This window comes from Symphalangus syndactylus, chromosome 23, assembly GCF_028878055.3.
Source record: "Symphalangus syndactylus isolate Jambi chromosome 23, NHGRI_mSymSyn1-v2.1_pri, whole genome shotgun sequence".
Taxonomy (NCBI): domain Eukaryota; kingdom Metazoa; phylum Chordata; class Mammalia; order Primates; family Hylobatidae; genus Symphalangus; species Symphalangus syndactylus.
Genome location: NC_072445.2, coordinates 14968660 through 15108000, shown reverse-complemented (window position 1 = coordinate 15108000; position 139341 = coordinate 14968660). Strand labels below are relative to the sequence as shown.

The 139341-nt window shown below is 44.6% G+C and overlaps 8 protein-coding genes and 2 long non-coding RNA genes across 41 annotated transcripts; 5 read left to right on the top strand and 5 right to left on the bottom strand.

Moving 5' to 3' along the window:
• Positions 1-18418: 18418 nt before the first annotated feature.
• Positions 18419-23091, top strand: TREM2 (triggering receptor expressed on myeloid cells 2). Of its 2 annotated transcripts, XM_055263455.2 has the most exons (5): positions 18419-18555; positions 19981-20331; positions 21715-21805; positions 22533-22726; positions 22819-23091. In XM_055263455.2, the coding sequence occupies exons 1-5, from the start codon at positions 18426-18428 to the stop codon at positions 22833-22835; spliced, it is 783 nt and encodes a 260-aa protein (XP_055119430.1). In that variant the 5' UTR covers positions 18419-18425; the 3' UTR covers positions 22836-23091. The 2 variants fall into 2 exon arrangements, with proteins under 2 accessions (XP_055119430.1, XP_055119431.1); XM_055263456.2 differs by lacking the exon at positions 22533-22726.
• Positions 23092-27245: 4154 nt separating this feature from the next.
• TREML1 (triggering receptor expressed on myeloid cells like 1) lies at positions 27246-32350 on the top strand. Of its 3 annotated transcripts, XM_055262978.1 has the most exons (6): positions 27248-27349; positions 27504-27836; positions 30226-30328; positions 30703-30791; positions 31297-31349; positions 31692-32350. In XM_055262978.1, exons 1-6 carry the CDS (start codon positions 27307-27309, stop codon positions 32004-32006), a joined length of 936 nt encoding a protein of 311 aa, XP_055118953.1. In that variant the 5' UTR covers positions 27248-27306; the 3' UTR covers positions 32007-32350. The 3 variants fall into 3 exon arrangements, with proteins under 3 accessions (XP_055118954.1, XP_055118955.1, XP_055118953.1); XM_055262979.1 differs by lacking the exon at positions 27504-27836 and having other exon boundaries at positions 27246-27349; XM_055262980.1 differs by lacking the exon at positions 31297-31349 and having other exon boundaries at positions 27246-27349.
• Positions 27614-42364, bottom strand: LOC129472952 (uncharacterized). The gene is made up of 5 exons (XR_008654152.2): positions 42242-42364; positions 41510-41723; positions 40927-40982; positions 39466-39552; positions 27614-27739 (listed from the first exon to the last, which is right to left on the bottom strand). It is a non-coding gene; the product is annotated as an uncharacterized lncRNA (long non-coding RNA).
• A 10-nt stretch (positions 42365-42374) lies between these two features.
• On the bottom strand, positions 42375-57602 carry LOC129472949 (adenylate cyclase type 10-like). Of its 6 annotated transcripts, none has more exons than XR_010119306.1 (9): positions 57446-57602; positions 56516-56620; positions 53541-53839; positions 50723-50786; positions 48231-48358; positions 47265-47437; positions 46255-46411; positions 44026-44230; positions 42375-42440 (listed from the first exon to the last, which is right to left on the bottom strand). XR_010119306.1 is itself a non-coding variant. In XM_063633290.1 (7 exons), exons 1-7 carry the CDS (start codon positions 57600-57602, stop codon positions 46384-46386), a joined length of 954 nt encoding a protein of 317 aa, XP_063489360.1. In that variant the 3' UTR covers positions 45782-46383. The 6 variants fall into 6 exon arrangements, 1 of the variants encoding a protein (XP_063489360.1); XR_010119304.1 differs by lacking the exon at positions 42375-42440 and adding an exon at positions 42740-42971; XR_010119305.1 differs by lacking the exon at positions 42375-42440 and adding an exon at positions 42740-42971 and having other exon boundaries at positions 44161-44230.
• Positions 57603-57855: 253 nt separating this feature from the next.
• LOC129472954 (uncharacterized) lies at positions 57856-83504 on the top strand. Of its 2 annotated transcripts, XR_010119309.1 has the most exons (4): positions 57856-57961; positions 70594-70687; positions 83024-83245; positions 83373-83504. It is a non-coding gene; the product is annotated as an uncharacterized lncRNA (long non-coding RNA). The 2 variants fall into 2 exon arrangements; XR_010119310.1 differs by lacking the exons at positions 83024-83245; positions 83373-83504 and adding an exon at positions 77751-77996.
• NFYA (nuclear transcription factor Y subunit alpha) lies at positions 58647-86045 on the bottom strand. 14 transcript variants are annotated; one of them, XM_063633286.1, is made up of 10 exons: positions 85637-85765; positions 83336-83510; positions 79724-79859; positions 74696-74842; positions 69131-69262; positions 68547-68652; positions 67172-67338; positions 65754-65927; positions 64345-64446; positions 58647-61265 (listed from the first exon to the last, which is right to left on the bottom strand). In XM_063633286.1, exons 3-10 carry the CDS (start codon positions 79796-79798, stop codon positions 61212-61214), a joined length of 957 nt encoding a protein of 318 aa, XP_063489356.1. In that variant the 5' UTR covers positions 79799-79859; positions 83336-83510; positions 85637-85765; the 3' UTR covers positions 58647-61211. The 14 variants fall into 14 exon arrangements, with proteins under 14 accessions (XP_063489356.1, XP_055118949.1, XP_055118945.1 ...); XM_055262974.2 differs by lacking the exon at positions 83336-83510 and adding an exon at positions 77992-78075; XM_055262970.2 differs by lacking the exon at positions 83336-83510 and adding an exon at positions 77992-78078 and having other exon boundaries at positions 85637-85760.
• On the top strand, positions 84704-93947 carry OARD1 (O-acyl-ADP-ribose deacylase 1). 9 transcript variants are annotated; one of them, XM_055262990.2, is made up of 6 exons: positions 84704-84828; positions 87046-87125; positions 87440-87584; positions 88584-88642; positions 89759-89871; positions 91277-93947. In XM_055262990.2, the coding sequence occupies exons 2-6, from the start codon at positions 87087-87089 to the stop codon at positions 91377-91379; spliced, it is 459 nt and encodes a 152-aa protein (XP_055118965.1). In that variant the 5' UTR covers positions 84704-84828; positions 87046-87086; the 3' UTR covers positions 91380-93947. The 9 variants fall into 9 exon arrangements, with proteins under 9 accessions (XP_055118965.1, XP_055118970.1, XP_055118969.1 ...); XM_055262988.2 differs by lacking the exon at positions 84704-84828 and adding an exon at positions 86088-86402; XM_055262989.2 differs by lacking the exon at positions 84704-84828 and adding an exon at positions 86106-86386.
• Positions 93522-105273, bottom strand: APOBEC2 (apolipoprotein B mRNA editing enzyme catalytic subunit 2). Its single transcript, XM_055262984.2, has 3 exons — positions 104985-105273; positions 96829-97393; positions 93522-94605 (listed from the first exon to the last, which is right to left on the bottom strand). The coding sequence occupies exons 1-2, from the start codon at positions 105131-105133 to the stop codon at positions 96850-96852; spliced, it is 693 nt and encodes a 230-aa protein (XP_055118959.1). The 5' UTR covers positions 105134-105273; the 3' UTR covers positions 93522-94605; positions 96829-96849.
• An 8864-nt stretch (positions 105274-114137) lies between these two features.
• Positions 114138-124208, bottom strand: TSPO2 (translocator protein 2). 2 transcript variants are annotated; one of them, XM_063632416.1, is made up of 4 exons: positions 124130-124208; positions 115417-115609; positions 114759-114900; positions 114138-114536 (listed from the first exon to the last, which is right to left on the bottom strand). In XM_063632416.1, the coding sequence occupies exons 2-4, from the start codon at positions 115587-115589 to the stop codon at positions 114339-114341; spliced, it is 513 nt and encodes a 170-aa protein (XP_063488486.1). In that variant the 5' UTR covers positions 115590-115609; positions 124130-124208; the 3' UTR covers positions 114138-114338. The 2 variants fall into 2 exon arrangements, with proteins under 2 accessions (XP_063488486.1, XP_055119837.1); XM_055263862.2 differs by lacking the exon at positions 124130-124208 and having other exon boundaries at positions 115417-116006.
• Positions 119106-132136, top strand: UNC5CL (unc-5 family C-terminal like). The gene is made up of 9 exons (XM_063632415.1): positions 119106-119411; positions 123813-124258; positions 124772-125072; positions 125804-126066; positions 126814-126915; positions 127202-127269; positions 128200-128300; positions 128454-128567; positions 130365-132136. The coding sequence occupies exons 2-9, from the start codon at positions 123874-123876 to the stop codon at positions 130585-130587; spliced, it is 1557 nt and encodes a 518-aa protein (XP_063488485.1). The 5' UTR covers positions 119106-119411; positions 123813-123873; the 3' UTR covers positions 130588-132136.
• Positions 132137-139341: the final 7205 nt, after the last annotated feature.

Sequence of the window (139341 nt, the reverse complement as noted above, 5' to 3'; positions counted from 1 at the left end):
CAGCTCAGCATTAATGAGGTGGGGCACACCAGAAAAGAACAAGAACCAGCCCTGGCCTCAGTCTGCTCACAGCCTCTGAGGGAAGGGAGACATGGCACTGCTGGGTACACCCCAGACCTTAGCACAGGGTCAGACACCACAGTGCAAGAGATAGGAGGTCCTCAAGTCCTTCCAAGATGGGGGAACTGGGAATCCTGCAGGCTCTGGCCAGCTGGGCAGGCTTCAGGGAGGAGATGGGGCTCTATCTGAGCCCCAAACCACAGGGTGGAGTCAGGAGGTGAGATCTAGGTGTGGAGACTGCACAGGCCATGGCAGCAGGGAGCCATGGGGAGGCTTGATGAGAAGGGCTGTGGAGGGTGGAAGGGAACATGGCCACTCACCAAGTGGTTGCTGGACCCAAGCAGAGGCCTTTAGCTGCGTCCTGAAGTAGGGCACGGTAGCTGTGAGGGTGACCAACTGTCCCTGTATGCCCCTGAGGGGTTTCTGGAACCAAGTGAACCAGCACAATTTGCTCACCCTAGGAGCCTGCTCCCATATGAACTCCCATGGTAAGGACACAAGGGGCTGAGGAGCTATAGAACAAGCCCCATATCCCCAGCGCCAACTGGACACTTTTCTAAACACACAAGCCTTTCACTTCCTCCCTCCTCTCTCAACCTTCTTCTCGAAGCTCCGGGGACCCAGATCCACAGCAGATCCACGGCAGGAAGGTGCAGGGCAGGTGGGGCATCGGACAGGCTGCTCACTTTAGCAGGTGAGACAATAAAGCTTCCTGAGCAACAGGCTGTGGGCATAGAACACACACCTGGGAAGGGCTGGCCATTATGGCCAATGGAAGAACAAATAAAGTAAATCCAGCACCTCCTGGGTATACACTCGCCTGCATGGAGCCCAGCAAGCAGGCATTAGGTTTACAGTTCTCTTCAATGGCTGCAACATACTTTCACTCTGGATCAAATTGAGAGAGTGGATGCCATGCTGCCAGCTCCTCATGCGGGACTGATGGACATCAGGAGTGGTGAGGGCAGGTCTCCTCTGCCAGCTTCTTTGGGGTCTTCCTCAGCTGCAGAGAGCTGCCTTGCCAAGGCCAGACTCCCCTCCCAGGACACCCCACCTCTCCTGACTGACAAGTCCTGAAGGGCCATCCTGTCTTAGGAACTCCTCCCAGGACAGCCTGAGTCTCCTTATGGCCTCTATTGCAGCCTGACTTCTTATGCCTGTGAAAGGAAAATAAATCTCAGAACCCCAAAATCACTAAGCCAGGGGAAAAATCAAGCTGGGAACTATGGCGGGCAAACTGGCCTCCCATTTTATTCCTAAATAAGATAGCTACAAAGATTAAAAAACTATGTACCTCCCTCACAATTTGCCCACAAGACAATTCTTTGTGGGCCTCAAGATCTTTACCCTAGAACAGTTCTGTTGATTTTTCACCCTGACAATGTAAACTGTTAGCTGATCTTCACAGGTGCAGGAAAGAAAGTCATCCCTCTGCTGGCATGGGACAAATGCGTATCTGATTGCTTCTCTGCCCTATTGTTTATGTAAAAATGCAGATTTACTGAGCCAGACTAAATTCTGTGTTCAGTGAAAGACTGATAGAGGACTTAAAAGAATGCAACCTTTTGTCTCTTATCTATCTACGACTTGGAAGCCGCCTTTCCCACTGCCCCGTCCACACACACCCTGGACCAAATGCACATTGGTCCAGACTGAGTCAATGTACATCTTACATATATTTATTGATGCCTCATGTCTCCCTAACATGTATAAAAACAAACTATGTTCCAACCACCTTGGGCACATGTCGTCAGGGCTCCTGAGACTACTATAGGCATGTCCTTAACCTTGGCAAAGTAGACTTTCTGAATTGATTGAGGCCTCTCTCTGATATTTTGGATTCACATGCCCCATCCTGCTTCCTGCTCTTCTCTTCCCCAGATGTTGGTCCCAGAGCGCTTTATAAACCTCCAGTGCTAATCTGCACCTGACTCTGTGCCCAGGAACCCAAACTGCAGCACCATGGTTTACAGTTTTTCTTTTCTTTGTTGTTTGTTAACTGTCAATCGCCTGTGACAATTGATTTTCTATAGTTCATCTAAGGACAATTATTTTTTTAAATGTGTTTGATTAGTGTCATCTTTCATCAAAGGTTCTGGAGTGATTGTGGCAGCTCAGAGCTGGGGAAGGAGATGATCTGGGGGCTGAGATACCGCTTCCCCTCCTCCTCCCCTCCCTATCTTCCCCTCCCCGGGCTTTACTCTCTCCCACCTTTGCCATAGACACCCCCTGCACCTCCATTCCTGGAATGAATCTCCATCTCTTTTCTCCTCTTCCCCTACTGTCGCCATGGAACTCCCCAGTTCCCAGGCAGGCCTGGGCATGAAGTCTCAGATCCCCGGGAGCCAGTGGGTCTTCAGGTTCTGGTCAGACCTCCAAAAGGTCCCATAACGCTGTCACTCATCTTCAGCCTGTGCGTTAGCTGGGTGAGGAAGAGAAACTTCAGGCTGGGGAGGAAGTGGTAGAATAGAGGGGAGAGAGGAGAAAGAGGTTTTTATTTCACCATAGTTTCCTCCTGGACTTTCTCAGCTTTTCCCACCCCCAGCGCCAGTGGGAGAGAGGTGGCCTGACAAGTGGGAAGAGGCTGGGGCCAGAGGAACCCAGCAGGAGCTACAGAGTACAGGCTGAGGCCTTTCCAGGCCCGGACGTGGAGCCTGCAGCTGGAGGGGCTCATGTAGGCCAAGGTGTCCCCCTTCCTTCCAGGCCTCCTGCTTCCTCAAGGGAGGCTTTGCCTTCCTCAGCAATTCATCCCCAGGGCCGGATCCTCCAGCGCTGGTTCCCGCTCCCCAGGGCTTCCCTGCTCCCTCACTTTCCTCCCACCATCCCGGCTCAAGAAAAGGACCCATGACCTTGGAGGCCACACACCTGCTGTTGAGAGTCCTGCTGGTGCTCCTGGCCTCAGGTGAGGGGAAGGGGAGCAGGGCCAAGGGAGGGGGACAGGAACCTTTGTCTTACAGGGTTGTTGTGAAGATTCAAGGAGAATACGGCCTTGAAGGGCCCAGTTCAGTTCATAGCACATGACCAGGGCTGTTTCTTTCACCTCTCTCCCCTTTCCAGCCCTTGTCCTGTAGGGGCAGGAGAGCTATCCCAGAGTACTCTGGGTCTAGGGAAAGGGCACCCTGTGTAGTTACCACAACCCATGGCCTGCTTTGTTTTCTACCTCTGCCTGATGGTTTCCAGGCCCCAGCCATGGGCACTGACAGCATCTTCCTGCCTCTGTCCTCCCCTCCCTTCTCTCCATCCACCATCACTGCAGATGATGAACCCTGGGCTCTTGCAAACCATACTTTCTTGCATCAGGAGATTAAACCAGAAACCAAGGAGTGCTGATCACCTGAGCTGAGAGATGTTCCTGAACTGCTTGTCCTCCTCCTTTGACATTTGACACCCCAGACACCTTCCCTAAAAGCCTGCTATGGTATAAAACAGTCTACCTTTGTGTTCTTCCTTTGACTTAAAATGGGACCTATTAAAATGTATTTTTTATCTGGGAGAGCTATTTTTCAATGACATCAGTATACTCTGAGAGCTCACTGCATTTCCTAGAGAAGGGTTGAGTTTAAGGACCTGAGACAGAACTGTTAAGGGAAGGGTGCCAGGAGAGTTGGGTGGAGACCCTGCAATAGGGGCCCAGATAGAAAGCCAAGGGATAACAATTGCAAAAGGGAAAGAGCAAGGACTTGAGATAGCACCAACATTCCAGTTTTACAGAGAAAGAAACCGACCCTGAGGGGGAATGGCTTGCCCTAGACAACATGACTTGTGGGGAACAGCCCCTGATCACATGGCTGCCTACTGGTCAGCTGAGCCGAAGGGGACCTCAGAGGACAGGCTGGAAGCTGGGGAGGGCCTGTGGTGACAACCGGCATGGCAGGAGGGATGATTTTCAGGGCAGGAGGTTGTTCTGGGCTCTGACTTTCCTCATCAGGCCGGTCCTTATTCCAAAGTCCCCCAGTCAAGTCCATCATCCTGGGTGTGGCAGTGACCACTGTGCTGCTGCTGCTGCTGCTGCTGCTTGCCCTCCTCATCAACTGGTACCTCCAGAAAGCCTGAGGAGGAGCTAGGAAAGTGAGTCCTGGTCACTGGCTCTGAGCAGACAGCCAAGTGCTTAGCCATTTCTAGGGCAGCTTGAGAGCCGTGAGGACAAGGATTCTTTTTTTTATTTTTATTTTTTATTATTATACTTTTAAGTTCTAGGGTACATGTGCACAATGTGCAGGTTTGTTACATATGTATCCATGTGCCATGTTGATGTGCTGCACCCATTAACTGGTCATTTACATTAGGTATATCTCCTAACGCTGTCCCTCTCCTTTCTCCCTACCCCCTGATAGGCCCCAGTGTGTGATGTTCCCCACCCTGTGTCCATGTGTTCTCATTGTTCAATTCCCACCTATGAGTGAGAACATGCGGTGTTTGGTTTTCTGTCCTTGTGATAGTTTGCTCAGAATGATGATTTCCAGCTTCATTCATGTCCCTACAAAGGACATGAACTCACCAAGGACAAGGATTCTTATGCTCATTTTACTGACCAGGAAAATGAAGCCTGAGGAGTAAAGTGGCCAAGATCCCCTGGGAGCTCCAAATGGCTTCCCTCCCTTCTGCCAGAGCAACAGCCTGGGCAGCCCTGAGGGTGGTGGACTCGCCATCTTCTAAGGCCCCAGGTCAGCTCACCCAAAGCCAAGTCAACTCAGTGCCAATTTGTCTACGACTAGGTGTGCTAGTATCCATTTTGGATCATGTATTTTTGCCATCTTTTAGGTGAAGACTTTTAAAACAAATCTATGTAAAGATGTTTCTGGGCCGGGCGCGGTGGCTCACGCTTGTAATCCCAGCACTTTGGGAGGCCGAGGCGGGCGGATCACGAGGTCAGGAGATCGAGACGACGGTGAAACCCCGTCTCTACTAAAAAATACAAAAAAAGTTAGCCGGGCGTGGTGGCGGGCGCCTGTAGTCCCAGCTACTCGGAGAGGCTGAGGCAGGAGAATGGCATGAACCCGGGAGGCGGAGCTTGCAGTGAGCCGAGATTGCGCCACTGCACTCCAGCCTAGGCGACAGAGCGAGACTCCGTCTCAAAAAAAAAAAAAAAAAAAAAAAAAAAGATGTTTCTGGTTCATGGTATTGTTTTGTAATTGTTTTTATCATTTAAAAATGTTGTCTTCCTAAAAGCACTTCAGGGACATTTTAATCTTCAAAGTTTTAAGTTTTTAGCATTAATCACATATGAAATCTGTAGCATCTTGTGTAAGATTTATCAGATTAGTCCCCTTTAATGAATGTTACCTCCTTTCTTGTTGTCTTATGTTGGTTGGTTTGTTTGACACATAGGGACTGTGTGCTCAATAACCCTGTACACTGAAGATGTTTCAGTTGACAAGAAGATTGAAACATGGGAGTGGGCCAGAGGTATATTGGACTTCATTGGTTTTAATTATTCAAGCTATGAAAATCCAAAGAAAGCAGTGGGTTGTAAAATTTTATATACATATTTTTAATCAGTGTAAAATCAATTTCATAGGTCACAATAGGATTTTTATAAAAACCTAATAGAAGAGCATAATGTCATAATGCTTTACCCTTTTTTTGTTAAACTTTTATTTTAGGAGTGTGTGTGAATATGTGTCTGGGTGTGAGAGTGTATGAGTGTGTTTATGTAAGTGGTAGTAGGTAAATTGTGAATCACACCGGAGTTCCTAGTTCAAAAAATTGGAAAGACAGTACTACATATAAATTCATCAGAAAATAGATTACACTTAGGTCTAATTTTAAATTTGGAATTTTCAGCGACCTGGAATTGATCATTAAGATTATGGGTTTTTATGCTTATTAATCATAGACAGCCAGTTTGTTTTGCTCCTTCGTATCCCTGGACACCACTCTTGCTGGGCACTGGGGACCTCCCCAGGCAGAACGTGGCCACTGATCCAGCCCTGGCCTCTTTCCCATTAGTGTCCCTTCTGCTCAGCCAGGACCTCAATATCTCCCTCATGTTTCCATGGGAGTTGGGTTGGGAGAGATTCCTTGCTTAACCTTGACTGTCTTCTTTGCAGGTGAGGGTGAATCCTACCATGTTTATGATGACGTCCAAAAGGAGAAGACCACTGTGAGTAAGAATGACCCTTCCCTGGGACAGCAGTACCACAGCTTTCCTGTGCAACTTTATTCTTGTCTTTTTTAATTTCTTGGTTTATACTTACTTTTAGTTCCTATTTACTCTAAACCTTGACTCGCACTGGTGACTATTCATTCCCCTGCTGCCTCATGCATGGCTTAGCTACGTGTTTCCTTTCTCTCTGTTTCCCAGTTCAAATCTCCTAGAGAAAAAGAGAAGCTGGCTAACCCAGCTTTGCCCTTCAACCCTGTGGGAGGCAGCTCTTCATGTCTCATAGGTCATGAACCAGCTTGTGGATTGGCTGTCATTGGGCCAGTCAGCTGTAGGGAAGGGTGTCACATGGCAGACAACATGACTCCCCTAGGATGCTCTCCTAGCAGGTGCGAGAGACTGGGCCGTTTCCCATGGGTAAGTCTGTCTTGTCTAAAGATCTGAGACTCTTGGAATCACAGAATTGCAGAATTCAAACGATCTAAAGTCATCTTGGGCCGGGCACGGTGGCTCATGCCTGTAATCCCAGCACTTTGGGAGGCCGAGGTGGGCGGATCACGAGGTCAGGAGATCGAGACCACGGTGAAACCCCATCTCTACTAAAAATACGAAAAATTAGCCGGGCGAGGTGGCAGGCGCCTGTAGTCCCAGCTACGCGGGAGGCTGAGGCAGGAGAATGGCGTGAACCCCGGGGTGGGGAGCCTGCAGTGAGCCGAGATCGCGCCACTGCACTCCAGCCTGGGTGAAAGAGCGAGACTCCGTCTCAAAAATAAATAAATAAATAAATAAAGTCATCTTGATCAACCCTCTGTGTAACATTGGAATCAACTCTACAAATAATATCCCTACCAAGTGCTCTTTTAGCTCGGTGCTACTCAGACTCGAGTGTGTATAAAACCACTTGAAGAGCTTGTTAAAACAGTTTCCTGGGCCTCACCTAAGACACTTTGCCTTAATACATCTGGCATGGAGCCTGATGATGCATTTTTAACAAGCTCTGAGGTGATCTGGTGCTACTGGCCTGGGAACTGAAGGCAGAATTCACTGGACAGTGAGCACTTATCAAGTACTCACACGATATAGAGCTGCTTTACCAGTGATGGATGACCTCCATGTGGCAAAGACAGCTACCAACCAGCAGGGGCCACCTCCTCCTTAAAGGGATGTGAGGAAGGAGGAGCAAAGAAAAGTCAAGTACTTATCAACTAGAGGGCAGAAGGTTTGAGTCTGAGGGCTGTGATAAGATCATGGAGGAGATTTCTGGACACTCGCCCCCCTGTTCCCCAGGGTCTACTAGGACAGAGTCCAGGTAGATAGGGTCTGGGGCCCAGTGCCTCTGAGTAACCCAATCCTCGCCTCCCTCCTTTCTGACCAACGGCTATGAAATCCTGACAGATTGTGCAAGTATTTTATTGGTGCTTATGTCCTTGAGAGACCCCTCCCTTAACTGTCCTCTCAGGACCTCTAAGCCAGGCTGAGGAGTTCTGCCCTCCCCCTAACCCCCAAGCCAGATTCCTCTTCTCTTCCCTGTCCTCCTGATTCAAAATTCCTTCCCACTCATGAGATTCTTATGACCCCGCCAGAAGGAATGCCAGGATGTGGGTAGTGCCTACTGCTCAGGAGTCTCCCTGGCCCTAGCCCTTGCCCTGTCTTTGCCAGGCAGTGTGTGGTGAGGGACCTTCCTTTCCTATGGCCATCCACACAGCTCCATCAAAACTGCTTTGGGCACCCCTGCCTTGCACAGAATCATTATCCAGTCTGCTAGCTGCATCTCAGTCAAACAGAGTGGGCTGGGGGCTGCCTCCTGCTTGGCCCACATATTTTCCAAAGGGTCCTTCTGGAGACAGACGTCTCTTTTTTATTGTGTGTCCCCAAGAAGTGACTTTGAACTCTGCGAACTTCAGGCCAAGTGACCAGAAGTGGTATCCTGCTACATCATGGGGAAGATTGCTTGGAGTTGCAGATTCATGACTTCCCAATGATGACCGTAAAGGTCCCTGATTCTAGCTTCCAATGGGATGCCAAAACCCTCTCTACAAACTTCAGTAAGGAGTCATGAAGTCTCTGCCTCCATCTGTCAAAGGGCAGGAAGCTCACCGTCTCCTCCTTAGGCAGCTGGCTTGTGAATGCTTTTGTCAAATAGGACTTGGCTTGTCCAGCCTGGGTGAAAAAGCACAAACCATAAAGGGTAAAATAATATGACATATTTGGCTATATTAAAATTGAAAACTTTGGTCCAAAGAAGATGCTAGAAACAAAGGGAATGGATGGGCCACCGACAGGGAGAGGCATTTGCAGTGAATGCATAGAACTGATTGAAGATTAGTGGTCAAAATCTATGAAGAACTCATTCAAGTCAATAAAAAGGACAAACCACTTTCAATTGACCTATAGGGAGAAACAAAACACAGAAAATTTAAAAACCAAAGGCACATAGATAATGTTTAACTTCACTAGTAATCAGAAGAATTCAAATCTCAGCTAGATGCAATTATATACGGATTGGTAGGGGGCTTCAAATATGCCTGTAATTATTTATTTAATATATATAATATATATTTATACATACACACATATAGTTAGAGAGAGAGATGACCTCACATTTTCTAATTCTAAGGAGTCTATGATAATAATCATAGAAAAAACATATATAGTTCCATGGAGGCATTTAGGTAGCCCAATGGCATTTGTTCTGTAAAATGCATATAAAATCACTTGGGGTATGTGTTGGTTGATATCAGGTTTCTATTACATCAGTGGTTGATGCAACATGGAGGCAATAACACATGGGAACAGGGAAAAATTTAAACACGGCACAATATACAAGTTTTAGTGTTAAGTAAGTTTACTATAAAATTCCACATAATACAATGAAAGAGATAACATAAGCTTCTCATCTCCTAGATTTGAACCAATTTTGTTTTTTTCCCTTCATTTTCAAATACAGCAAAATATTAAGGATTGACAAAACTGAATGATAGGTACAAGTGTTAGTTATATTATTCTCTATACTTTCCCGTGTGCTTAAAATATTTCTTAATTAAAAAAAAAAAACAGCTATTGCAGAAGTCCACACAAAAGCCATAGCCCAGGGTGCTGTAACTTGAGGAAGAGAGAGTGTCATTGAAGAGAGGACTTAAGGTGCCACCACCTGGCTTAAGAAGAGAGACAGCCATGAGGATAGCAGAAGCGTGGGGATGGATGTGGGGGAAAGAGGAGTGATGGTCTTCTGTCTGGTGTAGCTGGTGAGAAAGAGGGAAGAATTGAAAACATACAGGGATGTACTGCAAGTTTGACTAGGAGAAGGGTGGTGATGAGTGAGAGGCAGTGAAAGATAGGTTAGGAGAATCAGTTTGGGGAGGAAGAAAATGAATTTAGGTTTGCATCTGCATGCAACTGCAAGACAGCTAACCTTAAGAAGCTGCCGATGAGCGTCTGGAGCTCAAAAGAGAGATCAGGACTAGGTCACTTGCTGACCCAGAGAAAAGTGGCCAGAAGAGCTCTGATTTTGGGGGATACTTTTGTTCAGGTGATGAGAGAAAGAAGAGGATTCCAGAAAGGAGTCCGAGAAACTACCAGAGAGGCAAAGGACATACCAGTATTCTACAATGTACTAGTCAGGGTTAGCTAGCTGCTGTAATAAAAAATGCTAACAAGTTCATTTCTCACTCCCATCACAAGGAGGTTGGTGAGAAAGCTCTGTTCTGCTCCACACATCACTCAGGAACCCAAGTTTCTTCCAGCTAGTGGCTTTCTTGTCCTCTAGAATCTCAGAGCTCTCCACTGCATCCTCTATATCTGGGCAGCAAATGAGAGAAGACAGAGAGAACATTCAAGATTGCACAGGAGGCCTTATGGGACAGCCCTGGAAGTAGCAAACTCGAAATTTCATTTCTTTCAGAACCCCGTCATGTAGCCACTTCTAACTGCAAGAGAGGTTGGAAGACAGTCTAGCTGTGTTCTCAGGAGGAAATAGTTGGGTGAACAACTACTTGGTCTCTTCCAATTGTCAAAATGTTGTGAAATGAAAGTTCTAAATCCTTTGGGAAGCTTCCCTATGGTACAGAAATTTGACCTGTCTTCTCTTTCCTAACTGCTACTACTTCTTCTCCTGCCTGAGCTTCTTTCCTCTGAGAATCCTTGCTGGATTTCTCAAAATAAGCCCTGTTTCTCTCCTCTTGCCACTATCATATGTGTAACTTATTTACAAGCTGGACTTTGTAGTGGTCTTGTCTTTCATGGAGTTTCATTCTAGGAAACTCAGTACACACACACACACAAACACACACACACGCGCGCGCCCGCGTGTCATCAGAGTAATCTACAACTTTATTCTGTCCTCCAAGGAAACACATGAGTTTGTATTCTCAAAGCCCATATTTATCTTGCTGTCAATATCTTTCAGCTACCTTCTCACTCACATCTCCCAACAAAATCTCTCCTAGAGCCAGTTTTTCCTGGCTCTTTAATCCTTTGCCCGCCCACTGATAGGTCATTAGTGTCTCCACTGAAGAAGACGTGTTTCCTCAGCCAGAACCAGAATTCGATAAGTTGAGGCTGAGTTAGATGAAAGAGTGGATCCTCCATGTCTCTTTCATCCCTGATATTTTAGGTCTTGTGTTTTAGGAGTTGTGATATTTGAGGCTGCGGTGATGGTTTGAAGATCCAAGGCATGAGATTGACTAAAGGTAGGTTTGTTACACAACAGTAGCCTTGTAACACAAAAGCAGCAAATCAAGAGCTAAGGCAAGTATGCTCACTGTATCTGTTGAAGGATTGAGACTCACTTCTCAGTGTTTCACAAAACATTAATTTTCCAAGAGATATTAATAAGTGTTATGTGAACTTACTAGGACCATGCTACTAATATATTTTCTCCAAATATTTTTAATGTAAGGAAAAATAAGCCATGTTTATTACAATTTGCAAGAGCCAACTTTTAGAAATATCTATAAAGAGGATAATTAAATAAATTGTTATATCCACACCAAGGAATCCTACGTAGACATTTAAAGAATGAAGTAAGCCTATATTTGTTGATATGGAAAGATGTCCCTGATATATTAAATGGGAAAAATGAAAGCCCTAAAATGAGCTTGTGTGTGTGTGAGTGTGCGTGCACGCACATGTATGTACAAACACAGAAAAAGTCTAGATGAACAAGCACCAAAATATTAGTAGTAGTGATTCTCTCTGGGGAATGGGATTAGAAGAGTGGAAGAAAATTCCACTCTCAATAAAACTGTTACCAAGTCTGGCTCTGGAGCCGGACTACCTAGGTTTAAACCTAAGTTCCACCTTTTACTAGTTGGGTGATCCTAGACAAGTTATTTAACATCTCTGAGTTTCAGCTACCTGGAAAAATAATATTACCTGCCTTACAGGTAATGATATAATATATGACTCATTAATGTGTTAATACAATATTCATTACAATATTGATTAACACATACTATATTAATATATTAACATCAATATAATACATTGTTTATAATGATGCTGTACATACTTTCTGTAAAATGTTTAGAACAATGCCTAGCACATGGTAAGCACTCAATAAATGTTAGTGTTTTCAGTGGGGAAGTTATGGACAATTTTTACCTTTTCAGAGTGAATTTTTATGTATTTTTCACAGAAAAAGTCATTAAATATGGTTTTTAAAAGATTTTGAAAATGCTTAAAACATTTTATATAGTTAATAGTGTTAAATTAAGTTTAGCCTAAAGCTGCCTCCTTGCATATTTCAAGTCTGGCCTAAAAGTTTCAGTACATAGTGGACTGTAACGTAACTGGATGTGTAAACAGGTTGTAACCTGTTCTTGTGCCAATCACCAAGTTTCCTTCAAACAAAGGTGGCCAATTATGTTCAAATAAAGCAAATGCCAAGCTGTAAGAAACCCAGATGCTTCTGTATTTCACTTCTGTTTTCCATATGTCATTTTCATTTTTCTACCCATAAATCTTCTTCAGCCATGTGATAGGATTGGAGCCTCTCTGACCTATTCTGATTTTGGGGGATACCTGATTCGTGAGTCATGTTTTTGCTCAATAAAACTCTGTTAAATTTAATTTGTCTAAGATTTTTCTTTTAACAATAGATATAATCTCCCTTTAAAGCTGTGTCCCTCCTAAGTATGGCAGGTAACCCTAGGAGAAATTGCCTGTTACTAGAAGGTTTGGGAGGCTGAGGCAGGTGGATTTCCTGAGCTCAGAAGTTCGAGACCAGCCTGGGCAACATGGTGAAACCCTGTCTTCTACTAAAATACAAAAAATTAGCAGGACACAGTGGCGCACACCTGTAATCCCAGCTACTCGGGAGGCTGAGGCAGGAGAATTGCTTGAACCCAGGAGGCGGAGGGTGCAGTGAGCCGAGATCGCACCACTGCACTCCAGCCTGGGCGACAGAGCAAGACTCTGTCTAAAAAAGAAAAAACAAAAAACAAAAAACAAAAAACAAATAAAATAAAACTGACCTAAAAGACATATTGACCAACTGCAATGTGCAGACTTGTTTAGATCTAATTTTTTTTAAGCCTGGAAAATATATATGACATTACTAAAACAATTGGAAATTCCTTAGATTTTATTTTCAGTTTTAAAAAAGAGTCTCTTAGCTGAAATCATTACAGATGAAATAATATAATGTATGAGATTTGCTTCAAAATTATACGTGAGACAGGGGAGTGGACCAAGCAAAATTGGCCACGAGTTGATAACTGGTTGAGGATGGCTTATTGGTAGATGGAGTTTATTATACTTCTATTTTTGTGTATATTTTAAATTCTCCACAGTGAAAAGGTTGAAACGTTTTCTTTTTTTTTTTTTTAAAGAAGAAATGTGTGGACAGGAGGGAATGGAGAAATCAAAGACCCTGCAAGAGAGGATTAGGAGAGAAAGCAAGTTGCCAGGGACCATCCAGGGTAGAGAGAACAGTCACCCGGGAAGAGGAAATGGACATCTGGGATGGAGGGAGGCAGGAGGATGGAAAGAAGATTTCAGGGAGAAATAGACTGAGCAGGAAGGAAAATAATACCGGCTACCTTTTTTTAAAATTTTTTTTTTTTTTTTTCTGCAGTTAACAATATGCCATAGCTTTACATACCGAGATAGCGAAGCTAGGCTGAGAGTTAAGAAACTTGCCCAAAGCCACATAACTAGTAAATAACAGAGCTGGGTTTAAGCAGAGATTTCTAAGAAGCCTAAGTCTGTGTATTTAACCCCTACTCTGTATTTTTAGTTTCTTTCCCACCCAGGCTTCAGTGCCTACACTTTTCCCTCATGTGCAGGCTGGATATCCTTCCTGACCCCAGTCAGAATCTGGAGCAGTTCTGATTGATTCAAGAAGCAGGAGAGGTTCCCTATGCTTCCATCTCAGCCCTATGATGCCTGCGATGTCTGCACCAGGCTTAGCACCTGGGTTCATCTCATCTCCTGAGTTCTCATCCAGCCCTTCCCTTGGTCTAACATCCTGCATCACTTCAGTTGGGCCCATTGGCTACTGCTAGACTGGCCTGCTGCCTGCCTGAGACATAGTCCAGTGCCATCACACACTCACATGTACACACACACTCCCCAGGAGATGTCCTGGCTTGGAGAGGGGAGTCATTGGCCCTGAATAGGAACCAAGATCTTCAACTTGGAAAATATGAAGTGTTAAAATGGAAGAGCTGCCTGAGCTGAAAGTGTCAGAGGATGATGGAACAAATACAAAGAGAGAGATGGGAAGAAGGGTCAAGTCTGAACCAGATCAGAGGTGGGATAAAGATTGGGACTTGAAGGCAGGGGTTTGGATGTAGGACGGTAGGATAAAGTAAAAGCAGAACAGAATCAAAGAAGGAACTGGGAAAGAGAAGTCTTAAGTGGCTGCTTATTAGTGAATGGCGTTTGTGGGATCTTATGTTTGCAGTTTGGTGGCCCCAGCCAAGGGTGGAATGGACACCACCAATCACCCCCTTAAGCCCAGTTCTCAGGCAAGGCTTTGCAGGGGCTGTCCCAGGTTGGGCTGACGATAAGCCTAATCAAATTGGAGTTATTCCAGCTTTGAGAGGCCTGTTCCTATGTCGGCTGTTCCAGTCACATGCTTCCCCAGCCTAGCACAGGGGCTGGCACTGGCCATGGTCCTGACCAACACCTAGTGCTTTCCTGGCTGCTCAAGCTGGCTGGGTGCAGATGGGAAGATAATGGAGGATCTGATCTGAAAGAGGGTGAGGATGCTCATACTTGACCGTCTTGATTTACTCCTAGGGAGAAAGGAGAAGAGAGTGAAAGTGTGTGTTTGAGGAGAGTGGTGATTTGGAACAGCTACTCTAGCCTCCAGGAGTTCTGAAGAGGATGACCAGGCAGCTGTGAGGTCTCAGTTAAAGTCAGACATCAGGAGCATGTCATGTGTCCAGTCATGCTTCTGGTTCTGAGGCTTTCCCTAGCAATGGTCACCATCATATCTAGGAACACAAAGGCTCCATGGTTCTGTAACACCATGCCTGGCACATGAATGAATGCACACATTGGTGAGTGATGAAGTTTAGATGTAATGACAGAAGGACATAAACTCTGTGCCCAGATGTGAGGTGAAAGGTATCTCTGAACTCAAATTTAGCAAAGGGAAAAGAAGAATCCTGTGCTTGGGAGTGGGGGTGGTGCAGAACTGTTCCTGTGCTCAAATATGAGGATCGAGGGAACAGGAAAATTAACACAAGCTTAAAGAAGAGCCTTTGATGTGCATGTGCTGTGAGTATTTGGTAAGGATTTCTTGGTGCCTTCGCTTTTCCATGAGGTTTAAAGACCTCTTCCTCACGTGGGAAGGAGTGGGGACAAGGGGTCAATATGCAGCTTAAATGGACCAGAAAGTAAGATAAAAACTTATGGAGCTTATGAGTTATGCTTCTGCCTAGGAAACAGAAAGCTAGAATCACGTAAAATAGCACCCCAAATCATAAAATATTTAGGTAGAAATTTAACAATATATGTGCACGATTTGTATGCTGGAAACTGAAAACACTGATGAGAGAAATCATAGAAGAAAAAAATAAATGGACAGCTGAACTGTGTCCATGGCTTGGAACACTCAACAGTGTTGTCTATTTCCCTCCAAAACTAAACCATAGAGTCAATGCAATCTCAACTGAAAGCCCAACAGATTTTTGGGGGTAAGAAGAAGAGGATTAGAAATCCACAAGCTGATTTTAAATTTTACATGGCAAAGCAAAGTAACTAGAAGAGTCAAAACCATTTTGAAGAACCACTGTTTGATTTTAAGACTTACTGTAAAGCTACAATAAGTTATCAAGACAGTGTGATATTGGAGAAAGAACAGACATATAGATCAATGGAAAAGAACAGTCAGAACTAGACCTACATGTCAATTGATTTTCAACAAATATACTAAGGTAATTCAATGAAGAAAAGAAAGTCTTCTCAACAAATTATGCTAGTACAATTGGACATCCATATGTTGAAAAAATTGCAAAGTGCATCTTATACCACATGCAAAAATTAATGAAAAATGAATCATAGACCACAATTTAAACCTGAAACTATAAAACTTCCAATGGAAAACATAGGAGAAAATATTTGTGACTCTGAGGTAGGCAAACTTTTTAACAGAGCACAGAAAAGCACAAATTGTAAAAAGAAAAATCAAGGCATTGGACTTCATCAGCAATAATATCTATCCATTTAGGCTGGGTGCAGTGGCTCATGCCTGTAATCCCAGCACTTTGGGAGACCGAGCCAGGCAGATCACCTGAGGTCAGGAGTTTGAGACCAGCCTGGCCAACGTGGTGAAACCCTGTCTCTACTAAAAATACAAAAACATTAGCCAGGCATGGTGGCAGGTGCCTGTAATCCCAGCTACTCGGGAGGCTAAGGCAGGAGAATCGCTTGAACCTGGGAGGCAGAGGTTGCAGTGAGCTGAGATCTCGTCATTGCACTCCAGCCTGCGTGACAAGAGCAAAACTCTGTCTCAAAAAAAAAAAAAAAAAAAAAAGATGCTGCTAATGCTGCTAAGGAAATGAGGAAAAAAGTTACAAACTAGAAGAAAATATTTGCAAATCACATATCTGATAAAGGACTGCTATCCAGAATATAAAGAATTTTCACAGCTCAATAATAATGATAATAATAAACAATTAAAAATGGACAAAAGTTTTGAACTAATACTTTGCTGAAGAAGGTACAGATGGCAATAAACAATAAAAAGATGTCCAATATTGTTACTCACTAGAAAAATACAAGTTAAAATTGAATGAGACATCACCTTAGACCTATTAGAAAGGCTTTTTAAAACCTGACAATATTAACTATTGACAAGGATGTAAAAATGGTACTGCTTCTTTGGAAAAGACTTTGGCAGCTTTTATAGACTTAAACATACACTTACATGTGACCCAGCAGTCCCATTCTTAGGATTTTATACAAGGGTAATAGAAACATATGTTCACACAAAATATATGTACATGAATGTTTATAGTGGCTTTATTTACAATTGTCCCAAGCTGGAAACAACCCAAATGTCCATCAGCAGGTGAATGAATACGCTACTTGTGGTTCAACCATAGAATGAAAGATGGTTTAGCAATAAGAAGGAATACATTCTTGAGAAGTGCAACTTCATGCATGCTGAATTTATTCTGATGAGTGAATGAAGACTGACCCAAGAGGGTACATATTGTATAATTCCATGTCTATGACATTTTAGGAAAGGCAGGAAGCTACAGAAACAGATGTCAGCTCAGCAGTTGCCAGGCCCTGGATTGGAGAGAGAGACTGGCTAAAATGGGCACAAGGGCTCTCGCTTGAGCTAAATGAAACTTTCTATATTACAGTATTGTGTTACGTAGACATGGTGATAGTGGTGGTTGTTACAGAGTTGCATGAGTTTGTTAACATTTATACAACTAGACATTTGAAAGGGGTAAATTTTTGTATATGTAAATTATGGGCCAATAAACCTGACTTTTAGAAAAAGACCCTAGAAGAGTACCTACAGAGTGATCTTCAGGCAGCCTCAGACTTCAGCCCCCAGGCCCTTGGGGCAAGGCTGGGCAGTTGGCCCTTTGAGTGGAGGCCTGTCTTCTCCTCACTATGAACTCCCCATCTCCAAGCACATTCCCTGTCCATAAGTTAGATGCACAGTAAATATGAGTAAATAAACGAATAAAAGAACAAATAAGTGAGTGTTTGCAGGAAACTAAAGTAGACCCTGATAATCTACAGGCTCCTGTAGGCTTCTCCAGCCTCCTCTGCCACTCCCAGCACAACTCCATTTCCCACTCCTAGAATTGCCTCAAGCCTCCCCCATCCAATCCCCGACTCACTGGGCCATTTCACACCTTTGTGCCTTTACACATGTGGGTCCCTGTGCTTGGATCACCCTTCATGGGAACCTGTACGTGTAGAAAACACACCCCTAACCCCAGAACTCTGGGAAATATCCTGTCCTGTCCTGTAGGATAGGATGATCAGGAGTTCAAGCACGTGTGTGCACAAAATAAACACCAGTGTGAGCATGTGTGCACAGGAGACACCCAACAGTTCCAAGAAGGCTAAACTTGGACAGAAAATTCCAGGTGGGAGACAAAATTCTCTGTCTTATGGACAGCCCATTTCCCTTTTCCCTTCTAACTAGGATAATGGTAATAGTTAATATTTGTTGAATACTGTGTGTCAGGCCCTACTGGAAAGCACTTTACCTGTAGGAACCATATGGTGCTCCTGATAACTCTTTGCGCTATCATTATTCCCACTGTATAGATCAGGGTACCGACACAGGTAGGTTTTGGATGTGTGGTTATACACCCAGAAAGTCAGGAAGTCTGGCTCCAGAGCTGTGTACTTAACTGCTGCCACACTACAGGAATGATGCCCTGGGGGGAAGAACTAAGAGGGGCTGGGTGAGGGTCCTGGCTTCTAAGGGCACAGCTGTTCTCCAACTCTTGCAAGGCTGAAACCAGAAGACGGCGGGCATTGCAGCTGGTGGAGGGTCTGAATACAGCTGTGAGGATAGTGATCCCTGGGCTAGGCTCTGCAAGAAAACTGAGCAGTGCAGGGCCTTACCAGCCCCAGCCATCTGGGGGCCATCCTGGCTGGCACCAGCAGGAGGGTGGGCTGGCTTCTCAGAGGTCAGAGAGACTCAGCCTCCTTCTGCCAGGGCTGCAGTGGCCGATTCCTCCTCCCCTCTGCCCCCACCCTGCACCGCCTCCAGACCCCAGTCCTGACTATTGCTTAATCCCCAGGAGCCCAGTTCCTGTGGGCAGCGCCTGACATGCCTGATCCTCTCTTTTCTGCAGTTCAAGGGAAAGATGAGATCTTGCACAAGGCACTCTGCATCTGCCCTTGGCTGGGGAAGGGTGGCATGGAGCCTCTGCGGCTGCTCATCTTACTCTTTGTCACAGGTAGGATCCCCTCCGTGCCCTGCGATGCCTTCTTTCCCTCACTTTGAGCATGTGGTTGGGGAGCGGGTGGTGGGCCCTGGGGTGAATTATGAAGGCGGTGGCAGTCCTCAGCATGCCTGAGTGCCCTGTTCTGCACTCCTCTCCTCCCCACCCTGTCCATATTCTTCACACCCTCCTTCCCTCCCCAGTATCAAAACCCACCCTCAGACTCTTCCTGCATGTGGACATGTAAGGGGCTGGTGGACTCTGGTTGCATTGGAAGGGAAGGAGTGCTAACAGTGGCATCCCAGGCACTAGCTGGCAGTTGGGGGAAGCTTTGGGGGGCACTGGGACTGGTAATAGCCTCTGAAATTATAAGCCACTAGTTATGAGCCCTTACAGTTATAAAGGAGGAAAGAACCTGAGGATGTTCATCTGCATCTTTGGGGCACTCTCTTCCCTGCTCTGGAGGTCCCCTTGTCCTCAGCTCTTGATGGGAGGTGAGGAGCCTAGAGATTTCTGTCACTGAGTTGGAGGGAATTGACACACCAAATTTTTGTACACAATTGCTTCTTCCCACTGAGGGAAGTGCACCTTTTGCTCCCCCAGAGCATTGGACAAACCTGGGCAAGAGGAGAGATGGTGCCAAATGGAGTCTTGTTCCTGCAGCTTCTTGGATGGTGGTCGGGGGGAAGGTGGGGTTCTGAGGCATGGATGGGAGGTGGTAAGATGGGAGAGGGCCACTGCCCATCTGGTCTCTCTAGTTCCAAAAGGCAGGCCACCAGCTTCCCAATCCTATCTTTCAAGCCTCTTTCACAGTAATGGTTAAAGATGGCAGGCAACGGAGGACCAAGAGAGGAGAAGTCAAAGCAGGGGGCTCTGGGGGCTGCCCCAGCAACAGGCTGGTGCTCTAAGCCCATCTCCCCCGCCCTAAGGAGGGTTCCCAAAATAGCAGCCTCATGTCTCCCCCAAAATATCTCTGAGACGGGTCCTTCCTGAAAGAGGAACAAAGCCGCAGAAATAGGGAAGCTGGAAGCTAAAGGTCAGGAAAGTCGGTACCAATGTGGGCGGCTGCAGAGCAAGCAAGAGTGGCAGGGCGGGGAGAGCCTGCTCCAGGCCAAGAAGAGAGGTCCTAGTCCCAAATGATGGCAAAGAGATGTGCAGAACAGAACCGGAGGGGGTTTTAAGACCAAGTGTCTCCAGAATAGACCCAGAGAAGGTCAGTTACTTCTCCAAGGAGGCCCAGCAAGAGCAACAGTGAGAAAACCAAACCCAGGTCCCAGGTTTCCTGGTTCCCAATTTCCCACAAGCACATGCTGTGCCACCTGCTCCCAACTTGTATAAGAACCTTCAGGGCAGGATTTTTGTCTGTTTAGGTCACTGCACAGAGCAAGTGTTCAATGCATATTTGGTAAATGAAGGAGTGAATGAATGTCTCCTCCCCAGAGCTGTCCGGAGCCCACAACACCACAGTGTTCCAGGGCGTGGCGGGCCAGTCCCTGCAGGTGTCCTGCCCCTATGACTCCATGAAGCACTGGGGGAGGCGCAAGGCCTGGTGCCGCCAGCTGGGCGAGAAGGGCCCATGCCAGCGTGTGGTCAGCACGCACAACTTGTGGCTGCTGTCCTTCCTGAGGAGGCGGAATGGGAGCACAGCCATCACAGACGATACCCTGGGTGGCACTGTCACCATTACGCTGCGGAATCTACAACCCCACGATGCGGGCCTCTACCAGTGCCAGAGCCTCCATGGCAGTGAGGCTGACACCCTCAAGAAGGTCCTGGTGGAGGTGCTGGCAGGTGAGTGGGCAGTGGCTGCCTCTCTGGCCTGCCCCTGTTCCAGGCCTCATGTTTTGGGTGTCTGTGTGCAGAACCACCCGCTGGGCTCTCAGGGATCCTGGGAAAACCCATCGTATGGGTCTCATCTCCCTACTCAGGGCTACCAAGGATAGTTGTGCAGGTTGCTCACTGCACAAGGGGGCCAAAATCCAGCCTGGATTCCTTTTGCCAGACTGTGTTCCCTGGTGCAGAGCTGCATCACCTGCAAGAAGGGCACCTTTCTCTGCTTTGCATTAAGGCACTCTGTGAACTAGCCTGGCCTTGGCCCTGCTTGCCCAAACAGCTTTATCCATTTCCATCCAGTTAGCATGTGAACATGATAGGAGGTCCTTAAAGAGGAGGAGAAGATTAATTTATTCCCTCACCAACCAACCAATGGCCCTATCAACGTAAGTGAAGCACCAACCTGGTGCAGAAAATCACCCCTAGAAAGGAACACTGCTTGTGCTGGGCAATGTGCTTCACTTCTCTGGGCCTCCATTCTCTCATCTGTAAATGGAGAGGGTGGTGTCTGTCCTGCTGACCCCACAGGGTTCCCATTAGTTTTTTTTTGGGGGGGGGTGTTGGGGGCAGGGTGTGACATGTGCTCCAAGCCTCCTGCTACTGAACTGTCTTGGGATTGTCATTCCAGGTGTGAATAGGTGGGCCAAGGTGTTTCCTTTCCACCCCCGAGCTTTGCGCAGGGACCACCCTCCAGGAAGGCCTTCTGCTTGAGTCTCCAGAACACGACTGTGTCCCCAAAGGAGAACAAATCTGGGGCTACAGAGGCCTCTTCTGACTCTCCTCTTTTCCAACCCCTTCTCCCAGTATGGCTCTTTACCATGGAAATGAGGTCAGGAGTAGTATTTGCCTGACGTGGGGAGGCCAGGAGAGACTGCCAGTCATAGACACAAACCCCACCTCCACCACTTTTCTAAGGATGGCAGGTGGCAGTGAACTCCCTTAGCCAACTCCCAAGAGGGAGACAGAAAAATAAAAGTAACCCATAGCTTGTGTAGACAGCTTGACAGTTTAGATAGGATTTTCAAGTACATCCACGATTGTATTTGCTCTTCTTAGCCCCTGTGCAGAAGGAGGGGGGCATTGCAGTTACTGAGCTCCGATGAGGTGCTGGATACTGCACAGTGGTGCCCTCACAGAATCCTGGCAACCCTGCTATAAGGAAGTGTTCCTAACTGCCCACTTTATAAGTGGGGAAATTGAGGCTTATGGAGTGTAATGACTTGATCCACATAGGACCAGTGCCCAGGGGACCTCACCCCACCCATAAAGGTTCTCCTGCCAAGGTTCTCCCCCTGCCTCGAGGAGGAAGGGGCTGGAGGCTCATGGCTCTGCCTCCCATAGACCCCCTGGATCACCGGGATGCTGGAGATCTCTGGGTCCCCGGGGAGTCTGAGAGCTTCGAGGATGTCCATGTGGAGCACAGCATCTCCAGGTACAGCGATGGGTCTTTCCTAAAACCCGTGGGCAGACTTCCACCCTGCAGAGCCCCACAGGGGGTGGGGGCTGGGCATCCTGAACTACAAATTGCAAGGCAACTAGAGCCTGAAGGGCCCTGAACGTGTCTTATCTAAACACCCCTCCACCAGCTGCTACATGTTAAGTTAGTTAGTGTGACTGTGTCAGTTGTTCATTTATTGGAAGACTTCTATAATGCTTTGTAAAGAGCAGCTGCTCTACGACTCCTGAATATCAGCTCCCGCCCCTCCCCTGGCAGCCCCCAGACATCCTCATAATTCAGAGACAATGAACATTTTAGTACTTTAGTACAAAGCTAAGACCCCCAGATCTCTGCTTCATTGGTAGGACCAGAATCAGTTCTGACTGGTCCATGCCTGTGTACTGGTGTTTAAACATTGCTCATATAACCACATGTGTGTACACACAAACACCCACGGCATAGCACTGTATACAGAAGAAAACTGCTCAGTGAGGGAAGGTGGTGTGTTTAAGTGCACTCAGCAGGTTAGTGGCAGAGCATGCCTAGAACTCATGTCTCTTGACTATGGGCTCTCAAAGCTCCAAAAAGGCCCATCCCAGGGATGGTGCTGGGTGGGGTGTGCTGAGGTCCTAGAAGCTCCTTGTTTCTCCCCATTCCCTGAGAGAAGATTCTAATCTGTAGGCCACCTCAAGGCTCCCATCTGCCCTCTTGTCTCTCCAAGGAGCCTCGTGGAAGGAGAAATCCCCTTCCCACCCACTTCCATCCTTCTCCTCCTGGCCTGCATCTTTCTCATCAAGATTCTAGCAGCCAGCGCCCTCTGGGCTGCAGCCTGGCATGGACAGAAGCCAGGGACACATCCACCCAGTGAACCGGACTGTGGCCATGACCCAGGGTATCAGCTCCAAACTCTGCCAGGTGGGCTTGGAGAGCACAGCCATCAAGGGTGGACTGGGCAGGGATGGGAGGCGGTGCTGAGAGGGGCCACATGAGTCCTTGGACTATTGCAGGGCTGAGAGACACGTGAAGGAAGATGATGGGAGGAAAAGCCCAGGAGAAGTCCCATCAGGGACCAGCCCAGCCTGCATACTTGCCACTTGGCCACCAGGACTCCTTGTTCTGCTCTGGCAAGAGACTACTCTGCCTGAACACTGCTTCTCCTGGACCCTGGAAGCAGGGACTGGTTGAGGGAGTGGGGAGGTAGTAAGAATACCTGACAACTTCTGAATATTGGACATTTTAAACACTCACAAATAAATCCAAGACTGTCATATTTAGCTGGATAGTTTTGGTGTCATGAAAGTCTCATTTTCTTCCACAGGGGTAAGAAAATGAATTTGGATGAGAAAAAGATAAGAGATCTTGCTCCTTGAGGCCCAGGACCATAGGATACCACATCCCTCCATTCTCACAGGCTCCAATCAGCCAGTCAGTCTTTTTCTTCTCTCTCTTCCCTTTCCTAGATCTGATTGGCAAGTTCTGCCTTCTCCTCTGGGGTTTCTCTAGCATCCAGTCTTCCTCTCCTCTCCTCCCCAGCATTCACCCTCTCCATCAGCTTCCCCTGGATTATGGGACCTCCCTGCCCCAAGGCCCCCTCCAGCTGACTCAGTTCCTCCCCACCAAGGTCAACTCCTGGCAGACTCATCCATTCATCTCCTTAGAACTCTGTTTTCATCATATCACTTCCCCTTCGGAGAAATGACAAGGGCTTGATAATGTACAGCATATCAAACTGGGAACTGATGGTTCAAGCCCCTCATCATATAGAAGGGAAACTGAGGCTCAACAAGGGAAAGGAACTTACCCAAAATCCCCACCCAAAATCCCCAGTAGAGGCTGGAAATCCAAATTTCACTTGGCATTCAAGGTGCTCTTTCCTCTGACTCACTCCTGCTTATTTATTCAACAAGTATTAGTTTGAGCAACCAGTCTGTGGCGAGTACTATTCTGAACACTGGAATACAACAGTGGACAAAAGAGGCAAGAGTTGTGACCACACAGAGCTCACTTTAGTGGAAGGAGAGGAGACAGACAATGCACACAGTAAATAAGTCAATCTGATCACCTGTTAGAGGCAAAATGTGCTGAGGAAAAAATTAAAGTCAAGCAGGGTTAGGAGTATGGGTGTGCAGGAGGGACAGGGGATGATACCATCTTAAATGCAGAAGCCAGAAGGTGCCATTTGAGGAACACTGGAAGGAGGCCAGGAAGTGAGCCATGAGGACATCACAGCAAGTATTCAGGGCTGAGCGAACAGCCAGGGCAGCTCATGCAACCCCATCTCTCTCTTCAACACACATGCCACCCTGGCCAAGACTCATGTGGAAACCGGGAGGAGACTCCCCTGAGGGTGAGCTGCAGGGGAAAGAAGAAGTGAGTCGGCCATATGCTTGGGCTTTCTGGACTGGGCCCCAGAGAAGTGGATGCCCAGAATCCCCTGTGGCCATAGCTCACATGGCTGCCTTGCCACCTAACCTGTGCTTGGGCACCTAAGGTTTAAAGCACTAGGATGGAGCCCCTGGCATGGCCCTCATGTTCCAGCCTCACTTCAACATGTCACTCCCCTGGTCCCAGCTGTGCCCCAACCCTGCCTTGTCCACTCCCAGTGTAAGCTGCTCCACTGGCTCCCTGCCCTGGAGCCTTGGGATTCTGTCCAGCCTGTGTTCCCATGGCCTCCCTGGCTCAGGGGCACATTAAACTTCCTCATTGTGTCCTGGGGCAGCACCCCCTTCCTATAGATCTGGGGCACAGGTAGCACAAAGTATGAGCCGAGCCCAAACTGCGCCTTCTCCACCTACCTCCTGCCCCAGTTGTGGGCACCAGTGCCGATGAAATGGCCTGGGAGGCTCCCCGCAGCCTGCCTCGTGCTCCAGGATAGTGGCTGCCATCAGCCCCAGCCCAGAATCAGGCTTTCCTCCTCATGGGAGCTTGGCCTTTTCTCTTTCCTTCTCTGCCATGTCAGAGACATTCCCCTCTGGATTGGAATCACCACAGGCTCCCCTGCCTCACACTCTCTGGGAGCACTCTGGACTGAAAGGAAGTGAGGCCATTTGGCCTCAAATTTCAACTCTGCCTTATTAAGACACCTTAGGCAAGCTCCTCAATCCCTCTAAACTCCAGTGCCCTCGCTTGTAGAAATAAATAAACAAAACAACCACTTCCCCTACTTTGCAAGGTTTTTGTGAGGTTGAAAGAAATAACATTTGTGGCTGGACGTGGTGGCTCACGCCTGTAATCCAGCACCTTGGGAGGCTGAGGGGGGTGGATTACTTGAGGCCAGGAATTCAAGATCAGCCTGGCCAACATGGCAAAACCCTGTCTCTACAAAAAAAAAAAAAAGAAAGACAAAAATTATTCAGGCATGTGGTGCATGCCTCTAGTCCCGGCTACTTGGGAGGCGGAGGCAGAGAATTGCTTGAATCCAGGAGGCCAAGGTTGCAGTGAGCCAAGATTGCGCCACTGCACTCCAGCCTGCGTGACAGAGTGAGACTGTCTCAAAAGAAAAAAAAAAAAAGGAAAGAAATAACATTGTGAAGGTCCTTGGCCAGGCGACTGGCACATAGTAGGTCCTCAATAAACACTGGTTTCCTCCATCTAATGCCCAGCAACATGATGCCTCCATGAAGGCCAGGATCTTGCCTGGTCACCTCTGTCCCAGCACCCAGCAGTGGACCATATGCAACACTTAGTCCAGTGTTGAATACAGTTCACCTCTTCACACAACACGCCCGGGTGGCTTGTTAGTATGAACATAACTTTCTTATAAGGAAATCAAAGAAAGCCTGATATGCACTGGCAAGACAGACGTAAGCACATCACCAACTAGGGTGACCCGTCCTGGTTTGTTCAGGGCTTTTTCAGTTTTTGCACAGAGAGTCCCAAGAAACCACTCAGTCCCAAGCAAAAAGGGGAAGTTGGTCACCCAATCTCCCACTTCCACAAGGCCCAGCTTAACACATTAACTGGTTTTCTCAAGCTTCTGCTCCCAGTTTCCCATTCCTCACTCCCTTGTTCCCAAAGGAAGGAAAAAGAGGAAAAAAGGAGGTGAGACGGGAGGAGACGGGAGTGAGGGAGAATGGCCTTTCCAGGCCCTTTTCTAGGTTTTACCCTCCAGATTAGGGCAGTACACCCTTCCCACCCATCCCCAGCTGCTGTAGTCTCTCTGACCACTGGTGCTTCCCCTGTGTCTGAGGTCAGATAGTTTATTAGGTTTATTACTCATACTTTGTCCCAGTTCCCCGAGCCCAATTCCACAAGGCAACATGAATGAGAGCCAGGTACCTCCTGTACAGGCAACGAGTTTGGATCACAGGAGAGAAACCCCCAAATTATGAGACTTGGAGTTTATATAGAGAATCTGGTATATCTTCCTCTCTGGAAGAGAGAGAGAGAGAGAGAGAGAGAGAGAGAGAGAAACCTTTACTCTGGAATGTAAACAAATCTCCGGTGAAGAAGAGGAAGAATGCGAGCAAATCTCTGGACGTTGCACTCAAGGTATGTTTGCTATTCAATCACCCTTCAACAAAACTTGGCCAATACCCTTTGCACAGAAGGAACATGCAGCAATGTGAAAATATTCGTGAAGAATTGTCTTCCAACAGAGAAGATAGAGCATTCATGAAATAAAAACAGTATGCCAGAATTTAAAAATGCTCAAAGAATAAGGAATATCTTGTCTTGTAAATTAAAAATATTAAAAAATAACATTTTAAAAGACAAAAATAGAAGGATGGAAGAAAATGAGGAAATCTCCTTGAAGGCAGAACAAAGGAGACAAAAAGATGGAAAATGAGAGAGAAAAGATATAAAAATGAGATGAACACACGACATTCAATAACCAACTAGTTAAGGAGTTGCAGCAAAATGGAAGGGGAGAAGAAAATGGACACGTAATTATCAAAGAAAGAATTTGTTTTCCAGAACTGAAGAATGTGGATCCAGATGGAAGGGTTCTAGAGTGTCCAGGACAATAAATGAAGAAAGACCCAGTCCAGGGCACAGGATCAAGGTGAAACTTCCTGTTTGAGGTTGTACTGCATACAACCTCCTAAAAGCTTGGATGGTGGTGGGGCATTCCCAAAGAATTGAGAGTGAGAATGGCATTGGGTGAGGTGCAGGGCACTCTACCTTCCTCCTTCACAGCTGTGCACCCTCAGATTCTGTATTAGGAAGATCCTGAAGATCATCTTTCCTCTTTCTCTCTTGTCCTCCAATTGTCACAATCCTCCCGTCTCACCCTAGCTGGGCCCCAGCCCCTGCAGGCTTCTAGCTTTCTTTGGGTCTTCTCATCCTGTCTTGCCCACCCTTACCCTCAGGGCAGTTCCTGAGCACTGAGCCAACCAGGGCTTGGAAGAACTCCCTTTCCCCACCCCTGGATGTGCCCATCATTTCCTTTCTCCCACCCCACGTGACTGTCTGAGGCAGATGTTTCCTGCCCTCAGGAGAATGCTGCATCAGTGCCCAGGCAAGCCCAGGAGTTGACATTTCTCTGCCCAACCATGGGCCCCAACCTGCTCTTGCTGCTGCTCCTGGGACTAGAAGGTAAGGTTCAGGAGGAGCTGCAGCTCCGGGCCCCATATACTCAGCCCATGCCCAGGAGTAACGTGTTATTGTGAATGCCACACCCATACCAGCAGCTGGGCTGGGAGGTGCTCCCAGCTCCTGCCCCAAATTCTCACCTCCTTTCCTTCCCTAGGTCAGGGCATAGTTGGCAGCCTCCCCGAGGTGCTGCAGGCACCCGTGGGAAGCTCCATTCTGGTGCAGTGCCACTACAGGCTCCAGGATGTCAAGGCTCAGAAGGTGTGGTGCCGGTTCTTGCCAGAAGGGTGCCAGCCCCTGGTGTCCTCAGCTGTGGATCGCAGAGCTCCAGCGGGCAGGCGTACGTTTCTCACAGACCTGGGTGGGGGCCTGCTGCAGGTGGAAATGGTTACCCTGCAGGAAGAGGATGCTGGCGAGTATGGCTGCATGGTGGATGGGGCTAGGGGGCCCCAGATTTTGCACAGAGTCTCTCTGAACATACTGCCCCCAGGTGAGTTATCCTAGGCCAGCTACCACCCCTTGGACCTACCCTCCCCACCCCCACCTATTGCCAGGGCTCTTGGGTTCTTGAGAAGTGGGGGCCCCTTGGGAGGAGGCATTCCGAGGAGATATCCTCTTGACAGCTCTGCAGGGAGCGGAAACCAAACTGGGTGGGAAGTCTGAGATAAATCAGCTGAAAACCATCCCTTTCCCCCTTCTACACTACTGCGCTTCCCCACAGGAAGGCATGTTCTTCGCACCCCAGGGACTTGGCCTCTTCTTCCAGCATTTTTCAACACACTTGATGCTAACTTATTTTTTTAATTAGAAATATTTTAAGCAATGTTGAATCTGAGTGTATAAAACCAGAATTAATTTTTGTAGCTTCCAGTGTTTTATTCCTGTAATAGTGGGCTTGACGGCTTAAGAATTATGGAATTCATACCTTAATTAATTTTATAAGTCTTCACAGGGCATCTAGTATGTCTCACCTACAAGTAGGTACATTCAGTTCCTGAACAACTTCAACTCCTTTCGTTTTAAAAATGCAAAAATGTGATTAATATTTTAAGCCAATATTCTTGACCCTATTTTCAGTATTAAAGACACCGTTTTTGCAGGTTTCATTCCCACAGCCCATAACTTTTCTAGTATATAAGCATTTGTTAAAATAAAATTTTTAAATATTAAAAATGGGTTTTTTTTTTTTAAGAAAGATAGGATGTTCTAAAACTAAAAAATGGTCAGCTACCTGAAGCACAGACAGCCACTCCTTTTCTTTTATGGATACTGGCCATTTTTTCACCTTTAGGTCTTCCTTTTCTCAAGTATTTTATGCCCAATCCCCAAATAATAAAATTAAGTAGAGCATTTTCCCTTCCCTTGTTTTTTATCTTGTTTCATTTTGTTTTGTTTGAGACAGGGTCTCACTCTGTTGCCCAAACTAGAGTGCAGTGGCACTATTGGCTCACTGCAACCTTGGCCTCTCGGGTTCAAGTGATTCTTGAGTCTCAGCCTCCTGAGTAGCTGGGACTACAGGTGCCCACCACCATGCCCAGCTAATTTTTGTATTTTTAGTAGAGACGGGGTTTTATCAGGTTGGCCAGGCTGGTCTTGAACTCCTGACTTCAAGTGATCCGCCCGCCTTGGCCTCCCAAAGTGCTGGGATTACAGGCATGAGCCACCACCCCTGGCCCCTTCCCTTGTTTTTTTTCCGTCTAAATAAGAGGGTAGACTATGTTGTCATTAGAATCCTTCTCATCTCAAGCCTGTGGTTATTGTTTTATATTATAAATATATTGTTAATCCTTGTAATCCTTTGCCCTCCTCATTCCTTGACACTCCGAGTTACTAAATTCAGGTTTTAACTCCCTAAAAGGCAAATTGTGACAAGATGAGACTCCCTGGGAGGAGGGTCAGGGAGGCAGGGACCTGGGTCCCGACCTGCTGTCATGGGGCAGATGCTGTGGAGGATGATGTTCAGGCAGGCAGGTGGTGCATAGCATCCAGAGATGATGTGGCTTGCAGCTCAGGCAAGCATTTAGCTTCAGAGAAGGTGGTCAAGGCAGCCTAATGGGCACCAGGAGGGCAGGACATGTGCCACAGCAACCCCAGTTCCTGGTGTGGCATAGGATGGGGAGTAGGAATGGTGAATCTCTCAAGAACAAGGCAAGGCCCCATTCCAGTCGGTCTGAAAGGACTGGCCAGGTTCCTAAGACAAGTCTCCAGGCCCAGAGAAACCAACCCCAAGTCCTGCAGCCAGAAGTCAAACATATCATATGGGTGACAGAAGCCTTGTCCTCAAACTGAGTCTCAGAATCCCAGCAAGCCTCTCAGCAAGGGTCAGTTGGTTAGTGTTGCATCATATGAGGGCCCAGCCAGATTTCCTTCAGTCCTGAGGGCAGAGCTTGGACTGGGGTTGCAGGGTTGCAGGTATGTGAGGAGGCCCCATTTAAGACCCATGAGATCCAGGAGCTATGTCACCATTGAGGATGAGAACTGGAGAAACCTATTCGGGTGGGAAGGAGAGGTGGGTACAGATCATCCAGTAGGTGTTTTTACACAGACTGAACAGCTTGATAAGGCCAGGGGGGTGAGGGGTAGAGCAGGTAAAAGGGAAGAAATGCAGTGGGAAGATGGGGGGAGCTGCTGGTAGAGGGAAAAGTGGGTGTAGTCACAACCAGGTAAAGACATAAAGAGCCAGTGTCATTTCCTGATCTGTGGAGTGACAGGCCCCTAAAGAACATCCCAGCCTCCCCTTTCTGTGTTTCTTCCTGGGGTCCTCTCCTTCCTTGGCTCCACTCCTCCAGTCCCTCAGACCTCAACAGGATATTGAAGCCTGCCCATACGGGCATGCACTCAGTAAATGTTTCCTTCTGACTCCGTTCCTGGCCTGACAGAGGAAGAAGAAGAGAACTATAAGATTGGCAGTCTGGCTGAGAACGCACTCTCAGACCCTGCAGGCAGTTCCAACCCTTTGGAACCCAGCCAGGATGAGAAGAGGTACTGATAAGATTGGATTTGGGAGGCCAGGAGAAGGGTGGTGGTGGAGACAATGACTTGTTTAGACCTCCAAACTAAATCGAAGGGGAAAACCTATGATTCTTCCCACCTCTGGTGAACTTCGGGACAGACAGACAGACAGATACATACTTCTCTGTCCTGGGTCAGCAATGGTCCCTTCAAGCTGGTGATTCTTTAGCCAGGATACCTTAATGAGTCCCTCTTCTGCCCTACCTCAGTCAGCTCCCCTCATTCTATTTCATCTCCCTCTCCCAACCAAGAATGTAACCCTTCTGTCACTGCTCCAGGGCTCCTGGCCAGCAGCTCCCCACAGGCTTCAGGTCTAAGCCTGTCTATCCCTTTCTGTTCCTCAGCATCCCCTTGATCTGGGGTGCTGTGCTCCTGGTAGGTCTGCTGGTGGCAGCGGTGGTGCTGTTTGCTGTGATGGCCAAGAGGAAACAAGGTAGGTGGCTATCTTCCTATCTCAGCCTGGCCCTACCATTCCAGTATCCACCAGTTGTGCAGATGAGGCCAGGAGTCTAGGTCCAATCCCCCTACAAATGGATTTGCCTGGGCTTAAGTCTCAAGGCCCCCATATCCTAGAATTCCCAGGGCTGAGGGATGGAGGGGAGGGAAGGAGATTCAATGGGAGCAGTCTTCGGAAAGACAGGAATTAGAAAGGGTAGGGCAATGCAATGGGAGGAAAGGCATTGGAGAAGGTGGGGAAAGGGTCTCAGGAGGTAGGCTGAGTGCTGAGATGGGTTGAAGGGAGCTCTGGAAGCAGTAAGTAGGTGGGGAGATTTATGGAAGGCTGGGGAGATGGAAGGGGTAAAGGTTTGGTGGTGGGAGTGGGGAAGGTGAGTCTGCAGTAGTGAAGAGGTTTCAGAGGCTTCTGAAGGAAGGGAGTGAGGGAAGGGCTCTGAGCCAGCCCCGAAAGCAGACTATGCTGCTGTTGTCTGTCCTGCCAGGGAACAGGCTTGCTGTCTGTGGCCGATTCCTGAGCAGCAGAGTTTCAGGCATGGTAAGAGGCCTCTGCAGGCCCGCAGCCAAACTCCCCAGACTTTCCATTCATCTCACTCACTGAGAGGTCCTAGGATGATGGGTTGGAGAAAGGACTGGGACCTAGTTGGGGTCCAAACCCTTTTCCTAAATGCTGTAAACTTGACACTAATGGTCTCCCTTGGCATCCCACCCTCCCAGATTTGGGGAGAAACTTGGGGCTTGAAAATCTTCACAATGAAGCCCTCTTGCCCACTGACATACTCAGGATTCAAGAGATAGATCTACTGTGGTCCTGGGCTTCCCACCAAAGGGAGTTCTGGGGCAGAGGGAGGCATTCCTGATTTGCCTGCTTTTGTTACAGAATCCCTCCTCAGTGGTCCACCACATCAGTGACTCTGGACTGGCTGGTGCATTGCCTTTGGATGTACCACACATTAGGCTCGACTCACCACCTTCATTTGACAATACCACCTACACCAGCCTACCTCTTGATTCCCCATCAGGAAAACCTTCACTCCCAGCTCCATCCTCATTGCCCCCTCTACCTCCTAAGGTCCTGGTCTGCTCCAAGCCTGTGACATATGCCACAGTAATCTTCCCGGGAGGGAACAAGGGTGGAGGGGCCTCGTGTGGGCCAGCCCAGAATCCACCTAACAATCAAACTCCATCCAGCTAAGCTGCTCATCACACTTTAAACTCATGAGGACCATCCCTAGGGGTTCTGTGCATCCATCCAGCCAGCTCATGCCCTAGGATCCTTAGGATATCTGAGCAACCAGGGACTTTAAGATCTAATCCAATGTCCTAACTTTACTGGAGAAAGTGATGCTCAGACATGACTGAGATGTCTTGGGGAAGACCTCCCTGCACCCCACTCCCCCACTGGTTCTTCTGCCATTACACACTGGCCTAAATAAACCCTAATAATGATGTGCAAACTCTTAATGGCTGAATGGGAAAGGAAACTGCCCAAGTTTGACTAATTGCTTGGCCTGTGAACGGAAAAGACTCTGGTCTAAATTTTGTGCTGTATGATCTCCTGTCTCTCGTCAGTGGGGAAATGGTTTCCTTCCCCGGTCAAAACACTACAATGCAGTTTGATTCAAGGGACGCTGAAAAGTCTTCTTCAAAAGTATTTTTTGCTTATCTCATGATGTCTCCAAGTATAGATTCATTTGCTTGAGTCAAGGAAGCTCTTCTCCTTTCTGCTCTGCATCTTGTGAATATGTGACATGATGTGAAAGCATATGATAGGGTGGGGGTGGTGTTAGGTTAATGATAAGTTAAAAGAGACCCAGGACAAATGGTGTGTGAGAAATGGGACTGGAAAGAAATAGGAATAAGGACAGAAATGGAAATAGACACCAAGTCTGTTCCCTGGCAGGACAAAGGATTTTCAAGCATCAGAAGACCTTTACAGACATCAGTCTTACCAGAGCTGGCTGTCTGTTAACTAGGTAGTCATTTGGTAGCACTGTTTCCTTTGGTCTAAACTCTGGAGCCCGGGAAGGGCCCCATGGAGAAATGAACTGAGGGGAGAGAAAAGGGAATGGTAAGGGAATGGCCATGGTCAAGTATAAATGAAAGCTAGTCCAGGCTAGGGGGTGAAAGAGACTTTAAGGACTTGCCAGAATTTCTTCTGAAACTGTTCAATTTGAAAATATAGTCATTCCTCCATACCCATGGGTTCTGTATCCATAGATTTAAGCAAGCGTGGATCAAAAATATTAGAAAAAAAGAAATATTAGATATTTCTTTAAATATTGGAAAAAATGGTTATGTCTGTACTTAACATGTACAGACTTTTTCCTTGTCATTATTCCCTATACAATACAGTATAACAACTATTTATATAACATTTATATTGCATTAGGTATTTGAAGTAATCTAGAGATGATTTAAAGTGTATGAGGAGAAGTGTGGTTATATGCAAATACTACACCATTTTATAAAAGCGACTTGAGCGTCCATGGATTTTGGTATCTACAGGGGGTTCTAGAACTAATCCCCTACAGATACTGAGGGATGTATGCATTTGCCCATATTGAGATGAAATGCTTAGTAACCCAGTCTTGTTACAATCGCAAATAGCTAGGCATAAAGAGGTTTTCACCATCTGGAGGGGCCCTAAGCTTAGCTTAAGCACCTCAGGAAGAAGGACAAGCGGTGTGCCCTGGGCTCCAATTTGCCCACCAATCAACTAATGACTAGGGACTGCCTGCTGGGGAGTGGAGAGGTGGCAGAAAAAAGGGCAGAATAAAGACTAAAAAGAACCCTCTGGAAAAACTCGCCATGGTCTAAATATATTTAGAGCTTTTTAGAACATGACAGAAGTAAAAAGTGTATTTTTACTTTTGAGTACAAAGGAAAATACTAAGAAAGATAACAATCAATTGAGAGGTGAGGAAAAGGAAATATAAAAATTCCATCATTGATCATGATAGGAAGTCTATAAATACCAACCAAAGTCATAGTTGTAAAAGTAACTTCTAGGATGAAAATACTGCCATTCAAAATTTTAGAGTAAGAAACACATGCAATATAAAGCAAAGCAAATGCAGGCAACATGGTGAGATGACCTCCTTATATCAGAACCTTTGGAATTCAGTTAAAGAAGTGCTTAGAGGAAAATTCACACTCTTAACAATTAAGCATCTTACTCAAACAGTTAATTTTAAAAGAGAAAAACAATATAACTAATACATAAAATAACAGATTCTTTGAAATAAAATGAAATTAAAGAGACACTGTTAGGCAACTTAAGAAGAGTGAAATAAAAAATGACAAAGGAGAAATAACACAAAGACAATGAAAAAAATAATGAGAGTATTTTGTGCCAAAGCTGGGCGTATTGATGGAATGGGAATGATGACAAACGGACCTGAAATAACTCTTTTGGTTGAAATGTTCTGTATCATGATTGTGCTAGTGATTACATAGGTATATATATTTGTCAAAAACCTATCACTAAAATGGGTGCATTTCCCTGTATGTAAATACTATTTTGATAAAGTCAGCCTAAAAAATAGTTGAAAGACTGTTAAGGAATAGTTAAAATAATTTTAGAGAGAAAAGAGCCCTTTAAAGAATGAACCAAACTCAGAAGCCATAAAAGAACTCATACATTAAAACTGATACATGGCAGAGTAAGAACCTTTGAAAATTCTCTCCTCCAAAAAGCAACAAGAAGGCCGGGCATGGTGGCTCACACCTGTAATCCCAGCACTTTGGGAGGCTGGGGCAGGTGGATCACCTGAGGTCAGGAGCTTGAGACCAGCCTGGCCAATATGGTGAAACCCCATCTCTACTAAAAATACAAAAATGAGCCGGGTGTGGTGGTATATGCCTGTAATCCCAGCTATTCAGGAGGCTGAGGCAGGAGAATTGCTTGAACCCAGGTGGTGGAGGTTGCAGTGAGCCGAGATTGTGCCACTGCACTCCAGCCTGGGTGACAGAGCAAGACTCTCTCTCTCAAGAAAAAAAAAAAGCAACAAGAAACAAGAAAACTGGCAAATATATTCAGAATCAACTTTTTCAGAACTCTGGAAATTAACCAAAGACTTGCATCAATAGAGGGAATGTTTACTTAAGAAAAATGTCTTTCTCCCTATCTATCTGATTTAAAAGAGAACTTCATAGAGTAACAATTATAAATCTAAAGTTAAAATTATCTGTTTAACAAAACAGAAGGCAGTTGATGAAGAGAGGAAAAAAGACATAAGACAAATAGAAAACAAATAAAATGTCAGGCATACATCTAACTTTATAGTAATTACATGAAATGTAAATGGATGAAACATTCAAATTAAAAGGCAGAAATTGGCAGAATGGATTAAAAACACATGATCCAACTACATGCTGCCTATAGGAGAAAAACTTTAGATTAAAAAACACAAGTTGGTTGAAAGTGAAAGAGTGTAAAAACATATACCATGAAAAGTAGCTAAAGAGAGCTGGGATGACTATACGAATATCAGGCAAAATAGAGTTAAGACTAAAATTGTTACTAGAGACAAAAAGGACATCTTATAATGATAAGAAGGTCAATCCATCAAGAAGATACTACAATTATAAATATATATGCACCTAACTATAGGGTTTCAAAAAATGTGAGGCAAAAACTGACAGAATTAAATGAAGAAATAGAAAATTCAACAGTAATAGTTGGAGACTTCAATATCTCACTTTCAAAAGTGGATAGAACAAGTAGACAGAAAATTAGCAAGGAAACAGTAGACATAAACAACTCTATAAATCAACTAGACCTAACAGACATTTATAAAACACTCCACCCAACAGCAGTAGAATACATATTCCTCTCATGTGTACATGCAGCATTCTCTAGGATACACTATATATTAGACCATAAACAAGTATCCATAAATTTAAAAGGATTGAAATTAGACAAAAATATGTTCTCTTACCATAATGGAATAAAATTAGAAATTAGTAACAGAGGTAAATTTTAGAAATGCATAAATATGTAGAAATTAAACAACATACTTCTAAATGACAGCTGTGTTAAAGAAGAAATTACAAGGGAAATTAGAAATACTTTGAGATAAATAAAAATATAAACACAATATACCAAAATTTATGGGATGCAGCAAAATCAGCGCTTAGAATGAAACTTACAGCTTTAATCACCTACATTAAAGAAGAAGATCTCAAAACAGCAACCTAATCTTTTACCTGAAGCAACTAGACAGAAGAGCAAGCTAAAATCAAAGCAAGCAGAAGGAAGAAAGTAATAAAAATTAGAACAGAAATGAATGAAATGGAGAACAGAAAAATAATAGAGAAAAATCAACAACACCAAGAGTTGGTTCTTTGAAAAGATCAACAAAATTGATAAACTTTTTTAGCTAGACTAGCCAAGAAAAAAAAAAAGACTCAAATCAGTAAAATAAAGAATGAAATTGGAGGGAGAACTACTGGCATTAAGAAATGAAAAAGGATTATAAAGGAATACTATGAGCAACTGTATATCAACAAATTAAGATAACCTAGGTGAAATGAACAAATTCCTAGAAAGACACAAATTACTGAAACTGACTCAAGGAGAAATAAAAAATTGATCTATAGCAAGTGAAGAGGTTAAATTAGTAATTAAAAAAACTCACAACGAGAAGCCCAGGCCCAGATGGCTTCACTGGTGAATGCTACCAAATATTGAAAGAATTTTAAAACCTACCCTTTACAAATTCTTCTAAAAAATAAATGAGAAGGGAATTCTTCCTAACTCATTCTATGAGGCTAGTATTACCGTAATCCAAAAAACAGACAAAGAAATCACAAGAAAACAAAAACAAAAACAAAAACACTATAGACTAACATCCTTTATCAATGGAGATGTAAAAATCTTCAACAAAATACTAGCAAATATAATATAGTAACAAATAAAAAGTATTATACACCATGACAAAGTGGGATTTATCCCGGGAATGCAAAGTTGATTTCACATACAAAAATCAGTCAATGTGATATTATACCATATTAATAGAACAAAGGACAAAAACCACATGGTCACTTCAACAGATGCCAAAAAAGCATTTGACAAAATCTGACACCATATCATGTCAAAAATACTCAACAAACTAGGAATAGAAGGGAATTTCCTCAAGATGATAAAGGCCATCTATCAAAAGCATATAGCACACTTAAAGGTGAAAGACTGAAATCTTTCCCCCCAAGATTGGGAACAAGACAGGAATATTCACTCTTCACCACGTTTATTCAACATTGTACTAAAGGTTCTAAGAAAGAGAAATTAGGGAGGAAAAAGAAATAAAAGGATTCCAGATTAGAAAGAAAGAAAACCATCTATTTTTAGATGACATGATCTTGTATATATAAAATCCTAAGGAATCTAAAAAAAAACTTAGATCTAGTAAGTTCAGCAAAGTTTCAGGATGCAAAATCAATACACATTCTCTAACTTGTCTGGGAAAAAAAGAAAAATATATATATATGCAAAAATCAGTTGTATTTCTATATACACTTGCAATGAATAATTCAAAAATGAAATTTAGAAAATAATTCCACTTATAATAGTACCAAGAAGAATATGATATTTAGGCATAAATATAACAAAAGAAGACTAATATTTATACATTAAAATGATAAAACATTATTGAAAGAAATTAAAGAAGACCTAAATATATGGAAAAATATCCCAGTTTCATGGATCAGAGGACTTAGTATTGTTAAGGTGGCAATCCTTCCCAAATTATTCTATAGATTTGATACAATCCCTATCAAAATTACAGTTGTCCTTTTGGCAGAAATTGATGAGCCAATCCTAAAATTCATATGTAAATGCAAGGTACCCAGAATAGCCAAAATAATATTGCAGAAGAAAAGTAAAGTTGAAGGATTCACACTTCCTGATTGTAAAACTTACTATAAAGCTATAATAATCAAGACCGTATGGTACTGGCATAAGGATAGACATATAGACCAATAGAATAAATGGAGAGGCCAGAAATAAACCCATTCATTTAAGATCAACTGATTTTCAACAAGGGTGTCAAGACAATTAAATGAGTGAAAGAATATTTTTTTAAAAAACAAATGGTGCTAGGACAACTGGATAGCCACATCCAAAAGCATGATTTTGTAACATGACCTCACATGATATACAAAAATTATCTCAAAATAAATCAAAGACCTACATATCAAAGCTAAAACAAAAAAGTCAAAGAAGAAAACATGAGTAAATCTTTGTGACCTCAGATAGTTGATAGTTTCTTAGATACGACACTTAAAGCACAAGGATCCAAACTAAAAAATAGATACACTGACTTCATCAAAACTAAAAGCTTTTGTTTTGCAAAATGATTCTGTCATGAAAGTGGAAAGACAACTCACAGAATTGGAGAAAATATTTGCAAATCAAATCCAATAAGGGTCTAGTATGCAGAATATATTTTTAAAACTCGTAAAACGCAGCAATAAAAGGCAAAAACTCCAATTAAAAAATGGGCATATAATTTGAATAGACATTCTCCAAGAAGATATACTAGTGTCCAGTAAGCTCACGAAAAGATGCTCAACATCATTGGTTACTAAGGAAATATAAATAAAAATCATAAGATACTACTTCATACCCACTAGGATAGCTATAATAAAAAAGACAAACAAAAACAAGTGTTGGCTAAGCTGTGGAAAACTGGAAGCCTTAATCATTGCTGGTGAAAACGTAAAATGGTACAGAGGCTTTGGAGAACAGTTTGACAGTTCCTCAAAAAGTTAAACACGGACTTTCTGTATGACCTGACAATTCCTGGAAACGCCAAGATAGGTATATACGCAAGAGAATTGAAAGCCTATGTTCACACGAAAACTTGTACATGAATGTTTACCATAGCATTATTTATAACAATAGTTAAAAACTGGAAACAACCTAAATGTCCACCAGCTGATGAAAAGATAAACAAAATGTGGCATCATGTGTCACAATGTGGTACAATGGAATGTTACCTGGCCATAAAAAGTAACCCTACACCATAAATGAACCTTGAAAACATTATGCTAACTGAAAGAAAAGGCCATGTATAATAATTCCATTTATATGAAATGTCCAGAATAGGCCAATCTTTAAAGACAGAAAATATATTAGTGGTTGACAAAGATTAGGGGAAGGGGAAATGTGGAGTGACTGCTAATGGGACCGGAGTTCCTTTTTGGGGTGATAAAAATGTTCTGGAATTAGACAAAGGTGATGATTGTACAATCTTACAAATATACTATAAAGCACCGAATTGTATACCTTAAAAGGGTGAATTTTATCTTAATAAAAAAAGTGCCAAAAGGGAATGCTAAAAAAAAAAAAAAAAGGATGAAGTAGTGCAGGGTGTTATTACCTATCACCACCATTTGTGGGAAAGAAGGATGCAGTAACTATATACTATTGCTTACATGTGCATAGTATAATTTTGCTAGGGTACACAAGGAAGTGGTAACACTGATTATCTCTGGGGAGGGCAACTGGTGTCTGGAAGACAGAGATGGGAAAGAGTTTTTCACTGTTACACACTTGTTTCTCTTGAATTTTGTATCACATAAATGTAACATCTACTTTTAAATATAAAAGCTGAACCAATAATAATAGCTACCAGTCACTGAGTACTTACTATATGCCCGGTGCTTTATAGTCATTTAATCTTCACATTGACAGTCTTTTGTCCTATTTTTAGGACAAGAGGATATTTTAACTCCATCTAGAAAGGAAAAGGAAAACTTTTCTTTCAGAAAAGGAAACTGAGCCATATAGAAGATAAATTATATGCCCAAATGGATGCAGCTAATAAGCAGCAGAGTTAGAATTTCAACCCAGCCTATCTGGTTCCAAAGTCCTTGTCTGGACTGCTACTATATATTACCTCCCAGAAATTTAAAGGAATGAGGAAGGAGGACAGAAAGTAGGTGAGAAGAAGAAAGAAAGGAAGGGGTAAGATGGGAGGAATGCAAGGGGGAAGATGAAGGGAATAGAGGGACAGGAAAAAGAAAGGTAGCCAGAGGGAGAAAAGTGGAAGGAGGAAATGTATAGATTGCATGATTTAAAGGGTAAGTACAGGCCTCCCTTTCATAAACTTCTCCCTTCCTGTCCTTAAAGTTCTGATCTTGGCCATTTGAAGAGAATAGTGAGGACTGGGTACAGGAAAGCCTAGTTCCCATGAAAGCCTGCATAGCCTAACATAATCTCTGGAATCAAATCTGACTTAGAAGCTCAGCTCTACTATTTTGTGGCTGTGTTTGTTGGGGTAAACTCTTTCTAGGCTTCCATTTCTTCATCTGTAATATGGGATAATAATAGTACCTGCCTCACAGAGTTGATAGAGGATTTAAACAATGTATTTCAAGCACAAGTAAGTAAATAACAAATTGCAGCTATCATAACATTAGCAAATTCACTCTATGGACACTAGATGATTGAGTTATAAAGTGTAAGAAATCAATGGGAAGATCATACTCAGCAGAAGAAACACCATCAAACAGATAAAGGCCAAAGATGGCAACTCCAAAGAGAAGAAAAAGGAAGAAAGCTAAAGTTATACATACTCTGGCAACCTCACAATTTTACCTGGGAATGCCCAAATCACATAGCACAATGGAGAAATGGATTCCCACAGTCCTTTGTACCTCTCAAAAGACTCCTTGACTTCTTAGGAGCCCATTACCCTATCTGTGCCAAAAGAGGGCAACACCAAGGCACTTGCACTACCAGCCTTCCTTAAGTAATGGCAATTTCTTTATTAGGGTCATAGTTTTTCATCTGCTAATGGATCTCACCTTATAAAAGATGGAATCAGTTCATCTTAAAGCCTTCCAGGCCTCCGTCTACTCCTGGTTTTAACTTCTGGTAGAGTTGTGCTAATGACTTTTAAAAGTTAAAAAAAATCTAAGTGGCATGTTTTAGAAAAAAAATAGTCTTTTATTTTGATAAACATATAGATAGCAGTAACTATAAAGGCTAGTATACTTAATATGTACACTATATCTTTAAAAGGAGAAACTGGGGCATTTCCTTGTGTTATATACAATAACAGAATCATGGTCCCTTCAGGTTATTGTTCTTTTGTTTTAATACATACATCTTGAGTTTCTTCTGCATCCTTGTTCTCCTTGACATCAGCCACTCTGTCAAATCCTGAAAGAAGGAACACAAAGAATGCACAAATACAAAGAATGTCCTCAGCAATTACAAAGTTAAATAGCAGCCCTGGGAAAGAAGATTTGCAGGCCTCTGAGGAAAGGAACTATATTCTTTCCTCTCCTTTTCTTGCCTAATCTTATCATTCACCTTCATAGACATTACATTGTGACTTCTAAGACCTTTTTCTCTCCTTAGTGACCATCCAGTTACTCCAAGGAAACAACCCAACTGCTTTGGCTAAAAGCAAGGAAGAATTTTCTATGCCTAAGGGTTACCAATACTGAAACAAAGAGCTGAGAGAAGCTGAAGAAATTGCTGTTTAACAATAGAAGAGATTCCTATCTGTCCAGGCAGGGCCTAGCACTAGGAAGAGGATTATACTTACCTCTGGAGCAAGGACTAACTCCTTACATCTGTGTGTCCCTTTTTATTTTAGAGGTGCAGCCTTTGACTGCTTGTGAGTAAGAATCTGAGACTGTCTTTATGTCTCTCACATAAGGGTTCCAGGAAGAAATGCTTACTCTGAATTCCTAAGTTTCTTTTCCAAGAGTTATTTTCCTGCAGAAATTCTCCTTTTATCCAAATCCTGGTCAAGCAGGTGTCAAAAGGTCTGATGCTGTTAGTTAGGGACATGAATTCTCTCTTTTCACATCTCATTACAGAGGCCTTAAGCTCAGATACCCACTGGTGATAGACAGGGCAGGTCACACATCAAGAGAAGAACTCCTTAAAGTACTGAAAGATAAGGAAGGTCCATTAGCTCTGGGATTAGTGCTTCATTCTCCTAACATGCCACTTCATCAGAACTTACAAAGGTCCTCATTCAGCATATTCACTCATGGCTGGGGGAACAGGGAGGAGTTACTGATGGCAAAATAGGCCTGGAAAACAGAGGAATTGGAATGTGTTTTAGACTCAGAAGGGCTGTAGGGAGATGTGTCAAATTATAGACTGAACCATAGAGTACAGGTCCACTGAGCAAGGCTAAATGTTAATATTTTAATGATACTGGGTAGCAGCTGGCAAAGGTGGAAAGTTAAGAAACCCAGTCCAGAACTAGATGCAATAATATCGGGAAGGACACATAAAGTAGGTAGAAACTTTCTAGGTGGAGAAACAAAGGATTCAAAGAGTAAAGGGAGACAGAGCCAGTAAAAGGGAAAATAAGGAAGAGATGCAGGTGGTAGAAAGAGCACCATAGGGTAGAACTAAGTGAATCAGGTGTTAGTTGAAGGACAGCTGAGAAACAGTACCTCCAGGGTTTGGCTGCGAAGCTCTAGAGGAATATGCATGAAGATACCCTCTGGCATTTTCTGTAACATTAGCACATGGCATTCTAGGAATTGGACGAAGCCATGTGCACTAAATAGGGAGGCATTGGTTCTTTTCACCAACCGGCAAGCCTTGGAGAAATAGTGCTCAAACAGGTCCCACTGTGATTCCTGGGCAAACCTGGAGGAAAAGAGTAACAGCTCTTAGCAATATCTGCTGCTTACCAACCACGACTTTTGCTTAAAATCATCACTTCTTTAAGGCTCTAAGACCTCCTGGACAATCACAATTGTGATGCTAGAAAGTGACCAAGGCTACTAACTCACATACAAGGAAACTTAAAAGGAGACTAATTATATTCAGCCTTGCTATGGGTTACTCTAGCAGTTAAATGTAACCCTAAATGTAACCCTTGACCTATAGGCCAAAACCTGTTAAAGGACAAGAGCCCTTCTAATAAGATGGGAGGGTATGGGAGGTGAATGGTCTTTAGAAGTTGGTTAGAGACGTTCAACAGTCCTGTCTGGTGGGGAGAGACAGCTTAAATGACTTAAATGTCTATCCTTTTCCACAGCCCTTGAGTAAGACATTACCACATGGCCAGGGAGGAGTGGACCCCCAGCATGACATTGCTCTGAGAGGTTAGAACACAGCTGTTCTCGTAGATTTGAACGAAACGCAGACACTCACTAAAGGGCCGACACAGCAATCCTGTGGACAGAGAAGGTAACCATGCTAGTATATGGTATCAGTGTAGGAACCAGGGTATAGAAGGTATGTGATACAGGGAAGGAAACAAGACCCCAAAGGCAGACACCCCTGAATCACAACATGGTTCCCAGACTTTAAGGAGCCAGAGGTCGGGGCAGAGGTCATGCCTGAGTGACAGGTTCATGACTGCCTGTATTCCAAACCTAGAGCCCCATCTGAGGTCTGAATCCCTCAGGAGTACAGCAGAGACCTGTGCAAGATTTACTTTTTCCATAGAGCAGCAGATCTAAGCAAGCAGAGTAAAAGCAGGCCAGGCCAAGGACATCATAACTCTGAGAAATGAGCGCCCACTGACTCTCCAGTACATGGACACACAGACCAAATCTGCCAAGAGAGAGCCACTGGGACCAGCTAGGGAGTGAGGAGGATGGGTAGGAAAGGAAGGGGTCTTACACCTTCACAGCAGCCTAACATCCTTTAGATCTCCTCTTCATAGCTCTATTTATATAGAGAATATCTAAGCCTGGGATCAGACCCATCTCTAGGCAAAGGAGGTGGGAGATTGCCTCTGAGGCAGTTTCCAGAGTCTTCAGCTGCTGCAATTCTCTATCTGCCTGCAGATTTTTTTTTTTTTGAAGAAAGTTTGTCCATGAGACCCAAGTACTGAGGAATATATAATAGCTCTGACTCTGCATTTCCACTCCTGACTCTTCCACACTTAAGATAATGTGTCTGGAGTGGCCAAGGGAAGGATATCCCAGGGTGTGGAAATGGAACAGCATCTCCCTCTCCACTCTAAACTTCTCTGGGAAAACATACACACCCCTCTTAGGAAACAAATACAAATGACAGAAAATGATCTTAATACTTCTTCTTCAGAAATGCAGATCTGAAGAGAACTGAGAGAACCAGATTCTCCAGAGCTGGTTTCTTGAGGTGTCTGCATATCTCACGAGCTTGAAAACCTGAGGAGGTTCAAGAGCACCATGTGAGGTCTAGCTGTGAACATGTACTCTCTAAAAGCCCTAGACCCATTAGCCCTAGGTCCCATTACCCAGCCTGATGGAGAAGTCAAGATGGCCAAGGCAGAGCTTGGTGTAGGCCAGGGCCTGCATGAGCTGAGCTGTGGCCAACAACCCCTCCCTGGAGAACCAACATAAACTGCCTTTCTGAATGGCCATCTGCTCACAGTGCAGCCACTTGTCCTTGATACCCGTGCTCTGGGAGAACTGAGAGAGCTCCACATAGGTAGAGACAACCTGCAGGGAAACAAACACAGGGTAAAATATTCCCATTGTACATTCACGTGACATTTCCATTTTGTTCCTTTCCTATGTAAGAGCCTATTATGGTGCCTTGCTGCTCACCCAGTCTAAACTCCTGGTATCCCACCACTTGCCTCCAACCCAGCTAGAAAAACATGCTCCTTCTCACCCCTACACATCTAATTGGATCATTCTCACTGCCTGTTCTTTAAACAAACCACTTTCTCTACATGCTCCTGCTTTTCCTCTCCAATCCATGACTTTCCCTTTCAAAACACTGATTAAACTCCCTCTTCTTTGTTTTCTAATTTAAGACCTCTGATATTTGCTCCATAGAACTCTTCAGGGCTGCTGCCTAGATCTCTATATAACTATGCACACATTTGAAATAGTTAGTGCTCTATATAACTATGTGCACACTTGAAATAGTGCTCTCTTCTTGGAACACTGTCTTCCCTAGCTTTCCAGGATGCCATGCTCTCTTGGTTTTCCTCCTATCTCTCTGGCAACTTATTCTCAGTTTCTTTTGCTGGTTTCTCCTTACCACTCTGACCTTTTAACACTGGAGCTGTTAACAAAGTCCCTGGACCTTTTCTCCTTTCTATACTCATTCACTTGGTGTTCCCACCCAGTCCTGTGGCTTTAAACAGTATTTGCACACTGATGGTTCCCATATGTCTATTTCCAGCTCAGACCTCTCCCATGAACCCCAGACTTGAGTATTCACCTGGATTCATATTCACCAGACTTATCTCCACCTCGATGTCTAATGCGCATCTCAAATAAAACATGTCTAAAGCCTAGCTCCCAAATCTTCCCCCAAATCTGCTCCTCCTGCAGACTTCCCTATCCCAATTAAGAGCATCTCTGTCCCTCTAGAAGTTCGGGTCACAACTTTTCAGATTATCCTTGACTTTTTTCTTTCCCTCACATCCCAGAACTGATCCATGAGTGAATCCTGTTGGCTCTATTTTGACAAAAGACCACCCCCAACTTTTTTTTTCCCTACCACGATAATCCAAGCCATCACCATCTCTTGCTTAGATTACTGCATTAGCCTCCTAACTGGTCTCCCTGCTTCCTCCCTTGTCCCCTTCAGGTTACTTTCAACACAGTAGACAGAATGATCTTATTAAAATATAAGTAGATACTGTCACCCCTCTTCTCAGAACCCATTAATGGCTTCCCATCTCTTTCAGAATAAAAGCCAAAACTCCTACAGTGGCCTATCTAAGGTCTGCACCATTTGCCATCCCACCCCTTCCTGGTCCTTCTGACCTCATCTCTTGGTTCACTCTCCTCCTCTTCCTCCCCTCCAGTCACACTGTCCTTCAAACACAGAGTGTATGCCTTGGGCATTCACTGTGCCCTCTGCCTGGATACTCTACTCCCAGACAGCCTGGCTTTCTCGCCTCTTTCAGATATTTACTCCAATGTCACCTGCTCAGCAAAGCTTTCTCTGACCACCTTGTTCAAAACTATACCCCACCCCTCACCTCACAGAACCCCATATCCCCTTGCCTCCACTTTATTTTTCTCCACTGCATTGATTATCACCTAACATACTGTATATTTTACTTATTATATTTCCCTGGAGTCAAGATCAGTGCCTGGCATATAATAGGTGTTCACCAAATAGTTAGTTGTTATGTGGATAAGACAGAGAGAAAGATAAGACACTAAAATGAGGAAGACACACTTTCTTTTGTTTTTTCCTAGGTCAGCAGTTTTAAATCTTTTTTAGATCACAGGCTTCTTTGAGAATCTGATGAAAGCTATGACCCCTTTTCTTCCTCCTGCCAACCCCCAAGGGTTCTTTTGAATATACACATAAAATTCTGCATTCAGTTCAGGGAGTTCACAGATAATCTCATAGCTGGAAACCCATCTATAAACTGCAAATTGAGAAACCTCGCTTGAACACATGATCAGTGTTGTCTGGGTTACTGGAGAACCATGCTAAAACCAGGAACTTGGTTTCTGAGTGAGGTCCAAAGGTAAAGCAAGGACTTGCTTACCTGGGCTTCATTTGCAAACTCATCGGCTGAATTCTTCTGCTTAAGAGTAGCCAGGCAGGCAAACCTGTAGCTACTGGCTGTGGCCTCCAGGTTATAGAGCTGCCAGAGTAGGGAGAGGCAATGTACCTGCTACTGCAGGACTGCCAAATTCTTCTTACTGTTGTGAGGCACAGGGTGGTTAGCACACCATTATTCTTTTTTTTCATTTTTTATTTTATTTCATTATTATTATACTTTAAGTTTTAGGGTACATGTGCACAATGTGCAGGTTTGTTACATATGTATCCATGTGCCATGTTGGTGTGCTGTACCCATTAACTCGTCATTTAGCATTAGGTATATCTCCTAATGCTATCCCTCCCCCCTCCCCCCACCCCACAACAGTCCCTGGAGTGTGATGTTCCCCTTCCTGTGTCCATGTGTTCTCATTGTTCAATTCCCACCTATGAGTGAGAACATGCGGTGTTTGGTTTTTTGTGCTTGTGATAGTTTACTGAGAATGATGATTTCCAGTTTCATCCATGTCCCTACAAAGGACATGAACTCATCACTTTTTATGGCTGCATAGTATTCCATGGGCACACCCTTATTCTTTACTAATGCCCAACGTTCCCTCCCTACAAGAGCTCCAAGTCTACTCATCATGGGGCCATCTACAGATGTTCAAATTCAGAAATAGTCCTTGGATCCCACTACTCCTAATCTCATATGCCATTTTAATTAATCCCTCTTGATCAGGAAAAGTTCAGAGAGAGGTTTCAAAAAAAGATTCATTCTTTGAATCCCTATTTGCTACACGTAATTGGCTGGGGGAGTAAGGTGGAAGAGTAAGAACTGTATGTTATACACTTATCTGTTACATGCATATATATAGGTATGCTGACTGTTACATGTCTTGTTATCTGCTTGTCTGTTAGATGCTTGAAGATTACTTGATAGAAAAAAAGTAGTTTTAGGTCAAAAAGGCAAAGCTCAGGGTAGTTAACTACAGTTTTAGGAAGGCTTCTCACTTCTCACTAGGGTCGTTTGGAGGTTGGCTCAGGGTACAGGAATGCCAACACTTTTCCAGGAATGTCTGGAAAAGGACACCAAACCAGGTCCATCGGAAATTCCTTTTCAGCAGTCGAAGGGCTTTCCTAGCCAATTTTTTGGCTAAAGTGATATGTCCCATGTTGACACAGACCTGGAGATGGGAAAACAAGAAGAATTAATGTAAATAAATCAATAAACTTAGAAGAATGATGTATCTTATTAAGAGAAACATATTAAAACAGTATAACTTTGTCTAGGAATTAGCAAGGTTAGAAAAGACTGGTAGTATCTGATGTTAGTAAGGATATGAGGAAATGGAAAAAACTTGAATTGATATAATATTTTTGGCTGGCAATTTGGTAGTGTATTTGTGAATTTTAAAATTGTGTCTTAGCATTGCCACCTTTGGAAATTTCTCAGAAACACTCTCACAAGGGGAGAAAGAAATACTTAAGAAGAATACTCACTGTAGCAATGTTTATAATAATTCCCAAATTAGAGATAACCTAAATGCACCTGAAGAAGGGAAGAGCTAAGCTATGATCTAGCCAATGGAGTACTTGGCAGTTGTAACTATGTGGTGGATCAGTATGCATACCAATATGTAAATATGTTCCATCTGTACTATTAAGAATAAAAGCAAGCTGCAGGAGCAAGAAAATGTAGAATATGAGCCTATAAAAAAATGGAAAACGATGATATGGCTGTTTGTGTACAGTTGGTGGAATATGCATACAATTATTAATTATGGTGGGGGGTGTAGGATTAGTGGGAGCTCTTTCACTTTCTACCTATATTTCTATATTTTACATGTATATAAACCCTTTATCACATTATCACATTTATAATCATACACAAAAAACAATGAAAAGATTTCAAAAGAAATAATAGGGTAACCCTCAAGGAGAAATAGCTGGCACTTCAAGGTCACCCCCTGCCCTCACCTCTGACAGAAGATGGCAGAAAGTGGCCTCCTCAAACTGACAGATCTTCACCTTCTGTTTTTTCAAAAATGAAAATGCTGAGGGTTGGCCCGGAAGACTGCTTGCCTTCCTCAAATAAAAGAAGGCCTCTAAACAGGGCAAGGGATAAATAAGCCAGATTAGGATTAGGATGATGCTGGGGTGAGATTAGGGCAAAGGCTAGAGTAAAGTTATGATGAGGGTCAAGATCAGAATTTGAAACAGATTTGGATTTCAAGCTAGAAATGGGAGCTGGACTGCTTGTGCAAGAGTCAGGGGCAGTGCTGGCACGGGTTGGTGCTATTCCACTACCACATTCCCACTGCATGTTTTTTCCTAAATCCTTTCTAGCTCTTCTCTCTCTCCTACTTTCTTCCACTTTTCACTATGGTTATGATCGTAAGAGATCTCAATCAAATTCTCAAAGTAAAAGGCTCAGCTGAAGGGCAGATTGCAGAGCCTGCTCACCATATAATTATCTGACAGGTCCAAGGAGGCAGCCGCAGCCTCCAGCAGATAATAAAATGCACAGGTGGTTTCTCCAATGACCAAGCAATGCTGGGTGAGGGGTGAGAGCACTAACTTCAGGATATCCTTACAGTGACAAGGCTTTGTGGTCAACAGGTCTTTCTCAGGGCTGGTCTGAGCCAGCTTCCTCTTCACTTGATCTAGGAACTCTTCCTCTGTTCTTTGTGGAAAGAAAATGAAAAACTGAGAGTGGCCACCTTTATTGGGGCATTACCGGGTCTCAAAGTCACTTTTTCCAGGAAGCCTTCCTGTATCATTCATTAATTATTTACCTATCCTTCTCCTCCATTACTCCATAAAATTTTAAAGTCAGGGACTACAGCTGTGACTGCAAACTCTATTAGGAATTTTTAAAAGCCAAAAGCCAATCTAAATACCTCAATCTAAATGGGGAAATACCACACTTGAATAGTTAAATAACAACTAAATATTAAATAAAACATAAAAATGATACAAAGCAATAATAATACATTTTTTCTGTTAGCATTTTTGAATTTTCTAATACCACATTTTAATATTATTTTATATATCATCATCTAATCCTACAACAACCCTGTCATTCAGGCAGGCAAAAATTACCTCTTTTAGGTCATTGAGGCTCAGAGAGATTACATATAGCTTCGTAGCTACTGAGAAGTCGAACCAAAACTAGAGCTTACCACTCTGACTATTGATCTAGGGTACTTTTCACGGGCATGCTGAGCTCAAAAGTCAGATCTCTCTGAGTTATAATGACCTAAAAAAGTGGAGACTGAGGAGGGCCTTGAAGGATGGTCAACATATCGAGAGGTAGAGAGATGTGGAGGTCACTCAGCATTTAACAAGGGAGAATTGTGTGAGCAAAGACACACAGGTTAGTGTGGGAGTGGTTCATGTGGAATAGATTTTTGTTTGAAAACAGTAAGAAATCAAGTTAGATAAGTGGGATGGAAAACTGTATATAGAGTGGCTGGTGAACTCCAGGTAGGGACACTGAACACTGATAAGCATTAGAGACCCAGGAGGTACATGGTTAGGAAATGTATGTTCATTTTAATATCATCTGGGCTAAAATAATTAAGAAGACAAATTTGTAGCTGGAAATAAATATGCTACATATAAAATGCACTTAAAAGCTATTAAAATGCTGGGTGTGATGGCTCATGCCTATAATCCCAGCACTTTGGGAGGCTGAAGCTGGCGGATCACCTGAGGTCAGGAGTTTGAGATCAGCCTGGCTAACACAGTGAAACCCCGTGTCTACTAAAAATACAAAAATTAGCCAGGCGTGGTGGCATATGCCTGTAATTCTAGCTACTTGGGAGGCTGAGGCAGGAGAATCGCTTGAACCTGGGAGGCGGAGGTTGTAGTGAGCCGAGATGGTGCCATTGCACTCCAGCCCGGGTGACAGAGCGAGACTCCATCTCAAAAAAAAGGTATTTAAAAAAAGGTTTTCTCAACCATTAAGAAATAATTTCCCGCTGGGCATGGTGGCTCACACCTGTAATCCCAGCACTTTGGGAGGCTAAGGCAGGCCAATCATGAGGTAAGGAGATCGAGACCATCCTGGCTAACACGGCGAAACCCCATCTCTACCAAAAATACAAAAATTAGCAAGGCGTGGTGGCACGTGCCTGTAATCCCAGCTACTTGGGAGGCTGAGGCAGGGGAATCACTTGAACCCGGGAGGCGGAGGTTGCAGTGAGCCAAGATCACGCCATTGGACTCCAGCCTGGGCAACAGAGAGAGACTCCATCTCAAAAAAAAAGAAGAAAGAAAATAAAAGAAATAATTTCCCTATAGAGAATCAAAAATTGCCTTTCCAAATCTTCTCTGTTAACCTTAATACTGGGCTAAGTACAAGAGTCACCACTCCTCATCTACAAGTGACGTAAGTGGCTCAGTTTAATGGTCATCTTTCTGTCACTTTTGGGCCCTCCATGTTCACCCTCAGCATCTCTGTCTACCTGCAGCATTCACTTGAGAAGGCCTCCTGAGTTCTGGATGGTTTTGTCTGGAACTGAAAACTATCTGTAGGGAGAAAAAAATGTGATTAATTCTCCATGTGTGGATGAACTGAGGACATTTTAAATTCCTGACTACCTTTCTTCTGCAGTTTACAACGCAAAATTAGGATGGTAGTTTGTAAATTCCTTCACAACTACTTATGATTCAAATAGTAACTCTCTTCATTCCCAAACCTTCAAACTAGTTCTGATTTTGATGGAGGCGCTCAGTAGTTTCAAAATGAAGGAAAAATAAAGAATGTGTCTATCCTGGTTTGCTGGCTATTACTAATAGTGGAAATCCTTGAATACATATGGATCAAGTTCATGACCAGATCAGAGTGAAGTGTAAAGGCTAAAACCAAGTGAAGAAAATTGTGACAGTATAAGATACCACAGTTCCCTAGTCAGTGACCAAGAGAGCTTTCCAGCTTTACCTAGCAGGCTTTTAAATAGCCTTTATCCTACAGATTTGACTCTTCTTCTGAAGCTGCCTTCTAATAGATCACAACAGCAAATATTAGGAATGATGTTGAGATGTTACCCATTGGAACTCATAGCATGGATGGTGGGATTGATAAGGAGTCTAAGAGGGCTGTTTTAGGGAGTTTTTGGGTTAAGTAAAAGGACTGGCTTGCTGATGATAATAATGTTAAATCACAGCTAAGATAACTGAGGATATTGGCAGCTCTACTGCAGTACATAACTCCAAGAGGCACCATCATATCATAGCCTCTGTAATAGTACCCTCTGGAGTCAGGCAGTGCCTGGTCTGCAATGGCAATGCACAAAGGCCTCGGGTCTGGGAAGCCTCCTTAGGGTTCTGCTGGGCTGAGAAGGTCTTGAGCCTTTTTCCTATAGATGGACCAGGCTGTCTAATCCAAAGCAAAAAAAAAAAAAAAAAAACTGACCTCTTTTTATTTTATTTTATTTTTAATGTTTTTGAGATAGAGTCTTGCTCTGTTGCCCAGGCTGGAGTGCAGTGGCACGATCTTGGCTTACTGTAAACTCTGCCTCCTGGGTTCACACCATTCTCCTGCCTCAGCCTCCCAAGTAGCTGGGACTACAGGTGCCCGCCACCACGCTCGGCTAATTTTTTGTATTTTTAGTAGTGACGGGGTTTCACTGTGTTAGCCAGGATTGTCTCGATTTCCTGATCTCGTTATCTGCCCGCCTTGGCCTCCCAAAGTGCTGGGATTACAGGCATGAGCCACTGTGCTCGGCCAAAACTGACCTCTTAAAAGCAAAAAAGTCACACAGGAAATATGAACAATAGCACAATTTCTTCACAATACCAGACTTTGGAAAGCACAACAGGTGCAAATGCACAGAGCTCATCAACCAATGACTAATTGCTCCAAGTCATTGGTCCACCTTCACAGTCATGATGTTATAGCTAGAAGAGGAATTGTATCATACACCAAATCCCTCATTTTAGCCTTTTGCCAACAACTATCTTCCATTTTCCACATACCATTACCCCACCCCCAATACCAAACCAACTCCTCTTTTATCAAAGTAGGGAAAGAGCATTTGGTTGGGTCTTGATAGCTATCTTCAAGTATGGAAGAGAATATAAGCATGAAAAATGGGTGAAACTACAAGGAGGCAGCTTACATCCTGATGAAAGAAGAAACTTTCTGACAGCTGGAGACAAAGAGTTGTTATGTAAGGTAAGGTAACTGAAAAGGCTAAACAAAGATGAATGAACTCATCTGGGATGCAGTTTAACAGGCTATGGTGAATATCTATTAACTAATAAAACCTTCTTCAGGTAGCTAACTCCTGCTTATCCCTCAAGATGCAATTCTGACATGATCTACTTCAAAGGAGAATCTTCACTGACATATTTCTCTGGCTGAGTTAATGGCCCCTTCTCATTTTCATTGCTTTTACCGTGCCATACTAGAATTCTCTATCTATATGTCTGTAGTAACCCCCAAAACAGATAGCTTCAGGAGTGCAAAGACCAAGGCTTATTCACACCATATTCCTTAGTATAGAATCTGATACACGTAAGGACTCAATATGTGTGTACTGAGCTGAAAAAAATAGTAATAATCAAAACAATAGCTAAAGGGTATTGAGCAATCACCATATGTCTGGCACTGTTCAGAGCACACTACATATTTTAACTAATCTAATCCCCACAATGACCCAGTAAAGTTGATATTATTATTAATTAATTAATTCATTTATTTATTTTGAGACAGAGTCTCACTCTGTCGCCTAGGCTAGAGTGCAGTGGTGCAGTCTCCGCTCACTGCAACCTCCGGCTCCCAGGCTCAAGCGATTCTCCTGCCTCAGACCCCCAAGTATCTGGGATTACAGGCGCCTGCCACCATGCCCGGCTAATTTTTGTATTTGTGGTAGAGAGGGGGTTTCACCATGTTGGCCAGGCTGGTCTTGATCTCCTGACCTCAAGTGATCCACCCGCCTCAGCCTCTCAAAATTACTGGGATTACAGGTGTAAGCCACTGCACCCAGCCCATGAAGTTGGTATTATTACGTCCCCAATTGATTGAGGTTAAGTAACTTGCCCAAGATTGCCAATCAAAACACATATGATGTCTAAGGTAGTTTTTAACTCTGAGATACATTTTTTTTTAATCTCTAGTACTTCAGGAATAAATAAGTGGTTCTTTCTACCTACTTTTCTCCTTTAATCTGATTTCAACTTTTTGATGAAGAACTCTAACTACATGAATACCCATATATCCTCTTTCTGCCTCCTAGGTTTACCTTGGGGAGAAGGCAGCTGCAATTTTTCTGTGATCACCTGTGTTAGCACTGAGCCAGTATCTCTGTAAGTACAGAATCGAGAGGTTCCCTTGGAATTCTTAGTAGAACAAACTGCAAAACGATGAACGGGGACAAAGTCTCCTCCATGGCAGCTCCCACAGCGGCAGGCCAAAACTTGGAGAAAGCAGGCACATTCAAGGTGCAGAGTTATCTGTTGTTCCTTGGGCCAGAGCTCCCAAGCAGCTGCCCGTAGCAGAGGCACTCCAAATTCCAACACCTCAGTTTGTGGTAGGGATAATTCTTCTTGTAGCCTGAGAAGAGAGGCTGACCCACCATCTGAAATTTAGGAAAATCTAAGTGAGATTTTCCCTTATAATGCTTTGTGCTTCAATATGGCAAACTCCCAAGCACATGGCTGCTAGTGTGTAAGAAAATTCTATTTACAACTCTAGGCTAATATTACTGCCCCCTTTGTATAAAAAATTTTGCACCATTCTAAAACTGGAAGCATTCCCTTTGAAAACTGGCACAAGACAGGGATGCCCTCTCTCACCACTCCTATTCAACATACTGCTGGAAGTTCTGGCCAGGGCAATCAGGCAGGAGAAGGAAATAAAGGGTATTCAATTAGGAAAAGAGGAAGTCAAATTGTCCCTGTTTGCAGATGACATGATTGTATATCTAGAAAACCCCATCGTCTCAGCCCAAAATCTCCTTAAGCTGATTAGCAACTTCAGCAAAGTCTCAGGATACAAAATCAATGTACAAAAATCACAAACATTCTTGTACACCAATCACAGACAAACAGAGAGCCAAATCATGAGTGAACTCCCATTCACAATTGCTTCAAAGAGAATAAAATACCTAGGAATCCAACTTACAAAGGATGTGAAGGACTTCTTCAAGGAGAACTACAAACCACTGCTCAATGAAATAAAAGAGGATACAAACAAATGGAAGAACATTCCATGCTCATGGGTTGGAAGAATCAATATCGTGAAAATGGCCATACTGCCCAAGGTAATTTATAGATTCAATGCCATCCCCATCAAGCTACCAATGACTTTCTTCACAGAATTGGAAAAAACTACTTTAAAGTTCATATGGAACCAAGAAAGAGCCCACATCGCCAAGTCAATCCTAAGCCAAAAGAACAAAGCTGGAGGCATCACGCTACCTGACTTCAAACTATACTATAAGGCTACAGTAACCAAAACAGCATGGTACTGGTACCACAACAGAGACATAGATCAATGGAACAGAACAGAGCCCTCAGAAATAATGCCGCATATCTACAACTATCTGATCTTTGACAAACATGACAAAAACAAGAAATGGGGAAAGGATTCCCTATTTAATAAATCGTGCTGGGAAAACTGGCTAGCCATATGTAGAAAGCTGAAACTGGATCCCTTCCTTACACCGTATACAAAAATTAATTCAAGATGGATGAAAGACTTACATGTTAGACCTAAAACCATTCAAATCCTGCAAGAAAACCTAGGCAATACCATTCAGGACATAGGCGTGGGCAAGGACTTCATGTCTAAAACACCAAAAGCAATGGCAACAAAAGCCAAAATTGACAAATGGGATCTAATTAAACTAAAGAGCTTCTGCACAGCAAAACAAACTACCATCAGAGTGAACAGGCAACCTACAGAATGGGAGAAAATTTTTGCAACCTACTCATCTGACAAAGGGCTAATATCCAGAATCTACAATGAACTCAAACAAATTTACAAGAAGAAAACAAACAACCCCATCAAAAAGTGGGCAAAGGACATGAACAGACACTTCTCAAAAGAAGACATTTATGCAGCCAAAAAACACATGAAGAAATGCTCATCATCACTGGCCATCAGAGAAATGCAAATCAAAATTACAGTGAGATACTATCTCACACCAGTTAGAATGGCCATCATTAAAAAATCAGGAAACAACAGGTGCTGGAGAGGATGTGGAGAAATAGGAACACTTTTACACTGTTGGTGGGACTGTAAACTAGTTCAACCATTGTGGAAGTCAGTGTGGCGATTCCTCAGGGATCTAGAACTAGAAATATCATTTGACCCAGCCATCCCATTACTGGGTATATACCCAAAGGACTATAAATCATGCTGCTATAAAGACACATGCACACATATGTTTATTGCGGCACTATTCACAATAGCAAAGAGTTGGAACCAACCCGAATGTCCAACAACGATAGACTGGATTAAGAAAATGTGGCACATATACACCATGGAATACTATGCAGCCATAAAAAATGATGAGTTCATATCCTTTGTAGGGACATGGATGAAACTGGAAAACATCATTCTCAGTAAACTATCACAAGGACAAAAAACCAAACACCGCATGTTCTCACTCATAGGTGGGAATTGAACAATGAGAACTCATGGACACAGGAAGGGGAACATCACACTCCGGGGACTGTTGTGGGGTTGGGGGAGAGGGGAGGGACAGCATTAGGAGATGTACCTAATGCTAAATGACGAGTTAATGGGTGCAGGAAATCAACGTGGCACATGGATACATATGTAACAAACCTGCACATTGTGCACATGTACCCTAAAACCTAAAGTATATAAAAAAAAAAAGATATACCTAAATTTATCTTAAAAAAAAAACAAAAAACACCTATTCCTTCCTCACAGGATCAAAATATAATAATAAAAAGATGTTTTATAAATTTTGTCTAAATACACACTTGAGATACGTTATTGTTAGAAGAGAATACTTTATTTTCAAATAAAATACAAATGTGCAAAGTAAATTAGCTCCTCCTGCCCCGCCTTTGAACAATGAGTCAATAGAATGTGAGACTGGGTAGAATGGCAGATAATAGGCAAAGGTCTAGCTTTTCAGTGGCAACTTGAAGAAACCAAAGATGAATGATGCTAAAGGAATGACCCTTTGGTACCTGTTTTAAAGTACTTCTGGCCACCTTCTTTTATAAACCCCCAGGAGCCCAGCACCACACCTTGTTACCCTACAATGATCACTCACGCTCCACGATGTCACTAATGTAATAACTGAAGATGTGGGCCAGTTTGTCCATGTCACGTTCCGACTTGCAGGTCAGGCTGAACCTGTCCATTAATGCTGTAAACCCTGACCAACAAAGCAGAAATTACGATGTTAACTCCAAATTCTAAACTTTTTGGCCCCTTTCTCCCCACACATCAGGCTAGTGTAAAGTAAACAGATCCCTTCAAGCTGAGTAATTCCTTTATCCATTAACATGGTGTAACTTAGAAACTACTAAGGGCCAGGTTGGTTGCCGCTGTCACTGGGAATCCAGAGGACCATCCTCTCTGCTTTCAAGAGCTGGAGATGGTGCCCTTTTCATCTGGAGCCAGCTCTTTCCCCTACTCTCTTAGGCTGCCTGGCTATGGGAAACAATAGGATCCCTCCTCATGTCTGGCTAGAGAACCACTCACACAGTAAGGACAGGCACCTGGTATTACCCATCTTCATATCCCTGACACAGAATAAGTATTTGTTAAATGAACGACTTGCGGAGTGGCTGCTAGATAGCTACGGCCAGAACAACGGCGGGCATATACTTACGACGCCAAGAATGAATTAACTGAACGAATAAAATAACTGAAACAGAACGCTTAATAGAAAATGCTCGAGGTTGGGAAAAACGGGTTCAAAGCCCGCCGCGTGGTCCTGTAAAAATCCTTTCCTCTGAGTTTCGATTTCATCATCTTTGAGGTGAGCTCAAGGTCTGAGCCGGTTCATCCCAAAAGATGTCCTCCCAAGCTAAAACGAAGACACTCAAAGTTTCCTGCGGAAGCCGCGGCACGAAGTTAAACTGTGCCTTAGCTCGCGGAAGGCTAGGCCTGTAACCGTCGACGCCTCCACGGGCTTGGACCCAAAGGCCGCCTCTCCCGCAGGCCAGGAGACTGAAGTGCCGGCCGTCGCCCTCACCCGTCACATGGACGCCTAGGAGGACGCCCTGGGCCGTGGCGAGCTCGGGTTCCAATCCCCGGGACTTCCGAAAGACCAGTAGGTCGGGAAGCAGCGCCGCCAAGCGGGCCTCCACAGGCCACAGAGGCGGCGTCGCATCCCGCTCGCCCGTCACCATGGCTGCCCGCCTAGGTACCGGAAACAGTGTCCAGCCGCGTAGCAGCCAATCCGCACCGCAGGCTCTGTTGGGGGCCCTGCCGCCGACCAATCCGCGCAGGCTTCCTTAGGGCAACGCCAATCGGAAGCGGATGCAGTCCCCGCCCCACCACCTTCCCACAGCCTTCGCGGGGCTGACTTCCGCGGGGAGAAAGGGCTGGAGGTGCGGCGGTCCGCGCTTTTAAAGGAGCAAAGCTGCCTTTTCTACTGGAAATGGGGGAGGTGAAGACGCTCCTACGATAAAGCCGTTGGTGTGAGATAAATATCGAGAGGTCTTTCCCCCATACCACAGAGTAGAATCTTCGGCCATCTCTGAATTTGGTAAGGACAGGTTCCACTGGCATAAATCTAAGCCAAACCAAGCACAGTTTGACTAAAGCTATCAAATACTGTCAGTCCTTTTCCTTCATTGTGGAGAGTTTCTCCTCTCTTATCTGCCAGGGCAGGTCTACTGCTCTCATCATGAATGCTTCCTCGGGCTGTTTGTCTCTTGTGTGTGATAATGGCGTATCGGAGGCTTCTAGTTTTTGTTGCTTAGATTCCCAGCGACCGTAAGGTAAAACAGTAACAAGGTGAGCATGCTGTGGATTTTTAACAATCAGAAAAGTACTTTTGTTTTGGTCTTCTGCCAAAACAAAATCTAACAAAATGTAAAAAGTACATCTTCATTACCTGAAATTCTACAATACTTAATCAAGGCTGTTTTTGTCATAAGGGCTAATTTTCCTCATGGAATTATTTCATCACATTTTGATAAACACTTCCAGTAGTAGCATCAAATGTATGATCAGCCTGCAGGTGACAGAAAATATCTCAACAGGGTGGAAGGGCCAAAAGGGAAGAAATTAAGGGGAGATAAAGCTAAGAGGCCCAGACATTACAAGTTTGGTACTGTTTACAGAGACACCGTCCATGCAGACAAGTCTTGTCGGGGGAGATCACAATTTCAACACTGGAAACACAAACTAGAACCCAGGAGTTGCAGATTCCTCAAAAGTCACATTACTTTTCGGTTATTTTTATAAATTTATTTTAAAAAATAACAATTGCGCAATGACATTAATGATCGATCACCTGTACACCCCCGTACTGCTGGGGGAAAAACCTTCGATATAGTTGAATCCCAAAGAAAAATCAAGACATTATTACCAGGCACCCTATAGCCACAAAATGCTCTGTTGGTCCAGTGGCATCAGCACTGACATGTTCAATGTACCAGTGCAGTTAAAATATATACACTTAAAATTATCCTGCAAAAAAAAAAAAAAAGCACTCAAGTTGCATAACTAGGCATTAAACCAATTATTCATTCATCCATTCACTCTTACTCCATCTGTAAAGTCATCACTACAGTCACAAAAATGAATAAAAGAACCACTATCAAAGAAAAAATCCAAATGTCAATACCCTCCCCCACTTTGTGGGCTACTATGGTGTGCTAAAGTGACCACAAGAAAAGGGTCATGAGCTATTTGAAATGCAATGACAAAATGACAACTGAAGCATTTCAAACAAAATTCAAACTCATCCCCCCCAAATAAAAAATTCAGCAACAAGGCTGGCATTGCTATATACAAACTTACAAATAAATAGCATCTTCTAACTGTTAGCGGCTTAAGCACTCAGAGTTAGGTCTGAGTAATTTCTTTCTGAACTCTGCATCTTAGACTCCTAAATTAACCAAGGAATATAAATTCCTCATTGTTAGTAATCTATCCTCTGAAAAACTTGGGACTTACTGACTAACATTAATATCCCAAACTCTTGTAGAGCCAGAAGTTTCTAGTGAGCTTACCAAAGGATCAGTCCTTTGACATCTGGAAGCCAGGACAGATTACCAGATCCCTGGGACTAGGAATATTTCACTTCCTGTTTCCTTTGCATAGCTCTGTACCTCTATTTCTATCATTACAATGATCTCTCTTTGTGGTGTTTTTAGAGGGCTTAATTTCTGTCTTAATACAGTTAAGCTGAAGTCAAAGAAGAACCAATTTTTATTCTTGGTTATTTAACCCCCAGTGTTCCTCAGAATTATTGGGTTTTCCTTGTTTCCAGAGAAGGCAGCCAACTCTTCTGAAATATCATCTTAGTTCTCTCAGGGTTCAACATCTAAAAGAGAAATAGATTTCTGAGGCACAACCCATTCTGGGAACAGTGGCCCAGTTCCTGACCCTGCAGGCATGTTTCTTTCAGTCTGCAGTTTATTCCTCACAGTATGGATGCAATGAGAAAACCTTTCTGCACAAGGCCTATGGAGAAAACATGAAAACTGGCACCAAAGAATCAGCTGCCATGGGAAGAATGAAAATGCTCGCTTTCTAGGGCCAGCATTGTGCTGCGGGAGTGAAGCCAACATCCACCTAAAGCTTTAGTGGGTAACTTGGACTCTGTCCAGGACAGCGTGACTGATCAGTGCTTTCCAGAAATTGTCAAGGACCAAATCTCAGGCTTCTTCCTTTCAGTGCTTGTTAAAGGTTCTAGAGTAAATGTGGATTACTCTCTTCATCTTAATGATCCATTCCAGGTATCCATCCACTGGAGAATCGTGCTCTATGATAACATATGGGTGTACATGTTCTCTCTCTCTCTCTCCCTCTCCCTCTCCCCCTCTCTCTCCTCCTAGGCTGAAACACATGAATCTTTCAGTTCCCCAAATGCTGTCACAAAGTCTATGATTGAAAATCTCTAGTTTGGCTCTCCCTTGAGTACTACAAATCTCCTCAGTGCTTCAGCAAAGAAGTTGTTGAACAGTCTTGTTCTCTACTTAGGAAAGGCAGTTGCAAGGTTCGGTAACCCTCTACATTGTCTTAGAAGTAGCCACAGCAAGTACGATGGTCCAGATGACCAATCAACAGAGGGACAAGCAGGCCACAACTTTTCAAAACTAGAAAAAGAGATTTGGCAATGTATATTTTTAGTGCTTGAGTCTTTTATCATTCTATCCCCAGAATTAGCTTTTTCTTGGCCAGAGTCCAGAAATATCAACCTACCATCTGGACAGAGAGGAATTATTATTATTACCACAGATTGGAAGAATGTTATCTCAGGAATTTATTGTTTCCATATCACAAGATAGAACTCCCTTGCCTGGAAGCCATCTCTGAATACAAAGCGTCCATTCAGTTAGTCAGTGTGAGATTCCCCTACCAGAGGGATAAATGCTGTCTAGATTCCATGGGAAGGAGTGGGCTGCTGCTTTCCTGATTGCAGTTTTGGTTGAGAAGGTTGTTCTTCCCTGCTGAGATGGATGGCTGACTTCACCAGTCAACGTAAGTGCTTTGTGTACTGCTGGGGTGGCAGGTGTCTCCTTGCATCATCCGAATCCATGAAATGTCAATGTCATCAACAGTCTGAAATAGGTCCTGACTGAAAGAGTAAGACAAAGGCTTGCAACTTCAATTTGCCAGGCATCGCGGCAATTGTAATACTGAGCCACTTATTAAAAACTAAGTGGTTTCTGTCCTGTAGAAAAGGGCAGAATGTGATCGTCAATGTCCCATTGGAAGAGTTGATCAATTTCCTGGAACAGTGAGAAACATGACCTTGATCAGCTCCATCACATGGCCTGGGGTTAGGACACTCGGATGATCTGTGTCATTGCTTCTTCATCGGCTTGGTTTGGATCCTAGAGACAAAGATGACACGATGATTAAAGTCCTTTGCAAAAGCAACAGGAACTCATGGCTCTCACTACTTATCCCCAAGAGAATACACATAACTTTACCAAGTAAATCAAAGGCTTATAATACATCTTAAGTCTGCATACATGGCTTAAAGTGTAGCCCCATTAGGAAAGAAGAGACAATAAACCTTATTCTTAAAAGAATTTAAAGTCTGGCCTGCACTCCATGGTGAAACACTGCAGGGCTGTTAGTGTATTTCTTTCCTAAGAACCTTGTGTTGTTCTCTATACTTAAGGGTTAAGAGTATTCAGATTCAGGTGTCTGAGGAAAAGACCCAGAGAAACCATGTCATGATGTATTTTTGTCACTGTTTTTTGATCATCATTTAAATACTGAGTACTTAGCAGGGCTGGAAAGAATCATTAGAATCTATACAATTTAATGTACTCATTTTACAGATAAATCTGAAGGCCAGATGGATGAAGTGATTTGTGTGGACTAGGGTCAGGGTCAGAAAGTTAGGAGCCCAGCGAGGGCTAACTCCCAAATCTCCTGACTCCCATTTAATCTTCTTTCCACTAAACTCTATATGCTGTTTCTCACTTAAGACCTACAGTGTTAACACAAGGATAAATCCTTGGAAGCTTTTTCAACACTCCGCAAGAACCACCTTTAGTTCCCCCATACCAAGGCTCTGAAGCCTCGGTAGGCAGGATCTGAGAAAAAGCTGAAAGACTTCTGGAGATGGAAGACTGGAACTGGGTCTTGAACAATGAGCAAAAACAACTAGCATTTACTGAGCTCACCATGCACTAGGATTACTGAATGAAATCCCTACAACATTGCTGTGAAGTATCAACAGTATTCCACTTTACAGATAAAAATAAAAGAGGCTGAATCGACCAGGATCATATTGTTAGCACACAGAATGAGGAGAGTTCCCCCTATAGCTGTCAGGCCCACGTTCATACACTGTATGAATGAATAGCAATGAGAAAGGAGGGGCTCTCACACGACAGGTGAGGACTAATAGCACTGAAAGAGTTGTTAGTGTTCATGTGTGGGGACACCGAGGAAACCTAGTTTGACTGTTGAGAGGGGTGATAAAGCAAAGTTGCTTAGACAATATACAGAAATAGTTTGAGATTTGATGCAGTTAAGAAATGAGGAACTATTAATAGCATGCATCCTTGACCTGGGGACTGTCAGGTTAAAAAAAAAACACTTTAACCATCTGGCAGTACTACATAAGGCCAATTAGAGAAGAATGGAGATTAATTTGATGGATATTGCAACAGTGCAAGTGGAATGTGATGTTAATATAGAATGGAGTATCAGCAAATGGGAGGAATCTATTAATTCAAGGAACACTGATTGCTTGGTTCAGAACTAGGTACTAAACCTAACAAATACATCTGTCAGTACTTAAATATAACTTACTTAAATAGAACTAAGTCTAATAACTATAACAGAGCACAAAACAATCCCCTACCCTCTATACAACTTATAGTCTAGTGAAGGAAACAATCTTGAAAAATTCAATAACTTAAATTATTACACTGTAAAGAAAAGGGCCAAGTGCAATGGTGTGCGCCTGTAATCCTAGCACTTTGGGAGGCCAAGGTGAGAGGATCGCTTGAGCCTAGGAGTTTGAGACCAGCCTGGGCAACAAAGTGAGACTCCATCTCTACAAAAAATTTAAAAATTAGCTGGGCATGGTGGTGCGTGGCTATAGTCCCAGCTACTTGGGAGCCTAAAGTGGGAGGATCACTTGAGCTGGGAGGTCAAGACTAAAGTGAGCCATAATCACACCACTGCTTCCAGAAAAAGAAAAGAAAAGATGCTGTAAGAACATACCGAGAGAGAAGAGATCTACTCTAGATAGGGTATTTAATTAAACCCAGACCTAACAGATAGGGAGATAGCCATGAAAAAGATAGAGTAAAGGGCATACAGACTGAAAATTCTAAGGACAAAGACCCATGGCAGGAAATAGACCAATGAACAGTAAACAGCAGCATAGAGACCAAGAAGTAGAAATGCAGTTAGAGGTAGACAGGAGCTGCAGCATGTAAGGCTTTGCTGGGCATAGTAGTAAGCACTTTGGATGTCAGTCCAAGCGCAAATGGGAAAGGGTAGGGGTTGAAGGAGCTTGAGCAGAACAGGGACTTGACAGGATAAACATTTTAAAAAGATCACACTAGGATGTGGAGAGTAGGCTAAAGGGGGACATAAGTGGAAGAAGGGAAACCAAATTAAGCAGCTATTTTATAAATCTAAGCCAAAGAAGAGACAATTGGACCAGGCTCACATCAGTTAGAAGGGAAAGAAGTGTTTACTTTTATATAATTTTTACAAATTATATTTGTGATGGGGTAATAAAACGTGTTCAATAAAAATAAAACTTGTTCCTTGAAAATTAAGTGTGATTTTCAAGAAAGAATGAATAGTAATAACTGACAAAGATGAAGAGCAAAGAAAGACCACTGGATTAAAAATCTTTAGTACTCTTTCTTTTTTGAGACAGGGTCTCACTCTGTCACCCAGGCTAGAGTGCAGTGGTGCCATCTTGGTTCACTGTAGCCTCAACCTCCTGGGCTCAGGTAAACATTCAAATTATATTTGTGATGGGGTAATAAAACTTGTTCAATAAAAATAAAACTTGTTCCTTGAAAATTAAGAAAAGTGTGATTTTCAAGAAAGAATGAATAGTAATAACTGACAAAGACGAAGAGCATCTCAGCCCTCCAAGTAGCTGGGACTACAGGCATGCATCACCAGGCCTGGCTAGTTTTTGTATTTTTTTGTAGAGATGGAGTTTTGCCATGTTGCCCAGGCTGGTCTTGAAATCCTGGGCTTCCCATCTCAGCCTCCCAAAGTGTTGGGATTACAGGCATGAGCCACCAAGTCTGGCCTAGTGATTTTAAGATAAAAGATAATCTAAAGAGACATAAGATTGCATCCAGTTTAGAGAATGTGAGTAGTTCCAGAGTATGAAAATAGCAAGAGGACACTGCTGAAGGCTTCAACTCAAGTCAATACAAGGTAATAAAGAGAAGAATAAAAGGTATGTCTTCCTACCTGCATATGGGGACTATCCTTTTCCTTTGGAGAGAAAAATCGTCCACCTTCACCACGTTTCCGTGCCATGGCATGACGGTGCCGAGACTCATGCAGGTATTTCTAAAACGAGAAATAAAACCATTTAACTATTAATACTATCCAGAACCAGCACAGTTATCTAGTGCACAAATTCCATTCTCCAAAGTTTAAGACAGCTGGGATCAAAGCCACAAGGGACAATTATGACTTAGAATGACGATGAAAGCTTTGGAGAAAACACCTAGTAAGTAATATAGCTAACCATATATAACTACTGTAAGAATGTGAATGTTTACAGTATGAATTTTTTTAAAAAAACAGACTACCACCTACACTTCAAAATATATACCCTTCCCTCTGCTTTAATAACAGGCCAAATTTCATTTGAGCAAATGAGTGTTCAGTAAAAAGACTTTCCTAGCATTAAAGTTTATTATTATTATTTTCTAGAAACAGGGTCTCACTCTGACACCCTTGCTGCTGGACTGCAGTGGCATGATCATGAATCACTGCAGCCTTGAATTCCTGGGCTCATGTGATCCTCCTGCCTCAGCCTTCCAAGTAGGACTACAGGCATTTGCCACCACACCTGGCTGGACTTTCCTAGCCTTATCTGCATGTTAGATGTGATCAGGTAACTACATTCCGGCTAGTTAAAGGTACACAACTTCTTCAAGGTTTCCTTGAAAGAAAGGGTACCTGGCCAGGTACGGTGGCTCATGCCTATAATACCGGCACTTTGGGAGGCCGAGGCAGGTGGATCACCTGAGGTCAGGAGTTCGAGACCAGCCTCACCAACAATGGTGAAACCCCGTCTCTACTAAAAATACAAAAATAAGCTGGGCGTGGTGGCGCACACCTGCAATCCCAGCTACTTGGGAGGCTGAGGCAGGAGAATCACTTGAACATGGAAAGTGGAGGTTGCAGTGAGCTGAGATTGTGCCACTGCACTCCGGCCTGGGTGACAGAGCAAGACTCAGTCTCAGAAAAAAAAAAAAAAAAAAAAAGAAAGGGTACCTTTCTAGTTCCCTTTCTTCCTAGGCTGAAGCCTAAGCAGGAATCTTGGACTATGAACAGCACACTAGCAATATTAAAGCAGTGAAACAGGTCTTGAGAACTGTGAAAATGTGCTACCAGTCCAGGATAATTTATCTCTGGACTACTTTTATGTATGAAAAGGAATAACATCTTATTTAAGCCACTGTTTTCGTTGTTGTAACTGCAGCTGCGTATAGTAATAACAAATGCTAACTCTTACAAAAGAGACAACAAGTATCTAACGTCAATTGTTTGGAAGGTACATGAGAAAACAAGCCATATAAAAGATAATTTCAAAAGTAGAATCCTGCTATTCTCCTCTCCTATATCCTTCCCAATGTTATACATACCCTTCTCTCCTTTGGAATTTTCCCTTCTGCCTCTAGTTTAGCTCGGGCTTGCCTCCTCTTAAGAATACGGTGGTATTGTTTGGCATTCACGTAGAGAGGCTCTTCTTCAAGCATCTCTGCTCCAGGTAGAGGGATTCTTTGGATAGCAGGCACAGAGCCAGCCCCAGGAACCATCTGTGTGAACAGGAAACCAGAGCTTACTGGTGGCATGAAGTATGGACATAGAAACAGTTTCTTGGTTCCTCTTCATCCATTTTTTTGTAAATGCCACAAAAAGTAATTTTTATAGGGTACTTGGGTAAATGTGGATCGCTGGAGAAATTTATACTAAAGATCTGCACTTTAAACAAACACCCCAGATGACTGTGTCATAGGAGGTTCAGGTGCCACTCTGAGAAACTATATAACCATGCCCTAATTCATGTCCACCCATGGTTCTAGATATTTCTGCTGCCATCTAATGGTCAGGAACAGTAGTCATAAGACAAAAAAAAAAAAAAAAAAACCAGCACAAAAATAGATAGACCAAGTGCTACTAAATGCCTGTATTTATAAAAATAATTTAATAGTTAATTTATGATATAATTCAATCCTAATTTTTCTTAAAAAACACCAAAATACTGTACTAAATGTACGTGAAAACAAGTAACAGAGTCCTGTACCCCATAGCTCTTTCCCAAATACAACCGCTTTGAATAACTGTATTGAATCTTTTATAAAAATTATTTATTTATCATTCAATTCGTAGAAACGAGGTCTCTCTACATTGCCCAGGCTGAGCTCAAACTCCTGGACTTAAGCCATCCTCCTGGATTAGCCTCCCAAGTAGTTAGGACTACAGGTGCATGCCACTGAGCCAGGCTTGGTTCTGTTTCTTTTCATAGCTTCCTCCACCTCTGTGCAGACTTCTGTTACTTATTCTTAATTTATGCATTTTAACATCCTATTTTGACATATGAGGATTTAGCTTTCACTCACACCACCCAAATCTTCCTATCTTCCCAATACATTTACATCACACTTTTTTTTTTTTTTGGTTTCTCTATCAATTACAATCTTTCTAATTTTTAGCTTATTTCTTATTTTGTCCATCATGGGCAATACTACTTTCCACTTCTCAAAGATTAGTATATAATTCTCTTCATTATTTGAATTCTGAAAAGAATTGCATAAAATCACTATTTATCCATTGCTTTATCTCCAGCATCTAGAATAGTCCCTGGTGAATAGTCCCTGGTACATAGTAGGTGCTCAGAATGAATTATGGTTTGTCATAATGTTATTGTCAAAGTAGATTACCGACAGTGCCTTAAGGATCGATCTCAATCCCAAGAGGTCAACATAATAAATTTTAGGAGGCATCAAGTTGCATGTTCAAGAAAATTTCGAAGACAAAGCTGAAAAATACATTTTCTTACCATGACCATCCCTCCTGAATTGACCACATTGCCTGCCACTGGTAGGGTCACAGTGACAGTCCCTTGCCCACTGCTGGTTGTGTTGGTATTGGCTCCTGTCTGAACAATCTGTGCTCCTGCCAAACTGGCTGCTGGGATAGTGATCATGCCTGAAACAGGGACTGTAACTTTAAGAAAACAAAACATGAAACAAACAAAAAACAGGCACACAGAACAGAAAGAAGGGAACACAGTTAGTCCCTCTTCTATCTGGTACACACTCACTGATCCTGGCAAAACACACTGAAAAACACAAGGGGAGAAAAAGTACTCTCCCACTCTGGTGTGCTACATATAATCTAAGTAATCACAATCTTTGAAATTCTATTAACTGTCTAGGTCCCAGTTTTGAGTAACTCTATCCTTAGCAGTTTTCAAAAGGTGAAAAGGTTTGGAGGCCTCCTCTTCTACAGGTCAGTCTGACTATAGCCATACCTACTGCTCTTGTACACATGAGCAATCTGCTTCAGGACAGAGATTTTAAAACTTATACTTTATCTCAAACTGACAATGAGTCAGTTGTAGTATTAAAACTTAAAATTAAACCAAGCATTCCGAGTCCCCAGACTATCAACAGCAGCACTTGAGGATGTGTTCCCCATTCTGTCTGAGCTCTTGCCTGGGTTCAATCCAGTTCAGGGCCTCCCCGGAGTAATGCAAGAGCACACAGTTAGTGCACTCTCTGGATCCTGTATATTGCAAATTTGCAATCACAAAGTCATGGAATCTAACAAAGATGTCCTTTTTTGATTTAACTATTTGACTAACAGGTGCTTCCAAAAGCCTTCAGTTTGTGCACTCCTCCTCCCAGACCAAACAGATCTATTATTGATGTTATCTATTCCTAGAACATACTTCCATGAGGGCCCTGCATTGTATTTATTTGTTCACATCTCTCTCTTACTAGACTACAGGCCCTTTGAGAACTCTTCTTAGGAAAAGTGCTGTATACATAATAGTCATTTAAAGTAATGGAATGACTCAAAAAAAAAACATAAGCAGCAATAGCACTCTAAAGCCAACTTTATTTTTGATCTATTTCTCTCTTTACCAATAAACTCCCTATTTCTAATCTTCTGTTGAGAAACACTTCTTCCCTAAAAGCTTACACAATCCCTAGATTAGCAACCACTGTAGAAACGGCTACACATGGAATCACTGTTGGTCATGGATGGTAACAAGAAACCAACAATCAATGGAGAGCCAGAGGAAATCTTTTTTTTGTCCAAAAAATATGTGGTGTCAAGTTCACCACTCAAATTCTAAAGATGTCAGTTGTCTAAGGGACAAAAAAGTTGCCCCAAAAAGTCCTAGGGAAGCTTATGGGTACACTTACCTTGCTGGAGAATGGTGCCATCTGCGTTAACTGGCTGATAGACGATGGTCTGCCCTTCAGCAGTCTGTGCCACTTGCTGTCCCTGGACAGCAATCTGCTGCTGTGTCTGGAGGAAATAAGTAATGACACAATTCAATAGATCCCAAAGATACTAACAAAGAACGATGTAGTCCTTAAAAAAAAAAAAAAATTATTTTTTTGAGACAGAGTCTCACTCTGTCGCCAGGCTGGAGTGCAGTGGCGCAATCTCGGCTCACTGCAACCTCCGCCTCCTGGGTTCAAGCGATTCTCCTGCCTCAGCCTCCCGAGTAGCTGGGATTCAGGCATGCGCCACCATGCCCAGCTAATTTTTGTATTTTGACGGTGTTTCACCATGTTGGCCAGGATGTTCTTGATCTCTTGACCTTGTGATCAGCTTGCCTCGGCCTCTCAAAGTGCTGGGATTACAGGCGTGAGCCACCATGCCCGGCCAAAAATATATTTTTTATGGTTTTCATCCCCTTTTCTACTATACATGCAATACCTGAAATATCTGACTCTTCCAAATCAGTTTTGCTCCTGTGTGACAGAGCTAGTGGAATTACCTGAGTCTGGCCAGCAGTGACGGCCGTCTGGGGCTGCTGGATGATGATCTGCTGGGTCTGGCCCTGCTGGCCCTGCACCTGCACAGCCTGTCCACCCTGGATCTGGATCTGCCCAGGTGGGACCAACTGTATCTGCAGAAAAGAACATAAAAAAAGGATTGTACTCTACCGACACTGGTCTCCTTTGGTCCCCGAGAGTTATCCACATTTCTCTAGAAAGCAGAAAATGTTCTGAAGAGGAAAAAAGAAGTCCTGCTCTGCCCTCCATTAGGAAGTAGACACAGCTTATTTTCCATTTATGAAACAAATACGGAATTTTGACACTGTCTGGATACCTGATATTAATAAATCAATGTCAGTTTTTATGAAAGATAGCAGTGGTATGATTATATATATTGAAAAGCATGCACATCTAAAATACACTCTGGGCCAGGTGTGGTGGCTCACGCCTGTAATCTCTGCACTTTGGGAGGCCGAGGCGGGTGGATCACTTGAGGTCAGGAGTTCGAGACCAGCCTGGCCAACATGGTGAAACCCTGTCTCTACTAAAAATACAAAAATTAGCCGGGCATGGTGGTGCACGCCTGTAATCCCAGCTACTTGGGAGACTGAGGCCGGATAATCACTTGAACTGGAAGCAGAGGTTGCAGTGAGCCAAGATCACGCCACTGCACTCCAGCCTGGGCGACAGAGCGAGATTCCGTCTCAAAAAAATAAAAAAATAAAATATACTCTGAAGTGCTTTATTATTATTTTTTAACCTTGCCATTTTGGTGAATGATGAAGTACTTTTTTACAGAGGAAATACTATATATATTAAAAATGTTGACAGCCGGGCACAATGGCTTATGCCCGTAATCCCAGCACTTTAGGAGGCTGAGGCGAACAGATTAGGTCAGGAGTTCGAGACCAGCCTGGGCAACATGGCAAAACCCTGTATCTACTGAAAAATACAAAAATTATCCAGGCATGGTAGGACATGCCTGTGGTCCCAGCTACTTGGGGAACTGACGTGGGAGGATCATTTGAGCCTGGGAGGCAGAGGTTGCAGTGAGCCAAGATCCACACCACTGCACTCCAGCCTGGGCAACAGAGCGAGTAACTGTCTCAAAAAAACAAACAAACAAAGAAAAAACCCAAAATGTATTCTACCCTAGTCAAATGTGACTGCAGCCCAGGACAACACCTTCATAAGGGCCTTGAGAGGACCTTGAAAGAATCCAACACAGCTGTGTCAGGATTCCTAACTCACAGAAACTATAAAATAAATGTTTTTTTTTTTTTTTGGAGACGGAGTGTCGCTCTGTGGCTAAGGCTGGAGTGCAGTGGTGTGATCTCGGCTCACTGCAAGCTCTGCCTCCCAGATTCATGCCATTCTCCTGCCTCAGCCACCCGAGTAGGTGGGACTACAGGTGTCCACCACCATGCCTGGCTAATTTTTTTTTTTTTTTTTGGCTTTTTAGTAGAGATGGGGTTTCACTGTGTTAACCAGGATGGTCTCGATCTCCTCACCTTATGATCCACCCGCCTCGGCCTCCCAAAGTCCTGGGATTACAAGTGAGAGCCACTGCACCGGCCAAATGTTTGTTGTTTTAAGCTGCTAACTTCTAGGATAATTTATTATATGGTAATAGATAATTAAGGCAATGTGACAGATTATATTCCTCCTATTAGTTTCCAATAACCTCACCAATACTCACTACTGTCATTAATGTTTGTCAAATTTTTGTTGATTTAATTTGTATCTCCTATTTGGTCCTAGGATTGGATAGCTAAACCTTATAAAGCAATTACGGAAAGCAAGGGATCACGTGCTATCGAAATCTATCTTCTTTCTTTTTTTAATGGCTATAGCCACTTTATTAGGAGTGTTATCAGAAACCTGACAAGAAGCTTGAAAAATATTTCTCTAAAATTTGGAACTAAAAAACTGCAATACAAGCCTTTAAATGTTGGGTGTACAAAATCCTATTTTCATATAACTAGTGGACACATTTTTTTTTTTAAGTGCAAAAGAGAAAGCAGTGAGGAGAGTCCCATAAGTCAAAATTTCTAGTATTTTATATTCAAGAATACCTCCCAAACTTAAAAGCCAGAATACATGGCTAGTACTAAGTAACCTTCTCTTTACTTCTTTGACCATTAATTCCATCAACAAACTTTTTTTATTTGAGCATTGCTTCAACAGAGATGGCAGTCTGGAAGGAGGATACTTTTAGAAAGATAGATTTTTATAGCCAGGTCACTTTTCATCCATAATTTCAACTTGGGACCACCTTGGTCTGGAAAGAATAACATGCCTAGAACCTTAAGTTATCACAAAGTCTACCAGCTGATAGGAAAAAGGACTACTGATGGAAGGAAGGTGAAAAAAACGGGTCAATGGGTTCCATGTCTTAGAGACATTCATGGATCCTACTTTGTTAGGGGATAGATTGCCTAAGTTTTCTTAATTATTTTTTCCAAATACTTAGCTCATAATTGGCATTCAGAAAGTATTGGCAAATAAATAAGTAAACAAATTTATCTGGTTATGTGAACCAACTTCATTTCTAAGTTTATATTGGCTATTAGGATTTCTTCTTCTATCTATTCATATTCTTTGCCCATTTTTCTATTTTTGTATAAATACATAAAAGTTATTTATACATATTCTGAATAGAAACTCAGTTATATGTATTAAAAATATCTTTTCCAAGTTTTCACCTTGTTTACTTTTATTTGATGTATTTCAATGCATATTTTGTTTTAGTCAATTTGTTTCTAAAAATATCCTTCTCTATAGCATAAAAATTCTCTTATATTTTCTTTTGAACTTTCCAAGTTTACTTTTCTACATTGAGATCTTTAATCCACCTAGCAAATATTTTTAAAAATACAGTATGAATTAGATATCAATTTCTTTTCTGTATCATTCTTCAGCCATTTCTTCACTGATATGTTTATACCACTTTTATTATATGCCAACTTCCAATATTCTTCTATTTCTTGGCTCTCTCTCTGGTTCCAGTGTCTTTCTCAGGCCAAGGATTTTAATCTAAAATTATATGCAGAATTTTTCATGAGACTGGACATCTGTACTTTTTCTTAGAGGGTGCAAGCTTTACTAGGATTCTAAAATAGAGAATACAATTCAAAAAAGGTTAAGAAGTACTCTTCTTTAAAAAACGGCTACTCAAAGAACACTAATGAGAAAAAAAAAAAACCTCTTATACAAAGGGGATTAAAGCCTTAAGCATTATAAGGGAGGCTATGGAATCTCACCTAGAGAGCTTATTTACGTAAAAGAATATATTTTTTTCAACTTGCTTAATTATAGCCCTACTTGGAAGCAGGGAAATAACTCTTTGAAGGTTCCTTATAGCAAAATAAAACCCCATAAAAATCACAGAATTTAGAGCTAGAATGAACCCTAGATATCATCTCACATAAATTTTATTTTTGGATGAGCAAACCGACAATTAAATAACTTGGCCAAGATCAGAATGCTTATTTAATGGAAGACCTGGTAATGAAAGCTGGACCACTACACTCACAGTATACTGTTCCCAACTATACCACACTGTCTCTACTCAATAGTGGAGAAGGCACAGCCAGGGGGACTGGAGAGGAAGCAAAGAGAGAAGAACAGAAAGGATATAGCAATAGGGAATCAAGGAAAGCACATGCTGAAAAGATATTTAAAGCCTCATATATTTATGCAAAGAGAAATGTGAAAACTATTTTTAATCCCAAATACAATTCTATCTTGGCAAAAATATGCCAGTGGCTCAAATATGCTCTTACCCTTTACCCAAGCAATCCCCAATCCAAAGAAATTATCCTGAGAATTCAGTTGAAAAATAAAACTATCATGCCCAGATGTTTACCTACGAAGGCAAATGAAAACCAAAATCCTTAACTATATTTTATAAATTAGAAATTCTGATTCATCAAGTTGACTGAACATTATGAAAGAATTAAAAAAAAAAAAACAAAAACGAAAACACAACCCCACATGCATGGTACAATTATGCCCAAAAATTATGCATGAAAACACAAAAGAATACACAAAAAGTACAAGTTTGATTGATAAGCAGTGGGATCATGGCTGCTTTTTTCAACTTAAATTCCTCCATAAAACTAAGACATTAATATGACTGCTATAACTGTTGAAACAATATAAACATTTAAATAGAGTAACTAATAGTTCTCTCATACTCCCTTTTCCATGACTATTAACATATACTCATGGGGGGTTGGTTATGAATTACAAAGATGAGATCACACACTACTTCTCTGCAAATTATTTTCACTAAAAATATTTCAATATTAACCCACCCCAAGTCAACAGTTCATTTCTTTTAATGATGATGCAATATTCCCTATGAATATATTATGATTTATTCCAACCATTTCCTTATTCTTATTAATGGACACTCAGATTACAATTTTATTTTTTGTTATAGTACAATGCTATGAAAAGTATCTTTGTAATTTCTCCCTACTATTGATGCTTTTCTTCCTATAGGACAGATTCTCAGAAGTGGGACTGCTAGCTCAGATGTTCGTTGTATTTAACAGATAGCGAGGTGCCTTTCCAAAATAACTCTACAGTTTGAAATTACCAAAAATAATGATTAATTCTTTTTCTCCACATCCAACCTAGCAGTGGATATAATGACTCTTTTTGTATTTTTTTGCCATCTTGATGAGAAATATCTAATTTTAAAATATGATACCACAGAGTTGTATGTAACATTTCTACATATTTCTGTTAATCTCTTGTTTTTTTTTTTTTTTTCTTTTTTTTTTTTTTGAGACAGAGTCTTGCTCTGTGCCCAGCCTGGAGTGCAGTGGCACAATCTTGGCTTACTGCAACTTCTGCCTCCTGGGTTCAAGATATCTCATGCCTCAACCCCCCAAGTAGCTAGGATTACAGGCGAGTGCCACCACGCCCGGCTAATTTTTGTATTTTTAGTAGAGATGGGGTTTTGTCATGTTGGCCAGGCTGGTCTTGAACTCCTGGCCTCAAGTGATCCACCTGCCTCAGCCTCCCCAAGTGCTGGGATTACAGGCATGAGCCACTGCGCCTGGCCTTCCTTTAATCTCTTTTACATCTTTGCTTACTTTTGTTTTCTGTTTCTCAGTCAGTCTTTCAACTGGATTTACCTGTTTTATTGGTCTGCTTAAACAATCTAGATTTTATTTATCCTTTCTATACGTCAGTTTTCTACTTAATTAATTTGGACCCACTTTTTGCTTGTTTTGTTATTTTTTTAACTTTCTAAATATTCATTTTTGTTTTTTTTAAATAACATATACTATAAACTAGATTCTAACCTCTTTATATACTTTACAGCAATTCAAGATCATGCCTAATATCTTAGTCTTTACTGGAGCTGTCCAATTTCTGCATAGTTCTAGTTTATATCACTGGTACTATAAAGGCAAAAAATCATCTGAATGCAAAATGTGGGTTAGGAAGCAGTTAAATGCAATATTAATTATCAAACAGGTTGTAATAATCTATTCTTTGAAACCTCTCCTCTGATATACTGCTCAACATTTTTAAATATTACTCACCTGCTGCAAACCCTGTGTTCCAGAAACAGGTACTTGCATGATGGTTTGACCTTGTCCACCAGGGACAGCCTGGACCATGATGGGTTGGCCAGTTGATGTGATTAGCTGGCCTCCACTGACCTGCACCATTAATGGCTGTCCTTGGACCTAGAATGAAATAAAATAAGAACAATGAAATAACAGAAGATACAAAATGGTTTTTACCAAAAGACAATCACTGGAACTATTCTGCTGCCTTGCTAGAAAAGAAAAAGGTAGAAAAGACTAAGAAAATATATGTCCTAAGTCCTCAAGTTATCTTTAAATATCTATGATACCTGTTACTGAATGCCAAGCTTAATAGTTTAAGGTCAGACATAATGGAGAATATCCAGAGTCTTTGAGAAGTCTCAATAGATATAAGGCATTTGTCACCAAACACGGGCTAAATCCATGACAAACATTTAATCATAATGGCAAGGTTAGTTGCCTGTTTAAACCAATCCAGGAATGGTCTGTAGTGAAGGCTGGAGAGAAGGCAATGAGAGGGGAAGGTGACGGTGGTGATGGTGGTTGAGTACAAATTCTAAATAAAGTGAAGAAGGTAAATCAAACTGTACCCAGCAATGACTCTAGGAGGCTGGGTAGCAAGCAGCTCTGGAAGCTTATGTAGAGGATGACCCTTTAATCCCTATAGTCTCTCAAGCTAAAATGAAATGTCAAATGTATACCTTTATCCTGCTAATTTTACTCTGTGAATTCTAGATATGTTTGTTGTTTAAAGAGCTCACTACTAAAAATTTCTTAAAAATACTTTCTGGTCAGTTTGCAGTCTCCATGGTGGAATTCCTCACACTGGCCTCTATAATATCCACATGGTTATTTTAGCTTTATCAGAAGCAACAACAAATATTGAAATTACACAGAACAGTCAAGTGTACAAATTTCAAGCTCCTATGAGTAAACAGACTACTGTAGGAGCCAGGTCACTACAAGTGCACTGTCACATCTTAAGTCCCAATACAAAAATACCTAATAGAATGCTTTCTGGAAGCACTTTAAAAGTGCTTTAGAAGTAAACTGGAATGATCCATGGAATAGTCCAAAACTTTCATTTTCAGACTCTATCTTTGACAGAAATTACTTAGAACAGAATATTCATGACTGAAATATTCACACTTAATGAAAGTATGTGCAAGTAACAGCAATTAGTTAACAGATCATTCTCTCCTAGATGACTAGGTTAGATAGTAAAGTCCTCCTACAATCACCACCACCACCACAGCCGCCACCGCCACTAACGTATTAGAATCACCAGGAACATTGAAATCCTAAGTTTTGTTAAACTGTCCATTGAGAACCTTTACTTTACATTTTTAAGGACTTTCAGCCTGACTCATGCTATCTCTTTCCCTTATTTCCCCATTCCAAATCAAATTCCCTTTGCTACACCAAATGCTTGCATATTCTGTATCAAGAAAGATTTCTCAGAATACATATAGCATGAATAACCAAAATAACTATTTAAAATTCTCCAGATCCCTAGAGGAAAGGTTTCTGTTATTTCCATAAAGTGTTTCCACTTCTTTTAAATAAAATCTATGTAAGTAGGAAACACAAGTTTTAAGATACAGCTATTAATAATTTTCTATCTATTCATCATCTTAATTTCCTCCCCAATTGATGTGCTATTCGTGCACATGATAAATGATTTGAGACTCCAAAGAGCTCACTGTATTTACAACAGAAAAATGTTACAAAGACACATGCATCAAACAAGAAGCCATACAGTTAAGAGCATGTTACATTCCTATTCCACAAGGGGTTAATGACAATCCAAAATACTGTTTTACATGAGTAAGATGAAGCAAGCATGAAAAACATTAACAAGCTGTTGGACTGTGAGATTTGAACACAGTTTTGGAGTGCCTACAAGCTCAGTTTCTTTCAGCTTAATTTATGTTCAAAGTTGGCTGTACATCATTACCAAACACTATTGGTGGCAGGGGTAGGGGTAGGATTGAAAGGATAAAGTGAAGTGATGACAATAAGAGGTAGTTATCTGCAGGATGCTTAGCAGCACTAGCAATAAAGTGAGATGCCAGTTCTACATTCTAGATTCTACTTTGAATCATTTCCAATTCAATGGAGGGAAAAAGTAGGGTACCCAAATCTTGCCAATTTCTCAAAAATACAGTCATTTTAATAAAAGTAACCTACATACACAGAGTAGACTAGTGCTCCTACTCCTATTTCTTACAGGAACTGGCCAAATTAGAACCCAATTTAGGATACTTAGCCATACACAATGCTAAAGAACTGTATTGATTAACCAAGAATTACCACAGTGGCTTTAACACCTAAGACTTACAGAAAGCATATCCCGCTTCTACCTAACCAAGAGGTATCTGGGGTAATCTTTGCAGATCTAGTAATAAGACAGGTCACTATTTCCCCAGGAAAGGTAGTGAAAACTATAGCAGTTAACAAGAGATTAACAAGATTCAGTGCTTAGATAAACCTTGCTAAGTACAATGATTATTTTTCAGTTGAGTTGCCCCTTCAGTAAAAATAAAGCACAGCCTAGCCTAGTTTATGTGTCTATATATGTATATATTTCCTTCTCCATTATAACACAAATACACAAAATTTTTAGCATGCAATTAATTGGATCAGAGTGTGAGCCCTGAATAAATTCCTGTTTTTTTGTTTTTGTTTTTGTTTTTTGAGAGGGAGTCTCGCTCTGTCGCCCAGGCTGGAGTGCAGTGGCGGGATCTCTGCTCACTGCAAGCTCCGCCTCCTGGGTTCAAGCCATTTTCCTGCTCCAGCCTCCCGAGCAGCTGGGACTACAGGCGCCCGCCACCACGCCCGGCTATTTTTTTGTATTTTTAGTAGAGATGGGGTTTCATCGTGTTTGCCAGGATGGTCTCGATCTCCTGACCTCATGATCTGCCCGCCTCGGCCTCCCAAAGTGCTGGGATTACAGGCATGAGCCACCACGCCTGGCCGAGCCCTGAATAAATTTTAATGTCACTTATAAGATTTCTTCCTGTCACTTACACCATTTCTTTTCCAGGCATTCTCAAAGAAACACGCTAATCAAATCGAATTCTCAGAACGTTGATACGGGGTCTCTATATGACTTGGCATGAAACATTAGGAAACTGGCATCTTATAAGCCTCAAAGACAAGTTAGCAGCATCAAAGACATGCAACTGACTTTGCCATTCCTACTGGAGATCCTAACACAAACAGCACCAGACATGAGGAGAGGAGAAGTTCATGCAGTGCTCACAGAGAATCAGAGAGGGTACCACTACCTGGAGGGTCTGGACTTGCTGGCCTGAGGCGGATGCCACCTGGGCCTCAGTCTGCAACTGCACAGCAGTGACACCACCCTGCTGCTGAGAACAGGAACAGGAAGAGCTTGAAATATGTCAGGAAGGAAATGTGTAGTTCAAGACATGAGATCACCTTACCTCTTGGAGGAGAGAGAGGGAAGCCTGAAGGACTTTCAAAATGTACAGACTCCCTATATTGAAGCTGTTTTGTTGAAGGTAGTAGGATTAAAGATATTAGCCCTTTGTCTCCAGAGTGGACCTCAAAATTTGACTCAAAAACTCAAAACAGTTGTCATGATTAACACAAAGATTTGTAATGCAATCTTTCCCTCCAGAAACAGGAATCTGATACTTCTACTTACACAATTATTTAATGCCCTTTTTATCTCCTCAGATGAGTTCACAAGAAAAAAATGATTAGGTTTTAATAGCCCTGAAACTACCATAAAAAATTCTGGGCTTAAATGCAATCACCAAGAAAGGAGGAGTAATTAATCACTGTGAACCGAAATCATCTTCATGACGTCAATGCTCTTATGTCCCAAAACTAAGATTCTTTTTTTTTTAAACTTTATTTATATACTTATTTTGAGATAGGGTCTTGCTGTTTTGCCCAGGCTGGTCTTGAATTCCTGGGCTTAAGCCAACCTTCCTGTCTCAGCCTCCAGAGTAGCTGGGATTACAGGCATGCAGCACCATGCCCAGCTTCAAAACTAAGATTATTTCTACCCAACTTGACTGCTTTAAGAGTCATGTTTTCAATGATTCAACCTTATTTTTACATCCACTAATGGCAAATTCTGAAAGAGTAAAAACCCACCCTCCAGGGCACTGGTCTGAATGGAGGGTGCTTTGTGGAATCCCTTCCTCTAAAAAGGCAGTTGAAGGAATGTGCCAGAGCCACAGCAGCTGTATGGAAGGGAAAGCTATCAAGGGAGTTTGTCTTTGATCATTAGATGGGAACAACTCATCGTCAATACTTCCTTTGCCTTCCCTACTACTTTTCTATATTAGCTAAATTCCATTTTGAAAACAAAATATTTCCAAAATATCAATCTTGGCCTAAGGTCAAATTGAAACATAATAAATTTTTTTTGTTCTAGGGGTGGGAAAAAAAGTGAAGTTTTACTATAATAAACCCAAGCATAAAGCATCAGAAAATGTAACCTGTGTATAAATTCAAGAAAGCAATCTATTAATTAGGAATAAACCAGCAGCAGGGAATTCCTAATATGTGCTTATCCATAAGAATGGCTGTCTAAATATTATCCTAATGTTAAACCAGAGCTTTTCTGAATAAAAAATGTGGCAGACCAAATCAAAGAACAGAAGATTTATTGGAAGCTATGTTGGTTTGTCTGTTGTGGCCAAAGCCTTACTAAATCACATGTTAGCTCAAACAAGAAGAAAAAAAGACCAAATAGAATCCAGAAGAATTTTAAAGTCCAAATTTCCATCTGAAAACCAGACTAGATGTTTTTACTTATAATGAGATAAAAGAGGCAATTTACTATAACCAGGCACCCATGAAGAGTAGACTCTAAGTGATCATGGGCTAGACATGGCATTTCAGCACAAGCCATCAGACCCAATATCTCACAAGATCTGGTATCTTTCAAATAATTCACCAAGGCAATAGACCAACCAATTGAGTGGTGCTGTTATCAGTTTCATTGCTGTAATGTTTAAAGCAGTTTTGCTTCCATACCTGCTGCTGAATCTGTCCTGCCTGGACAACAATCTGCTCTGTCGAACTATTGCTGTTTGCTGTATACTGCTCCATGGTCCCTCCAAGTGAGATTCCTGTCCACTCTGGAGATCCCAGAAGGCTGTGAGGTACACTCCTATTAGAAAGGTGGGGAAAGAAACTAAAGTGAGATTGTCAATAAAGGCCTTACCAGACAATTAACCCGGATAATTTATCACTGTACTTTATTTGCAAGAAAACAGGATAGGAGAATAGGAAATGCTTATATTCAGTATCATTTTTAACTAGGATTACATGGCACAATCATAACAACATAATGCTATTTTCACGTTTCTAAAATGCTTTCAGTATACTGGCAACCTTACCTTTCAATACTGTCAGAGCAATACTTGCACCTAAGAGATACTCATTAAGCTACATCACTTTGATACAAGGCGTACCTAACACTGATTTTCAGGTTTGCACATATACTTTAGAGAATAAAGTTTCTTTAAGTTGTAAGACATAATTGCTTCCCACCAAACATGTTACTCAGGTCTACTACATATAGTAGGCAAAATTCACCCTTCTCATAGACTTTAAGAGTTGAAGATCCACTTTTAGAAATAAGGATACAATTAGATAAACTGAATAATATCTGAGAACCTTTAATAAAGACTTCATTAAAAAATTAAAGTGATATAAATTAGCAATGGGTAATTCATCTTGGAAATATGGGAGGGAGGACAGATATATAAACAAAAATGTAGATAGGTCTTTCTCTCCAATTTTTCACTAGGCCCTCATAAATTCCAACATCTGAATAATAAAATGTCATGACCTAACTGAGCTGCTCATTATCGTGGCAAAGTACAGTACCACTTTCCATAAATCCACACATGCTGGTGGAATTAATCATTTGCAAGGTGTCTCAATATAGTGTGAAAGAAGAAACCAAAATATGTGCAACTGTATGTCCAAGTACTTAGAAGTGTATTGATATCTAAAATTTACTTTGAAATGCATCAAAAAAATGGATGACTGGGTGGAGAAATATCTGGTAAGGCAATTATAGTAAGAAGTTAATAGACCCTAACTGGCAGGTATACATGTGTTTATTTTCAAATTTCTTTGATTTCACTGCATACTTGAAAATTCTTATTTTCAGAATAAGAATTTCGGGAAATTCTTATTTATGAGTCATAAATAACAGGCTATGTCATCACAGCAAGAGGACTTGTGGCCATATGGTTCTCGAAAGCACTGCCCTTGATCTAATGGAATGCTCACCAGGTAAATTTCTAGCTATAATTTGGATTTACATATAGATTGGCCAACAGGGAGCAAATATAATCAGCAACTGACCAACCGGTTTTCTGATTTTTACACCAGTCTCTTTGGAATTGGTTGACTAAGTCTGCTCCTCAGAGATTCCGGGTATAGAATAGAAAATCAGGTTTTCAGCCAGACTATGAGTCTGTTAGGGACACTAAAGGCTTCCCTAAATTATATCTTGTCTCTAATACACAATATATTTATGTCTGTAAAGTAATCAAACTAAAGTTATGATGTAAAAGAATATATATGATTCCATTTATATAAAATCTCCAAAAGACATCAGTAATCTAGAGACAGAAAATAGATCAGTGGTTCCTTGGGAGTGGAGAATACAGGGAGACAGGAAAGAGGGAGGTTGACTGGCATGGAGCCTTAGGAACACTGTAGGGTGATGAAAATGTTTTATATCTTCATTGTGGTAGCGGTTGCACAGGTGTACAAATTTGTCAAAACTCATCAAAATACACTTAAAATTATTATACTTTGCATCTAAAGTATCTCTCAATAAATTGATTTTAAAAAATAAGGGTCATGAAAAGAATGTCTTTTAGGTTTCAACGCCTCCCCAACTCCAAATTTCCTTCTTATATGAGATTTTTTTCCTTGACTAATATCCAGAAGTTTACATCTTTACAAGACTAAAATATAACTTGAAGCACATGATAATGACTAATAGATATAACGTACAGATTTTCTTCTTAACTAGTTTATTCTGGTAATACAAATGAACCAATTTAGCAATATTTAAATCTATACTTTGAAGACTATCCAGATTTGAAGAGCAGCTTCAAATCTGGCAGCAATTCTCTCTCACATTAATGACAGAGTGATTTAGCCTGTATCATGATATTGATATTGTTAATGGTTAATGCTATAAGCAACTGGCTTCAGTAAAGTCGTATGTTCCTACTACTGTGAGCTTCAGTTAGCAAGACTGCAATACAATTCGATAGTCTTTCCCAAAGTGCCTCTTTGCCCAAGATTATGACAAACTAAGCCAGATTTAGTCTGTCTAGCTCTTGCTCTTAACACAAAGTTTTGAATGGTTTTTCCTCAGAGAGAGAAACAAATAATGAGAGTGTTTATTCTGGCCAGCATGAAAATTCTCTTCCTAGTGCATTCTCTTCGCAGTGCAGTTCTCTTTGCCCCACTATTCCAAGGTGCAAAAGCTGAAATTTAGCCAGCCACTTACTAGGAACCCATTCTATGTGGACCTATACACACTCCAAAGCTAAAACCTTCAGAAATTCAACTAGTGTAAGCATATGAAAAGCCATAGGATTATCACAGTTGATAATCACTACCAAGCAAAGCCTAGAACAGTAGCTTTTTAACTTTTTTGACCACAACCTTTAGTAAGAAACACATTTCATCACAACTCAGTGCACACATGTATAAAGCATGTAACTGAAACGAAAGTTTCATGAAACGGTATTTACCCTTATACAACACAAGATGCACTTTAGTATTTTCTATTCTTTTTTTTCTTTTAAGAGAGGGGGTCTCCCTATGCTACCCAGGCTGGTCTCAAACTCCTGAGCCATCATCATGCCTGGCTGATATTTTCTATTCTATTATTTAAAAATTCCCAGCATTGGCTCACTCAATTTCTTTCACAACTCAACAAGTGGGTCCTGATACATGTTTGATGAAAGACTAGACTACAACAAAGGGCTGTCCAGCTTCCCCATCATCCTACAGATTTCTGGATTGGAGCTTTCTAATGCACTTCTCTCCACTAATTATATACCATGTGCCAGACACTGTTCTGAAGGTTTTAAAAATAAAAAGAAATCTCTGACGAAGATTCTAACTTCAAAGAATCTTTAAGTTTAGTAATGGAGTAAAAACCTATACTGGAATCCTAAGAGATAAAGTGATATGGGAATTTGGAGGACAGAGCTTTGTTCCAGCTGGGGATAAATTAACAAGGCTTAAAAAAAAAAAGGTACTATTTGAACATTTTTTCTTCTTTGCTATCAGAGGCCTGCAGGATGAACTGGTCTTAAGTGTGAGAAAGATTTAGCTATGTGATGATGTGGAGGAAGGTGAAGTACTACAAATCAAGAGAGCATAAAAACAAGAACAGAAATATTTCAGCATGTGAACAGTGGACTAAACAGGACGAAAAGCTTGGGGCCACACTACTTTCTCTCGAAATGTCAGACAAAGAAATTCTTCTGCAGACTGGTGGAAGCTTGAAAGGTATTTAGCAAAAAAGTTACCAGCTTATAATGCCTTTTAGAAAAATGCCAAGCAAAAGTATTTAGTGATTTTGAAGTGACCAGAACATACCTACGTTTAAATACTAAGGTTAAAACGTCTATTTCAGGTTAGGACGCAGTGGCTCATGCCTGTAATCCCAACGTTTTGGGAGACCAGGTCGGGAGGATGGCTTGAGCCCAGGAGTTCCAAGTTAGTGAGCTATGATTGCGCCACTGTACTCCAGCCTGGACGACAGAGGAAAGCCCTGTATCCAAAAACAAACAAACAAAAAAACGTTCCAAAGGCAAATATACATGTTTTTTAGACTAAGCTCTATCATCTCATCCGCTAATGCGGATAACGTGACAGTCAAATGAATTAAGAAAATGACTTAAGCAACAATGAAAAACTCATCCTAAAAAGTGAAAATAAAACCGGTTCCCGAAGTTTTAGTAATGAAAGAGCACTGGAATACAAGTTTTCTGAAGCCTATTAGTTGTATAACATTAAATGTGAATTTAGAAATGGGTACCAGATACTTAACACCTTTATGTGCCAGGGAATGCACTAGATGATTCACATGAGTAAAAATAATTTTCAGAGTCCTAAGACAAAAGTCTCCTGTTCTTCCCCAAAGAACTCAGCCACTATCACGGGGCAGAACCCATAAAACAAGTCAGAAACTCGTTTTTTCAATCTTAGGAAAAAATATAGCTCTAGATCCCTTTTACTTGAACCTCCATACAAAATAATAACTGTTTCCAAAATATTCCTTAGCAAGATATCCAAGTATTTTACCAACTGGGCTTTCCCCCTAAACTATCACTACTACTGCCCACTTCCCTATCCCATCTTCCTGCCTCAAACAGTGTAATTTGATTCCTCCGCACATGCTTTTCTTCTCTTCGAGCAACGCTCTTCCATCTTTCCTGTGGAAGAATTACCATCATTCTTCAAGGCCAGTCAAAAGTGCGGCGGTGATAAGCCTTTCACGGAGGCTAGCTCACGCATGGATACTTCACAGCACTGAACTTGGCCCCTTTATAGCACTAACCGTTAGGTATTAACTACCTGTTCACCTGTCAATTTCCATCAGGTAGGTACAGTTCTTATTGACCTCTACGTACTCCCTCCCTAACACACGGATTATACCTGGCATATACTAACTGCTGGATAATTGGTTGCCAACAGCAACCTCTCACCCTAAGGAAAACCCCACAACACTGTTAGTTTCTAAACATCTGCTGAGAAAACGTTAACACAGGATTTGAAAGTGTATCAGAAAAACATAAACCAAGAGATGAGTGGACTGGGTCAAGCCTGACACAAAGTAACATAGAAAGGCGAAAGCAAAAACAAAGGAAAAAAAAAACCCAAAACTGTACTACATTCCCAAGGGAGGGAGATTTCACAAAATGAGCAATGGGTAATATTAGTAATATGAACAGCAAGTTGTGCAGCCTCCGGGAAGAAGAATGCGCAAGAGTATCAATCTTCTAAGAGTGAGGTTCCAGGCACCGAATGGACTGGTCTTACAGCCCGGACAAGAAAGGGAGACCGCTTGGTTGGGCTCCAAGACGGAGGTGTGCGGTCCTGCCACTGCGAACGGGGCGGGGAAGAGAGGAAATGACGAGCCAAAAGGGGTGGTAACGGCGCCGGGCAGGAGACCCGGGCGGAGCGGGCTGGGAAGAGGGGCGCGGCGGAGCAGGGGGAGTGGGCGAAGTAACAGCCCCCTCTCCCCACCAGGGAGACAGCGGGGGCGGGCCCGTAGGGCTCCGAGGCGAGGGCGGGCCAGCCCCGTTGCCAGCCGCACTCGGGACCCCGCGGCCGCGGCGCGCACCCTCCCCAGGCCTCCCTCCCGACCTAGAGGGGCTGCAGATAGACAGACCCGGCTCGCTGGGAGCGGGGGTCGCGGTCCCCGGGGAGGCTTCCTGTCCCAAGGGCGGGAGAGTGGAGAGTGCAAGGGCAGGTTTAAGTTTGCGGCCAGAACGACCAGGAGGAAATCGCCGAGGCCCAGGGCGCGCATGTGTCCCCTAGTGTAAGGGCCATTCGTGGCCCCAGGCCTGGGGCCTGAGAACCTGGGCCTAAGAATCGGGGAACGGGGACGCATTCCCAACTGGCCCTGGCACCGTGCGAGGGTCGGAGCCCCGAGGTGCCTGCTCCCCGGGGCGCCATCCCCGCGCGGGGCGGCCCCTGCAGGCCTCGGCCGGCGGTGCCCCGAGGCGCTCGCAGGCCCCGGGCCGGGGCCGCTGGCCGCCCGGCTCGGCTAGGCTCAGCTCGACTCCCCGGGCTCGACGGGCGCCTGGGCCTCTCCTGAGTGGTCAGCGAGACCCGCCAATCGGGGCGCTGGGGCCGGCTCTGGGCCGCTGGATATTGGCTCCTCACACTCACCGTGCCTCGCTCCCCCGGTTCGCTGCCCGCGCTGATTGGCTCCAGTACCGGACTCCGAAACCCAATCAGAGGCTCCAGCCGCCGCTGCCGCCGCCACTGCCGCTGCCTAGCAAAATGGCGAACCCGAACAAAGGGGAATCGGGCCTCCCTCCAACCGCCTCCGCGCAGGCGCCTCTGAGGCCACGCCCACTAACTCCAGTTCTGGGATCGCCCCACCCCTTTGAAGGAGCAACGCGCAGGCGTTCCCTGCAGCCACGCCCACCTTCCTGATTTGACACCACCCCCAGTCGAAGGAATACGCAGGCGCCTTCGAGACGCGCCAGACCCTTCAACTCAAAACGCTGCCTTGAACTTAGTACTACGCAGGCGCTAACTAGCCCCTTTGCCAGCTGCCCACCCCTTTCCAAGTGGCCATTAGGACACACCCCTGCGGCTAATGCGCAAGCGCCACTTTTCCCGACTCATGGGGCAGTTTCGTTACGCATGCGCGGGCGGCGGCGGGAAACCACGGAATTTACTGCCGGAAGTTCGGCGGCCTTCGCCAAAGAGTGTGGGCTCGGCTAGCAAGCTAGAGGGGCTCGTTTCCGCCCTGCTACCGGGCGGGGGCGGCCATCTTAGATGCGTGCAATTAAGGGCTTTGGCGGGATTGGCTCCGCGTTTGGGCTGGTCCGCTGCTCCCCACCTACCAGGGTCGGATCCGGAGCCCTTCCCCGCGGGGCGGGGACTTCCAAACAACCGACTCCTTTCCAGGTGAAGGGTGACTTGGGTACGTTGGGGCTTTGAGCAAGCCTCCCCGCACACTCCCATAGGACCCCAGGACAGACTCTGCGTCCTCGCTGACCCGCCCTAGGGTAGGAGACAGAGAATGGGAGGCTTCAATAGACTTTCCTTCTCCCACGCACCCCCCAAGAAAGTGGGGGGTGAACGTTCCTTGAGAGGCCGCCTTCCTTTCCCCACGCCTGGGGCTCAGCACGCCAGTACCCTGTACGCTCTGTGGTTGCGGCTTAACGGGACTGTGGCCAAGTCCCTTCTGTTTTCTTCTAAGCCAAACCCACTGGGGAAATACTTTTGCGTCGTGCGGAGAAAAGGAGACCGTCGTAAATCGGCCTTGCTCGGGAGTGGCCCTGGAGAAGGGAGGCGTGTCTTGGGGATGGGCTTTGCTTCCGCTGACGGAGCGGGGCGCTCCAGGAAAGCGCGAAATGAGAGCGGGTCCAGGCAGCCTCCGAACCTAAGCATTCTTCCTCTTCTTTGCCCCAGAAGAGTTTTGTATTACGTCCCAGGGGCCGAACAAACTCACATTCATCGATAAACGTTGGGGAAAAAAGCCTATTAAGTGGGTGTACAGGGCAATCAGAATATTATATACTAAGGCTGCCTAAGCATTTTTACTTCCTTTTCCCTTCTCATAGCTGAAGAAACACTTAAATTCTGGAAATAGCGACTCAGTATCATGGCCAGCAGCCTTAATGAAGATCCAGAAGGAAGCAGAGTGCGTAACAACTATTCACTTATTGGTGAACTGAAATTCGTAATAATGGAGGTCAAAAGCATAAACACTTTTTAATTAAATTAATGATTGAATTATCTTTTTTTCTCTCTAGCTGATTTACTTAAGAAAGGCTCAAAATGCTAGGCGGGGATCATCCATTCCTTTTACACATGCTGTAATTGGTTTGGCTTTAAATCAGATTGCAGGAAGGAGTGCTGGGAGAGGTAGTCGTGGGGGACACAAAATACAGAAAAATAGCTTAGTATTTTTCTGTATCTGATAAAACATTGTATTTTCCTTTGCACATTTTTTAGATCACTTATGTGAAAGGAGACCTTTTTGCATGCCCGAAAACAGACTCTTTAGCCCACTGTATCAGTGAGGATTGTCGCATGGGCGCTGGGATAGCTGTCCTCTTCAAGAAGAAATTTGGAGGGGTGCAAGAACTTTTAAGTCAACGTGAGTTTTGGAAACCACTTACCTGGTTTGCCCTGGCTAGAGCACCTTTTAATTTGTTACACTTTAATAAACCAAATATGCGTGTAAAGAGGGGATTCCTAAGAACCAATTGTTTTTAGATTTTTCTCCCCAAGAATGGCCTCTAGTTTGGACCTTTACCATATCAAAACCGAACTCCTGTGAAGGTTTTTAATCTCTTCCTCTTGTATCATAAAACTTTCTTGACGATATTACTGTACTTCTCTGAAACTTCAAATAGCTCTGAGATGCTTAGTCTATAGGTTGGCATTCAAGATCCTTTACTTACCAATATTCTGCTTTTTCTTCAAAGAGGAATTTAGAAACCTCTTCTTCCTTACAGACCTCTCCCATCACTGTCTACGGGCCACTTTAAACCAGAAATGTGCACTAGAATCCTATGTAAAGCTTCTGAAACAGTTTCTCAGACCACATTCCAGGCTTAACAGAATCAGTGACCACAGTGATTCTTAGCTTTAGATAAAAGCAATTCTTACTGCTTTGTATTATAGTTATTTGTAATGATGATACCTTCTCTGGATTGAAAACTCTGTAATAATTAATTCCTTTTTTATATGTCTGTATTCCTCATAATGCCTTATACAGCTCTTTGTATGTAAAAAGATAATTATTGAGTAAATACACATTTGGCAAGTAAAAAACTACACACTATAAAACAATTTCAAGGCAATAGAGAAAGTTTGTGGACAAATGAGGGTATATTTAAAAGTAGCGGGACAAAAGATGGGTTGTGAGGAAACATGACTGTAAGAAAGCTGTAAGTTAAGGAATATAGTATTTGGGAATGCTGATAAAAAGCAAAGTGTTTGTGGAATACAATAGGTCTTCCCTATTCCCTTCTTCAGTGTTGAAAATTATTTCTACTTCTGAGGTAAACTCAGATCTGTAAAGATTTTAAAATCTTAGAGATAAGTGTTTGGTTTTCTTTTTCATTTCTACTATTAAATAACTTTTTCTTAGAAAAGAAATCTGGAGAAGTGGCTGTTCTGAAGAGAGAGGGGCGATATATATATTACTTGGTAAGATGGGGCCAATTCCTTTTTTTTTTTCAGGGCCAATTCTTAATACATTTTAAGGATTTGTGAACAGATGGGCTGCACTGCATTTGTGTTGATCATGATGTTCTATTCTAGACAACTAAGAATGTCAAAAAGCTTCTTATCTTATGACAACTCCAGTCCAGTGATGGCAGCTACTTGGAGCACTGGGTTAGAAAGAAATGTGAGGCTGCATCCCAGCTCTGTGGGAAAGTCGTGTGTCATTTACCATAGGCCTGTTCTAAGAATTGCAAAAGTTAGGAATGCCTGCCATACTATATTTCCTAGGCAGAGTGAGATAAAAACAATAATGTCTCAAGAGACAGATTTCCCAAAGGAGCTTTTCTCTTATTCCATGTCAGGTAGCACACTGATAGCAAGGGGGTGAATAAAAACAAAAAGTAGTAAGTGCAGTCCCACATAGTACCTAGCTCCTCTCCTAACTACTGCGTGAATGTGGGGTTCTTCAACAGTCCAGGATGGCATTTGGTCCCTGAAAGGGTGTGGCTTCCTTAGTGGTGGTGGTGGGTAACTTACAGCTAACCCACTACAAGCCTGATCTGGATGACAAACTGAGTGGGGAGATGTCCTAGCCCCTTTGAATTCTGTCCTTAAAGCTTATGTGGCTTCCAGTGTTTTTACTTTGGGACCCTACCAAAGTTGTTTTATATAGAGAGACAAAAAGCAAGCAAGCACGGTTTCTAAATAAGTAGAGGCTTTTAGCAGGGAATTTTCAGGTGGTATGCTTTCTTCCCTGTTACAGATATGCAGCTTATCTCTTGGAAGTGGCATAGAGACTTCACTTACCTTGCTTAAAAATATTGACCATAGGCACCACCTGCTAATCTCATGGGTTTCCTAGGAAAAGGAAAGATTGCTACCTGGCAGAGTCTGGGTTTCTCAGCCTCTATTTAGTGGATTTTCTTGAAGGTCACCCATAACAGTGTGGAAAGGGCAATATGACATTGTCATCCTTGCTCTAGACTAATTCTATAAAAATGTGCTTACTCTTTTAATGATTGGGATGTTGGGAGAATGTGATGACTTTTCTTTGGCTATCATTTTGGGATGATGAAAGTTTGAATCCTTTGTGTTCAGATTACAAAGAAAAGGGCTTCGCACAAGCCAACTTATGAAAACTTACAGAAGAGTTTAGAGGCAATGAAGTCTCATTGTCTGAAGAATGGAGTCACCGACCTCTCCATGCCCAGGCAAGGAAATCCATGGCCCTAAATGGAGATTTAATTGATTGGTGGGGTTTACTGTCTACTCAGAGACAAACAACTTAAAAGCTTAACCCAAAATTATAGATTTAAAGGTGGAAAAAAGTCAAAATTTTGTAAAACCACCAGTGAACCAGTTGTCTGGCCTTAGGCCAAGGCACAGCCATTTTCTAGCTTGAGTTGAAGGAATCAGAACAACTACCTTGAAATATACATCTGCCTCAGCCTGCTTAGCAGAGGGCGACCATTGTCATTCAGCCACATTTGTTGAATTCTCAGCACCCTCTGCTTGAAGCTCGGCCTTTATTCCTGAAGCAATATAAGCTAAAGAATCAAGACTGAGCAATGGTGGTTTCCCTCTTGGACCACTTCCCATCTCCCAAACCTATTACTTTGTGTCAAAAAAGTTGTAAGTTATCATTCCCTTTTATAATGCATGCTTGTTTTGGTCAGTATCGGTAATAGCCAGAGGATCTGTCCCTGATGTAGCTTCTTAGACCTTAGCTATTGGGAATTTAGGGAACGATATTGAGGGTTCAGTAGTCCCTTTGCTTTCTTTTCAGAAAATGGGCCTCACCTCTTTTCTTCCTGTCACCCTGGTAGTTTTGAGTCAATGCTGAGCATACATGCAGTTTTATCTTGAGCCCCACATTACTATGAATATGGCCTCAAATGTCCCTTATTTTACACTGGTCTTTGATATATTTATGGTGTACATACATATCAGAAACTATCTTTTTTTAATCACAATTCCTTATGGACTTAATTGTCACATTATGACATGAAATTACCAATTTTAGGTCTCTTTTTTCCCTAGGCGTGTTGAGGATCACTAGAGTAACATCTTGGAAGGTGCCAAGTAGTAGAGTTTTATGGACTGAGTTTATTCTTACTAGGGTGTTGCAGAGACCTTACTCCTGGATTGCAACCATCTCACCATTTCCCAGCATTCCGTCTTGACTTTCTTTTTTGCAGATCCTGTACCTCATTCCTCTTCTCCTTATTTTTGTTAACATTCTGTTACCATAAGTGCATTTTTAAAATACCAACCTTTCCCCATCCATCCACAGCCAGTTTTCATTAGTAGTCATAGAGGGATAATGAGTCTTTCATGTCATGACAGTTATACATTTCTAAATGTAGCATGAAATAGTTGGAAAGTGGTATCTTATTAGGCAAACAGAAGTGATAGTTTTTGGATGTTAGAGCTGTCTAGGAATGGTGTTTGGTGACTCACAACAAGAATTGACCTCCAAACTCCTACCATGGTTGCCCATAAGGGTGTCAGACTAGATTATTTGTTTTTATGCTTTGAGTGGATAAAGCTTAAAAGAGAGGAGCAGTTTCCTAGATACTTTCATTACCATCAATGGAGATATTTTGTCTTTTTCAGGATTGGATGTGGTCTTGATCGTCTGCAATGGGAAAATGTATCTGCGATGATCGAGGAGGTATTTGAGGCAACAGACATCAAAATTACTGTGTACACACTCTGAACCAGTGAACATTTTGGATGTTTCCGTGTTCTCCTGTGTCATCTCTACTGGGCCATAGGACTGGGCAAACCTACCTTAAAATAGGCAGAGGAAAGTTTCATGAGAAAGAGTGTGTTTAACAAGACAGACTTTGGTTGCTGTATTCAAGTATTTGCACTATGACTGTGGAGGAGGGGTTGCTTAAGATATGTTGTTGTGTTTTTTTTGCGGAAAAGTAAGGAGTAGGTGGCTTGATAATAGGCAGGGAAACCAGATTGTCGGGACTATGACCTTTTTCTCCAGTATGCTACCTGATTTGTTTGGCTGGCCACTAGGTGGCAGCATTGGTTCGACTGCTCTGCTTTCTAAGAGAAATTTCAGGAAGGATGATCATTCCAGTTAGTTTGGCATTTTTTGTCTTTTGTGCACATAACTTGGTGTTATCCTTATGTCATCAGATTCCTCCTAGGGGAGAGTTTTTGTTTTAATTACAAAATTAAATTCTACATTGTTACCAAGAAATTTGTGGTGACAAAAATGGAAAAATAAAAATTTGGGGAGTTAGTGAGGTTCTATGCTTATGTCTATTTGTTCTGGACGTGGGTAATGGAGGGTTCACCTGCAACTTAATTTCAAACAGTCAGACAAAGGGTCCAAGTGGGAGGAGAAGCAAAGTGAGAAATAAGAGATAAAAATAGACAAGTCAAAAGGCAGGTTTTTAGAATCTCATAGTGAACTTTTTCTCTCTTTTGTCCACTGCATGGTTTCTGTGATTGAACCTGCCTGAATTTGATCATTAAAACAAGTGAAATAATATATGTTAAATGCCTGGCAGAGTACTTAGCACAGAGTAGTGACCCAATAAATCAGTGATTCTCAAAAATCCTTATGAGTTTTCTTTAAAAAAATAAAGGCCACCTCCTCTCAAAAAATTCTCACACCTGTCATCTCAGCACTTTGAGAGGCTGAGACTGGAGGATGACTTGAGCCCAGGAGTTTGAGACCAACCTGGGTAACATAGCGAGACCCTGTCTCTACAAAAAAAAAGAAATTAAAAATTAGCTGGGCATGGTGGTGCAGGTCTGTAGTTCCAGCTACTCTAGAGGTTGAGGCGGGAGGGTGGCTTGAGCCCGGGAGGTTGAAGTTGCATTGAGCTGTGATTGTGCCACTGCACTCCAGTGTGGGCAACAGAGCAAGACCCCATCTCAATTAAAAAAAAAAAATTTGGTGGTGCAGTGGGATGGCCACTTTCGTGTTTTTAACCTCCACAGAAGATTTGGATGTGCAGCCAGCTGGGGTCTAAATATTAGTCCTCTTTTCTTTGAAGCTGCAAGGACCAGTCCTCTATTGTGGTCATGGTAGGAAAATAAAGTTCATGGATTTAGCCAATGGTTCAGTATCAGAGCTATTCGAGAAACTAGACATTTTCTTTTTTTCCCTCACAGTGGTGTTGAGAGTTAAAACAGCCAGACTTGTTATTGATTTTCTCCCTAGAGTGACTTTGGGTCTGTCACAGGATTTGCTGCTTTCCCAAGTGTAGAAGAACAACTGTATTTTAGAAGGGGCTGGTTAAAACACCAGGAAAGTACTGGTTAAATACAATCTTTGTACTTTAGACTGTGTTCTTATCACATATCAGCCTGATAAGAGGCAACAGTTTCAAAAAAGTATTTCACTTTTGTGTTCTAGGTGGAACAGACAAGTTCTTCATGTTGTTGGGGTAGGGGCAGTGGAGGGTCAAGTTCATTATCAAACTTTTAGATTGAGGCTTTTCTTGAAGCATTGCTTTTGTCCACATAAAGTTGAAGGGAAAAAGGAAGGAGAGATTGTCTAAATACACAAAATTGAAAATGAGAGTGGGGGATAAGAAACTTAAAGAAACTTAAAATATTTTGCTTAACTCTGCAATTACAGATGCTCCTCAACTTATGTTAGGTCTATGTCTGGGTAACCCCATCTTAAGTTGAGTTCAGTTGAAGGGTGTACTGAATGTGTATGGCTTTTGCACCGTTGTAAAGTCAAAAAATTGCAAGACAAACCATTGTAAATTGAGTACCATCTGTAAACCTTAACACAAGTCAAAACATGGATTTTCTAGGCTTCCTTTACTTTTAAAGAGATTATGGTTATTATTATTTTTTTTTCTTGGGGTTTGAGCCTTGATTCTTTAAACAAAACCTAGTCTCATCCAGGATTGGCGTAAGTGGAATTCTGGGACTTAGCAGGAATGTGATAAAGCACTTTGTCATTTGCCGATAGTAGTCTTGGGTCAAATTCCGACGACTTATCACACTTGAAGCCTGGGGAAAGGAGGCATGTCCTGTTAATCAGAGTGAACACATTATTCCCGGAAACCTAGTTAGAGTTTGGCAAACACCCGGAAATTCACCTGTGAATTTTTGCTTCCACATAGGACTCAAACCTCAAAAAAAAAAAAGAGACTTGACATCATCCTGCCATTACCATCAAACACCATGTATTGAATACTTTTAAATGACTGTATATCTGAACATTAAACTACTACTTTTCATCCACTCCTCTCTAATAAAGAAGCTAGTTGCTTATTAACTGGCATTTGGGACGTGGCTACCTTAGATTTCTCATGCTTTTTGTTCCACCTTCTGCCCTATTACTTGCCTTCAGAGAAGGGAAAGGCCCTCATTTCATTGTCGTAAGAAGTCTGTATGGGAGAGTTATTCTGCATTGTCTAGGCAAGTCCTGGTTTAACCATGGCTTGGTTCATAGCGTGGAGTGTCCCTGTGTCTGGGACTAGCTTGCTTGTCTGTGGCAACTTCCAGATGTACAAGTTTCTTAAAAATCTGGCCACAGGAAAAACACACCACTTCTTTTATTAATGTTGCTGTTTTTCTTTTTTTTTAAAAAATACCCAACTTAACATAAAATGCATATTTCAGAAATCTAAACCTTGGGTTTGAGGCTGTTTGTGTTAAGCAGCCCCCTTGGGTGAGCAATTAGGACCTTCAGTCCCATAGTTGACTGGAGCCCATGTATGGTTGCATTTCTCTCCTTGCAGGTCACTTTCGTCCTTCCCAAGAGCAGCATTAGAGAGAGAGGCACAGCCTAAATACACTACAGCATGAGAAGTATATTTCAAGTCCTCTAAGGGCCTTGTCCAGTATGATTGGTTGGTGTCAAATGTTGTCCAGCTCCAAATGGTATTAGGAAGACAGGCGTGTCCCAGATGGCTATACATGTCATGGCTGTCTCTTGGTGGCAGCAGGAAGACCTTGGTAAAACAAACAAAGAAAATGTGTTACTGAGAGCCCTCCTGGCTCCCAACAATGACTGGTTTCTTTTTGAACTAAGGTTTCTGTGTGCCCTTCCCAACAAGTCCCTGAATTTCTCCTCCATAGTTTCCTTTGGTTTCTAGTTTACCCAGGATTGGGTAAATTTACCAGGATTGACTAAATCAGAAGCCAGTCTTTCATTCATGTTTTGATGTGGTTTACACAGAAAAAGCCCCAGAAGAGATCTGGTTTAACTCTGGTCTTTTGACTAAATATAGGATTAAATACTAGTTTGTCGTTTTTAAAAAAAAACAAAAGATGAAATAAGAAGTATGTAAAATAAGACACTTTATTTAACAAATGCTCATTTCTCAAGATTTTAATTAAGCAGGGTTGCTCTTTTGGGCTTTTAGATTACAGCTCTTATCTCATGCCAGTTTTTTTTTTTTTAACTTGTTATACCTTAACCTTTCCCTTCACAAACATGAGCAATTCAAATAGAAGACAGGGAAGCATGTTAATGGGTCCAGATAATACAGTTATATTTGAAAACACTGAAAAAAAAAAAAAAGCCCTGAGGACTTGCTAGTTAGGCACCCGGGCCCTTGACTCTGAAAGATGTTTGAAAGGAAAATATACGGGGGTTAAATTTTAAGCTGCCAGTTAGTCTGTAGAATCTATGTTGGGTTTATAATTACAGTGATAGTACATACACTAACAAAATCTTCAAGGAATTCTAAAAGTTAAATTTTATATTTTCAGAGGGCACCCTCAGAAATCTGTTTTGACTACTGTTCACCACTATCAAGTGTCTTATTTTATGTGAGCAGAGTACCACACAGTATACCCTATCATAGGCTCACTGACTTCAGTGACTGGGTCCTGCTTTTTAAAAGAAATGGCTGAAAGTTATATCTTCATGGGTTGGCAGATGCTCAGCTTGAGAATGATCAGGTGCCCATGTGCATGTCTAATAGAAAACACCTGCCAACATCAAGCTCTGGAACACCGATATTTCCTAGACATGTCTATGAAGTGACATCTTCTCTTAGGGGTGTTAGGAGTGAGAAAGACCAAAAGTAAATTATCTTCATGGAAGCTTGTTGTTTTCATGTTTTAGTAATATGTGAGTTGTTGCAGAATTAAAGTTGGGTAAGAGCGTCGTGAGGACCCCTCCTCTATTACTGGAAGATTTTGATCAGTAACTGGAGCCTTGCAAAGCGGGCTTAGTCATAGCATTTCTGTAGGTGCAAACTCGATCAGACTGAATGCAAGAAAGATAGTAAAGGATCCTTTAGCCCTCTTTCCTGAGGGTAATTGGCCTGTTTCTGTTAGAGTTTAATTTACCCCCAGCAAGAGGCCAAATTGGCCTTAATTGTGTCCTAATTATTTGCTTAAATAGCTAATCTTTCTCCTATCACCTCTTGATATCTGTAAGAGTTTACTTCTGAGCTGCCGCCTAATTTACAAATGTCTTTTTAACTCTTTAAATATTCCTGCATGGACTAGCTTGTTGCTATATTATCCCCATTCCTGCATTCGACATCCTTCATTCCTTCATGAATTCTACTGAGGTCTTCTCAACATAAGGGAAATATTCCCATATTGAATTTTCACACAGCAATTATTGGTCTCCTTCAAAGTGTAGCCATTTGTTTGAAAACATGAAAGCAGGTCTGGCTTTAAAAAAGTTAAATACAAGTCCATTTGGGGAATTTCCAAATTACCATAAGTGAAAAAATTGGCCCTGAAGGACTAAAAAACATTCATTAGAGAAAAATGGAATGGTAAGATTGCCAGTGGATATGGGTGCAGGGCATCTAGAAGGTGTCTAGAATTAGTAATCCCTGACATGTACACAGGGGCATACTCAGAGGATTTCAGTATCTTCTCTGCTGTGGTTTGGTAGCAGGTGCTTGCACCATCTAAATCTTACCAAAGAAGGTCATCTTGTCTCATGAAAGTTTTAGGATTCCTGTCAACCTTGAGTATTCTAAGTTAGGGGAAAGTTACTTTGATATGAAAGTGTGCGAGGGGAAAGTTTAGAGAGGAATTCAGAGGAAAGAGACATGTTCTAAACTATTTTTACAGCCAGTCAAAAGCAGAGAAATGAAACCCTTCCAAAGGAAAATCAGACGTATCACTCATTCTACCTGACCTCACACCTTCTCCTGGAGTTCAGCATAATAAAGTGATGGTGCCATGGCACCAGGAAAACTCACGTGAGGCAAAGCCCGGTTGCCCTACTTCAGGATGTCTGCCAACTTCTCCTCGTAGTATAGGAAGTTCTCCTGAATGTCCTCCCAGGGCTGAAAGGCCTTGGATTCACCCTCTTCTTGCTCCACAAAATTCTGCCAGACGTATTCGAAGTCCTGAGGCTTCATGATGCGCAGTTTACAGCCAGCCTCCTTCAGCTTCTTCAGAGCAGCCTGGATCTCTGGCTCCTCCCACATGAAGAGTCGACCCACCAGAATGAGCAGACGCAGGTTCTTGGTCTTGCTAAGGGTTTTCATAATGCGGTCAGCACACGCTGCACAGGGGCTGGAGGACACATACCAGGTGACATTGTACCGCAGGGCTGGGTCGAAGGCTGGCAGGATGGTGTTGAAGAAAGCTTCCTCTGCATGGGCAGCCGCATGCTCATCCTCTAGGTATCCCCGAGATGCCTGCACTTGGCCCCCCTTGCCCTGTGCTTCAACCACATAGCAGAGGAAGGTCTTGTTCCTCCCAGAACTGTACTCCACATTCCGGAACTGGAATTTAAAGAAGTTGGCAGGAAGCCGTTCTCTGTAGGTCAAGGAGACAAAAGGACAGGAAAGAATGATAAGTTCTTGTTTCTAGAACCAGCCTAGAGTAGGTAGCTCTTCCAGATCAGTATTTCAGAAATGCATTCACTCTTACTATAAATAGGTCTTGTCTGTGGTAACATCAGTGACCAAAAAAAAAAAAAAAAAAAAAAAAGCATTAAAAAATCCAAAAGGGTTTATCTGAAGGAGAGGAGAATTTGGATTGAGGTTTGCATTTTGGTCACTCTACTAGGAAGGGTCTCCAAACATTGTCTCCACCATCACTCTTCCAGCACAACATACCCCTACATTTCTAAATTTCTAAATCATTGAATTTTTAACCTGCCGATACCTTAGAATCACCTGGAAGACTGAGAATGTCAATGCCTGGGTCTCATGCCAAACCAATTAAATCAGAACATGTGGAGAGGTGGTCCAAGCATAAGTATTTTTAAAAAGCTCTCTGGATGATTCCAATAAGCGGCCATGTAAGTATCAAGCATATAAAATTTCTCATGACAGAGCAAAACAAAGATTTTGCAGAGCATTTTATGCTTTCTTTTCTCTTCCTTGTAACTCATGTAAATTGCATCTTGGCATGAAATGGCCTAAAACTTGCAATAACATGCTCTCCTAGTGACTACTTCTAAAGTCTGTTTACTTTCAGGTAAAGGGATTGTCACATGATAAGTGTCCAAGAAGTTTTATCTGTGAGGACAGACTACTCAAGGGTATCTTGGGATAATTAAGCCTGTATTTAGTATTGAGTCACCTCCAAATCTTAAAGGACTTGGTCTCTGCCCTCCAGATGCTTATAATTTAGCAGCTAGATTGCAGCTGGACAGAGAAGATGTAAACAAAACAGCTGAGAACATTATAAGACTGCTAAAATTGGATAGGTACAGTAGAGGAAGTATTATGAAGGTTCTTGAAAGTTTAGCCTTGATTCGGGAGGCAGTAGAGAATTGTTACAGGTTCTTGAGAAGGAAAACAATAAAAGTGATGTCCATGCAAGATTACGGTCGTGGCAATAGGCAGATAGTGTGAAGCTGAGGAAAAGTCTCAAATTGAACAAGTCCAATAGGTGTCTTAGGACACTAGACTTGGTGATGAATTGTGTGGGTGCCTTTGAGGAGGAGATGGATGGTTAGGAAATGAAAACAGCAGGAAAAGTCCGGGAATTTTGAAAATTTTGGTAATAACAAGGAGAAGAAAAAAGAGAGGGGCCAGAGAAGACATCAGAGTTGAAGATTGTTTTTACTTTTATGTGTATGTGTGTGTTTTTCTAAAATACGCAAGATTTGTTCAAGTTTGAAGTCCAAAGAAAATGAAGTTTTAATAGGAGAGATGAAAAATGTCAAGAGAGGAGGAGATGAGTACCAGCTAGAAAGATTCAGTGTTTTCCTTTTTAAAAATGTAATCTCTCTGGCTACCCCAAGAGATACCTGTGGCACCATTAATTCTACTATTGCCTGTCTCTACCTCTTCTCTTTCCCCAAGGAAGTCAACAGACTCCCTGGGCTTCAGGGGAATCCCTGGTATCCCAGGGCCTTGGCTGCCTAGGGATAAGCAACAGATGCCAAAGATATGAGTAAACTTGACTTATTTCCCTGCAGGATTCCCTCACCCCCACCCATCACCAAAATGTATCCACCCAAGTTTCCACGTCCCTTGCTGTCAGGTTCATTTTCCACTGTGGAGATGGATGTGTTTGAGGACCCAGCCCCAGGATTCCTTCAGGTACTATATTTAGCTCTCTAAGCCCCTCTGTCCCTAGTTGGAGGTGTTTATTGTTTACTTAACATTTTAGGAGAATGGATCGCCTGATGTTTCCCTGCTCCTCTTCTCAATCCCTGTTAGGCGTTCACTTATAGTGAGTGCTCCCTAAAGGTACTCACCCCACCAGACCACTCCTCAACTTTACCGGTTGCCAAATGGTCCCTCCACTTCCTGGAGTGGCTTTTTGCTTTTGAGAAGCACAGAGCTTACCTTTCCTGCCCAAACTTGCTCTTCAAGGCCTTTTGCCCCCCCTCCCCAAGTCTAATCCAGGGCCAACTATATGATGGATTATCAGGTGAAACCCTGGCAAGTATTCATGGCTACTCAAATAGCTTGGAAGCTTAAACAGTAGCTGCCGTGTGGTCCCTCTTTTCCTTCTGGAGCTCCCTATAGCTCAGCTGAAAGTACGAATTTAGGCCAGTATGAATTTGGCCCAGCATGCAATTGCAAATTGGCTTGGATGGTTGTGAGGTGACTGTTTCTTTCTGCCCTTCTTAAGCTCTGACATTTTCCCCTCCTCCTCTTCCCTAGGCAAGAGGAGAAGACCCAGAGAAACCTGAAACCCAAGGGAGAGGAAGAAAGGTCATCTCTCTATAAATACCGGTTTCCAACCCCTCTGGCCAGCAGCCCTAGAATCTACTCTGTCCCTCAGCAGGGCCTTCTGGACTAGATGCCTCAGGAAAAGAAGTGCTTTCAAGGAGCAAAGGAAAGGCAGGGAAGGTTTGTTTCCTAGTTGTTCCCTTGGGCTTGCTCAGAGACTAAACTTGCTTGATCTCTGAATGGGTTTCTTGGTCTTCTAGAAGGAGCAAAAAGGTCAGATGAGATTCTTTAGGCCTCTCACAGACCGAAATAGCTAGGTCCTGGGGGGAAACCAGGAGAACAGAGGTAGTAGAGGTCTGGAATTTCTCCAGGGAGCTAGATAACATGGCCATCTTGGGCAATTTTGCAGACTCACAGAATAAATTAACACTATTATGCCCACTAGTGGAAGGAAGGAAATAATGACACCTAACTTGTTAAATCATCACCAGCAGTTTTTTTTAAGTAGCATGATAGGCCTAAGTATCATATTTAACTATAGCCTTTTACATTTAACCCAGAAAATATTTTACTGGTAAAGGGGTGTGTGTGTGTGTGTGGTGGTGGTGGGGTGGTGGTGGTGGGTGGTGGTCAGGAGAGAGATGCTGGTAGTAGATTTCTTTCCCTGATCCAGTCACTTCCTCATGCATAGAAACCTACAGCCTGATTTCTGTTCCCTCTCCCCAGCCTCTGGTAGCACCTTGTTAAGCACCATTTCCTCATACTTTCTGCAAACAAGGCCAGTCACACTTCATCTGCTTAGACCCAGGCTACTGGGCATTTCAATTCACTTGGGAGGAAACAGTCCAAATATCTAGAAAAAAAATTGGGAAGATAATCTGCTTGATGGAGGGAGAAGGGATGTGAGTAAATGTAATACATTTTTCTCAGGTTCACGTTCAAAACGTTTGAATTTTCTAAGCATAAATCTATACTGTGAAAGGAAGCAACCCAGAGGGCAGTTGAAGCTGGGCTGAGATTAAACATTTGCTCCAGAATAATCCATGAGTAGAAAAATCTACTCATAGGTAATTTTGTGTTGACTTGTTTCAGCTTTCCCTCACTAGACCTGTCGGTGACTGGCGTGAAAGAGGGAGGATTGCTGGTTTCATTGGCCTTCTGCTTTCTCAGACCACTTTTCAAAGCGGATACCAAGGAGTGGGCATAATCAGAAAGAGTAGTAAGAGCAGGAGCAGAGGGGTCTAGCAGCCTGACTCCCTAGAGCTGAGAAGGGAACTCCAGATTGTGGGACTGGATGGGATTTTGCCTAAGGGAAGCCCTGGACTTGCCTGTTTTCCCTGGGAGGCATGGTCTTCACCCCTGAGCTTTGACCTGCCCCCAACCCTCTGTGGAAGGCAGGTTGGCCAGAGTCAGTGGGCCACCTTCTCTTCTTGATGACACACCACCCAGCATGCTCCAGAGGCCAGGGTGAGGGTAAAGGGCTGTGGCTGGTGTTAAGTGGTATAGAAGTCCCCTCACTCCTTACCTCACCCTTCTCCTCTGGACACTGCCTCTCTTGTTCCTTACATGGCCAGAGTAAACTACTGGTAGCTAAAGAAGTGGTTGGAAGAAGAATCGCTCTGTGTGCCATTTATCTTTGTTCCATAATAATCCCTTGGATAGGAGATTCTGCTTTCTGTAAAAATATACACAGCATAACTAGAGAAAAAGCCAAGCTCACATCAAGGGTGCTGCCAGGCAGAGCCACAGTCACTTCTCACTGGGTTGGAAAGCTGGGGAGACAACCAGCTCTCATGCCCCAGAGCTCCACTAAAACGTGCTGTGTCCAGAAGCAGGCATGAGCCAGGGGAATTCTTACCTAAGCCTAGTACTGCTGGATCGTCATACACCCTGAGCTGCTGTTCTCAAGAAACCCTCCCCCAGTTCACTCCCTATCTTGTCTGACAGAGAGCCTAAGAACTACACAAAAGGTTCTTCTTCATTAGGTCATTCATTTATTCAACAAATACGTATTGAGTACCTATCAGGAGCTAGGTGCTAAGGATAAAGCAGTGAAAAAGACAAAGTGCTGTCCTCATAGAGGTTAAATACTAATGGGGGAAACTGGCAGTAAATGAACAACTCCTACTCAGTAAATATAAAAAAGAATCCTCCCTGGTTTTTTGGATGTAGTGTGATGATTTGGAGTCAGACAGTCCTGGGGTTCACATCCTACTCCATCTACAAGCTTTGGCCATATGACTTAATCCCTCTGAGGTTTAGTTTCCTCACCTGAAAGAGTGAGTAATCCAACTTCTAAGGTTTTGGACAACAGTGGACACTCAAAGCTAGTCTGGGCACAGTGGCCTATGCCTGTAGTCCCAGCACTTTGGGAGGCTGAGGCATGAGGATTGCTGGAAGCCAGGAGTTTGAGAGCAGCCTGGGCAACACAGTCAGAACCTATCTATAAAAATACAAAGATTAGCTGGGCGTGGTGGCATGCACCTGTAGTCTTAGCTACTTGGGAGGCTGAGGCAGGAGGATCACCTGAGCCCGGGAGGTTGCGACGACCGTGAGCTGTGATTGCACCACTGCACTCCATCCTGGGCAACAGAGCAAGAAGCAAGACTCCATCTCCAAAAAGGAAAAAGGAAATTGATGTATGATACATATGATGCCTTCTCCAGGCCTCAAATTGTATCCTTCAGAGCTCCATCTTAAGCATTACCAAACCTGATCCCTTTCCCACTGCTCTTCCTCTCACTTTCAGAGGTTTCTGGTTTTCAGTGGTGTGCTGATAAGTGTAACACTCAGCTCTGTGATAGAAGGAAGAATCCCTGATTTCTAAAGTTTGTTGATTTCCATAAGGTAAATAATCCCATTACGGAGATTTCAAGCTCCCAAGGTGATATCACTGGATGCAGAGTTGGGAAGAGACTTGTGAACCAACAGGAGCTGGCTTCAGCACGCTACGGCAGGCTTAGGCCCTTTTCCAGAACATTCTACCACGTTATTTTGTTAATGTGCTCAGTTCCACTTTCTATCCTGAATGCCCTATTCAACCAGAATCGCTATGAGCTGGGCATCTCTCCTTCCTACCAGCTACCCCCTCCTCATGTTGGACTGTTGCCGGAAAAGCCACTTGCTCTTCTGCTAGTTTTTGGCCCGAATATCAAGGCCAAAAGATCTTCCCTATAGGAGACCAGGCTAGAAAAGGAGCTGCTTTGCTGACCCCCTTGACGCCAGGAGGGAGTCCTGGGGGGAATGCATCTCAAGAGGGAAGGAGAGGAAAGCTATTCCCTCACCCTCTCACTGCACAGACCCAGCTGCACCTCTGGGCTATTTTAAGCCATCTGTTTACCCAGAGGGGCCCAGGAGACAGCTCTCTACAGCTGTTACTTGTGGCCAGGGAACACTCAGGGCTCTGCCTCCCACCTGAACTGTTCACAGAATGCTCAGAACGTTGCCTCTTCTGTGCCTCTTTTTCTGAGCCTTGGGTCCTCACTACCTCCCAGATAGTGAGATAACGTGGAGCTCTGGGAAACCTGGGATCCAGAATGAATAAGAGACCAGTAGAAAGGATATTTTGCTGGGAGTAAGAAGATGTGTCACCTACCAGTTCTGTGGTTTTGGACATACCATTCAATCTCTCTGAGTCTCAGTTTCCCCCTCTGTAAAGTGGCAATAATATATCTCCCTCTCCTACCTTTGTGCTGAGTGTTGAATGGTCTCCTGCTCATGAAACTATGTTGTGATTATAAAGCCCTGGACAAATGTAAGTTATATCAGTGGACTTAACCCTTCAGGATCCATTGCTCTGGGACCCCCAAAGCATGTTCAGCTGAACAAACGTAGTCTAATTCTGTTCTTGACCTGCCCCGCCTCTGTGTTGGAATGCCACACAGAGTGTAGTGTGCACACGCGTGTGTGTATGACCAAAGATAGCGTGTACCAGCATGCTTAGCTGTTAGAAAAAGGCTCTCCTTCCATAAGAAAGCCACTGGAATTGAGGACTCTCCTGGCCAGGCTGACTTAGGCTTTCCCTGTGTCTATATTAGTCTGTGCCCAGCTGCTCCCTTAATCCTGGGATGAGGGCGAGATTAGTTGGGTGGGCATGGGCAAATGGAAATTCAGGGGCTACTCTTGCCTCAGGAAATAGGATGCATTTTCCCTTAGGTTCTCTTGGAAATCAGAAAACATTTGAGCTGGAAGGGACTTTACTACTATAGATCTTCATGTTACAAGTGCTAAAACTGGCTGACTGGAAAATCACTTGTCAAGCTTGAAATATCAAGTCCAAATTGCCACTCAGGGCTTCCTTTTCCCCTTGAAAGCACCATGCCTCCTTTCTTCCTGAAACTTCTCTTAGTCTCGCACCCACTCTGCCTGTGGGCATTCCTGGAGACCCCATGAAGCAAACGTTTGGTTCAGGGAGGAAATACAGCCTCATAGATTCTCTTTTTATTCTTTGCTCAGGATTTAGAAGGGTCTTCCACTACAGGAATAGAAAGGGAAGAGGAAGAAGACTACTTAGTTTTATTCCTGGAGATGGCATAATCTGGATAAGACAGAGGTACCCTGCACACAGCCCCCTCCTTGCAGTCTGTAGACCCTTTTCTTTGGGTCCCAGTTCCTCTAGGCAATGCCTGAGCATGTTGGAACAGCTCCTGTGTCCATAAGCTCCTGGGCTGCGTTATCTGCATGTAATTTCTCTGTTTCTCTGTGGGACAGCCCCTGAGGAGACTCAAAAGATTTAATAAGTAAAAAGCTGCTTCTGAGTCTTGGGAAAGGGTAGATCTATCTTTCCTGTCTTGGGAGCATCTACTCCAGGAGGAAGTTCTAAAGAAAGGGCTAGAGGCCTATGGCTAGCGGAGAGACCCACTCAGGAACAGAGAAGTTGAGGGGAAGGGGTGCTTTGACCGGAGCCACATATAGATGTGCCAGTATCATCCTCTGTCCTTACCAAACTCCCTGGGACTAAGCTTCTACCCAGAGAGGCAGGTGGCTGTCCCAATACCAGGAGGCCTGAAGGGTGGTTTTATTCTCTGGGCTCTTGCCTCCAAGGAGCACCACCTACCTCTCCCTGATTAGAGAGCCCAAGGTGTCACCCTGAGAAGCCATGAGAATTTGCTGCTGGGTCCCCTACCACCCCTGTTGGGCCCACTGGTGCACTCTCACTGCTGCAGTATTGTAGCTGGCCCTGACGCCTAATATAACCATCCTGAATTTCCACAGCCTACCCCAAGCCTGCACTCTTCTAGGGAGCAGAACCCTGGCCCACATCTGAGGCTTACCCTGTGACAATCTCAAACGGTGGCAGCTCAATCAGCTCTTTCAGCTTCTCGGGGTCGTCCAGGTTCTCCAGATCCTCCCCATTCTGGGAGGCAGCCTCAGTGGCTGCAGCAGCCTCAGTGGCCGCAGCAGCCTCTTCCTTCTGGGCCATGGAGGGGCTGTGGCTCAGGAGTCACTGAGAGAGGAGAGGCAGGCAGATCTGGGCCAGGCCCTGGCGGCAGAGTCCCAAGCAGCTGTCAGCAGCTAAATCTGGCTGGGGATGATGGGAAAAGGACCCAGCAGGCCAGGCTTTGTGCTTTCCCCACTTAGCCACAGGCTTTATAGCCAAGGCCTCCTGCCCCTCCCCCAGGCTCTCTCCCTCTATCTTTTTTTAATTGAGTGACGGCGGGTGCTGGGGTGGGGGAATGGAAAATCTGGCCATTAGTATCCCCTATTTATCAGTAGGCAAAGACAGGAACCTGGCAGGTGGGTATGGCTTGACCTGCTCTCCTCTCCCTGTCCCTCTCAGCTCACCTTATGTTCTCCCCTTTGTTCCCCACCCAAATTCCCTAGCTCCACTGGGGGAGGGTGTGGAAGGGGCCCCAGGGCAGGCATCTTGAGATTTAGGAGGGTGGCCTTCTGAGATTTAAGCAGGAGGAGATGTGTGTTGAAAGGTGATGACTGCAAAAAGACCCAGGCCATTTGCTTTGGGGGAACGTGGGTTCAGGAAAGGAGGGGTCTGGGAAGAGGTAGGATCAAAACTGACAATTTGGGGAGTAAGTGTGTGAGTTGTGACTCAAAAGCAGTGGGTGCTGATTTGCCTGTTATGAAGCCATGATGTAATGTCAAATCAATCAGGAGCCTCCGTGAGTAACAATAGCTGCCATTTACTTAGCTCAGAGATTTTGAAATAGGCCAGGCAGTGGGTATAGGGGTTTAAATGAAATCAGATCTATGCTTGCCACAGCCGTGGGAGGCGATGTGTATTATCCCAAGTTACAGGTAAACTGAGACTCACAGAAGTGTGCAGAGCCAGGATTAAAACGCAGGCCTTTGTACTTCAGGCCAAATATTCAACCTCCGTGCCATGTGCCCTCACAGTCAGTCTTTTATTCTTCTTAACAAATATTTACTGAGCATCTACTCTATGCCAGGTGCTGTTTCAGGTACTGGGAATATGGCAAAAGAACAAAGCAAATGAAAATCCCTGCTGTGACGATTTGTGGAGCTTGAGGGACTGGACAACAAATAAGATAAGTAAAATCCATGGTCTATTTGGTGTTGATAAGTGCCAAGGAGAAAAGACAGGAAATGGAAACAGGAAGTGCTAAGAGGTGGGGGTTACATCCTTATAGGATGGCCAGGGTGAAGGACTTTGAAAAGGAGACAGTTGAAGAAGACGTGAAGGAGGCAAGGGAACTAATCATTTGACTATCTAAGAGGAAAGCGTTCCAAGGAAGGGAACAATGGGAGCAAAGGCTCTGAGAAGGGAGCATTCCTGGGGTGTTTGAGGAACTAGTGAGGACATACATCTGGGTGACTGGAGAGTTCTAACAGATTAAGCCAGAGAGATAACAAGGGTAAAAGGGACTGGGGCCTTATGGGCTGTCATTAAGTACCTTGCTTTTTCTCTGAGTGAGGTGGGAAACCATTGTCTCTGAACAGATGAGACAGGTGGTCTGAGCACTTGGGAAGAGCAGCGGCAGGGGACCAGTGAGAAGCCTACTGAGGCCAGAGAGAGATGATAGGGGCCCCTAGAAAAGACCCTGAGCTGGAACAGCAGCAGAGGATGGCTAGATGATTTTTGCGGCTCGCATGATGGGTACTTAGCAGGGGCAAAGTCTTCGTGTTTGGAGCAGTGCAAACACTCCAGGCCATTCTTACAGAAGCAGAAGGAAGGGGTCAGGGTCACTTGCAGGTTGAGAATTAGGAACCTAAGAACACTGGGGAACAGATCTGAAAACAGCTCCAAATGGGTTTGGCTGGTGGGGATGAGAGGGTAGGGCACTCTTTGGAGGGTCTGACTAGAGAAGAGGAGTCCAGATGGCTTGGAAGATTTAGGTCTCCCTCCTCCGGAGTCTGAGCAGCGGAGTGCTCTGTTAGTGTGATGCCCAGCATTTTGGTTTGCCAGGGATGCTCATGGTTTCTTCCTGTTGTCCAGACATAATTACTAATAGCACCCCTTTACTCCCAAAGCTGTCCCGCTGTGGACAATAAATTATATGGTCCGCTACCTTTTGGATTTACTACTAAAAGGATTTTTTTTTTTTTTGAGATGGAGTCTCACTCTGTCGCCAGACTGGAGTGCAGTGGCACGATCTTGGCTCACTGCAGCCTCCGCCTCCTGGGTTCAACCGATTCTCCTGCCTCAGCCTCCCAAGTAGCTGGGACTACGGGCACGTGCCACCACACCCGGCTAATTTTTGTAATTTTAGTAGAGACAGGGTTTCACCATGTTGGCCAGGATGGTCTCCATCTCCTGACCTTGTGATCCGCCTGCCTCGGCCTCCCAAAGTGCTGGGTGGCATGAGCCACCGCGCCTGGCCACTGAAAGCATTTTTATCCGGATCTTATTTTTTCAAACATTTTTCCGGGGGAATAAAGCACAGAGTGGAAGTAATAGTGCCTGTGTCCACAATAACAAGACAGTGGCAGCTGATAGACTGCAAAGAATGTTGTTATCACACAAACATACCACGTTTAAATGCAAAGAGTTTACTTCATTTTCTTGTTCAGTCAAAATTTATCAGAGGTTCCTATGTTCCAGGTGGTGTGGTAAATACCAAGAGAACAGAGATAAATAAGGTGCTGCCTCACCAGGGGCTCCCAGCTTTTATCATATTTGGGGCATTAATCAAGCATTCAAGCCTGCATTATCTCATTTAGTCCTTACACCAGTCTCACATGGGTGTGAATTATGGACCTCATTTTGCAAGTTAGAGACTTGTGGCTGAGAAAGGTGAAGTGATTTGTATAAGATCACACGGGCTTTGAGTTCAGGTCTTCGGAGCCCAAGTTCAAGTTCAGCCTGTTCTCAGGGCTGCGCACAGCTACCTTTGATGAAACATCTCTGAAGCATTATAAATGTGCATCCCTTTCACACTTCCCAGGCCCAGCTACAGTGATATGCCTGGATCAACGGAGGAAGAGTAAAATGCCTTGGGGAGGAAAGCAAGGAGGATGGATCCTTTCAATTCACTGTTCCCCTGTGAGAAAGACTTCCTCCCTGAGGACAGGGCGTTCTATTTTGGCTGTCATATATAACCCTGGATTAGGAGGCAAAAAATATTCTATGTTCATATCCCCATCTTAGCCCCTGATTCACTGTGTGATCTTGGACAAATCACTTGACATCTCTGAGCCTCCATTTTCCCATTTGTGACACAGGCTGTGCTATTGATTTCTATTTCCAAATGGTCAAAGGGCAGAAAATAGGGCACAGAGTGGGCTTGTGAAGACCACAGGTGAACGGCGTGGCGAGAATTTCCTGCCTCTCCCAACAGCTCAGAGTGAAGGGTGCACAGGTGGTCTTAGGCTGGTCCTTAAGAGTTGACCCCTTTCTTCTATCTTACTTATAGACAGTTTTCCCTTTGACCTTTGGGAGAGGGCCCTGGGTCTGTCCCCAGACTGATGACTGACAGCTTCCTTTTTCACTGCTCCTTTGAGCCTTCCCCGTCTCCCAGCCTGCCATCCCTGGAGGCCCTCTGATCTGCTCTGGCTATTTATGGCACCTCCTGGGGGCCTGAATTCCTGGCTGGTCTCTGGCTCTTCTTTCCAAGTCAGACCAGTTTACTCTGCTCACCCCAGAGTGCAGCAACTAATCTGGGGGATCAGATGCCAGGAGCTTGACTCCTCTCCCTACAGCTGCCTCTATACTCTTCAGGGCTGGCACACCCCACACCCAATGTTAACCCTATTGGGTAAGGTTCTATCAGTAGTCCCCCTCCTGCACAGGAGGATACTGGGCAGTAAGGTATTGCATTCAAGGTCACATGTGGAGTCAGTGGGGTGCTGGGATTTGAACCCATATCTGTCAGCTCCCAAGTTCCATGCATCTCCTACTGTGTCATATTCCCTGGAATTTAGTAACAAGGAGAGCTGACATTAACACAGTCCTTGCTGCTGGCCTGACATTGCTCTAAAATATTATGTAGGTTAACTCATTTATTCCTTACAAGGATGTTTGGAGTAGGTACTATTATCATCCTAATTTTTATGGTGAGGAAATTGAGACCAGAGAGGTTAAGTGACTTGCCCAAGGTGATGCAGCTAGAGAGGGCAGAGCCATGTGCTTCCAGAGTCATGTTTTACCTCCTTCGCCATTCAGTCTCAACTGCTGCCAGCATCCATGAGGCCCAGCTCTGGGACAAGGGAAGGACAGAGACCAGTGGGAGTTGAAGAGGCTGAGAAGGAGTTCTTGCAGGAAGAACAGACTCTAGGAAGTAATTGGTACATGAGGGGTGTGTGTGTATGTGTATCTGTGTGTTGGGGGTACAGGTAAAGAGACACCAGACAGCTAGTATCTGGGGATGGAAACCAAAATTGGAATCCTCCCAGCCAGTCTCTGCAGGCCCTTGCCCCCTTCTGTTGGGATGGCAGTGGCTGAAAGGAGCTGGGTTAGGCCTGGGATAACGCTGCAGCATGCCTCTCCCTGTCCCATTTCCCATGGTCATTTCAGAAAACATTCAGAGATTCTAGGAGGTGGCTGAGAAGGAGAGGACAGGGTCAGGCATGGTTGTTCCTTGGATCTCGGCTGGATGTGGAGCTGCCCTCACTGGGAAGGGAGCAGAGAGGCCAGGAGCAGAGCTGGTGGAAAATAGAAGCCTCACCAGAGGAAGGTTTAAATTCTCACTCCCTGAAAGAGGATACCTCAGGGGTGCATTGATGGAGTTGGTGCTTTATGTGCAGGGACAGCTGGGACCCCAACAGTATGTTGCCCCAGAGACGCAGCCCAGGCGCGCCTGCCCCTCTGGTCACTACTGAGACAAGGTACACAAACAACAGGCCTTGGGCACCAGACACCCCTCTGGAGGGCGGGAGGCTGCTTCCTCTAGCAACTGCTCTGTTGATATAAACGTGAGGTGTCCAGGACTTTGAGCAGCCTTGGCCAATGAAGAGAGGAGGGGGCCAAGGGTCTCCCGGAGTCTGAGGCTGGGATTGGAGAAGGCATCAGAATCACAGGGCAGGACAGAGTTTACAGTCTTCTGTACAGGACACAATGCTTGCTTTGCCATGTGGGACACACCACCCTGGGTAAAATGGTGACTCCCGGGACTTTAGTCCTGGTCACCATAGTTTCCATTCCAGTGGCTACTCCTGGCACTGCCTGGCTCCCGCGGCTGGCACTTTCAGTCTTTGAAAAAAGTGATCTGATAAGGATCATGTACATTAAGTGACTAATAGTATTCCTCTTTGAAGGGGTGTTTGCAAGGCCAAAGAACCTACTAGGAAGAGGTGACAAACTACAATCAACTTGAGAGGAGAATTTCAGCCCTTAAAATGAGAAATGTGTTGGAGTAGGTGCAGGTGGACACTAGGGGGATTTTCTGGTGCTTCTCTTAGCGGATAATCTCTGTGTGGGCCGGGGGACCTTGGAAAGGGACAAATGAGGCCCTGATGAATATGATCAAGGCCCTGGCGTGACCAGGGATGGCTTCCCCTGGCTTCTGTATCAGAAGAAGAGCCTAAATGTATGGAGTGTCCTCGACATTTGGGGGTGGGGGGAGAAGGAGTCTGGGAGGCAGGTAAATGTTTTGTTGGACTCTACTTGAGGATACAAGAGGAAGGTCGAGATCTGAGGGAGTTCTCAGCAAAGTTGGGCTTTGGCCTGAGTACCTTGTGAGCTGCTAATGAGAATCAGCAGTAAAATCCTTAAAACAAAAGGATTGTGTGCTTGTTTTCTGGAACTACAAGAAAGGGGACCTCTGGGAAGACTCTGAAACTGGGCTTGGAGTACAGGGGAACCCCAAGAGACAGAGCAGATAGTGGCCATTCACAAAAGAAAAGAGACTTTGGAGCCCTGGCCCAGGACTGACAACATTCAGGGGCCTCCAGGCATCTCCTACGCAGCAGCTCTACCTGCCTGTAGGTAGGAGGGGCCAAGAGATGTGCAGAATAAATACATTCTGCACTCTGCCCTGTTCCTAGCCTAGCTGACCAACCTTTGTCCACTGGACATACACCTACCAGTCTGCCATCTCACCTAGTCCCTCTATGTTTCCATTCTGCAGAAATTGGCAAAGTGAGGAAGGGTGAAGGTTTAGAAGAGGAAAGGATGAACTAGGATACAATAGAATAAGATATGCCACCTCCTGGGTCTGCTATTTTACCTAGTGCCTCTCCAGCCGCTAGACGGGAGATCTGCAGAGCCTTATGATCTTGACTGTCTCCGACTCACCAAATCAGAGGCAAATGGAAAAATACTGCCTCAGAACAAAAATGTGCACATAATTTGAATGGTGGAAGCTTGGGATACACTTGCAAAGAAAAGAGGCAGCTCCAAGTCTATTTAGGTACAGCTCTTAAGTAACAGGAGAGGAGGGCCAAAGGCAGGTGTCCACTAGGCTGGGCTCTGAACTGGGAAGTGGGGTAAGGGGAAAGACAAGAGTCCCAGGGAGGTTGGAGACTGTGGGATTAGAGGCTCCCTTCACCCAGGAACCAAGGAGCTGGGGCAGAGGAGGATTTTAAGGACAACTTTGGAGTCAGAGGATAAGAGTTTGGAGTTGGGATTCTGCCCTTTCATGCTGAGTTTCTGCATGGCCAAAAATCTCTTTAGCTTGGCTCATGCTGTACCAGGCAGTCATGCCAGCCCAGGGCTTGGGACACTGCCCAAAGTAAGCTTTCTTCTAGGGCTAAGTCCTAAGCTAGAGGCATGGGTTAGTGGCTCCAGCTTGCCTTGGGGAGGTCAAAGTAATACCATAGGCATCGCACATCTTCCTGGAGGTTCTGCCTAACTTCTAGAATTAGCTGGTAATGAATAAAATTGGTAGCAAATGTTACAATGCATATATTATTATGAGATGATGATAATGATAATGGAACATAATGTCTGGGGTACCCACTAGCCAAGATCACACAATGGTGGTAGAGCTGGGTAAGAACCCATGTATTGTGGGTTCCAAGCCTATCCTCTGTCCATCAGTATTTATAGCTAGAAGTTGCACCAGGTTACCAGTTAATAGATAACAGACTCAGTATCCATCCCCAGGTTGGTCTGACTCCATGGCCAGAACTGCAAATCACCATACCCTATTGCTCTCACTCCCCAAGATGATCTGATTTCTTGGGTCTGGAGTCCCAACAAGTGTCTCAGGAGGTCTCTCTCTGGGACACACTTTGAGAAGCAGTGCCCTGCAGCAGTGCATCTCAGTTTGGCTGCACATTAGAACCAGGAGTTTCCAAAATGATTAAAGCCTTTCTGTTCTTTTTTCAGTTGTTCCAGAGTAGGGGTAGGGGTAGGGGTGGCAGCAGGGTGCTGGCGGCATTTGTTTTTAAAGTATGGCAATGTGTTCATTTATTCATTCAATTAATCAACAAATAAAAATGTACAAGCACCTACTCTGTGCTCTGCCCTGCCCTGGGGCTGGAGATACAAAGGTGGGTGGGACACTGTGTGTGTCCTCCTGGGGTGCCTGTGACCTGACCCACTGGGCTGAGCATGCCCTTGGTGGGGAGGCTGCAGACTCCCTCTCTTGGGTGAGCTCTGGAAAGAGCCACTCCCCTTCTCAAATTATGCTGCCTTGCTGGCTTCTCACCTGAGAGCACACAGTTTGTTTCAGCTCTAAAACTCAGCTCACAAAACCTCAGATTGTCAAGGCTAAACGGGCCCTGATAAATGATCTGTGCCCAAAGCACTCAAACTAGCTAGCAGCTGACAGAAGTGCTCAGGAGGTTTTAAATCTAAAGATGCCAGGAGCCCACCCGCAACGTTCTCATTTATGGGTCCTAAGTGGGGTCCGAGGAATATGCATTTTTTTAAAAAGCTCCAAACAGCTGTGGTACAGCCTTGGCTGCACCTGAGGAGGTCTTGGGAAGTTTTAAAAATGTTGATGCCCAGGCCTCCTCCCTGGAGAGGCTGATGAGGATTTTTAAACAATACTGGTGATCCCATCATGCAGCAGGTGGAGACCCCTACTGCAAGGTGTCTGGACCTTCCAGCTGACCTTGTTAAAGATTTGAGGAGGCTTCAAATCTCCAGTGAGCTGGTCACTCCTTGCCACCATCAGGGCTTTGAAACAAGGACAGAAGAAAATCAGAGAAGGGAGGAGACAAAAATTAAAAAGCCACTAAGAAGGTTTAGAAAAAGAGAAGCAAGATAGAAGGCTGAACAAGAAGCTCCTATGAATTCACCTGCCAGCACCCTGAGGCTTAATCTCTTTTTTTCAATGTTCTTTGCCTTATTCTAATAGTAATTAATTGATGTAAAATAAGGAAAGCATAGGAATGTATGAAAGCAAAAAAGATCTGTAATCTTATTTATCAGAGATGCATAACATATATATCATACAACCATAGTATATGTTATAACTAGATATTGCCTCATAAATCTGATATATAAATTAACGTGTAATATATACTATATAACATTAACATGTATAATTAGTATCCCCCTTTTTTTTTTGAGATGGAGTCTCACTCCGTCACCCAGGCTGGAGTGCAGTGGCGTGATCTCGGCTCACTGCAACCTCCACTTCCCCAGGTTCAAGTGATTCTCCTGCCTCAGCTTCCCGAGTAGCTGGGACTACAGGTGCGCACCACTGCACCCAGCTAATTTTTGTATTTTTGGAGACAGGGTTTCACCATGTTGGCCAGGCTGGTCTCGAACTCCTGACCTCATGAACCACCCGCCTCAGCCTCCCAGAGTGCTGGGATTACAGGTGTGAGCCACCGCACCTGGCCTCCTAGTACCCTTTTTTAAGGTATATTTTTCTGTTTTGGCTTTTTTGTCAGTTTTTAAAAGCCTTTTGTTTTTCAGGTAATTAAACATCTGAGTGCTACATCTTTATGCCAGGTGGGGAGGCATGTGAGTGGAGGCGAGCTGGTGTGCCCACCCCTCCCTCATGGGCCTTGAGGCCCATTCATGCGCACACACTCACACGGAGGTCCAGAAGCTTCTATCCCACTCTGCCGCCCTAGGCATCATATTATGCATTCAGATACACACTTCTCATCATACCTTCAGATTTACTAATAGGATTTTATTATTTAAGTGTAAAATCAGTTTCCCCCCTCTTTCCCATTTCTCTGATTTCTAAGGAAAAACGGCACCAGGGGACCCAGGAGGGTGGTCCCATTGGGGTGAACCCTAACTCCACAGCCCTGCTTGCAGACTCTTCCTCCCCACCCTGGCCGTCCCTCCTCTCCCGTGCCCTAGGGCCTCAGTCACTCTTCTCCGTGGGCTGAGGCTGGTGCGCTGGACAAAGGCTGTCCCTCCACAGGTGGTAGGTAAGGGCTGAAGTCACGGTGAGCCAGGCTAGGTAGGGCAGCAGTAGCAGGGCAGCCAGTTTGTTGATGGGATGCCAGATCAGTGCTGTGCTCACCACCAGCCCATACAGCAGCAGCAGGTGCAGCAGGGCCTGGGCATAGAGGCCGGGGGTCAGCACCTCCACCTTTCTGCAGTACCCAGCCCAGCAATGAGCTCAGTCCCTGGGGCTCTGTGCACACCATGGGACTGCAGAGAAGTCTGCTCACCCATTACCTGCCTGCAGTCAATTGCTCTGCTGAATTATGTGCTTCTGGAGCCAGGTGGGTTCACCCTCTCCCACATTACTTCTGCTACTGAGCACTGTGTGCCTTACCAGACCAGGGTTGTGGACTGTGGAAAAGAGAACCAGGACAGTCCAGCTGATGGTGAGCTGAACAGCATAGAGGCCAAGAGGCAGGGCCAGGGGCCACCCCAAGCCCCCTCCCAGGTCCTTCCACACCAGGTAGGAGGCGTAGCTGTGGAGAGATGGTGGCAAAAACATTCAATGGGAGGAGGTTCTGTGGCAAATGGGTATCCAAGAGTCCTTATGCCAGAGGTAAGGGGAGCACAAGCCTAGGAACAAGGAGGCACTGGGAGACGCAGGTGTCGGGAGAAAAGAGAATGGGGGCAGGGAGGGGGCCTCCATCACTGGACAGAAATGTCAGTGATGGCATAAGGACTCTTGGATACCCTTGTGGGCTGAAATGGGGGCAAATGGGTCTAGGCATCATGTAAGGGCCAGGGAGGGAGTTGGCGGGAGGAGCTGGGCACAGTGAGGTGGGGGGGAGGGGCTGGGGAGACTTAGGGTGGAAGAAGGGCTAACTGGAACCCCAGACGGGCATAGAGGGTTTCTTACTTTCTGGAGGACCCACCATAAGAGGCAAGACAAAGTGCCTGCCTTTGAAGGCCAATATATGGGAGTAATTCAGATACAGAGGACTTGTTCCCACCCCATTGGGTACCAGGGCCATGTGTGAGAAACGAGTACTCACCCCACGATAGAGTAGATGGCTGTCTGTACAAGCAATAAGACTTTGTAGAATGGGCACCAGGACAGCATTCTCGGGCCCTCACACCAGCCAGACATGTGATCACGAGTGAACAGCCAGACCAGGATGGGCCCCAGATGGGGCAGGAGCACAAAGATGGCCCCTTGAAGCTGCATTCACCTTGAGGAGGCAAAATCTGGGGAGGCAGAGAACATGCTAGTGATGAGCCTTCCCCTGCGGCTCCTCGTCTGTCTCTGCCTCCTAACCTGACTCATTTCCTGGCCTGAGCCCCTCAGAGGAGGTCTAGTCACGGATGTCTTTCCTCTCTCCCTGGCCCAGCTCCAGTTCTGTACCTCTGAGCTCTCTCCAACCCCAGGCCCCATCTTGCCCACCTCCTGGCTTCCATGGACTTCGTTTCTCCACAGCACTCCTCTGGCACTTGGAGGACACTGCCCAGCACTGGTAACTGCTTCTGAGTGAATAGGCCTTCCTCCAAGTGCTTCTGAGTCCTAGAGATAAGGTCCCGGGTGATCAGCTTTTCTGCCTCCCACAGTAGGCAGCGCTTAGGCAGGTATGTAGCTGGCCCTCACCGAGAACTGTTCTACCTAAGCTGATCTACCAACCTGGAAAGATCACAATCTGAAGGCAGGAGCCAGAGATTCCTGGGGACTCTTTTCTAGTCACGAATGTGGCAGCCCATCTGTCCCAGGCTTATCTCACCATATCAGACTGGCACACTCATGGGGCCCACCCAGGCTGATCTCCTGCCCAAATTCAAACTTGGCCTGTTGACACTGTGGATTCCTTTTTCTGAGCCTTTAGCTCTCTTCTACCCCTGGAGCCATGGGGGATGAGCTTCCTGCTCCATCTTTCCATTCCCAGAGTGTCAGGATGTAAGCGCAAGCGTCCAGGTTTCTTGCGGCCTGACTTTTCAAGGAAACAACTGCCCGGTCTTTGATTAAAAAGCTGCCAAGCTGGCATGTTGCTTTGCATGTCATTTGCATGTGGGACAATGTACAGACCCTCCTCCAGCCAAGGCCCCACCGAGGCCCCACCAATATCTTCTTCTCATTTGTTCATGATATTTCAGCCTCCCCCCATGATTAACCAGATTTGAAGGAGAGAAAACAATCTGATTATTTTCAGTGTTCTGGACTAGCTAATCCATCTTTTTTTTTTTCTTTTGATACAGAGTTTCACTCTTGTTGCCCAGGCTGGAGTGCAGTGGTGCAATCTCGGCTCACTGCAACCTCTGCCTCCCAATTTCGAGTGATTGTCCTGTCTCAGCCTCCCTAGTAGCTGGGATTACAGGCGTGTGCCACCATGCCCGGCTAATTTTGTATTTTTAGTAGAGATGGGGTTTTGCCATGTTGGTCAGGCTGGTCTCAAACTCCTGACCTCAGGTGATCCACCCACCTTGGCCTCCCAAAGTGCTGGGATTACAGGCGTGAGCCCCTGCGCCCAGCCCTAATCCATCCTTTTCTGTCAAGGTTCAGGGACACTGGTCCTGGAGGTTCTGGGACAGAGCTGAGCAGCATGCCCACCTGTGCATATTTCTACCTGTCTTTCTGTGCTCCTCACTGTCCATTTGCTCATCTTCTGCCTTCCTGTTTTTCTACATTTCTGTCCAGTGATGGAGGCCCCCTCCCTGCCCCCATCCTCTTTTCTCCCGACACCTGCGTCTCCCAGTGCCTCTTTGTTCCTAGGCTTGTGCTCCCCTTACCTCTGGCAGCACACCTCCCAGGCAGGGGGCCTGATGACATATGATGTGTGGAAGGCAGAGGAGGGTGGGGCTGGGAAGAGGGTGGGGCTGGGAGGAGGGTGGAGTGGTGCTCCCAGCTGATCTGCCTTTCTCAGATGAGAAGGGTGGTGACACTGGCTGGGAAGTCCAAGTTGCTGTTTCATGGCCCCAAAGAGTTCCTCTCAGGAGGAGCCCCCCTGGTCTGCCAGACCCTCCTTGGTGCCTAGCCTCTGGAGACTACCCCTTGATGGAATGTTTGAGGGTTTGTGGTGAGGGTTTGACACTGGCCCTGCTGTGACAGCTCAGCCCCCAGTTATAATGCTGTTGACGCCTGTGGTCTCTGCATCCCATGAACCAGCTCTGTGGCCATGGGAGTGAGTGGTAGGAGCCTTCAGATTTCTCCAGAGCCTCCTTATAATTGGGATTGTCCCCAAGAGTGGCAAGCACCAGCTTTGGAAGTGAGTTCATAATCCATGAACACAGCCCCTGGTTATAGCCTCCTGGTTGGCATGACCTTCCTGGCTTAGAACCCTAGCTTGACAGATCTTTCACAAAGCCCTAGGACTTTATGACTCAGAGGAGAAGGCAGCTGACAAGTGGAGGTGGGTGGGGAGTCAGGGAGGAACGACTTGCCGCTTCCTGGCAGAAAGTCCTGCCTCCCAGCCGCCCTAAAGAGGGGTAGGGGAGAGTGTCCCTGTCTGTTGGCAAAGTCCTCCTGTGTGACTCAGACAAAGCTTTGTTCAACAAACACCCCTACCCCACTCCCTTCTTTCCCTATCAAAGTTCTGAGCACCCCTTCCTGGCTTGTCTTTAGGCATGAGGTCTGCTTCCCAGGTTGCCCGTTCTCTACCAATTCCTTTGCTACATCTCTGCACTTTGGGGTACTGGGCTCCCTTGGGAGGTTTGTACCACCCTGTCACCTCCACCAGGGAAGGAAGCAGAGGGGAGGGCATTGCAGTCAGAGACAAGAGGGTAGGGAATTATTAACAGAGACAAAAGCAGAGGAAGTTACTTATTTTCTATGGGAGATGATAATTAGGGGCCTGGGGGGCGTTCACCATGCCTCCTCAACTGCAGGAGGCCAGACCCTGGTGATAAAGGTTACCATCTATTGACCACCCATTCTGTGGTGGGCATTTGACATTTATTAGCTCAATAATGACAATTATTATCTCACACAAGGTAGATATTCTTATCTGCATTTGACAGACAAGGGAATTGAGGCTCAGAGGAGTTAAGTAGCTTGCCCAATATTACATAGCCAACATGTGGCTCACCTGGGCTCAGTGTCGGCCACTTGGATCCAAAATGCATCCTCTTCCCTCTCAACTGCTTCACTCATTCATTCAAGACATCTTTATTGAACACCTTCTATTTATCAGGCTGTACCAGGAGCTGAGGAGACAGCAGAAAACATGGGAAAAGTTCCTCTCCACAAGGAGTTTGCATTCTTGTGGTGCCACCACTCCCAGGCAGAGTTTCTAAGGACTTGGAATGGCAAATGGCCCCAAAGTTCAGCTGTCTCCCAAGCGGCAGTGTCTCTGCCAACTTTGGGTGGGGGAAGTAGAAAGCACCTTGTGTAAGGAAAAATATGGGTACATCTCAGGTCCACCAGCAACTGGTGAGTCATTAACCCTCTCAGTGGCTCCACTGTCTCCTCTGTGCGGGGAGTGGGTAGAACTAGATGCTCTCTAAGCTCCCTGGACCGGTTGCATTGGCGTCAGCCGGGAGCTTCTTTGAGCTGCAGAATCTCAGGCCCCATACTAGACCTACAGAATCAGGGCCTGCATTTTAACAAGATCTCCCAGGTGACTGTTGTGCACATTATAGTTTAAGAAACTCAGATGAAGTGTCCCTCCTCCTCCTATCTGGCATTTTAATAATAGCCTCTGGCTGGGGACAGCCACTCACCAGCAGAGGGCACTGTAAGGAGGGGTTTCAAGGTGCAGCACCTACACCCAGGTTGTCTCCCTCCCTCCGTCCTTCCTTCCAGACCTAGACTGGAAAGTTCACTGACTTCTGGGATCCTCAACTACTCCCTTACCTGGGCTGGACTTTGCCAATAGACAGGGACACTCTCCTTCACCCCTCTTTAGGCGGCTGGGAGGCAGGACTCTGCCAGGAAATGACAGGCCACACCTGCCTGGATTCCCCGCCCACCTCCACTTGTCTGCTGGCCTGCCGACTGAGTCTGGCTGACCCCTGTTTCTCAGAGAAGGAACTGGACCAGCCAGCAGCCTCTAAGAGCTCCTAGACGGTAAGGTGAGCACCCCCTTGGGGCAGCTGGAGACGGGATGGGCATTGTGATGGGGTTACCTGGAGCTCTGGGGAGGAGCCAGGCCAGCTCAGCCTGCCTGCTGGAGTGTAGGGACCCTCTGCTGGAGGAAGGGAGGAAAATGGGACTTGGCCAATGGGTATGAGGACCACTGGGATGATTCTGTGTCCTGCGGAAATGTCTACTATTACTAACAAATACTGTTCATGCTTTGTGTTTGGACCATCCATCCCGGTACTTGTTATGTTTTGCAGTAACTGGACATCTATCAGGTGTTGGGGAGGCACAGGGAGAACCAGTGAGGTGGAGGAAGGGTTGAGAGTTTTCTTAAAGGGTATGAGCAGAACTTTGCAGCAGGAGTTTGGATCTTTGTGCTGGAGGATACAACTGCCTAGGGACAGGTGATGGCAGCATTCTAAAGGACTCTCATTTCGGGGACCCACTACCTAGGGTGATCTGGGGTCTGAGGCAAGACAAACAGGAGGAGTGGGTAATGAGGAGTCCGGGCATGGGGTTGGGAAGCTCCAAGTCACACTTGAATGGCTGCAGTGCTATAGTTGCCATTCAGCAAGACTCTGGACCTTTCTGCATTCTGGGGCCAGGGGGAGGATAGAGTGAGGGCCAGGGCAGCCTGGAAGAGCCGTCAGCCTGGGAGACCTGGGGCTGGCCCAGGAGGAGTTATCCTGCTTCAGGCCAGGTAAAGGAGTGGGCTGTCCATGAGAGGCCCAGTGGGGCTTTGGGAGTGGTGCGTGCCAACTTCTCCAGGGTCGGAGGTTGAGCCAGGGGACTCTGCTGCACCACCCAGTGAGGTGCACCTCACTGGGGATCTGGACTCTGGTCTTTGGTGGCCCCAGGAAGGTTACTCCTGTGTAAGCGAGCTGGGGCCCCTCCTTTCATCCTTTTAGCTATTCCATCCCCTGCCACTGGTACCTTGGTAGGTGGGGGTGTGGTGGGGTGGGGTGGGTATTACCACATAACTGAGGATGTATCTTTAGGTCCTTCTATTTGTCTTTACTTCATTTTTGCTTCTTTGTCTTCCAACTTTATTTCTTCTAGAGAAGGTAAGGAAGATACTTGGGGAAAAGAAGGGGTGGAGAGAGAAAGGGGGTGTCTCTGGAAGTCCTTGTTCGTCTTTGCTCCTCCTTCCTGCCTGTCTTCAGTTGTTTAGTAATTCCCCATCCATCCTCACTGTGGGGAGAAAGCTCGGATTCCTTATCTGTGAAATGGAGATAAAAATGACACCTCGCTCCTAAGGCTGCTGTGAGGATGAGATGAGATGAGACAAGCCATGGAGAGTGCTTTAACACAGTGGCATTGAGTAAAGCTCTGCGAATGTTAGCTATTGTTATTACAGTTGGAATTATAATTATTACTAATGTGAAAGAACCAAAAGGAATGATGGGACATCAAGGGTAGCTTGCTGCTCCAACCCCCTTCCCATCAGCTTTGGGGCATGCCAATTCACTGATTCACTTGTGTGCCCTCTAGGACGCCTGGTTGAAAAAGGCTGGTGCATTGTCTGCCGGGTTGGCTCTTTAGGCAAAGAGAACAATGCCAACCCCCGCTTCTTATTCACTTTCAGTGAGGACATGGGAGAAACAGGTACTGCCCCAGTCTTCAATCCTGAGGATACAGTGGAAGTTCTTCCCTGGTCTAAGAGGCACTAGGAAGGGGCTTCAGTTTTCATGGGTCCTGAGGCTGGAAGGAAGAAGGTGGGCCAAGCCTCAGTTCCAGGTGGGTGGTGCGAGTGAAGGGCATGGGGAGGACTGGACACTGGAAGCTCTTCCAGTGCAGCCTCTAGTGAGTCAACCACAGGGGCCTCCCAGGGCTCTGAAGGAGGACGTTGTGCCTCACAGAACTCAGCTACCAAGCCAATGAATTCCATTCCTGCAGAAGCTCCTTGAGAGCAGAATAAGACGTCATCTTTGGCAGGATTGAACTTCCCACAGTGTTCGATACACAGCCGGTGCTTAGAAAATGTTCATTTGAGTGGGAAAATCACACATGACAGCACATAATCAAGAGTGACTCAGTATGGTGGGATGGCTGTGGAGAGAGATTTCGCGAGCTGGAGGCTGTCAAAGGCCGGTGCACCAGCGGGAGGCACTATTGAATGGGAGGGTCCACGAAGGGAGAGGAAACAAGTGGGGAGAGCAAGTGAGTGGAGAAACAGAAAACAGCATGAGCAAAAGCCAGAGGCTAGAATTAAGCAGGTGTGGGGAGCCTGGGCAGGCTACAGGGCAGGGGTGTTGGAAATTGTAGGGGCTGGAAGAGGGGAAGTAGGAGGAGGCGGAGGTGGGTTCTGGAGGGCCTCAGGAAGAGCTTCTGGGAAGTCTCAGCCTGTGGCCTGGCTGGGTAGCCAGGTGAGCAGGAGGTGAGTGTATGCTTTTGCCCTGCCTCATTCCAGCTTCACTGTAGGCCCGCATCTTTGTTTTTTGTCTTCTTCTTTTTTTTTTTTTTTTTGCTTCCACTTTTAGCTTTTGTTACTCTTGTATGTTGCCTATCCCTGTGAGCTACCTTCAGGCCTTTCTGGCAGAAGGAGGGGCATAAAGAAACACATACATTTGGACACTGCTTTCTCATCTACAAATACTTTTCACATGACCTTATGCCATCCTCACCATTACCCAAAGAGGCACTTTTTCCCCACTTTTAATAGCTTCAGAAAAGAATTACAAAGTTAATACAAACTACATGCTTGATGTGGAAAATTCAAAGTACAGAGAAAAGGATTTTAAAAAATACAAAGTTTTCGTTCACACCTTCCACCTTCTCAATTTGTCGTGACTCATGGGAATAGTTTGGGGGTGTGTCCTTCCAGACTTGCACAGTCTAAGACTGGACTCATTAGTACACATGGCTACTGGGCACTTGAAATACAGCCAGTCCCAAGTGAGCTGTTCTGTTCATATAAATTAAAACATGGATTTCAAAGACTGGGTATGAAAGAAGAAAGTAAAAATACCTCATAATTTTATATTGATTACCTGTTGAAATAACATTTTGAATATATTGGGTTAAATAAAATGTATTAATTTCTCCTGTTTCTTCTTTTTAATGGGGCCATCAGGAAATTTAAAATTACATGTGTAGTTCATATTACATTTTTACTGTATACCACTGCTCCAGACCTTTCTCTATATCTTTACATTTCCATATATGCACCCATAAATATGTATCTATTTATTTGCAGTTTTGTTTTTCACATTAATGGGCTCAGAATATTTTATCTCTCTGCAACTTGCTTTTTCCACTTATAGATTTTTTTGTATCAGCACTTGTAGATCAAGGTAGATATTTGGACAGATGAGGAAACTGAGGTACATTAAGCAATATTGAGGCAGGAGGTGGGATTTGATTCCAGGCCAGATGGAAAACTGGCTGAGGCCGGGTGTGGTGGCTCACGCTTGTAATCCCAGCACTTTGGGAGGCCGAGGCGGGTGGATCACGAGGTCAGGAGATCGAGACCACGGTGAAACCCTGTCTCTACTAAAAATACAAAAAAATTAGCTGGGCGTGGTGGCGGGCGCCTGTAGTCCCAGCTACTCGGAGAGGCTGAGGCAGGAGAATGGCGTGAACCCGGGAGGCGGAGCTTGCAGTGAGCCGAGATTGCGCCACTGCACTCCAGCCTGGGCGACAGAGTGAGACTCCGTCTCAAAAGAAAAAAAAAAAAAAAGAAAACTGGCTGAAACAGGGAAGAGGCACCAAAAGCACCTCTCCATAAGACATGCCCACCAGTGCCATGACAGTTTACCGCTGCCATGGCAATGCCTGGAAGTTACTGCCCCTTTCCATGGCAGTGACCCGAAGCTACCATTCCTTTTTTCTAGAAATTTCTGAATAACCCACCCCTTACTGCATGTAATTAAAAGTGGACATAAATATGATGGCAGAAATGCCCCAGAGCTGCTACCCTGGGCACACTGGCTGGGGTTAGCTCTGCTCTGTAAGGAGGATACCTCTGCTGCTGCTATACTCTGCCACTTCAGTGAAATTGCTGTCCAAAACCACTGGCTCACCCTTGAATTCTTGCCTAGGTGAAGCCACAAACCCTCCCAGGCTAAGCCCCAATTCTGGGGCTCTCCTGCCTTACATCAGTATGATAAGTTTACCCAGACACAGTGACCAAGGTGGCATTTGAACTCATGTTCTCTAACTGTAAACCCAAGCTCACTCTGCTTCAGAGCAGTTTACCTTGATGTATTAGGTCATGGGGAGCCAGGGTAGGTTCTCAAGTAAGAGAGACAGGTTAAAAGAATTGATGTGACTAAAGTGTGCAGTGTGCACTGGAATGAAGACAACTTGCAGCTATGTGTAAGCCAAGCCTTGACCTCCACAACTTAAAAGGGCTTACCCTGACACTGACCCATTCTTCCCCACCAGGCCTTTGGCTTTGGTTGGCACAGGGGTGAAGGAGAGCCAGCAGCATTGAGTGACCAGGCGAATGTGCCCCCAGGAGAGTTCATTCCAACCCTCCCAGTTCCTACTGCTGGTGGGGGTCCCGGTGGCAAGTGTCCTCCTTCTGGCCCAGTGCCTTCGATGGCACTGCCCTAGAAGGCTGCTGGGGGCCTGCTGGACACTGAATGGTCAAGAGGAACCAGTGTCCCAGCCTACCCCCCCACCAGAAAACGAGGTCTCAAGGCAGCACCTGCCAGCCACACTGCCAGAGATGGTTGCCTTCTACCAGGAGCTACACACACCCACTCAAGGCCAGACCATGGTCCGCCAGTTGATGCACAAACTGTTGGTGTTTTCGGCTCGAGAGGTGGATCACCGTGGCGGTTGCCTGATCCTCCAGGATACAGGCATCTCCTTGCTCATCCCACCAGGTAACAGCTCCCGGCTCTCTTCTTTGCATACAATTGTTCAGACTGTACATTAGGTCACCACATCTGAGGGAGCAATGTTCATAGACACCTTTTACTTCTGATAATTGTTTATATTTTGAGTATAGCTTTATTGTCTTCAGGGATGGACATATTACATATCTTTTAGGACAACTTCCTGGCAGGTGGAAGTAAAGTGCCTTGTTCTAATGAATCAATATGCTGTGACAATTCTCCAGTAAAGGGAGGGAAGAGCACCATTTGGAAATTCACACAAGACACACTATGGGCTAGCAGCAGCCTGGGTGGAAAGGGCAGTGTCTTGCTTAGGGTTACACTACAAGTCAGCTCCACAGTCATCTTACTCTTGTTCATACCACCTCCCTGTGTGCCCTGCTGGGGATGTCTCTCCTGGGCTCCTGCCCCACCTCCTTTCTCTCTGGCCTGGCCTCCTCTTTCAGGGGCACGGGTGTGCCTGCCTACCAGGCCCATCTCAGCTCTCCCTCTCCCCACCAGGTGCTGTGGCTGTGGGCCGCCAGGAGCGCGTGTCTTTGATCTTGGTGTGGGACCTGTCGGACGCCCCATCACTGTCCCGAGCCCAGGGGCTGGTAAGCCCCGTGGTGGCATGTGGCCCCCATGGGGCCTCCTTCCTGAAACCTTGCACTCTCACGTTCAAACACTGTGCCGAGCAGCCCAGCCATGCTCGCACCTACAGCAGCAACACTACCCTGCTCGATACCAAGGTATGGAGGCCCCTGGGGCGGCCAGGGGCCCACGCCTCCCGGGATGAGTGTCGCATCCACCTCTCCCACTTCAGGTAGGCACATGCCATTGGCCTGTCTTCCCACACCCATCTCTCTGGGGACTGTCTTTCCTGCCCACTTTCTCTGTCTGCCTTATCTTCATCTCTCTGTATAGAAGATGGTCTGCAAATCCTTTATCCCTTGGTGACCCTTTCTGGCCCCTCTGTCCTAATGTCTGTAGCAGTTTTTCGTACACCAATCATGTCCACGACTGCAAATCCCACTGCTGTCTCTCTGTCTGCAAGTGTCTGACTCAGCACCATCTCTCCATCTAGGAGGGACCTGTCCTTCCCCACCTCTCCCAGTCTTTCAAATTATCTCTCTCTACTCTGTGCCCCTTTCAGGACTGTCCCCAAACTTAGCGCCAGTTCTCTAAGACTCCATTCCATCTCTGTCCTTCATCTCTTTGTCTTTCTAGAGTCTTAGGTCTTCTGCCTCCCAGCCTCCTTGCCACCCACTGACAGGAAAAGGGCCATGTGTGGGTGCCCTCCCAAGCATGGTCACCCTGAGCCCACTTTCCCTCTCTCCCCTGCCAGCTCTCCTCCCCATTCAGTCACCAGTCACCGTGATGTGCTCACTTTTCATCCCCTACCTACCAGTTCCTCCCTAAGTGCTCCCCTCGAGTGCTCTCTGAACCTCCTTGAAGGCCCCACAGCGGCCCCTCAGGTGTCAGGAGGCTGGTGGCAGTGTGCTGGTGTCTTAGCCTTCCCTGCACATTAGTGCCTGCCACTGGCTCCCTCTGCAGCCTCTACACCTGTGTGCTGGAGGCACCTGTGGGATGCGAAGCTCGCAAATGGCTACAGCTGGCCGTATTCTGCTCACCGCTGGCGCCAGGACAGTCCCACCTGCAGCTGCGTATCTACTTCCTCAACAACACGCCCTGCGCCCTGCAGTGGGCACTGACCAACGAGCAGCCCCATGGTGGGCGCCTGCGTGGGCCCTGCCAGCTCTTCAACTTCAATGGGGCCAGGGGCGACCAGTGCCTGAAGCTCAAGTACATCTCAGAGGGTGAGGGAGGTGGTGGCCTGTGGGATAGGATGATCAGGAGCCCCACAGGAATGAAGGGTTCTGGGCCTCCCCTGGACATCTGGAGATCTGGGGACCCCCAAGTCTCTCTCTCTCTGTCTTTTTTTTTTTTTTTTTTTTCCCCGAGACGGAGTTTCGCTCTGTTGCCCAGGCTGGAGTGCAGTGGCAACCTCCGCCTCCTGGGTTCAAGTTATTCTCCGGCCCCAGTCTCCTGAGTAGCTGCAATTACAGGTGCCCACCACCATGCCTGGCTAATTTTTTTGTATTTTTAGTAGAGACGGGGTTTCGTCATGTTGTCCAGGCTGGTCTCGAACTCCTGACCTCAAGTAATCTGCCCGTCTCGGCCTCTGAAAGTGTTGGGATTATAGGCGTGAGCTACCACACCAGGCCCCAAGTCTGTTTTTGACCTCTGGGCCAGCAGTAGCCTCATGGAGCCCCCAGGGCTTTGACCACTCTGCTGTCTACTGAGCCCTTACCACTCACTCCTAGGACAGGGTGATGCCAGGTGGGAGGTGGGAAGGAGAGGGGTTATACCCCACAGAAGGAGGAAAGGATAGAAGGCTTTTATAGTGCAAGGGCCCTCTTGGGGTCCCTGCCCAGGCTCTGGGGATTCCCAACCCCTTGAGACCCTCCTGCCTTTGTTCTGTCCTCATGCCTCCCCACAGACCCCTTCAATACTTGTTTAAGGCCCCACTCTCTGAGGCCCTCTGCTGTCTGCCTACTTGCCAGGTTGGGAGAATGTGGATGACAGCAGTTGCCAGCTGGTTCCCCATCTCCACATCTGGCATGGAAAGTGCCCCTTCCGCTCCTTCTGCTTCCGGAGAAAAGCAGGTAGTCGGGAGCTCTGTGTGCACCTCCTCCCCTCTCTTTTCCCCTCCCATCTCCTCTCCTTCCCTCCCAGTAACCCTGGAGCTCTGCAGACCCCCATGCAGCCATGCACACAGACCTTCCCTGAAAGGCCAGGAGCCACACAGGTCTTTGCAGAGAGAAAAATGGAGTGTTGGACCCCAGCTTCCTCAGATTTCCCAAGTCTTACTATGGAGTCCCTTACCTTCTCCTGCTCTTACCCTAGGCTGTTTCCTCACTCACTGGCCACGCTGTCACCTTCTCTTTATAGCCAATGAGAATGAGGACTGTTCAGCACTAACCAATGAGATCATTGTCACCATGCACACCTTCCAGGATGTGAGTTGGAGCTGAGGGGCAGAGGAAGGGCAGGGCCTGGGGGAGATCCTAGGCAAAGTGGGCACAGGGTCTGGTGCCCAGTAACTATGGTCTTAATCACATAGGTAAAGATGGCACTTTCCATAGAGCCCCCATACCAGCTCTTTGAGGGGCTCAGATCATCTGGGCTCCAAGTTACCCTCATCCCTGACTCTCCTTGTCTATCAGTGGATGAATCCAGCAGGAAGCTAAAAGAACCAAACCCTAGTTTAACCCCTTCCCCCAACTCAGAGAACTGGGGCATCAGGTTGATATGGTTTCTTTCTAGGCTGATTGTCTACATTTGAGAGCTGATGTTTTGTATCTTCAGCATGGGATTTGAGAGATGATGTTTTGTATTTTCGGTGTGGGAGTTGACCAGGAAGAGGGTCTTGAGTAGGCAGGATGGGAGTTAGGTATCTCTTCTCTCCTGCTGCGCCAAGGGAAGATGCGAAGAAATCAGAGTTGAGAGTCTTTGGGGAACCATAGTGGCACCTTAGTGGAGGGCAGGCAGATACCCTGTTGTCACTTGGAGAAGAGGAAGGGAAGGTTGGAATGGAGGAAGGGACACATGTGGCTGAGATCAGTGTCTCTATGGTTGGATGACCTCCCACTGCACCATGGCCCCACCCAGGACTTCCCCTGGTGGCTCAGGCTGCACCCTGTTTGGTCTTCATGTCCCAGTTCCCAAAGAGCTCAGCGGGCAAACATAAGGCTGAAGGTGGGGTTCTGAAATCACAGGGAGACAGCAGGTAGAGGGTGCTGGGTGGGGCAGCGTTGTATCTCGCGGTAAGGTGGCTCTGAGTGACAGACTGAAGGAGAGACGTGAGGAATGGAGGTAGGACTCCAGCTTCTTACTCAGGGGGATGGCTTGTGACCCCTAAGTGTGTTCCCTGCCCCGTGTTGACTCAGGGCTTGGAGACCAAGTATATGGAAATCCTCAGATTCCAGGCATCAGAGGAGGAGTCCTGGGCAGCGCCGCCCCCTGTCTCCCAGCCGCCCCCATGCAATAGGTGAGACGGGGGTTGCCTGGGCTGCTGCCTGGGGGATGTTGGGTTCCTACCCTGGCACCCACAGGGTGACTACAGCATTTAGAGTGTATACAGGAGAACCAGAGTGGGCCTGTTTGTCCCTTTCTTCCAAGAACACCCTTTTCCCTGCCTCAGGCTGCCCCCAGAGCTCTTTGAGCAGCTGCGGATGTTGTTGGAGCCAAACAGCATCACGGGCAATGACTGGCGCAGACTGGCCTCCCACCTGGGGCTTTGCGGCATGAAGATCCGGTAGGAAGAGGGGTGAGGTCTGTGGATGGTAGAGGAGGGTAGGCTGGAATGGGGTTCCTCAGGACACTCTGGAGACTGGATCACAGGCAAGGGAGTGACTTAAAAGTCAGAGAATGGCTACTCTCCACCCTATTTCCCATAAAAGGGCAGATCTATTAATTACTGTATCATCAGTACCTAGAATGATGCCTGGTGCATAGTAGGTGCTCAATTAACATTTAACAGTCAATCCATTAACATGGAAGTTATTTGGTACATGTTGAGCGCTTGCCATGCTATGCCCTGAGGAGGAGAAAGACAGATTATAGGATAATGTGTGTAAAGCATATAGCTGGGTACCTGACACTTATTAATCCAATAAATGTTATCAATAATGGTGACAGTGCAGTCATGATCCCTGTCAAGGAACTCAGAAAGCAGGAGAATACTGAGCTAAGCTCCAGAAACTACACTATGAGTGCAGAGGTCAGGGAAGACTTTATCCTGGTGATGGGGCTAGAGCTGGACCCTGAAAACAGGGTGGATTTTTATTTATTATTATTATTATTATTATTTGAGACGGAGTCTTGCTCTGTCGCCCAGGCTGGAGTGCAATGGCGCAATCTTGGCTCACTGCAACCTCCGTCTCCTGGGTTCAAGTAATTCTCCTGCCTCAGCCTCCTGAGTGGCTGGGATTACAGGCACGTGCCACCATGTCCAGCTAATTTTTTATTTTTAGTAGAGACGGGGTTTCACCAGGTTGGCCAGGCTGGTCTGCAACTACAGAGTGGATTTTTAAATCATTCATTTAAACATTTATCAGGTACCTATTATGCCCTGGAAACTGTGCTAAGCGCTATGATACAAGATGAATGAGGCATGGTCCCAGCGCCTAGGAGCGCACACACTAGTAAAGGGTTCAGAGAGCTTGAAAAATAAAGGCAAGTGTTCCTTGTGCCTTCCTGTAAGAATCCAGTATTGTATAACACATTGAAGAGAGACAGAAAACAGCTGAAGCAAGAATAATAATGAACTGTGGGTGTTATGACCAGAAGTCTGAACTGAGAGGTGCAGAATGGTCACTTCCACCTGGGAGGGGTGAATTAGAAAGGGCTTCAGGGAGGAAGTGATGGGTAAGAGATCAGCCATTCTGTTTTGGGGAGTAGCAGAGGTGGCTGTGGGTGTAGTGTGTGCAAGGCGAGAAAGAGAGAGGCCTGAGCTAAGGGGGTTCAGGATGGGAGAAAGGAGAGAAAGCATAAAGACAGTGCAAGGCCAGGTGCTGGATGAGCCAGAAAGGCTCACGGAGCAAGGGCTGGTTAGGAGGTGAGAGACTCTGGAAGGTTTTAGTGGACGGGAGGGTCGTGATAAAAAGCCATGGTTTAGGGCAACTGTTTCCTTAGTAGGGAGCAGGATGTTGTGGCCTAGGAGAGAGGGAGGAAGGAGGGAGTTAGGAGGCTAGCGGGAGGCTAGGGGTGTATTTGGAGTGGGGGAGGTAGAGAAGGCAATTACAGAACATCAGAGCTGTAGCAAACTTAGACGACCTCTTATCTAAGCCCTCAGCTTAATAATAAGAGGAAACTGAAGCCTAGAGAGGAGTAGGGGTCAGAGTTGGCCTCCAAGCCAGGACAATCTCAAGTTTCAAAGCCCTGGGGCTTCCCACCCCCTGTGCCCTGGAAGGCAGGCAAGAGCAGGACAAGGACAAAAGCTTCAGGATGGGGGAGGGACGGACCTTGCGCTGCGCAGCCCCAGGAGCCTGCAGCAGGGCAGGAGCCCCTCCCTGCTCTTTCCCCCTTCTCCTCCTCCCCTACCTCGGGCCAGGTTCCTGTCCTGCCAGCGCAGCCCCGCAGCGGCCATCCTGGAGTTGTTTGAAGAGCAGAACGGCAGCCTGCAGGAGCTGCACTACTTCATGACCGTCATGGAGCGGCTAGACTGCGCCTCTGCCATCCAGAACTACCTGAGTGGGACACACGGCGGCAGCCCAGGCCCCGAGCGCGGGGGCGTCCAGGATAACCAGGGCCTGGAGCTGGACGAGAAGCTCTGAGCGCCCAACGGGCAGGGCTGGAGGAGGTGTGGGGGCGAGAGGGGTTGTTCTCCTACGCCTAAGAGGAACACAGCAGCTGTTCCTGGCTGTGCCCACCACCCTTCCCAGAACCCTCGGACGGTGCCAGGGCCGCCCGCGAGGCCGGAGCGTCCTCGCCAGCCTCCCAGCCAGCAGGCGCGCCCTTCCGGCCGCGAGCTGTCCCGCGTGCGGGCCCCCTTCTGGCCGGCAGAGGGCGCAGGAGCCCAGGAGATGGCCTCAGCTTGCCCGCCCGCCAAAACTGACCGGGGACGGCCACCGTCCCCGCGTGCACTTTAGCGCCGGTCAGGCCCTAAAGTATTCACTGAGCACTTACGAAGACCGGGCATTGGGCTGGTGTCATGAAGAATACTGGAATATAGGAGGTAGGGTCTGGAGCCCTGACAAGCACACAGTTCTTTTGCAGGAGTCAAGATGTGCTCGTAGGAGTCAAGGGCAAACTCGAAAACAGCCCTGCCCTGTGGTTAGGGGATGTGGGTGTGGCTTTAGCAGCTGAGAGGGGAAGAGCTGAGTGCGGGCTGGGGCGGCGAGAATGCTTCGCGGAGGATGTTGGGGAGAGAGGATTTGACTTGCCGAGTGGTTTGGAGATCTTTAGGTGCGGGTGTGGGAAGAGGATGGCTGGACTTAAGGTTGGAGCCGAGAGTGGGCATGGGAGCCCAGCCCCGTGGGTGTGAGGCCGGGGTAGGACGAGGCTTCCCGGCTAGGCACGCCTGGCTGTCTGCCTCTGCCTCTGCCTCTGCTAACTTCCTTTGTCTCTTTATCCTCCTGCTCAGGCTTTGTCTTCCTCTCTCTGCTATTTTCTCTATCAGAAAACATTAAAGCTGAGTAGAAACTTCAAGATGATCATTCTGGCCCAGCGCTTTTATCTCTTTATCTCCAACGGTGTGCGTTTTAAGTTTCTCTGACTTGGTTTTTCTGTCCCTGTCTCCCACAGTTGTTCCCACTCTGCACCTGTGTTTCAGTTACTCTCTCTCTCTCTCTTAGATCTTTTTGTTTCTGCCTAGTCTCTGTGCCCTGTCTTTGTGTGTTTCTTTCTCGGTCTGAAACCCTCCCTGTTTTCCCTTCAGGCATATGTCTGTAAACCAATGTTATGTATCAAAGACTGTTGAAAGAGACAGGGCTACTCTAGGAATAGATGGGTGGGGATATTTTCCCCATGGATTAAGATCCAGTTTAGGGTCAGGAAATAAAGGATAGGGATAAAAGAGGCACCCCATTCAGTCAGCAGATACTTATTCAGCACCTACTATGTGTTAGATACTGTATACAAAAGACATGAATGGGCTGGGTCCTGAACAGAGAATAAAGGGTTTGACTCCATTCTGGAAACTCTTTTGTTTGCAAACAGGTGTTGTTAATTTGTTCAAAGGCAGGCAAACAATCTCTCTGGCAACACAATTTTCTTCTGTATTTAATTTAAAAATATTAAAGGTTTTTTTCTATGATGAATGATAAAATATGAAAATTGCCTTCCTTTGTTACTAACCATATTTTGCTCAGATTGGCAAATTTGGAGGTGAGTATGAATGATTTTATTTGGTAAAATTGTACCTATGGAGATGGGTTGGAGGGAAGCATTTTGTAGATTGTGCTTCCAGTATGAAAATTATCTGGGTCCCGCATGGTAAGTCAGGGAGGTTCCCTTCCTTTTCTGTTAGATACAAGCCTTCAGAAGCAGGTCCTTCCATCCCTTCCCTGTTCCCCTATCCCCACCAGTCCTCTCCTACCCTTCTCATCTGCCCACCTTACCCCACCAGGTGCTGCCAGTCATGCCAGATTAGTGCCCTGGCCTTTTCTGCCTTCACTTAGCTCAAGATTGAACTGTGCAGTAGCCCGGCACTGTTTAGCCAAAGACATCATTGTGTTCCTTCCTACCCTGGAAAAAATCATTTTAAGAGTTTCACGTCTTCTGGAGTTGCAAATAGAAGTCACAGAGATTCCAGTGATGGGAATAGAATGCTTTCTGGCCCAACTCCAATTTCTCAAAATGGGTTTCCAGTGCTGGCAAAGGAAGGCTTGGAAATCCTGGGGTAGATGCAGGCTGAGTGATTCCTATAAGGCAGACCCTTCCTTTCTCACATCAAACCCAGTTGGCATGTTATGTATTGGCAGCTAATGCTGAGAGATGGTGTGCCCCCGTGAGCATCAGGAGGCTTAACATTTAGTCCTGACGCATACTAACTAGAACAGCTCTTCTTTTGGGCTTTAAACTCTTCTTTGGAATGAAGCTACCATATTAGAGGCTGTCCCAGGGCCTTTGGTTTCATAGACTTGTGCAGAGGTGGCACACTGGTCACTCAAGGAACGTTCACTTGGGGATTTTTTTTTTTTTTTTTGAATTGCCTTCAAATAGAACAACTGATCACTGCTTGTGGCCTTACTTCCAGTCCTTTCCCTGATAAAGAGTTGCCTAAATCGCCTGCCTAAAAACACCACGCTTGTGACTTCTGCTCTTTCACATGTTGCAGAGGCCCACGTCTACACTTCCTCCTGCTGGATTTGGAGTCTGGGGAAAGGCGTTGGGGAAATGAAAGGGTAAGGTTGGGCCTAGGTCTGTGGAGTTAGAGCCTCTAGTGCTCAGAGGAAATATGTGTCCTTGGCATCCCCTTTGACCACTGAGCAATATTTATGCTAATGTTCAGATCTGTGCTAACAGAAATTCAACGAAAGCCACATATATAATTTTACATTTTCTAGTGGTCACATCAAAAATTGTAAATAGAAATAGGTGAAGTCAACTTTAGTGTTTCATTTAACCTAATATATTCAGAATATTATTTCCACATGTAAATATAACATTAATAGTATATTTTACATTCTTTTTTATATTAAGTATTTGGAATCTGGTGTATACTTTGCAATTACACCACATCTCAATTTGTATGCTAATTTTTCATTGGAAAGATTTCATCCGTATTTAGCTTCTGTTTTTTTTTTCTTTTTTTTTGAGACAGAGTCTCGCTCTGTCACCCAGGCTGGAGTGCAGTGGCACGATCTCGGCTCACTGCAAGCTCCGCCTCCCGGGTTCACGCCATTCTCCTGCCTCAGCCTCTCCGAGTAGCTGGGACTACAGGCGCCCACCACCACGCCCGGCTAATTTTTTTGTATTTTTAGTAGAGACGGGGTTTCACCGTGGTCTCGATCTCCTGACCTCGTAATCCGCCCGCCTCGGCCTCCCAAAGTGCTGGGATTACAAGCGTGAGCCACCGCGCCCGGCCCGTATTCAGCTTTTATACAATCTATAGCTAAAATTTACATTTACATACACAAATTAAGCCAAAAGTTTTCCAAAAATGGAATTAGATATAAGTTTTTAAATTTTACTTCACTGAAATAAAATAAAAATTCAGTTCCTCAATTGCACTAGCTACATTTCAGTTGTTTAGTGGCCATGTGTGGCTAGTGGGTACTGTTAATGGACAGCACAGATCTGGGTTAGGAATCCAGCTGGGTGTAACTTCATAGTGTACTTGACCATTCACTTATTTGTTAATTCATCAGACATTTGCTGAATACCTACTCTGTGCTAAGCCCTGCACAAATTGTTGGTGATAAAAATCCAGTGAAGAAGAACATTCTTGTTCCGTAGGAGCTCCTGGGAAGCTGGGAGTCAGAAGGAAGGACACTTTCCTCCCATCCTTCTTTGTACCTGACATAAGAAGGCAATGGGAGATGAGGTTCAGGCCGATACTCTCTGTTGCAGAAATGGCTCACACTGCAGCCTGGTGTAGAGGCAGTAGATTCAGGATCAGTGTTCCTGGCTTATCTAGTGCATCAAGTGGGTTGTTGGTTGCTGACAACAGGATTCGCTCTGGCTAGTTGAGGCAGATGGGATTTATTAAAGGAAAATGAAGGACAAACAATCATTTGGAGGGCAGAGAAAAAGATCTGGGGTAAAGTTTCCAGGAACAATGCCCTAAACTGTGCTGTAGGACTAGATCATGGAGGGAAACTGGTATTACTATGGCTGCTGCTACTGAGTACTGGACACCAGGAATTTGACTTTATTGCAGCCACTCTTGCCACCACCACTGATGCTACTTCTGAGTCAGGAACCAGACCTCACCACCACTTTTTTTTTTCTTTTTTTTTTTGAGATGGTGTCTTGCTCTGTCACCCAGGCTGGAGTGCAGTGGTGCGATCTCAGCTCACTGCAAGCTCCACCTCCCGGATTCATGCCATTCTCCTACCTCGGCCTCCCGAGTAGCTGGGACTACAGGCACCGGCCACCATGCCCGGCTATTTTCTTTTTGTATTTTTAGTAGGGACGGGGTTTCACCATGTTGGCCAGGATGGTCTCGCTCTCTTGCCCTCGTGATCGCCCCCCCTCGGCCTCCCAAAGTGCTGGGATTACAGGTGTGAGCCACTGCGCCCGGCCCCTCACCACTACTTCTGAAAGCTAAGGCCTCTGCTGCCTTCCATGCCAGCAAAAACAGAAGCTCCACCCACTGCCTGCTCTTTATGCTACTCACTTCTGAATCAAATCTCTAGTGGAGGTCTTGGGTTGTGAGAGCTCAGACCACATGCCTGAATCCTACCTGCAAAGACATCTGAAAGCTCTGAACTCTGACTCGAACTCTGACTTCAATATCAGGGAGATGGAACTTATTACATGAGAATATCCCCAAATATGGGAAAGCTACTCAAAAGTTGATGAGAAGCCACAAATATGACAGATGTCTACTACAGTCAGAGTGTGGTCACGCTGTAGCCTCAGGCAGCAAATTCCCTTCTTAAGAACAGCCATTCACTCAGTAGGTGCCATATCAAGGTTCTGGCAGAGAGTAGACTGAGGATGTGCTATGGATTGAATGTTTGTATGCCCCCAAAATTAATATGTTAAAATCCTAACCCTCAATAAGATGGTATTAGGAAGTGGGGCCTTTAGGAGGTAATTAGGTCATGAAGGTGGAGCCCTCATGAATGGCATTAGCGTTCTTATAAGAAGAGACACAGGAGAGCTTGCTTCCTTTCTCTCTGCTTTTTATCACATGGGCACACACAATGAGAAGATGGTGGTCTGAGAACCAGGAAGAGGGCCCTCACCAGACACCACGTCTGTCAGAACCTTGATAAGGTGCCTGTGTAAGACCACTGACCTTCAGAATCTTCTCAATAAAGCACACATTCCTTAGGATGGCTCTCATGTCAGTATCCCCAAATGTGATTCTGTAACCCAGGCTTAGACCTTGACATGTCTGACAAAAAGCTCACTAACAGTGGCGAATTGGTTCACTCCATGCCTTCTCCAGCCCCTGTGCCTCCCTGTACTGCAGAGGCTGAAAACTAAAACTACGTTTCCCAGACTCCTTGGCGGATGGGGATCTAGACATGCTTAGGCTCAGCCAATCAGCTGGGACTCATGCAGGACTTTGATTTGGAATATGAAGAGATAATTTGGAATAATGGAAGGAGTTAAACAGGGCACGAAGCTGGTGCTCATTTTGAGAAGCTAGAGTGGTCAGTGGCTGTGGCAGCAGCTCCCTCAGTGGCAAGTTACGTGGCATAGTTTGGGGTGTGAATATGGAATTCAACTTGTAATATATGCCTACAGCCTTTCCATTGATTTGTGAACTATCTATCTGGGCTCCATAATATATTGTTTGTGCTTAAACTAGCCAGAGAGGGACTATACAGTATAAAACAAAGACTCGTATCCAGTGTGCCAATGATTTTTTCCCTGGAAAGACTGTCCTTTCTTCTGTGATCATATACTTCTTACTTTGCTTGTGTTAACAGGCCTATTATTTTATGAAAGGATGGTAAAGCGATGATAGCTTTATTAAAATGTCTCTACTTGGTAAAGTATAAAGATAATAATCCTGTGTGGATTTTCCTCTCCCCAAATTAAAAAACAAAACACAAAAATATGGGTCTGTGAAATACAAAGCCTGGAAATGCTTTTTTTGTGAGACCTGTCTTCCTGATCCTTTTGAAAGCCTTACACAGATATGTTTATGCATCTCCTCTGCACATATTTGACTATTTACTATGTGCTTAGAAGCATGGTGGGCCTTCATTTATTTTCTTATCTTCAGGTAATCTTTCTCATGCTGACTTTAATCCAGCCTATGCTAGTTTCTTGTTGGCAGAGATGTTATGGCTTCTGGCCAACAAAAAGCTAAGTCAGTTCTAGCTGGTTAGTGTCATGATGTCATAAAGATATTAGCCCAAGGACAGGAATATGCTTCATATTAGCTCTCAACCTTCAGGTGAAACCAGATTTCATTTCCAAACAAACTAGAAAAGACACAATTAGAAAATGAAGGATAATATTTGGCAAATGCTGAGTAGGGTGAAGATGGGATTATAGAAAAGTTCTTTAGTGGGGAAGAGGGTATAGATGGGTCTGGGGAAGGGACCACCCTCCCCAATCTAAGGGAGGAGCTGGCCATCCTGTCCCTGGGAATCTCAGATAAATATGAAGAAGGCACATGACAGAGAAGGGAACCCAGTGGCATTGGTCATCTTGGAAATCTACCAGGAAAGCCTTTACATGTGGCTTGTGCTCGCTGCATACCCACTCACAGGCTTTCACCACAGTTGGGCTTCTTGTGCTGTAGCTGAGGAGACCATCTGTGGCTAGGTGGCAGAAACGGACCATGTTCAGTACACAGGGTGTAAGCCCTTGGGAAGTTTCGAGTTCTGGAGACCGCCTGTCTCTGTGTGCCTGTGTTGTCCTTCCTTTCTGCCTGTGACTACCCTCTTCTTTCTGGGTCAAGCCAGTCAGATATGACTCAGGCACATTCTTCCTTGGGAGAAGATCAGGTGAATCCTTTAGTTCAGTCTCTGTCTCTTTCCCTTAATAAACTCTTTTTAATTTATTTGACTTCATCAAAGCAAGAATGTGGTTCCATTCCCTCGAGGCCCTTCTTGGAAGCCTGGTTATGTGGGACAAGTAAGGACTCTGGAACCCCACAGACTTGAACTTAGAAGCTAGCTTCATTACTTTCCACGTGGATTCTGGCAAGTCACTTAATGTGTCTGAGGTTCTGCCTCCTTGTCTGGATGATGGGGATAACATCATCCTCCCTTTAAGATTATTGTGAGGATTAATGACTATAAAGCCCACAGCCTACACGTAGCCTGGTTCAATATTATTCAAGGCCTTCTTCTTTGTAACACCATGTAATGACCACTGGGCTGGACATTTATTGATGTTGGCTGCAGAGCATCCCATCCCCTTCTCTAAGAGCACCATGACTTGCTTTCAAGAATCATCTTTCCCTAGTGGGATTTGTCTCAGAGGGAAATAATACCAAGGGGCAGATGCTTTCTCTCACCCTTGGTGCAGCCAGGGGGCTGGAACATGATCCATGTCTCTATCACTCCAGACACTGAATCCTCAGTACACTGAGGTTGTGCTATGGATTGAATGTTTGTGTGCCCCCAAAATTCATACATTAAAATCCTAACCCTCAATAAGATGCTATTCAGAAGTGGGGCCTTTGGGAGGTAATTAGGTCATGAAGGTGGAGCCCTCATGAATGGCATTAGTGCCCTTATAAGAAGAGACACAGGAGAGCTTGCTTCCTTTCTCTCTGCTTTTTCCCACGAGCATACAATGAGAAGATGGTGGTCTGAGAACGAGGAAAAGGGCCCTCACCAGCCACCGTATCTGTCAGAACCTTGATCTTGGACTTCCCATCCTCCAGAACTATGAAAACCAAATGTTTGTTGTTTGAGCCACCCAGTCTTTGGTATTCTTTGTGGCAGTCTGAACAGACTAAATCAAGATATGTTGAATGATTAGTGGCTCTCTGGAGCCATGGAGATGTGGAAACCTGGCTGTTCCTCTCCGTAAACTGGAGCTGGAGTTCTGTTGCCAGAGGATCCTACACTCGAGTCTTCAGTCTTTTCTTGGATTTGGTGAGCCCTGATGCCCTCCCTGAAAATTCCCTTTGGGCTTACCTGTACCAGAATTTGTTTCTCTTGCTTGAAAACTAGAATTTTGATTAATACCCAATAACCTTGTACTTAAGTCATAAGATATCATAGGTGCTGTATGAATTATCTATTGCTGTATTACAAATTATCAACCCCTCGAACTTAGTGACCTCACATAGTAGTCATTTATAATCTCTCACTGTGTCTGTGGCTCAAGGAGTCAGGAGCAGTTCTTGGTTCAGGGACTCCATGAGGCTGCAGTCATCTGAAGGTTTGGCTGGGGCTGGAGGATCCACTTCCACAGTGACCCAGTCAATGGCTGGCAAGGTGGTGCTGATGATTGAACAGGGGTTTTTAGTTTTTCTGCATGTGGGGCTCACCATAGGACTTCTTGAGAGTCCTCAGAGCATGCCACTACGTTATTGATTCCTAACTATTCTGGTAAGGTGGTCGGGATAAAAACAACTGTGAGCTCTTAGGCTTGGAACCTAAGAGAAAATGTGTTCTGGTGGACCACTGTCCCTCCACCACACTCCCTCACAGGTATGACCAAAGATATTCAGAATGGTTAAATGCTTGCCCTAGGTAATAACTATCTGATCTGATAAATTAATTTTAACCAGTGAAGTAGAGCTGGATCCCTTTCAGATAAAATATGCGTTTTGTGTGTTTTAATAGGGATCTAATGGAGATGCAAAACTTAACCCAGAAGCATAGCTCTAGCCAGGCAAATGAACAACATCCTTCCTCTAAAGTTGTTTCCAAACAGAGGAGGCTTAATTTAACCTTGTTTGCTAGTAACTGTTTTATTCTCTAGATGATCCTAAGGTA

Bases quoted from the DNA above. Each gene is read 5' to 3' on its own strand.
- TREML1 (XM_055262978.1), top strand. From the start codon at position 27,307: ATGGGCCCCAACCTGCTCTTGCTGCTGCTCCTGGGACTAGAAG. The intron at 27,350-27,503 runs GTAAGGTTCAGG...TTCCTTCCCTAG, and splicing joins GCTGCTCCTGGGACTAGAAG to GTCAGGGCATAGTTGGCAGC. The intron at 27,837-30,225 runs GTGAGTTATCCT...CTGGCCTGACAG, and splicing joins TCTGAACATACTGCCCCCAG to AGGAAGAAGAAGAGAACTAT.
- TREM2 (XM_055263455.2), top strand. From the start codon at position 18,426: ATGCCTGATCCTCTCTTTTCTGCAGTTCAAGGGAAAGATGAGATCTTG. The intron at 18,556-19,980 runs GTAGGATCCCCT...TCTCCTCCCCAG, and splicing joins CATCTTACTCTTTGTCACAG to AGCTGTCCGGAGCCCACAAC. The intron at 20,332-21,714 runs GTGAGTGGGCAG...TGCCTCCCATAG, and splicing joins CCTGGTGGAGGTGCTGGCAG to ACCCCCTGGATCACCGGGAT.
- UNC5CL (XM_063632415.1), top strand. From the start codon at position 123,874: ATGTGCCCCCAGGAGAGTTCATTCCAACCCTCCCAGTTCCTACTGCTG. The intron at 127,270-128,199 runs GTGAGTTGGAGC...GTGTTGACTCAG, and splicing joins CCATGCACACCTTCCAGGAT to GGCTTGGAGACCAAGTATAT. The intron at 128,301-128,453 runs GTGAGACGGGGG...TCCCTGCCTCAG, and splicing joins CAGCCGCCCCCATGCAATAG to GCTGCCCCCAGAGCTCTTTG.
- APOBEC2 (XM_055262984.2), bottom strand. From the start codon at position 105,133: ATGGCCCAGAAGGAAGAGGCTGCTGCGGCCACTGAGGCTGCTGCAGCC. The intron at 97,394-104,984 runs GTAAGCCTCAGA...CTTGACCTACAG, and splicing joins CCGTTTGAGATTGTCACAGG to AGAACGGCTTCCTGCCAACT.
- LOC129472949 (XM_063633290.1), bottom strand. From the start codon at position 57,602: ATGGTGACGGGCGAGCGGGATGCGACGCCGCCTCTGTGGCCTGTGGAG. The intron at 53,840-56,515 runs GTGAGTGATCAT...CCTAAATTTCAG, and splicing joins CATTAGTGACATCGTGGAGC to ATGGTGGGTCAGCCTCTCTT. The intron at 50,787-53,540 runs GTGATCACAGAA...TTCTCCCTACAG, and splicing joins CTGGCTCAGTGCTAACACAG to ATAGTTTTCAGTTCCAGACA.
- NFYA (XM_055262970.2), bottom strand. From the start codon at position 79,798: ATGGAGCAGTATACAGCAAACAGCAATAGTTCGACAGAGCAGATTGTT. The intron at 78,079-79,723 runs GTATGGAAGCAA...TCCTGTTCTCAG, and splicing joins CAGGACAGATTCAGCAGCAG to CAGCAGGGTGGTGTCACTGC. The intron at 68,653-69,130 runs GTAATTCCACTA...TATTTCCTCCAG, and splicing joins TCACTGCTGGCCAGACTCAG to ACACAGCAGCAGATTGCTGT.
- OARD1 (XM_055262990.2), top strand. From the start codon at position 87,087: ATGGCCAGCAGCCTTAATGAAGATCCAGAAGGAAGCAGA. The intron at 87,585-88,583 runs GTGAGTTTTGGA...ACTTTTTCTTAG, and splicing joins GCAAGAACTTTTAAGTCAAC to AAAAGAAATCTGGAGAAGTG. The intron at 88,643-89,758 runs GTAAGATGGGGC...CTTTGTGTTCAG, and splicing joins GGCGATATATATATTACTTG to ATTACAAAGAAAAGGGCTTC.
- TSPO2 (XM_063632416.1), bottom strand. From the start codon at position 115,589: ATGCAGCTTCAAGGGGCCATCTTTGTGCTCCTGCCCCATCTGGGGCCC. The intron at 114,901-115,416 runs GTGAGTACTCGT...ATCTCTCCACAG, and splicing joins GCCATCTACTCTATCGTGGG to CTACGCCTCCTACCTGGTGT. The intron at 114,537-114,758 runs GTAAGGCACACA...CTCTATGCCCAG, and splicing joins CAGTCCACAACCCTGGTCTG to GCCCTGCTGCACCTGCTGCT.